The sequence below is a fragment of the Grampus griseus genome (genome assembly GCF_964374135.1).
Source record: "Grampus griseus genome assembly, chromosome: 2".
Lineage (NCBI taxonomy): Eukaryota > Metazoa > Chordata > Mammalia > Artiodactyla > Delphinidae > Grampus > Grampus griseus.
In genome coordinates, this window is record NC_139018.1 from 100,977,904 (window position 1) to 101,121,788 (window position 143,885).

At 45.8% G+C, this 143,885-nt stretch overlaps 1 protein-coding gene across 1 annotated transcript; it reads left to right on the forward strand.

The window, feature by feature from the left end:
* Window positions 1-9,594: 9,594 nt before the first annotated feature.
* CGNL1 (cingulin like 1) lies at window positions 9,595-110,834 on the forward strand (the record flags this gene model as incomplete). Its single annotated transcript, XM_082649009.1, has 18 exons — window positions 9,595-11,178; window positions 11,976-12,070; window positions 13,991-14,096; window positions 16,648-16,749; window positions 17,283-17,431; window positions 19,418-19,553; window positions 29,934-30,146; window positions 78,109-78,315; window positions 79,241-79,345; window positions 84,561-84,713; window positions 86,294-86,464; window positions 89,904-90,065; window positions 92,287-92,376; window positions 103,608-103,691; window positions 104,553-104,677; window positions 106,050-106,158; window positions 106,532-106,695; window positions 107,767-110,834. 18 exons carry the CDS (start codon window positions 9,595-9,597, stop codon window positions 107,909-107,911), a joined length of 3,900 nt encoding a protein of 1,299 aa, XP_082505135.1. The 3' UTR covers window positions 107,912-110,834.
* Window positions 110,835-143,885: the final 33,051 nt, after the last annotated feature.

The following is a 143,885-nucleotide window of genomic DNA, read 5'->3' on the forward strand; positions in this document are numbered from 1 at the left end:
CCCCGAGCCAGGTGTGAGACCGTGGGGGCAATCTTTCACATCTCTAACCGGGAGAAAGTAGGGTCCCTCACAGGTGGGGCTGCAAGGATCCAACCAGACAAGATGATACAAGGCGAGCACCCTGCACTTGCCTGGCACCGTGCGGGGGTGATGTGCATGCCTGACTCAGAACTGGCTGAAAAAACTTGAGACGTCGTTTTGGGGACAAAACCCCTCTACAAAAGAACTGGCACTGGCGAGCCTTGCTGAACTGCGCAGCGCTGACTGTGTGCCAGAGGCGTTAGAAACTTCTGGAGTGGGTGAGCCTGCAAGAAAGACAGGATCTTTAGCTGAAGGGAGATAGTTTTTTACTGATGGAAAGAAATTGAAAATGAAGGTGGTAAAAACAAAAAACAAACAAAAAGAACAGTGTGAGGACAGCAGCTTCTTTTGGCCAGGTGCCTGCAAAAATGTTCCCTTCTTCTTGGTGGCCTGAGAGCATTGTGTTCATGTGAGTAATGTGAACCTGAGCTTAAGGTATGTGTTTGAAGAGCTTGTCAGTGCTCAGAGTTGACTACAGTTTAATGAGTGACAGGACTGAGAAGTCAGAGAACTACCCCGGAGTTTTGGAGGCGATTTAGTTCTTAGACATTTTGGCTTCAGTGTAGGTGGGTTTAAGTGAGTATCAGAGCATATGTCAGGGATGGCAAATGGATTTATATTGTGTCTACACTGATCGATGGGCAGTGACTGCACAGGTGTGGTGTTGAGGAGGCTTCTGAAGTTAGATTTGGACATAAAAATGCAGTGAAGACCCTGCGTTGATACGTTTTAGGCTCAGGCTCCATATGGAAACTATAGCACAAACGTCATGGATCTGTTGTGTCTGGTTAAGAACTTTTCTGTGGACCTGGCAACATAAAGACATTCATTTATTCAGTCAACAACTATTTATCAGATTTCCACTCTGGACACAGCTCTGTATTTTAGATTCTCAGCCCTCTGGTTTCTTAATTAGTTAATAAATTATTTCAGGATGCTGGTGCTTAATGCTGTTTGGTTAACCAATGGGGTTTTTAGCCTCTGCCTCAGAAGTATTTAAAAACATTTTATGATCAAAGTCAGATTTCTTGTGGCCATAAATGCCACATGGAATTTTTTTTTCACACATTTAGCATACAAACTATAATTTTCCCAAGCACCTTATGAAGTCATCATTAATAATCTGACTTTAGAGATAGGAAAACTCTCAGAGAAGTTAAGCCAGAGCTGGAATTTGATCCGAGTGCAGCATTAGACACGTTTCCGGCCCGTGCACCTGGGTGTTCTCTCCATTACTGGTCTTCAGAATTGCAAACTTTTGTGTCTTAGCTCTGCATTGGTGGGAGAACTTTTAGAAATCATTTCAGGGTCAAGAGGTGAAGGCCGAATAACATTTCTGAAACATTTTTTGGACATGAATTCTAATTTTTTTTTTAGAGACCTTGTGGCATACGAAATATCAATCACTGAAATTTAAAGGTAAAGTGGGGAATATAAAAGAGGAGTGGGATCAAAACTGACAGAAGTGGAGCAGAGACTGACGTGGTAGGAGACCATCCATGGGGACAGGAGAGGGACACACTTCAAAGACGGGGTGAGGATCCCAGGGAGGCCAGCTTGGTGCCTGCACTCCAGTCTGAGCATAGTCAGGGTCCTTAGTCCCTGGCCCCGTGACCCCCTGATCCTCAAACTCCTGGTTGATTCTCCAAGGTCTCCAACCCTAGTATAAAAGGAACTTTCCTGCTGGCTTTTCTTTTCTCTTTGCCACCCTCCTTTTTGTGCAAGGTTTTGGACAAGTTTGGGGAGTTTTGGGAGAAGCTACACCACTCAATATTACAAATTTAACTTTTTTCCCCCCAAGTAGGCAAGTTTTGGTCATCATGCTCATTTAAAGAGATTCAAACCATACTGAACCGTGTAAAGTAGACAGCAGCTCTCCTGTCATTTTCAAGCCTCAAAGTTTATCTTTGAAATTGTTTTCCCAGGGAATTCTGAAGGCCTGACTCTATGTGAGACATTTCCTTTGAAATCTTAAAAGTTTGGTCAGTTTCCTTTTTTTTTTTTCCCCCTATAGAATGGATGGATGGATAGATAGGAGGAAAGAAATAGGAAGAAAATAAAGCTTAGTTTAGGTAACGCTGCCTCTTTCTGTCATGTTTGGGAATACATTGAAAAATCAGTACACATTTTGCTGGTGCTGGATAGTCCACACTCTGATTTTTCACTTTTATGTAGTTGAGGGTCTAAGGCGGATATTCCAGCACAAAATTCATGCCTTCCCACTAGTCCTACAAGCAAGTCCTTTAGGAGTGAACGTTTTGTCCACTCTTCAGAGGTGTCGTGTGTATCATCATTCCCTCTGAACGAGATAGTCACCACACCCCACCCAGGGGAAATTATTTTTTGGTTTGTGGCTCACTTCTTATTTCCTGGAATCAAGCTCAGGACTACACCAAGCCTCGTCGGCTCCCCATCCCTGCTTTAGATGCTCTCTTAAATGACTTGTGTGATCAAATAGAATTATTCATTCCAAGCAAACGTCCATACACAGAGTCCCTGCCCCATGCCAGGTGCTGTGCTGGGTGCTTGGGCCTGGCCGGTGGGGACTGCTGTCCCCAGTAAGAAGGACAAAGCATGGTGGGAAGGTTTCTCATTGTCTGGCTGCATGTCATGCATTCCCTGGTGGCGCAGTGGTTGAGAGTCCGCCTGCCGATGCAGGGGACACGGGTTCGTGCCCCAGTCCGCGAAGATCACACATGCCGCGGGAGCCATGAGGGCCTCTGGAATGGCTGGTGAATATGCTTTCAGGGCTGGAGGTGCCACTGGGAATTAGAGTGGTGAGGTGGGAGGTGTGGCCTGGCATTGTGACTAATCTCCAGACTCAGCTGATAACATGTGATGGCCCAGAGAGGAAATGTTTCTATCTGGCATATGTTCATAGTTCTTACAAGTGCTAAGCTCTTTGTCCTCATGCACAAACACACTCATTGATCTCGCTAACTAAAGCAATTATCATCATTTAGCAGTCTTTCCCAAAAGCATTATTTCCACTCCAAAACACCTCTTTTATTTGCCAAGTGCCACAATGTTACATCCTGGCAATTGGTCAGCATTTACTGCCAAATTATGTAAGACCTCGGTTGGGCTTAGTCCCCGATTGAACAAGTGTGCCCGTGGAGTGCATTAGGATGGTGCCGTGGCCTGGTGGCTGAAGACAGAGAACAGCTGTCCTTAAATCCATTCATTAGTTCAGTGTTTACACTGTGATTGGGAAGGAAACCCACATTTGCTTATGACACCAGTGCTCAGCTGAGAAATGTCATTCCGTGAAAATACTGGATTGAGGTTTGTTGTCAAGGAAATGTGAACTGTGGACATTTCATGAAATTCACATATGTGGATTAATTTGCAAACAGGGAGCTAAGAATGTAATAAACCAAGGTGGCCTTACTGAATGATTGAAATGTAATTAGTGTTGACTGTAGTAGCAGCAACTAATGAAAAGGACTATAAAACCCTAGAGAAGAATTTTATTAATATTAGGAGAAATATTTTCGTAGAAAAGTCAGCGTCAGTGTAAGAGATTATGGGTGAGTAAAATGACCTCATTTACTAAATATCATTTTTAAAAAAAAGCATCACAGTGAATAAATTTGTACAGACACTCTTCTGTTAAAAATGATATTTGTGGGCTTCCCTGGTGGCGCAGTGGTTGAGAGTCTGCCTGCTGATGCAGGGGAGACGGGTTCGTGCCCCAGTCCGGGAAGATCCCACATGCCACGGAGCGGCTGGGCCCGTGAGCCATGGCCATTGAGCCTGTGCGTCCGGAGCCTGTGCTCCGCAACGGGAGAGGCCACAACAGTGAGAGGCCCGCGTACCGCAAAAAAAAAGATATTTGTTATAAATTTTAATGCGTACGGACTCTGCTGGAGATGCAGAATAAAACATGCCAGTGCTGCTTGCCAACGAGGGATCAAGGCACACCCGGACGTTGTGGTCTTGAAGGCCTTTATATGTTGTTTCGTCTAAGGCACGTTTGCTGTTCTTGTTCTAGGATTGAAGTGTTTCATAAATATTATTAGTCTCGTCCAACTAGAGAAACTAGGTATCTCCTTTTCAAAAATCCCACTCAGAAGACAGTAAAGGAATAAAAATTAAATCTCCAAAGACAAAGAACGGCAGTGGAGACTTAGCGGAGGAGAGCGCTGAAGCAGATGTAGTGGTAATTAGCGGGGTGAGAGATGCTTCAACCTGAGGTGCTTGCAGTATACAAGTGAGGTGATTTTCCTGCAGAGCTGCTGAGCAGCTCGGAAGTGGGAAGGCATCAGTTACTGTGGAAGTCAGGGTGAGGGGCCAACTTCTAGGGAATTATTTAGGTGCCTTGAGAACTGGAGCAGTTAGACCTCCAGCGTCTCCTCTGTGCCCTGGATATCTGGACACCTACCTGCCCCTGCCCCCTCCCCACCCCAGCAGCAGACTGGAGTTCTCTTCTCTGGGGAAACGGAACTGGAATGATGTTGGAAGCAGGTGTGGGTGACTGAAAACATGGACTGAATTTGAGTTGCGACCTCCCTTCTCTTCCCCTGCCCCGTCCCGTAGACCAGCAGCCAGCCCCACAGCAGCCTCAGTAGTGGATTGGAGGATTCTTTTCTTGGGAAATCAAACAGCTCTAGAGAAGAATGCTCCCAGACACTGAAATGTGCGGGTCCCTCAGTGGAAAGCTTGGCACTCTTCGCCCCACATAACTTGAAGCTTACCAGCTAATAACTCCTTTCCATAGATACAGAGCCTCCAATCTGCTTTTACTACTTCCCTCTTAAATAGGATCAGGCAGCCAAAGATCCAAGTCATATTACGAAGGTTTTCAACATGAAAGACAGGGACCCAAACAAATCAGAAAAGAGAAACCTTGCGGAAGATGGAGATGTTGCGGACAGCAGAGAAATTGCATTTTTCTGAAAAAAAGTTATAGTGTAATATCCTCAGATAGAGAAGCTGTTTTCATGTCCAAAATAGAACTTAAAAAGAAAAACAATTAGAGAAGAATAAAGGAGAAGTAGAAATTAAAAATTAAATACATCCTCAAATTTTTAAAATTCAAGTATCTCTCAAAAATTAGAACAAAAACGATGGAGTTGAGGTAGTAGATGAGAAGAGAAATATGAAAAATTGAAATTCAGTCTAGAAGATTCAACATTACTAATATGTTAGATGCAAACACCAAGAACAAAATAAAATGGTTTTCTAAACATTATCACAGAAGTAATGCAAGGACATTTCATAGAACTAAAGGGAATTTCCAAATTGAAGGAATATATTAAGTGCTCATGTTTTATAAAAGTGGCCAATTTAATAAAATCCTCACTGGGAAATGTCATCGTGAAATTTCAGAACACCAAGGACAAGGAAAAGGTCCTAAAAACTTTCAGAGAAAAATAAACAGGGCGTACACAGAGGACAGGATATCATAATAGCACCAGAATTCTTAATAGCATCCCTGGAAGTTAGAAGATAACAGAGTAATACTTTAAATTCTGAGGGAAAGTTACTTCTAACCTGGATGCTAAATACAGCTAGACTATCATTCAAAAGTAAGCGTAGAATGAAGACATTTTTCAAAATACAAGGACTCAAAATTTTTCTCCCTCGGACCTTTTCTTTAAAAGTTATTGGACCCGTGTTCCCTCAGACCAATTGGGTATATTAAGAAAGAGGAAGACACCAAACTTGGGGAAACAATATAGCACAAAGGGAAGACAGCAACCAGACCCTAATATAGGGCTGGAGGGTGGAAGTTTGCAAGGGAGGTCACCACGGGAAAAGACCACCAGATTACCTGATATTTTGATCATCTGGAAATAAATACTGGTAAGCGTCTAACAGATGTCGTATAGCTGATGAAGAGATTTAAGGGTAGGTATATAGAAAGCAAGACAAGCTAAAAATAGCAGTTACTGCCTCTAGAAAAGTTAAAGTTATGGAAGAGAGGAAAGATGGCCAGAGTCTACAGTCTAGCACTTCAGTGAACAGTATTTATATATTCACAATAATGTAAACACAGCTGGCTCTTGATTTTATTCTTGGGAAGCTAGCAGAATAAGAAATTCATATGTATGTGTGTGTCATGTACCACAGGTAAAAATGATAAATTGCAGCTCGGCATATCACTCAGCAGCATGGAGGTAAGTACTAGAAGAAACAGCTGCAATTTGCAGTTGGTTTCCTCTGAGGCATGTGATCAGGATTGGGGATGGGAAGCTGGAGAGTACAGGTTTTCATCTTATCTTGTTTTATTCTGATTAAAAGTTAAATTATTTTAAAATGTTAGTATAATGCTGATGCAAGTGAAAGTAGACATGATGAAATCAGTCACTGGAATCCGTGAGATGATGAATATTGCAGATGACTATCTCTCCGAATTGTTCCTATCTGTAAAATGGGAGGTGATGATGTCTAACATGATTTACATTTAAAAGAATAGTCACGAAGCAAACTGATAGCACCAAGCTAGTAGTAGGAGATGAATGTATCCAGGAAGGCCCAAGACAAATTAGACAAAATAAGTGAGGATGTGCTATAACTGAACTAAATAATCGGTAAGGGCATATTAATGGATGTATTTTGAATGCCATCCCTTAAAGCAGAAACTACATCCAGCACCCATTAAACATGGAGAAAAATTATCTGTATATTTGCCCACAACAGAAACCTCAATACATTGAAAAAGAAAGAAATAACAGTGACTTCATTTCTTTCTTTCTCTCTCTTTTTTTTGGGCCGCACCACGCAGCTTGCGGGATCTTAGTTCCCTGACCAGGGATTGAACCCATGCCCTCAGCAGTGAAAGTGCAGAGTCCTAACCACTGGACCGCCAGGGAATTCCTGTGACTTCATTTTCTGAGCATAATACAATGCAAATAGAAATTAACAACATACAGAAATAAAGACCCTCCAAGCCAAAAGAGCATAGCAAACATACTGGATATGCAAAAACTTTCTCAAAAACAACTCTTGAGTCAAAGAAATCAAAACCACAAATTGAAACTATCTAGAAAATAATAATAGAAACATTTCTGTGGTGGAAACTACTGGCTGCCTTCCCAATGTCCATTCTCTTCTCTCTTTTTACCAACAGAACATTGATTTTGAGTGTCAATGACCAGCTCAAAAAAACCCATTATTTCCCAACCCTTTCTTGTAGGTGGGGGCGGCCATAAGATTAAGTTCTCACCAATAAGATGCAAGGGATTATTGGTGGGTGGGGCTTCCAAGAAAGCTCCTTAAAAAGAAGGTTGCCCCATCTGGTATATGTGATGCTGGATCAGCTATCTTGTAATCATAAGGTGTCTATTACATGCTAAAAGTAGATGAGTAGAAAGATAAAAGAGGTGTTCCTCAAAAATATCCTGGCTTCCATTCCAGCTCTGGACTTCTATCTCTGGGGGAAAAATACCCTAACTCTTAAATTGCTATTTTGGGTCTGTATGTTAGGAACTAACGCAATTCCTAACTGACAGTCACATATCACAATTTATGGACTGTAATAAAAGAATGAAAATAAACAAATGAAGCATGCAAGAAATTGGAAACATGACATGGATGGACCTACAGACTGTCATACCAAGTGAAGTAAGTCAGAAAGAGAAAAACAAATATAGTATATTAACGCATATATGTGGAATCTAGAAAAAGGTGTGGATGAACCGGTTTGCAAGGCAGAAATAGAGACACAGATGTAGAAAAAAACGTATGGACACCAAGGGGGAAAGTGTGTGTAGGGGGTGGTGGGATGAACTGGGAGATTGGGATTGACATATATACACTAATATGTATAAAATAGATAACTAATAAGAAACTGCTGTATAAAAAATTTTTTTTAAATTCAAAAAAAAAAGAAATTGGAAACAGAATAAAGGGAAGCAGAAGGAAATAATAATGATCAAACTAGACCTCAGTAAATTAGAAAATTTTAAAAGATAAATCTAAGAGCTAGTTCTTTAGGGGAACAACAATTTAAAAACATATGTGGACAGATTTTACCTGCATAACCAAGAAATAGGTGAAGAAAGCACAGATAAAACTAGATAATGAGAAATAGAAATAGAGGAGATGAAATGATGTGTACGTTGCAAAATTCTGTGCAAATAAATCTGAAAATGTGGATCAAATAGATGATTTTCTTGGAAAATATGCTACCAGATTGACTCCAGAATAGAAGGGAAACTCAAGAAGTCTGCTAAGAGTGAAAGAAATGAGATAGCTGTTTTCTGTGACCAGTTGTTTCTGTTCTTCCTGCACCTCTGTGGCTATTGGAGCTTTTCACAGTGACAGAAGTGAATTTCTGCTGAGAGAACCTCGGAGTGTGGGGTGGCCTGGACAGCCTGCTTGGTGATATGTATGCAATCTCTGACAGGGTGGCCACACACCAGAACGGGTGAAGGCAGTGATTCTTGGTATTAGGACCCATCACAAAATAAACAGCCCCGAGTCTTCAGGTTTTTCATAAAAATTTTCAGGTCCTTATGTTACTTGAACTGTTTTTTTTTTATGATTTTTTTTTCAATTTTTTAAAAAAATTATTTTTGTCTGTGTTGAGTCTTAGTTGCAGCGCGGCTTTCTCTAGTTGTGGTGAGCGTGGGCTACTGTTCATTGCGGTGCACGTGCTTCTCACTGCGGTGGCTTCTTTTGTTGCGGAGCACGGGCTCTAGGCGTGCGGGCTTCAGTAGTTGTGGCGGGTGGGCTCAGTAGTTGTGGCTCGCGGGCTCTAGAGCACAGGCTCAGTAGTTGTGGTGCCCGGGCTTAGTTACTCCACGGCATGTGGGATCTTCCCTGACCAGGGATCGAACCCGTGTCCCCTGCCTTGGCAGGTGGATTCTTAACCACTGCGCCACCAGGGAAGTCCCAGCTTGAACTTTTTGGTTAAAAAAAAAAATTGAAAACTATTTTTAATCACTTACTCTCATTGTCAGTCTCACAAACAACTGCTTCCTTAAAGTAAAAATGTTTTAAACACCGTAGCCAAATAAATAATGATAAAGATTTCAAAGCAGTGTTGTGCATAAAGAAGCTTGAAAGGGTTTTGACAAGAAAATTAACAGTTTAGAAAAAAAGAAAAATGGTGAGCATCAGAACGCCTTAGCTCTTAATTAGTTTCTTGGAAAAGTACCTTGTTCTCAAATGCTGGTATACTGGAACATCCTATTGGTTAAAAATAAATAGCATAAAGTGTGAGGAAATGAACTAAGGAGAAAACATGGCAACCAGCACGGCCCGTCAGCTAGAAACAGAATAATTAAGCTCTACCAAAGGCATCAGGTCATTTGGCCAGTCATCTACCCTAAGGCCAGGGTTCAAGCTCAGTGTTGACAAGCACCACGGTCACGTGGGCCCACAGGCATCCAGAAAGGCCTGTTTGGACGAGCATTTGGTTCTGAAGTGTCCTTGCTCTTTAAAGTGTTTGGTTTTCCCTGAACTTTGAAGTCTTCCCTCATAATCTTCATTGAAACAGATATAATTTTAACTTAATGTCCTCTTTTTACCCCAATTTTCCCTGGTAGTGAACAACGGGGAGCCATGGAGCTGTATTTCGGTGAATATCAACACGTGCAGCAGGAATACGGTGTACACCTGAGACTCGCAAGTGACGAAACCAAAAAATCAAGGAATTCCCAGCCCGCTAAGGCAGGCTCCTACGGTGTCAGTATTCGGGTCCAGGGGATCGATGGCCACCCCTACATAGTCCTCAATAACACAGAGCGGTGTCTGGCAGGCACGTCTTTTTCTGAAAATGGGCCATCATTTCCGTCTCCAGTGACAAGTAACCTGCCTCTCCATTCCAGCAATGGATCTGTGCTTGAGGAGAACAGTGCAGAAGAACTGCAGCTGCCCGAAAACCCATATGCCCCACCTGGCCCGGTAAGAAACCTGAAACAGCCCTCTCTCTTTGAGGGCAAGAATGGAGTTCTCGATCACACAGGGGAAGCGATGAAGCCGTCCCCCGTGCTGAACTTCCAGAGGCATCCAGAGCTTTTACAGCCCTACGATCCCGAAAAGAACGAGTTGAACTTACAAAATCACCAGCCTCCTGCGAGTAATTGGCTAAAAGCTTTCGCAGAAGAAGGGGCCAACAATAAGAAGGCTTGGACTTGCTCGTCCAAACCTAGCCATTCCCAGCCGCCCAGGCCCCCCTCGGAAGACCCGGCCAGATCCAGTGTGACGGCCATTCGACTGTGCAGCTCCGTGGTCATCGATGACCCCAAGAAGCAGACCTCGGTGTGCGTGAATGTTCAGAGCTGCAGCAAGGAGGGGCTGGCGGAGGAGGCCCTTGCCCCTAGCGGGAGGCCCCTACCCACCCACAGCGCGCACACGCACCCGGAAGCCAAGAAAACCAGGCCCGACGTGCTTCCGTTCCGGCGCCAGGACTCAGCCGGGCCCGTGCTGGACGGAGCCCGGTCCCGGAGGTCATCCTCATCGTCCACAACTCCCACTTCGGCCAACTCTTTGTACAGATTTTTACTCGATGACCAAGAATGTGCCATCCATGCCGACAATGTCAATCGTCATGAGAACAGAAGGTATATCCCCTTCTTGCCCGGAACTGGACGGGATATTGATACGGGGTCGATTCCTGGCGTGGATCAGTTAATTGAAAAATTTGACCAAAAACCTGGGCTGCAGAGAAGAGGCAGGTCTGGGAAGCGAAACAGGATCAACCCAGAAGACAGGAAAAGGTCCCGAAGCGTGGATAGTGCATTTCCTTTCGGTCTCCAAGGGAACTCGGAGTACCTGACCGAATTCAGCAGAAACCTGGGCAAGTCCAGCGAACACCTGCTGCGGCCGTCGCAGGTGTGCCCGCAGAGGGCACAGGCGCAGGAGCACGGGGGGAGGCAGGGCGGAGGGCGCGCCTTCGCCAGGCTGCAGGGAGCCCAGCCCAGGCCGCCCCCGCAGAACAAAGATGGGAAAGTTCCAGAAAACAAAGGGGGTCAGGAAAGTCCGACTGGGCGCACATCCTCCCTCCCGGCACAGACTAAGAAGGGGGAGGAAATCAAAACAGCCACCGCTACGCTGATGTTACAGAATCGGGCGCTAGCAACTTCCCCGGACTCAGGTACCAAGAGGATTTCTGTGAAGACATTTACTTCCACCTCAAATACTCAGGTAATACTGGTGGGAGTCTTTTTGTTCCTTGTCAGTGGTCTATCAATACATCCTGGCTGGAGGAATACATATCTTCCATCCTGAGTCAGTAACTGCACCATCTTGAATCAGTAATATTTTTTTAGAGTTTTCCCCCTAGCAGTAGGTTATGACCTGCTGCTAATCGCTTGGTTTTCTAAGTAAATTGAAGTACCACTAGATTCCTGTTGTGTTCTTGTTTGTAAAGTAACTTGTCAAACACTATAGAGAGGCTCGATTTTTCTTTTCGTGTATGTGTAAAATCCGAAAGTATGCAGAATTTGTTTCCAAAACAAGAGGCTCCGTACTTAGGTTTATTTAGATGTATTAATTTTCCTCATGACACTGAGTGACTGGATTAATTTCTGTCCTGAGAAATTAGGTTAATCCTAATTCAGGTTTATCCTGAAGTGATGGAATTTATTTATGTGGTCCAGTTAGTGTTTTGGTGGTAACAGTAACAGTAAAAAATAATGGTAATGATAAAAATGATACTAAGGTTGGTAAGTGCCAGGCACTCTTTGTTATGTATTGTAGGGTCGCACCCACCCTATGAAGGTAGGTACTATTAACTTCTATTTACAGGCGAGAAAATTGAGGTGAGAAAAAGTTAAGTAACTTGCCCAAGCTACTAAGTGGTGGAACCAGTTGTAATGAGCATCCTTACCCGAGGAGTCCTTTCTGGGAAGCAGGAATGTGTTTGGAAGCTTCTGCTGTGGGGTTTTGCCTTCTTCTTGGAAGCAGCATCCTGTGATCTAATAACAAACATTGTGTTCCAGGCCACACCGGATCTGTTAAAAGGCCAGCAAGAACTCACTCAGCAAACCAATGAGGAGACGGCCAAGCAGATACTTTACAATTACCTCAAAGAAGGGTTAGTGATTTTCCTTCAAGGAACAAAGTATTGTCCTTCCTGGTGGGCGTCTTAATTTTCTTTTCTGAGACCTTGTGTTTTACCCTCCCTTCCTGCCCTGTGTGAGCCATTTCGGGGTGCAGACTCCATGGCTGGAGTTGTCATAACAGCATTTAAGTCTTGGGTGGAGGAGGGTGAAGAGCAGGGGAAGGAAGTGTGGGGAAGAACATCCTACTTTAAAAGTTAAAAATGAATATGTTTTAAAAATGATTGTTTACTGTTTCAGAAACAAATTCAAAGATAGGAGGAGTGTCTACTATTCAGTTTTAAACTGAGTGTTGTCGCCTTGAGTTTGTATGCACACAGGGGTAATCAGTCGTCCCTTATTAGAAGTTACAAATAAAAACACCTTCTCCCCTCCCCAGAGTTGACGTTGGCCAGGAGCCCCTGCTTCCATTATTTTTAAAGCATGTATGAGTCATTTAAAAGCAGTGCTTTCCACTTACTTATCTGGGGGGATGAGTTTGAATAATCTGGTTCTCAGTCCTTACTTAGATACCAACTGAGCTGGAATTCTAGGCCAGGAATTTGAAGTTTCTGTTTCAGTTCTCTCATCAGATATGATTAAAAAGAAGAAAAGCTTTATAGTCTGACATGACTGAAAGTCACTTGGCAAATACTCATTGGTATCAGAACACTTCACAGTTTTATATTGTGCCTTACAATTTTCTGTCAGTAATATAGAGCTGACAGAATCATTCAAAATATAAGATAGGGGCTCTTCTGAAAAAAGAAAAAGTAAAGAGATTCTTCTAGCTAAGAACTTTTATTAGTGTCTTTCTGTGAAGGGTTTTACCATGAAAAGATTAAGGTAGGAGAACTTCTAACATTTAAAATTCTTTCTCTACATTCTTTTATTTTTTTGGCCCATGATTTATTGAGAGACTGGTGGGACAGACTTTAGCGGGAGGCATCTTTTTAAGGAAACTTAAAAATTTTTTTCCCTGCGCTTCCTGGTGGCGCCAGTGGTTAAGAATCCTCCTGCCAATGCAGGGGACACGGGTTCGAGTCCTGGTCCGGGAAGATCCCACATGCTGTGGAGCAACTAAGCCCGAGCGCCACAACTACTGAGCCTGCGCTCTAGAGCCCGTGAGCCACAACTATTGAGCCCATGTGCCACAACTACTGAAGCCCGTGCGCCTAAGAGCCCGTGCTTCGCAACAAGAGAAGCCACCGCAATGAGAAGCCGGCGCTCCAAAACGAAGAGGAGCCCCCGCTCACTGCAGCTAGAGAAAGCCCGTGCGCAGCAGCAAAGATCCAATGCAGCCAAAAATAAATAAATAAATAAAATAAATTTAAAAAAAAAGAAAGAAAATAAGGGGAGAGATCCCCCTCTGTTTAAAAAAATTTTTTTTTCCCTAAGTGCCAGGTATGTGTGATGGAAGGTAGTCCTTAATAGAACTTTATCTGGCCGTTACCTATGAAAGTCTAGACAAAGGGCAGCTGTGTTAACAACCTTGGCTTGGGGGATTATTTTTTTAAACAAAGGCTAAAACAAGTTAAGATCATGGTGGATCATTCCTAGCGTGACACACATACAGGAGAGATTCCTTGTTGGAGTGAATATATGTCATTTGAATCAGGCAAGCAACAAATGACTAAATTTTTATTGGATGTTATCTCCAAGCTTATGTAGAATGTGCTTGTGTCTCTTTCACATGTTTGGAAATGGGAACCCCTCTCCCAAATCGGGTGGTAACATTGAACAATTTGGAGAAAAATACACCATCTATGCTGCTCTCCTCACACTGGTTGTGTCTGCAGCCTTAATTAATTCACGCCTCTTGTGATTTATCTTCTTAAAGGGCTTGCTGCTTGTGTGTCGTGGCACATAAAATAGTCTGAGGCCAACGGTTGTGCCCTCCTTGTGTTTTTTTCCAGAAGCACCGATAATGATGATGCTACTAAGAGGAAGGTCAACCTGGTCTTTGAGAAAATCCAGACTTTGAAGTCTCGAGCAGCAGGGAGCACGCAAGGAAATAATCAAGTAAGGCGAAGCTTTGTATTTTGTAGTGGGCATTTCACATGGAACCTGGCAAACAAATGGCTTTCTTCAGTCTGTACCTTTGGTTACAGTAGTTAGTGGGAAGTCTCCTGAGTAGTAAGCAGTACCGAAGGTGGAACAGCATGTTTTAAATATTGCTAATTTGCACCCGGCCTTTTTTCTAGAAAGTTTTTTGCGGTACGCGGGCCTCTCACTACTGTGGCCTCTCCCGTTGCAGAGCACAGGCTCCGGACGCGCAGGCCCAGCGTCCATGGCCCACAGGCCCAGCCACCCTGCGGCACGTGGGATCCCCCCGGACCGGGGCACGAACCCGCGTCCCCTGCATCGGCAGGCGGACTCTCAACTACTGCGCCACCAGGGGAGCCCTTCTTTATTATTATTATTTTTTAGAAAGTTTTTAAGAAATTTTATTTTTAAAAAAATCTATAAAATATAACAGGATGAAACAATAGGTGGTAAAATTTAGAAAGGGAAAAGAAGAATAGGACGAATGAAATGGAGCATGGGATGGAGAACCCTGGTGCTATCGTAGGCAGGTTTGAAAAGTATGAACGGGCTTGGACCCAGGTTCTCAAACTTCAGAGAATAAGAAATAAGAGAATCAAACTAGAGAATACGGAAGAGAGACTGGTGGGCTGTGACCAGCATGGGCAGAAGGGAAAGGAAGGAGTAGAGTGGGGCTAAATTCTTTTAAAAAAAACTGCCTGTTTCATTTATTGTACTGAATTTTAGTTAGGACTTGGAGATTTTTTTTTAAAGGAGGACTCATCCCCTATTTGATGAACGTGTACTATATGGTAGACATACCTTGTGCCATGAAAGGAAGTAGCATTTAAGAGGGACGACTAAAATCTTGTCCCTCAATTCTATGCCACCTTGAATGCCGCATTTCTTGCTTGGGCATCTTTCCTTTTCCCTTCTGGGGGGAATTCTGCACTGGAAGGAAAGAAGATACCCAGAGGCAAGTAACAGGGAGTTGGTCTATTTCTTCTTTTTCAACTTTGGAAACGTATGAATAAAGGATATTTATAGGCATCAATGACCCTTTTTTCTCTACTGTTCCGTATTCCCCTTGCACTCAGTTAACCCATGACTCCTGCTCTGGCATCAAATAAAAACATTTTTCAATTTATCCGTAGAAATAATATTTAAAATATATAAACATATTTTATTAGATATCTTTATAGAGATGTATTTTATTATATATTGATATTATAAATATATAAAATATTTTTATGTATGCACACACACATAGTTCCCACTGGGGAACCTTTAAATTATACACCTTGCTTATAGGCAGGTTTCAGGAACTCTACACAGTTTTTTAAATTGGGTTAGGACTTTTTTGCTAAATGTCTTAAATATAAATCATCACCATTACTGTTGCTTTGCATTAATCTGCATATTCTCCTGGAGAATGCATCCTTTGGTCTTGATGTTAAGATTGTCATTGTGGTTCCATACTAGGGTGTCCAGCCTAAACTGGGGAAGTTGGGGTAGCCCTTCTGGAGTCGATAACACTAATGATGTCTCAAAAGATCATAGAATTCTCCCAGAGAGGGGAAGCAGGGCGTTCTAGGTAGAGGGAACAGAACAAAAAACATAAAATATGAAGAGATGTGTGCTTCCCGTGTTTAGGGGACTAGAGGTAATTTAGTGAAGCTGGAGAAGAGAGCTAGGATATGGGGACCACGCACCAGGTAGGCAGGACCTTGTAGATCATGTCAATTTTCATTTCAGGCCCAAGGTGATAGGCTTTCCCTGATAGACTTTAAACAGCAATGAGGAGTGTCATATTTATAAAAATTCATTTCTTTGTAGTTTTTGGAGGGAGGTAAGATTAGAGGACGGGAGACCAGTTAAGCAGCTGCTGCTTCTTAATCAAGCTAGAGATAATGAGACGATGAACTTTGGTTCTTAGACTTGTGGCTGTGATCACAGTGCCGTGACTGCTTAATTGCCCACATTTTTCCACTCCCCTTCTCTCTCACTTTATGAATCTGATTATTTGCTGGTAAAGGTTTTGGAGTTTTATATTTTGGTGTCAGTTGAATGATTTCGTGCAAGAGAACCCTCTCCCTTAATGGGCTAAGACCACATTGGAAAGCCACGAAGCAGGCAGTTTTTGTTTGGGAAAGAACAATCTACAATTTCCTTCCTTGGGTTAGATTTACATTTCTAAGATAGATTGTTCTCATTTTGCCTAAGAAAATTGGAAGTGCTGTGTTTCTGTTGACTGTTGGTTTCTGGTCTTCTTCATAGGAGTAGATGAGGAAGTACCTCCTTCTAAGTTCATGCATTCATGAACTTGGAACCTGGATTCAGGTGCATGAGAGCCAAGACACTGCCTTTTCTGGTTTTGATTTCTGCTTTTACCTTTTCCCCTCCCTTTTAGTTGGAGTTTTCTAGCCACTTTGCTGTAGGATTTTAGCCGAATCCTTTTGAGAGTGTCATCCTGTTGTTAATGTTCACGCAAGAAAAAAATAAAGCATCTTGAACACTTAACTTAGGATATTTTTGCAATTAATCGTAGGCTTCTAATTCTTCATCTGAAGTCAAAGATCTCTTGGAACAGAAAAAGAAGTTGACCACAGAAGTGGCTGAACTTCAGAGACAGCTTCAACTAGAAGTCAAGGTATCTGATTTTTCTTGATGCTATTTTATTCTGTTCCGTCTTGATTGATAAAGAATATTTTAAGTACCTTGGGTTGCCCAAGTGAAGTGAAAACAAATTTTTTCCCCAAAAGAAACATTCTTCCCATTGCTGAGCAAATTCCTGTATATTTAGTTCCTGCTGCCCAAAGAACTTTTTTTTTTAAGTAAACAAAGGACATAGAGAATGTTGGCTTTGACAGAGTAATAGAAATGCTGTTGGATTCAGACAGGCGTATTGGAAACTAAATGTATATAAAACATCTGGACTAAGTAATAGAAAGAGCAGAATGTGATTTAGCTGTGTTTGTGTTTCTCTTTTAGAAGTATTACAATTCATTAAGTGTTTAGTGTTCTTTCTAGTTGCGAACTCCCATGCCTTTATTACATAGTTCCATCAAGTTGTTTAATAATCTAAGTGCAGAGACATGCAGTCCATCAGAGATTAGAAGGAGGCTTCCGTGGGATGACATTAATGTACGGTGGAGGTACTTTAACATCACATATTCTTATTAGAATCAGCAGAACATCAAAGAAGAGAGAGACAGAGTGAAAGCAAACTTAGAAGCACTCCAAAGTCAACATGAAAGCAAGGTAGAAGAGAATGCCGAGCTGCAGCGGCGGCTGGAGGGAAGTGAAGGGGAGCTCCGGAGACACCTGGAGGAGTAAGTTCTGGCCCAGAGCCTGTGCCCTTCCTGGTTTCCTGCACCAATGGAGCCAGACACTTTTTTTTTAAATTAATCAATTAATTAATTTTTGGCTGGATTGGGTCTTCATTGCTGCGCGCGGGCTTTCTCTAGTTGCGGCGAGCGGGGGCTACTCTTTGTTGCGGTGCGCGGGCTTCTCATTGCGGTGGCTTCTCTTGTTGTGGAGCACAGGCTCTAGGTGCGCGGGCTTCAGTAGTTGTGGCTCGCAGGCTCTAGAGCTCAGGCTCAGTAGTTATGGTGCATGGGCTTATTTGCTCCGAGGTGTGTGTGATCTTGCTGGACCAGGGCTCGAACCCGTGTCCCCTGCATTGGCAGGTGGATTCTTAACCACTGCGCCACCACGGAAGCCCAAGCCAGATCCTTTCTGTCCGTTTAATTCTGCCCAACCTTCCAGATCTTTATAGGGCTGCTGACCCTTCCTTTTCTCCCTCTTATTCTTATAAAATTATAAAACTGGTGACGTGTAGACTGGTAAGCAGAATGAATTTAATAATTTAAAAATTCTTTGTGTACCTCAAAGGATATTTGTAAAGTTTCAGCCCTTAGAGTAGATCTCAGAGCAGTCAAGTGAGAAGCAAGGAATGCCGAGTGGTGATATCTAAGGACAGATCTCAAGGAGCCTGGGTCCAGCCTCTAAAAAGCCTGTGTCACATGACCTCCACAGTCTCCCACGTTCTGAATTTTGTCCTGGATGGTGCTGACCAATTTTTTTTTTTTTTTGGCGGTACGCGGGCCTCTCACTGCTACGGCCTCTCCCGCTGCGGAGCACAGGCTCCGGGCGCACCAGGCTCAGCAGCCATGGCTCACGGGCCCAGCCGCTCCGCGGCACGCGGGATCCTCCCAGACCGGGGCACGAACCCACGTCCCCTGCATCGGCAGGCGGACTCCCAACCACTGCGCCACCAGGGAAGCCCAGTGCTGACCAATTTTGTGACCAGTGCTTATATACTTCCTTTGGGTCTTCAGAGAAGGAAAGACAAGCCCAAGATGGCCCTGCCATCATGTTGTGTTAAAATCTGTGACAAGAGGATTTGAAACGAAGGTGTGAAAATGGATGGTGCCATGAAGCCCACTGGCCATGACAGAAGCCTTGAGAGGTTAAGCAGGAGTGAAATCTAGAGGGAAATTCAAGAAAAACAGGACATTATATCATAAAAGCATTTGATTACCTTTGCCATTTTGATGGTGTAGTGTTTGCTTTTGAAACATTCTTACAGGTTAATTTCAGAAAAGAGGTTGGTAAGGAAAAAATCAAAATTTAGAGTGCAGTAAAGACTTTACAAAATAAAAGGTAGAATAGTTGTGAGTTCCATTTAGAGCAGAGGTTGGCAAACTTTTTCTGTCAGATAGTAAATGCTTTAGGGTTTATGGGCCATATGGTCTTTGTTGGAACTGTTCAATTCTACCATTGTATTGTGCAAATGACCATAAACAATACATAAATGAATGAGCGTGGCTGTGTTCCAGTAAAACTTTATTTACAAAAGCAGGCAGTGGGCCAGATTGGCTCATGGGCCATAATTTGCTAACTCTCCTGGTCTAGAGTACTGGGGATGGGGTGGAGTAGGCTGGTGGGGAGTGGGGTGGCTTTAATGAAAACATTTATCATAAAAGTTGTGCTCTTTTTCCTGATTCCTTATCTTCTATGTCCAAATTCTAGTACCCCGTGATCTCCTTCTGGGGAGGAAATGTCACTGTATAACCTTTCCCATTACATTGGTTTGAGTTCTCACTTGTCTTCTTGTTGGGCAAATTAGACTGTAGACATGAGTTCTTACCGGTGCCTTTCTGGTTTGTGACTTTCTGTTCAGTGCAGAACAGAAAATGGGAGGCTCCTTGGGGATTCAGGTGACTCTGCTTGATGAACTGAAGCTCTGAAAGCAGACTGGATGAAAATAAGCAGAGGCCAGGAGAAACTCTCTCATGGGCTTCCTTTCCTGCCAGGCTGTTCCAGGTGAAGATGGAACGAGAACAGCACCAGACTGAGATCAGGGATCTCCAGGACCAGCTCTCAGAAATGCATGATGAATTGGACAGTGCCAAACAGTCCGAGGACAGGGAGAAGGGGGCTCTGATTGAGGTAAGCGGGGCTGGGGTCAGGTGACAAGAGAGGCCCCGTCTGCCTGGACAGTATGGGATGGGTGGGGGAACTGGGAGCCGTACTCTGTTGTGTGTTTGTTCTACCTGTCCCTATGTTCCCTTCTGTGAGAGCATCATATGCAGTAGTTTGTCTTAGGAAAATTTTCAGCTGTACAGAAAAATAGAATAATGCGTTAACTGCCGTAGAGTCCCAGTCCAAATCCAACAGTTATCAACATGTTGCCCTATTTACTCCACTTTTTTCTTCTCTCCATCCATTCATTTTTCTTTTTTTTCATTCATCTATCCATCTTTTTTTTAAGTTAATTTTCATTGGAGTATCGTTGCTTTATATCTATTCATCTTTGCTGAACCATTTCAGAGTAATTTATAGATAAAACCACGTCTCACCCCTAAATTTTTCAGCATGCATTTGAATAATTAGGGAATTTTCTTATAACCACAATACTATTATCACATCTGCAAAGTTAATTCCTGTGTTGTATTATATACAATATAGGGTCTTTATTCATCATTTGCCAGCTGTCCCTCAAGAGTATTTGCTAGTTGTTTTTCCCCCAAGCCAGAATCCAGTCAGGAATCCCACACTGCTTTCATTATTCTCTCTCTCAGAGTTCACTTTTCTTAGTATAGCCTCTGTTGTCCCTGCATCCCCTACTCCTTGCTCTTTTTCTCCCATCCCACTTCTGTTTTTTTGTTTGTTTGTTTGTTTGTTTTTGCGGTACGTGGGCCTCTCACTGCGGTGGCCTCTCCCGTTGCGGAGCACAGGCTCTGGACGCGCAGGCTCAGCGGCCATGGCTCATGGGCCCAGCCGCTCCGCGGTATGTGGGATCCTCCCGGACTGGGGCACGAACCTGTGTCCCCTGCATTGGCAGGCGGACTCTCAACCATTGCGCCACCAGGGAAGCCCTCCCATCCCACTTCTGAAGAGCCCAGACAAGTGCTGCACATTCTGGATTTTCTAATTGTTTCCTTATGGTGTCCATTAACTTGATCCACCCTCCCCTGTATTTCTAGTAAATTTGAGTTTAGATCTAAACACCAATTAAATTTTGAGCAAAGATACTTTGTAAGTAATGCTATTATGAAAAAACATTTAAAAGACATTAGTATTATGTTAATGCCCATACACCACTTATCACAGGTTAAGTTTTTATTTGTTTAAAGGCCCCATAAGACTGTAAGTTCCAAGAGGGCAGAGTTGGTGATGGTTGGCTTAGCACTATATCCTCAGCAGTTATTCCAGTGGCTAGGACATATAGCGCTCAGGAAATATTTGGTGGACAGCTGGATGGATGCATTTTGAATGAGTGAGTGAGTAAATGAATGAATCTACTTGCTCTATACACAGGCCGCCAATCTGGCTTCTGCCCATATCAGTCTATCCCCTATTGATATTGTCAATCTGTGAGTCAGTGAATAAGGTTGATTCCTTCTTCTGCTTCCATTTGTTAATTATTACGGTTTTTTTCAGAGACAATTATTATCTCTTCTCTGAATTAGATTACCATCCTGTTGAGGTGTTAGATACACATGTGTGAAATGATTAGAGAGTAAGAATAGGTTTTGAACGTCTACATTTTTTTCTGGGGAATGAATCTAATTGAGGATCAGAAGAAGAGCTGTGCTGTGTAGATATTTTGATACTTGCTATAGCTTTTTTTTCTTAACATCTTTATTGGAGTATAATTGCTTTACAATGTTGTGTTAGTTTCTGCTGTATAACAAAGTGAATCTTTGCTATAACTTTAGCATCACCTGTGTCTTTGGCTTAGTTTTGAAGTTTAGTTCAGTTTAGCTAGCTTATAAAAGCTTTGGTTTGTAGGAACAGCACAACAAGTAAATGATACACAATTTAGAACAAAGCCAGAACAAACAAACACAAAACCCATGAGAAAATAAAGGTAACTTGTTAGTATTTAACTTTCACTCTCTACTGCTTTTCCCCTAAGGGCTTGGATCTCATCTTGGTCCTTTTCTTGGGGTTAAAAGCTGCTGTCTCGTAATTCCTTGTAGCTTCCTCTGTCTCAGCTGTCCATTGTTTTTTTAATTTTATTTAATTTTATTTATTTTATTTTTACATCTTTCTTGGGGTATAATTGCTTTACATTGGTGTGTTAGTTTTCTGCTTTATAACAAAGTGAATCAGTTATACATATACATATGTTCCCATATCTCTTCTCTCTTGCGTCTTCCTCCCTTCCACCCTCCCTATCCCACCCCTCTAGGTGGTCACAGAGCACCGACCTGATCTCCCTGTGCTATGTGGCTGCTTCCCACTAGCTATCTACCTTACATTTGGTAGTGTATATATGTCCATGCCTCTCTCGCGCTTTGTCACAGCTTACCCTTCTGCCTCCCCATATCCTCAAGTCCATTCTCTAGTCGGTCTGTGTCCTTATTCCTGTCTTACCCCTAATCATTGTTTTTTCTCACCCTCTTCCATGTTTACTTTTGAAGTCCTTGCCCTGGAGGCATTGTTGTTCCTGATCTTTAGGATTTAGCATCTCTCTTCCCCTGGACTTGGCAGGAGTGGAGAGGAGAGTGGAGCGTTTGTGGCCGCAGGGCAGAGGCCTTCTCATGAATTCATTTTCACGTGGGCAGGAGGGGGTCATTTTCTCTCCCCTCCCATGTGACTATCTCTTTGTCTCTGTTGAGACCACTTTCTCCTGAGAAAGCCTCAGGCCTGCTCCTTACCACCTGGTATTTCTTTTCATCCAAAGATTCCTTAAAAACCACTGCAGTTGTGGTAATCTTCTGCTTCTCCTGGCTCTGTCTTCTTCTCAGGGCTCAGGGTTACCAAGACAAGGTACATTAGGATGGGGCTTTGAAGATAAGTGTATCTATCACTGAAGTGTTAAGAAAATCACATAAGATGAAATTTTAAAATGGGGGGTGAGCGGCTTCCCTGGTGGTCCAGTGGTTAAGACTTCACCTTCCAAAGCAGGGGGTGCAGGTTCGATCCCTGGTCGGGGAGCTAAGATCCCCCATGCCTTTTGGGCAAAAAACCAGAACATAAAACAGAAGCAATATTGTAACAAATTCAATAAAGATTTAAAAAAAAATTGGGGGGGGGCGGAAATGCACATATTTTCCTAATACCTTAACAAATGTTTTTTTCCTACATTTTTTTTTTTTTTTTTTTGCGGTACGCGGGCCGCTCACTGCCGTGGCCTCTCCTGTTGCGGAGCACAGGTCCTGGATGCGCAGGCTCAGTGGCCATGGCTCACGGGCCCAGCCTCTCCGCGGCATGTGGGATCTTCCCGGACCAGGGCACGAACCCGTGTCCCCTGCATCGGCAGGCGGACTCTCAACCACTGCGCCACCAGGGAAGCCCTTTTTTCCTACATTTTTATTTGTTTCCCTATTCATTGACAGATTTCATCTATAATGTAGGAACAAATATAGTGTGTCTACAGTTTTGATACCTGCTTTTAAAAGTTAATATGTCAGAAATATTTTTCTTTATGATACTTTATAGTCTTCATATTTCATTTTTAAGAAGATACCCCACAATATGCTTAACCATCCTCCAATATTTAAGTTGTTTCTTTTTTTTTAAAATTATGAGAAAATATGTTGAATTTTTTATATGTATCCTTTTACTTCTTTAGAAAAATTTCCTAAGGAGAGAAATGTCACTGAACAGGTTATGACTTTTGATAAAAATGTAGCTTCAGGGCTTCCCTGGTGGTGCAGTGGTTGAGAGTCTGCCTGCCGATGCGGGGGACACGGGCTCGTGTCCCGGTCCGGGAGGATCCCACATGCCGCGGAGCGGCTGGGCCCGTGAGCCATGGCCGCTGAGCCTGTGCGTCCGGAGCCTGTGCTCCTCAACGGGAGAGGCCACAACAGTGAGAGGCCCACGTACCGGAAAAAAAAAAAAAAAAAGTAACTTCAGAAACATTTAAATAGAAGGTAAGACTTTCCCATAGTCTATGATTCCTTGTGTGGACACCTCACTGATTCTAAAAGGGAAAGATATTATCTTAACTATCAGGAAGTCTCTTAAGTTCTGAATTTTCCTGGTAGCTAAAACCTAAAATTGTTAGTTGTCCTTTCCCCAGGTATTTTCTGTCCTTTTAGATTCTCTGTTTTAGTGCATTTGAGCTTGCTCTGATTTGCTATTTCTTTTACTAGCCAGCTCATTGAAGAGCATATCATCTTTGCTTCTTCCCACATTTCATGCCTAGCATAGTGCCAGGCAACAGAGCAAATGAATAAATAAATTTCAATATTTAAATTAATTTTAGGGACTTCCCTGGTAGTCCAGAGGTTAAGACTCTGTGCTTCCAATGCAAGGGGCACAGGTTTGATCCCTAGTCGGGGAACTAAGATCCCACATGCTGTGCAGTGTGGCCAAAGGAGAAAAGAAAAAAAAAAAAAGATAAATTATTTTTAAAATGCCACCACTAAAAAAAAAAAGGGAATAATTCTGAAATGAACTGTAGCTTCTTTGCCTCTTTGAACACAGTATAGTGAGCATATATTAACTGAACATAACTAGCTTTTTGACTTATAGTGGTAACTGGGATATGAGCTTCAGCTTTGGTGATGTGTTTTCAGGCAGAGGCTAATAATGAGAGACTCAGGAAAGGGAAACAGCGTACATCTTTTCTTAAAAATGTTCCTGGTGTTGCCGGTTTTCTGGTTATTTGCCTCTTTCCTGTAATGGAAGCTATATCATCTATTGCTGCCTTTTGGCAAGAAAAGTTAGGACACAATTAGCTTCTCTATGCCAAAGTGGGTTTCTCTCCCTCTGGAAAATTGTCCTCACTCTTTTTATCAGTTTGCTTTGACGTGTCAGCAACATTTAAAAAACGATCTGTGGTTTCTATATCACTAATAAAATAAACCCCATCTCCTCGTCACTTTCAGTTTATTCTTCATATCTTAATAAAAAGTGGCCTGGGGGAATCTGATAACAGATTATAGTTGTAGCCAAGTTTTCCATGGCACTTGGCTTAGAACAGACTCTTAAACACAATGAACATTAAACACTTCTGCTTTTTAATGTTTGCAAAAGCTTGAAGGCCCTAAATTTTGTGAGGCCTGCATAATGCATAAGATTTCTCATGAAATATCTTTTAATACTTCACATTCTGTTCAATAACATTGGGCCCCTATATGGAGTCAGTAAAGTAACATTAAGAGAGAATAAAATCATTAAAAAAAAAAAGAAAGAAGGAAGGAAAAAAGGAAGAAATAGTAGAAAATATCCTGTGTTTTTAGGAGAAGCCAAATAATTGACCAAGAATAGGATGACTGTTATTTCTTAGTTAAACAACTGATGGTTCCGAATTTCTTTTTTAACTCAATATACAAAAATAATTATAGGTCAAGTTTTCAGTCACTTCTTTGTCCATAAATACGTTTCCCTCTGTTCTTGGAGTGATGGGTAAACATGCGACATCTCTCTAAGCCTCATGATGGTGGGTTTTTCTAATTACCAAAGATTGTCTTTGATGGGAGCCTGTAGTGTTGACAGATGGGCCAACAGAATCTCGTGGTGTTTTATCCCTGACATTTACCAAGATACAAGTACTTAGATCAGTAAACTATTCTGGTTTTAAAATCCTATTGGTCTGGGGATAGGCTGTGCTCAGAAATGACATCTCTAGAATAATTATAAGCTTATTGTGTTGTGATGTTACTGAACATTATACACATTTTACTAAAGAAGCAACAGAAAAAATCATGTTTCTCATCAACTGTGTTACACTTTTTAGGCCATCCTTCTGGGGAAAAAAATAATTCTTTGGCAGCTATAGTTTTGATAAAAGACCTTTACTTTTCCTTTCAATGAGTGTGGGCCAGAGATAGGGACTCTATAGAACTTCTGGGAAGCTTTTATGCAAAAGAGAGTCTAGATCAGTTTTGTTTTCTCATTTTGACATGGAATACCTGTGAGTAGGTGGTGTGTGAAGTGAAACTTTCTGTGGGTAGATGAGCTGCTACTCGGGACATTCTGGTCTGTGTCTTTTGGTGCCCCTGCTGTCAGGACAGCCACTGGCTGCTGCTAGTAACAGCTGGGGCCCAGAGCATGCTTCCTTTTCTTCTCAACTTTCCTTCTTGTCTTTTCAGGTTCTGGGCAGGTTTCTTTGCTCCTGTTTAAAAAGGTGGACCTCCTTACAAGCACTTGAGCAGAACTCAATACACCGTTCATTTGCATCTGAGAGACTGAGTAACTGCCTGCTCCTCAGACTTTCTTGAGTGTGTAGTTTTGTCATCAGGCCTGCAGAGGCTGTGTAGTGAAGAGAATGGGCATTGGTATCCAATCTGGGTCCCAGTCTTCGCTCTACCACTTACAAACTGCGTGATCTTAGGCATCTTAGCGTCTCGGAGCTCCAGTTTTTTGTTTTTTAAATAATAATATTCATCTCCTATGATTTTTTTTTTTTCCCCCGGTACGCGGGCCTCTCACTGTTGTGGCCTCTCCCGTTGCGGAGCACAGGCTCCCGACGCGCAGGCTCAGCGGCCATGGCTCACAGGCCCAGCTGCTCTGCAGCATGTGGGATCTTCCCGGACCGGGGCACGAACCCGTGTCCCCTGCATCGGCAGGCGGACTCTAAACCACTGCGCCACCAGGGACGCCCTCTCCTATGATTTTTAGAAATGCTTAGCGTAATTCTTATTATGTAGTAAGTACCAAACACAGTCAATTTTTTTAGCCTACCCTGTACCCACCCCCAAATACACATCCATACTAGGTCTGTATCTCTTGTACTTTCATGTGTGCAGCTAGCCTGGATGTGTATAGGTTTTGAAAGTACTGATTCTGAGTGCCCAGAGTTTTCCTTTGTTTGCTTTGATTGGAGTCTACAGAGAGGCATGTGCATCTCTAATAGACGTTCACGTGTATTTTATATGTTTTCTCTCACTTCTTTGGCTTGATATAATTGGCAGTGAAGCCACCGAGGTGATGAAGTGAAGTTTTTGAAATCTCCCGTCCCTTTCGGTCTCTACCCTGGAAAGCTTCAAGTGCTACTCAGTGATACGGTGAGGTATAATCTGATTGGATTTGTGCAACAGAGTCCACTTAAGCAACAGCCCCAGACACAGATAACAGCATGTTGGTGTAGAATGGACCATAAAAACAGGTTCTTGACATGCATTGGTGGCAGTACACAAAAGGCAACACAAAACACAGATATATCCTGGAAAAGATAAGTGTGGGAAGAGGAACTGACTTATTGTTAAAACAATTGAGAAATGTGTGAAAATAAGAGCAGGAAACGGGGGTAGGCTTGCAAGGGCAATTGTGAAGAAGCTGGCAGGAGGCTCCGGGAAGGCCTAGAGAGATAGCCAATAGCAACAGTGATGGGGGGGGTGGTTTGCGGGTGTTTCTAATATCCCTAAGGAGGGACTGGACAGTGGGAAGCACAGGGCATCTCCTTTGACAAATATCAGGACGGGGGTATATTTTCATAAAATTTACTTATGTGTTCTGTGTTTGGTGCTTTGGAAGAGCCAGAGTTGCTCTAGTTGCCTAGACGAGTCTCTGGAAGTTTCTTCTAAGCTTCTTAGTGCTTGCTGGCTAGATTCTTGAAGGACTAATTCTTAGTCTGTGCAATGCAGCTCTGTCCTGGGATTGCAGAGGCTCCCCTGGTTTAATGGATGTGCATGCCTAGAGTAAAGGAAAGAGATTCCATTGTCAGTTATTCTTAACTTGTTACAGGTAGTTTCATCAGCTCATCAGTGACCCACTTCTTAAATGGAAAGTAGTGTATCATCTCTGAGGCCTCGGGTCCCAGGTGGCAACCATGCCTTCAGTTTGCCAGGAGCTCCAAGAGGACAGGATGCGTATTTACTTAGAAGCTGCCAGTGAAAGAATAGACGAGTTTAGAATTCTGACATCTCCAGACTCCTGCTGTACTGCCCATGTTAATTTATTTATGTCCAGAACAGGCCCACTCCCAATATCATTGATCCATGCATCAGAAACATAAATCAGATCTATGTCCTTTTTTCAAGGAGCTGATAATCTAGCAAGAGAGATAGGAAAATAAAATCTAGATACAAGGACTGCATGGTAAAAGTATTAAGTGCTATGAGAAGCACAGCCTAAGTGCGGTGGGTATTCACGAAGGGGATTCAAGGAAGACTTCTTGGAGGAGGTCATACAGTATCTGAGTCTTGAGAGGTTTTCTGAAAGGCAGAGAGACGTGGGACTGAGAGGGACGAAGGGCATCCCAGACAGGATGCTGTGTGGGTGATGGCATAGAGGCTACAGGTGAGAAACTGGAGCTTGGGAGCCGTTGGGCAGCTCTTGCAAACCACCTGGGCTGGAGTTGATGAGAGCCTCAACCAGAGAGGTGAGGGAAAGGGTCTAAGATGTTACAGAACTAACTTTTTGGTTGTGAGGGACAAGGACGAGAGAGATCAAAGTCGCTGCTAGGCTCCTGAGCAGGCACTGCCGTTCCAAAGAAGAGGAGAGGAAGGGACTTGAAAAATTCATTGAGAGGGCTTCCCTGGTGGCGCAGTGGTTGAGAGTCCGCCTGCCGATGCAGGGGACACGGGTTCGTGCCCCGGTCCGGGAAGATCCCACATGCTGCGGAGCGGCTAGGCCTGTGAGCCATGGCCGCTGAGCCTGCGCTCCGCAACGGGAGAGGCCACAACAGTGAGAGGCCCGCGTACTGCAAAAAAAAAAAAAACCAAAAAAAAAAAAAAGCACTGAGAAACATAAGCCTCCGGAATCATAGGTGCCCAAGGGACATCCAGATGGATGAGTCTCGCAGGTCTGGACTCAGATAAGGGTTGGAGGTAAAGGTTTGGGGGGTTATTTATATAGAATTTAAAATTGAGGGGAAAAAAAAACCTGGATGAGCTTGCCAAAAAAGAATGAAGAATGCAAAGGCACATTCTTGGGGATCATTTTAGCTTTTTAATAAGAGGGAGAGAAAAACCAGAAAAGATTGTCTCAGAAAAAGTGGCCTGAGGGAAGAAAACAGGAGCATGCAGTGTCTTTGAACTGCAAGGCAGAAGAGAATTCTAAGGGGACAGGTGAAGAGGATCAAAGAGGGATTGAGAAAAGTGAGGACTGAGAAAAGGCCATTGGATGTGGAGATTAAGAGGTCAGTACAACCTTGGAGGGGACAGGCTTAGCAGACTAGGAACAAAAGCCATTTGCAAGAGAGTAAGGAGTGACAGGGTGGTCAAGGAGTAGAGGCAGTGAACAGAAATTATACTTTCAAAAGTTTGGTGGAGGGCTTCCCTGGTGGCGCAGTGGTTGAGAGTCCACCTGCCGATGCAGGGGACACGGGTTCGTGCCCCGGTCCGGGAGGATCCCACATGCCGCAGAGCGGCTGGGCCCGTGAGCCATGGCCGCTGAGCCTGCACGTCTGGAGCCTGTGCTCCGCAACGGGAGAGGCCACAACAGTGAGAGGCCTGCGTACTACAAAAAAAAAAAAAAAAAAAAAAGTTTGGTGGAAAACGTTGTTTTTTCGTTTGTTTGTTTTTGCCCTTGACTCAGGATCCTTGTGCCCTGATGAAAAGGACATACATTCAAGGAAACAGAAAGGAGCAAAATGACAGAAAAAAAAGACAGCTGATGAGTAGAGACTTGGAGCAGGGTGGCAGGGGAGAAAGCTTGTTGTCTGTGAAGTGGCTTTGGGTGGGGAGGAACCCTGGCGTCCAGAGAGGAGCTGGGTGGTCAAGCCCAAGTCCTGGCTGAGTACAAAGTAGGGGTGTCCGCCGGGGAGGGTGAGCCTCAGCTTGAGGGGAGCTGAGCAGGTCTGACTAGAGATGGTGACCTGAAGGGAATGCCCAGCCTTGGCAGGACACCCTTGTGTTTAGGTGATGCGATTTATCGCGAAACTTGCTGCCCCAGTCTTGTGACTTTGCTCATGAACAGTGAGGTTAGGAGGCAGTGAAGGCAGAGAACGTGTGAATATCGTGCCTGCTCAGCATGGGGCAGGGGCATCCCGAGGACTCGGGTGTGGCTTAAGGGTTTGAGTACACGCAGGCTTCTGGGGGTGAAGGAAGCGAGGCCAGCAAGTCAGCATTCCCCCCACGAAGCAACGGCTCCTGAAGGCCGCCAGCAAGGGCTACAGACCATCGCACCGAAGTGACGTGAGATGGAAAAAGCAGACCTGGCCCCTCAGAGCATCGAAAATGAAATCAGTTTCCCTTTTCTCCCTCAAATTAAATCTCAGAAAAGCTAAGATAGTCGAATCGAGGGGGATGGTGGATGCTGAGGAAGGGAAGGGGAGAGGAGGAGAGGGGCTAAAGCAGCGTGTAGTGTACGGGAGGAGAGAGTGCGGAGGACAAGCAAGGAAGGGTAGGGCCGTGTGTGCCGGTGACCGAGGGGGAGGTGCAGGGTGGCTCGCATCCTCACCTCCCCGCCCGCGTTTCCTCCCTCCAGGAGCTTCTGCAGGCAAAGCAGGACCTTCAGCATCTACTCATCGCCAAAGAGGAGCAGGAAGACCTCTTGAGAAAGCGGGAGCGCGAACTCACCGCCCTGAAGGGAGCCCTGAAAGAAGAGGTTTCCAGTCACGACCAGGAGATGGACAGGCTGAAGGAGCAGTACGACGCCGAGCTGCGGGCCCTGCGGGAGAGCGTAGAGGAGGCCACCAAGGTGGGTCCCGGCCAGAGTGCGGAGGGGGTGTCCGTTGCTTGCCTGCCTTTTCGTGACAGGGTGAAACTCAGTTTCATCCGATGATTGATCCAGACCTTGTTCACAGACAATAAACTCAGCAGTTCTGTTGGTCACCGTTTTAAGTTTGTAAACTTAAAAATTGTTAAGGACCCTGCTTAGAAGCTCTTGCATGCAGTGAGGTTTAGAAAGCCCAGGAGTGAACCCCTCCAGGGTTCCTAAAGGTCGCTGGCCTAGGGCACTGCGTGACTTTGCTAATGGGGTAGGGTTGCAGACGGGACCCAGATTTCTGGAATCCTTCACCCCTGCCCCCGCCTGTTCCTTCCGACTTGTGAAGCCTTTTGTTAGACAATTCAGGTTCTTTTCTCAGCAGAGTTACAAGAGGGTTAATGGGCTGAATTGCCCAAACCCTTGCAAGATAATTTTTCTCTTAATTGAATTCTTGGCTCCTGCAGATAGATTCTAAATTATGTTGAGGTCTTTGGTGCGGGCCTCACGTGGGCTGTTAAAGAAAAGGGGAAAATGAAGGGGAAAATGTTGTGAAATACCATGCCATCTTTAGGGAAAGAGGGGAATTACAGAGTATAAATTGTTTAGAGTCTTTGCAATATATAGGTTAAAGATGATGAAGAAAGAACTCTTGATATTGTTTGTTTATTCTGTGATGATTACAGTGACAGCTCAGAGCTGGTAGGCCCTCTCTCCTGTGCTGCATAGTGACTCACTGATTTTCAGTTACAGCATGGTAATTGCAAATGACAAGAAGTGAAAGATGGGTTTGTTGTCTAACAATAAAACATTTGGGAAATAGTCTGCCTGGGGTTATTATAACAGACAGTTAAAAAAAAAGTTGATTTGCCTATCTTAGTTTTTTTAAGGTTTGGTTTAGTTTGGGGGAGAAAAGCGAAACTGATTTAATTTTCGTTGCTTTGCAGGGACATGTCTCTTTTTTCCGTCTGATTTCCTTTCTGTACAGGAGCCTGGTGTCCTTTCTCTTGGCCTTTATGTGCTGTTGCTTCATGGGGGACATGCCAACAGGCTGCTGAGTAAAATAATTTTCCTTTGGACCCATCATGTCTTTATCATCTTCAGACCTTATGTCAAAGATTGAGTTAACATGGTTTATTCATTGAAGGGTAGTTGAGGATGGTGTTTGGCAAGTTTATAGTAATTTGACGGTAAGGAAAATTAAACTTATGCCACACACGGGATGCAGGAGATTTTATTGGAAGTTTCTAGGTCCTCTGCTGTCACATGTTACAAGTGGGGAAGGGAATCATGGTAGGCGAAAGAGGATCTTTGTTGTATGGAAATGAGATAATCTGTAAAGACTTAGGCTACTGCATTTTTGTTGTTGTTTTTAAATTTTATTTATTTTTGGCTGCGTTGCATTTTCGTTGCTGCGCACAGGCTTTTCTCTAGTTGCGACGAGGGGGGCTACTCTTCGTTGTGAGGTGTGGGCTTCTCATTGTGGTGGCTTCTCGTTGCAGAGCACGGGCTCTAGGCGCGTGAGCTTCAGTAGTTGTGGCATGCAGGCTCAGTAGTTGTGGTGCACGGGCTTAGTTGCTCCATGGCATGTGGGATCTTCCCGGACCAGGGCTCGAACCCGTGTGCCCTGCATTGGCAGGTGGTTTCTTAACCACTGTGCCACCTGCGAAGCCTGGCTAATGCATTTTGAGATCTCCTGACATTTAAGCATTGCTTCAAATTAGACAAAAAAGAATCACATAGACCAGCGACAAGCCATTTGTAGTCGACAGTGTGTGCCCTTTGTTGCCTTGTGGCTGTCCCTAGCACAGTGTCTGACACAGTCACATCTGTGCCGCATCTGATGAGTGCAAGTAAGTGGAGGATCAGTTCCCCTCTTAACTGGATTTTCAGTGCCTGGTGTGTGGTTCCTGTTGAATTTTCTCCAGTGATGACATGGGAGATCTTTTAGGAAACTCTATTTCTCTGCCTTGCTTTTGTTTTTTTTGTTTGTTTGTTTGTTTTTTGAGGTACACGGGCCTCTCACTGTTGTGGCCTCTCCCGTTGCGGAGCCCAGGCTCCGGACGCGCAGGCCCAGCGGCCGTGGCTCACGGGCCCAGCCGCTCCGCGGCATGTGGGATCTTCCCGGACCAGGGCACGAACCCGTGTCCCCTGCATCGGCAGGCGGACTCAACCACTGCGCCACCAGGGAAGCCCCTCTACCTTGCTTTTGCATTTCCCTGCAGTTTCTTAAAGAGGATCCTGATTGTGTTTTTTTATACCTTGTTAGCTTTTGCTTCTGAAGGTGTTTTCCAAACAAATGTGGCAGAATCATATTTAATGGAAAAAAATTATGTCAATGTAATGGACAGATGCTGCCTTTTTTTTTTTTTTCCCGGTACGTGGGCCTCTCACTGTTGTGGCCTCTCCCGTTGCGGAGCACAGGCTCCGGACGCGCAGGCTCAGCAGCCATGGCTCACGGGCCCAGCCACTCCACGGCATGTGGGATCTTCCCAGACCGGGGCACGAACCCGTGTCCCCTGCATCGGCAGGCAGACTCTCAACCACTGCGCCACCAGGGAAGCCCTGATGCTGCCTTTTTGTTACATTATTTACATATCAGTACTATATAATAGAATTTTAATAGTATTATATTAACTACTTGGAGGAGAGTGAATTAGATACATATATATATATATATATATATATATATATATATATATATTTTTTTTTTTTTTGCGGTACGCGGGCCTCTCACTGCTGTGGTCTCTCCCGCTGCAGAGCACAGGCTCTGGACGCGCAGGCTCAGCGGCCATGGCTCACGGGCCCAGCCGCTCCGTGGCACGTGGGATCCTCCCGGACCAGGCACAAACCCGCGTCCCCTGCGTCGGCAGGCGGACCCCCAACCACTGCGCCACCAGGGAAGCCCTAAATATAATTTTTTAATTTAGTAAAGAGTTTCTTAAATTTTACACTGGCCTTTATTATTTTTTAATTTTAAAAATTTTTTCATAAGAGATATATTTTCCAAAGTTCTTTTTTTAAAAAATTAATTAATTAATTTTTGGCTGCACTGGGTCTTCATTGCTACATGCGGGCTTTCTCTAGTTGTGGTGAGTGGGGGCTACTCTTCGTTGCGGTGCACGGGCGTCTCATTGCGGTGGCTTCTCGTTGCGGAACACGGGCTCTAGGCACGTAGGCTTCAGTAGTTGTGGCACAGGGGCTCAGTAGTTGTGGCGCACGGGCTCAGTAGTTGTGGTGCACGGGCTCAGTAGTTGTGGCGCACGGGCTTAGTTGCTCTGTGGCATGTGAGATCTTCCCAGACCAGAGCTCGAACCCGTGTCCCCTGCCCTGGCAGGCGGATTCTTAACCACTGCGCCACTAGGGAAGTCCTGTACACTGGCCTTTAGCCTTTTCCTGCCTCAGGGGAGGGACTCACCCACCACTGTGACTAAAAGCTGACATTTGTTTAAGGAACTGCATTATATTAAAAAGTTTATTTAAAAAGTTTATTTCCTTGGTAAGTCTTTGGAGGCAGCCCAACCTCCTAGCATCAGTTTTTCTAATTTTTGCTACTGAATCAGGGCCAAAAATCCCTACAGTGCTATTTTATCATTGTCAAATAGCAAATATTTCATTCTGGCCTGAGCTTGAGCACTAAAAGTTTTAAAGTACTAGAACATTTGGTGAAAACTGTCACATTATATTAAGAATGTTTTATAGGTATTCCAAACAGATACTCTGTAAAAGTGGTTTTCGTAGACCCAGACAGCCACACCTTTTAAAGAACAGATTGATTGCTCAACAGAGGAGAATTCATGAGCGCCCTGATGGTGTGGGGTGTCCTCGTGCAGCAGAATGAACGTCACTTCCCCTCAGAGCGGTGGTAGTTCAGGGCATTAAGTGAGCTGCTTCAGTTCCCTCCCCACAGAAGGAGGGGTCTTTACGTTGTTAGAAAGAGGATTCTATCTATCACACAGTCTTTGAAAAGACTGTGTGATAGATAGAATGTTGTTCCATAACATACTTTTTTTCTATGTTATGTTCTTTTATACTCTTTCCAGTTTTGAAAAGGAAATGTCCTCTTTCTCCTTGGGTCTGTGGCAGTGGCTGGGATCCACGTGCAGAAATGGACAGTCAGTGGGGATGTGCATGACTGTCATCTGGGAGTGAAATGAAGACTGTCCATAGCTGTTAGCGTCTTCTTTTCATCCCTACTCCTCCCTGTCCCCAGTTCTTGAGCAAGAGAGAAGTGTAGATGGTGGTCAGCATTTTCAGATTTCTCAGAGAGTAGGCCCAGCTCATATTCCAGCTCCTCTAAGAGCTTGCTTCTTGGACTTGACAGTTTCCGGGGTCCTGGTATTGCTGATTACAGAGTAGGAAAGAGTAAATGCCCCAAGTGAAGCTATAGGAGATGGCTTGTGCTGGTGGAAACCAGGAAAGATTTCATGGAGGGAGCTGTGAGAGGTGAGTGGTATTTGGACATGTGAGCATGGAGGCTGAGGACAGTTGGGGTACTGAGTACAGCATAAGCAACACCTTGTTAGGTGGGAAGGTGAGATGTGTGTTTGTGCTGGAGCCTTACGGAGCAATAGAAGAGAGGAGAAGGCAGGCTTAGGATAGGGGGAAGAAGAGGAGGACACAGATGCAGAGACCTGAAGAGAAGCAGCCAGGATCAGTAACAGAAAAGCAAAGGGAAAAGCGTTGTATTTGGCCTAATTAATGAAACATTTGAGAAACTTGTAAAAGCAGCCCGTTTTTATATTACATACTTACATGTTGAGTCTGTGTGGTTTTATATGGTTCTGCTCTTTATAGTGTAAATTCTTTCTAACGTTACAGCCACATTTTATATTCTCTATAACCCTTAGAGAAATTTTATTCGAATTCAGTGATGTTGAAACTTTTCTTTTCCCCTCCAGAACTGTCCTTAGATTATGCCCTTATGTGTGTGTTTCACCTGATAATTTGGAAATGTCGCTCAGTCTTGTAAAAATGAATACGTGCTTTCGTGCTCCTTTCTCATAGCATCTGTAGATTGTTCCTTCCCTCTCGGCTACCAATCTGTGAACAATTTCTTTTCAAAGCATAAGGTCAGCCGAGGGTCAGATGGTAAACCCAGTGCTAATCTCAGGATCAATGGAATTGCCTTCCTTAAGAGAAGGCTAATTCAGTGTGAAATCTCATTTCTGTCTTCTCCGGTGGAGGCACATTAGCCAGGGAAACTGTAAAACATCCTTATTTCCTCAGCTCTTTAACTTCACGTAATCAAGTTACTCTGAATGACAGCTGTTGAGAGCGGGGGAAGCGGCAGGTTCGTAATCAGGAGCCCATAGGAAAATGTCCCTTTTCTGCAGATTCGAGTGTGCCTAGAGTGGCTCAGGTCCCTCCTTCGGCAAAAGTAACATGGGAAACATTCAAGGTTAAAAAAGTTCTACTTTTCATTTTTTTCTCCTCTCTAGTTTTTTCCCCCCAGAGCTGGCTCTTCATAATTACATCACTCTCCTGCATTCTGTACTAATTAAAATGTACCTGAATAAAGAGGCCTGGTGTGGCATCCTAGGGTGTTCGTTTTGAACCTTCCATCAAAGCCCCAGACATGCCCCATCCCTGCTGTGTCTCTGATCCCAGGTGCATGGGTCCTGATAAATCTCTTATGGGCCTTGGTGAACAGTAAACGGGACATCCCAACACTTCACTCCTGGTGTTTGATCGGAGCTGCCAAAGTCACTTGCTGTGGGTGTAGAAGACTGAGTAAGAGTCCCTGACATGCCCATTCATTTTCCATCAGATATTTGAGTGTGCTTTACCACTGCCAGTCACTGAGGATACAAGGCAGGCAAACCATGGTTTCCAGCTTGGAAGATCTTTTGTAGCCTTGTGGGGAGAAATGTGCAAATAAGATGAGAATGAAGTTATAGGTGCTGTGGTTGAGGCACATGCAGGGCAGGAGATCAGGAAGGGCTTCTGGCGTCCGAGGGCAGCGTTCAGGAGAGAACCAGCACATCTGTTCTGACGCCCTACATGTCTTTTGCGTACCAAATACTCGAGAATTAGACATGAAAACGATAATTCCTTTCCAAGACCTCTGTGAGAGTTCTGAACATTATCCCATCTTGAACCTGCTGGCTTTGTACCCAACTCCTCTTAATAAACTCAGGGTTAACATTTAGAATTGCTAGAAAGTTTAAATAGTCTAAATGCAAGACAAAGAAAGAACGTTGACCTGAGGGATGAGTTAAAATAGATTTCATTTATTTAAAAAATCAATTAGGTCCCAGTTATAGGGAAGGTTTCTGGAGGGGTAGGACCTCATGAAGTGAATATTTATGGGGAAGGCCTCTTTCCCGCTAGGATGACAGCCTCCAAGGAGCTCTCCTTCGGGTCTCTCGCCTAACTTCAAGGGAGCAGATTTAGCTGCTGCCGTTCTGTGGGGAGTGTCACAGTGCAGGAGAAAGGATCCTCACACAGAGAGGCCAGCCTTCGGCAGGTTTTTTTTTTTTTTAACATCTTTATTAGAGTATAATTGCTTTACAATGGTGTGTTAGTTTCTGCTTTATAACAAAGTGAATCAGTTATACATATACATATGGTCCCATATCTCTTCCCTCTTGCATCTCCCTCCCTCCCACCCTCCCTATCCCACCCCTCCAGGCGGTCACAAAGCACCGAGCTGATCTCCCTGTGCTATGCAGCTGCTTCCCACTAGCTATCTACCTTACGTTTGGTAGTGTATATATGTCCATGCCTCTCTCTCGCTTTGTTTTAATGACACTCCCTTGAGGCCTCATAAGTGTCGGTTGAGTAGGAGGGCGTTTTCCTGTAGCTCCTGGGAGAGAGGAGGTGGCAGCACGGCTTTCAGGTTGCCCAAAGCACTTGGATGACCCAGAAAATCACAGTGAATTCACATGCAGTGTGAAGAGAAAGTATGGAAACTTGGTGGAGAAGGAGTACAAAAGCCTTGTCCTGGCCTCAGGAGGAATGGCAGAACAGCCTGGTCTGCGAGTCACACTGTCTGTGCCGCATCTGACATAGGCTTTAAGCCCGCCTGTGGGAGGGGGGACAGCTCTTGCCCGTTTCCCACCTGTATGAGGAATGCCCAGAGGATGAGGCATAAATAACGCAGAAGATTGGGCGACCGCTAGTCAGCATCAACGCCTCACCGTTGGGAATGGATGGTTGATACAGTATTTGGACTCTCTGTCAATAAGTAGTTCATTCATAGTCATTCATTAATTGGGCAAGTATCCATTCCAGCATTTCATGTGGGCCAGGCACTGTGCTGGGTTGTGGGGATAAAATGGGTAAGAGGGGTGAGACGGACAGAGTTCAGCCAGTCATGTGTGTAAATGTGTAATTCAGTTGTGATAAGCGCTTTGAAATGGAGGGAGGGACGGGAAGCTTCCTCAAGCAAAATGAGGATAGAGATCTGAAGGATGAATGGGAATTAACTAGGGTTAAAAAAACCTCACAGAATGTTCCAGGCAGAGGAAACAGCATGTGCACAGGGCTTGGTGGAAGGAGGGGGTGCAGTCTGTTCAAGGTGTTGAATGAAGGCCAGTGAGGCTGGGCTGTGAAGGACAACGGGAAGTCTGGAGTGAGAGGAAGTGGAGAGCAGAGTAGGGACCAGCTCATGCAGCCTGTGTGCGTCTTAAGGATTTTGTTCTGTGTGTGTGTGTGTGTGTGTGTGTGTGTGTGTAACACAAGCAGAGCAGATTCCTTCTGTGGCAAAGAGTCTGCTCTGATCGTTACAAGTAAGGACGTTGCCCTGGGATGACGTATTCATGCTGCCACTTTAGATGGAGGCATGAGCTCTCTGGGGTCTCTTCAGCAATCTATTTCCATTTTTAATGAGGCCTCTCTCTCTGCTGAAGGGCAGAGGGGAAGGGAGTTGGGGTCATGGAGGGTCCCATTTTCTTGAAAAAATTAAAAACTTTTTTATTGAAGTATAGTTGATTTACAATGTTGTGCTGACTTCTGCTGCCCAGCAAAGTGACTCAGTTATACACATATATACATTCTTTTTTTATATTCTTTTCCATTATGGTTTATCCCAGGAGATTGGATATAGTTCCCTGTGCTATACAGTAGGACCTTATTGTTTATCCATTCTAAACGTAATAGTTTGCATCTACTAACCCCAAACTCCCAGTCCATCCCTTCCCTTCCCCCCTCCCCCTTGGCAGCCACAAGTCTGTTCTCTATGTCTGTGAGTCTGTTTCTGTTTCGTAGATAGGTTCATTTCTGCCATATTTTAGGTTCCACATATAGGTGATATCATATGGTATGTTGTCTTTCTCTTTCTGACTTACTTCACTTAGTATGATAATCTCTAGTTGCATCCATGTTGCTGCAAATGGCATTATTTTGTTCTTGTTTTATGGCTGAGGGGGGTCCCATTTTGTTTGTGACACTTTTCTCTTTGCTGATCATTGGTTCCCTGAATTAGTAAACTGTGTCTGTGAGTGAGTCGGTGAGGGGAGGGTGGGTAGGGATCATGGATGAAGGGGAAAGCATGGTCTGTTGGTGGTGAGGTTTGTAGGAGGAAAGTTTTGTTTTCTAACAAGGCTGTTACAGTGTCTTAGTGCTAGAAATACCTTTAGACACTTACAGAAGTAGAGAGAATAACCTAGTAAGGTGCTTGCCTGTCTCCCCAAATGGAACAAACGTTCTGAGATCTCCGAACCATCCATGGACACCACCCACTGAGTGGTGTATAACTGAGTCCAAAAGTGTGAGCAAGGCAGGAGTGGTGGTCACTCACTGAGGGCCAGGAACCAGGTGCATTTCCAGGTGTGGATATGCCCACAGAACTGGGCAGTGTAAGCAGAGGGGCTATTTTAAATAGCCAAGGATGATTGCAGTCACTGTAATATTGCAGATAGTTGAATCTTTAACATGTGAAAGGAAAACTGCATTAATTTTGTTATCAGAAATCCTACTCAGTCTGTGTTGTATTTTTTCTGATCTGCTGTATTCTTTCTGACCCTCTGAATTCTGCCTGATGAATATTTTTCTAAAGACTTGCCAAGATCACTAAGTAGATTTCTACTTGGTGGAAAAACTTGGCAGTATTATTTGATCACTCTAAGCAGAAATTGGAGGATGTCATAAGCTCTAAGTCCATTAGATAAGAAGTAGTGTGGAAACAGAAATATTTATAAGGTCAAAGTAAGTCAGGGCTTATAGGGCTTTTATGGTAGCCAGCCTCTGAGATGACCTGCTCCCCTGCCCAGTGATCTGTGCTTCCTGGGAATCTTTCTCCTTTGTAGGCCCTTCCCAGGTTGGATAGGGCTGCTCTCTGTGACCAGTAGAGAATGGTGGAGTGTGACTTCCAAGGCTAGATAAAAGACATCATTTTAGCTTCTTCCTTGCTTCCTCTTCAATTGCTTGCTCTGGGGAAAGCCAACTGCCATGTTATGAGGGCCCTCAAGTAGCCTGTGGAAAGTCCCATGTGATGAAGGACTGAGGCCTCCTGTCAGTAGCCATTTGAATGCAGAAGTGGATCTCAGAAGTGGATCCTCCAGCCTCACTCAAGCCTTCAGATGACTGCAGCCTTGGCCAACATCTTGGGCCAATCTCATCAGAGACCCTGAGCCAGAACTACCAAAGTCACTTATAGATTCCTTACCTTCAGAAACTCTGTGAGTTAATAAATATTTACTATTACTTTTGGCTGCTGAGTTTTGGGGTAATTTGTTATGCAGTAATAGCTGACTAATACAGCATTTTGACAAAGCCATCTCTCTTATGCCGCATTTCCTTATAGCCCCTGACTCCAGCAGAGCCGTAGCATCCTGCCATACCCTTGGTCTAGTCCTTGTTTTGCTGGACTGTACCTGTTAGGTGATATGTCATTCTCCCCATTTTGAAGGAGGGACCGTCTTATCCTTTGTATCACCAGCACCTTGCAGATCGCTCAGTAAGTGTTCTCTTTCTGCATGGATCAGAATGTGCAAAGGTTAAAAAGAACACAAACATAGTTTGAGAGGGAAGCGTTCTAAATTTGGCTTTGCTTTTATTGACTTCATAGAAGACTCCTAGTCCTTCCTGGTTTTTGTTTCCTTTGTTTTAAATGGGTACTATTTTTATTATCAAAAACAAACCAGAAATGAGGGCATATGCATATATGCTGTGCATGTATAGACTATCTCAGGAGGGACGCAGAGCGATAGTGATTGCCTTTGGGGACAAGTAGGGGGAAGGGGTGAGAGGAAAACTTTTTAAAAACAGCGTATAAAACCTTTTATACTACCTCAATCTATCCCATGTACAGTGAAATAGGGGTACTGATCTGTGCCTTCCCTAGGCAGGCTCAGAGGAAACCATGAGTTTAGTGGTGTATGTTTACTTTTTGTCCTTGGGGGCCCCTGTCTCAGCTTTGACCTTCACCTTCCATCTGCTGCCCAGGTCTGTGTGTCTGTGTCCATGGCATCACTTCCATCCTCAGATCTTTTTTCCCACGGCCGCCATCCTGGTTCAGCCCTCGTTATCTTCAGCTTGGATGGTTTCAGCAGCCGTCTCCCTGCTTCTTCTCCTGGTTTGGCCACTTCAGACCATACCCGCCCTGTTGTGGGTTGGTTACCCCTCTAGTCCGCCCCCCACTCCCAGCAAGTCCTGATGGCTTCCCTCCAGTTACAGTTACAGCCCTGCATGAGCTGCCTCCCACCTGCCTTTTCAGCTCTGGTCCTCACTGTTCATGATGAGCCCAGTGTCAGCCACACAGCGCAGTTCCCCATTCCTTGGTAGAGATGTGTGCCCTGTCGCCACCTCTGGGCCTTTGCTTTGTAGTCCCCTTCCATCGCGAGTCCAGTGTGGTACCGTAGACAGGGTAGAGGCTTGCCGTCAGATGATGTGGGCCTTGTCTCCACTGCTTACTGGCAGGGAGATCCTTTTGTGGGGTACTGTATTTCATTTTATGGAGTAATGCTGCACATAATTTTTTTTACAGTTGAATTTCTGGGGAGTTCCCTGGCTGTCCGGTGGTTAGGACTTCGCACTTCCACTGTAGGGGGCACGGGTTTGATCCCTGGTCAGGGAACTAGGATCCTGCATGCCGTGCAGTGCGGCAAAAAAAAAAAAAAAAAAAAAAATTGAATTTCTGTGCACCACTTGGCAAAATCCCAGTTCTTCCTCTTCCTCCCAATTCCTGCAGCCCCCTTGTATGTTCTTTGGGAGACAATCTGCACTGGTGGTTGTCAGCCAGGAGAGAGTCTGCCCACTGTCTCTGGGGGAACCGGTGGTGGTCAGCCAGGAGTGATTCTGCCCACTGTCTCTGGGGGAACTGGCGGTGTCTGCAGACATTTTTGGTTGTTGTAACTGGGGGGATGCTACTGGCACGTAGTGGGTGGAGGCCAAGGGTGCTGCCACATGTCCTACAATGCGCGGGACAGTTTCCCAGCCCCCGCCATGTATTTCTGTTGAGAAACAGGAATCTATGTATACAAGTGCGTGTATATGTTTATGTGTGTGTGTGTATTCTTTTCTTTTTATACGATGACTGCTGCGTGACCTTAAGCATAGTTGGCAAGCAGAATATTGTTGGCACACCTCATCTGTGATCCCCCATATCCTCTTCTCTCAGTTGGGAAAATAATACTAACAGCGCCTGTCTCCCAGGATTGTACATATTCTGGTCTCAGCCTGTGTCTTCTGACTTGCTGTCCTGTGTCCTCCTCCTAGACTTCTCCCTGTGTCCCCTGGGCAGTCCCTCTGCTTTCTTTCCTCTGTCTGTCTGCTCAGATTAGCTGTCTAATCTCTAAAGTCCTTCAGTACCCCCTGTGCCTTGGTCTCTGCGGTTAAAATCCTGCCTGTCCTTCAGGGCTGAGCTCACATGTCCCCTTCTTCGTGTGGTCCAGCAGCTGCTGTCCTTTCTCTTTGAGATCCCCAGAGCCTTTGCCCCTCCTGTATCGTTTTTTGTGGTTTGCTTTGCCTATAGTTGTTGATTCACTCAGCTCATGCACATGGTACAAAGCCTGGGGCTTCAGAGATGGACAGGATGGTCTCTGCTGCTGTCCCGAGACAAAGTTGATGCCGCCAGTTTGGCACGTGAAACGATGGCATCCAGGTTTGGAGAGGCTCTTATACAGCATGTAAAGCAGAAATACACAAAGGAATGATTTTGTTCCAATTAGTCAGGCCAGGAAAAGTTCCTAAGAGGGAATGAGGCTTGAACTGAGTCTTGGGAGCAGCGAGAGTAGTGAGGTGATTTCGGGCATTCAGCTGGAGGGAATGTCATAAGCTGGAGCATGGGACCTTGGGATTGTTCTCTCCTGAGACTTTAGGGGTAACCATTTTCCTAATTCATTTTTGTACCATCCATAGTTTTACCCTAGGCAGTTAATAGATTTGTTTGTGTGTTCATGTACGTATTCATTCAAATATTTTTGAGTGCTTTCCATATTTTAGGTACTGAATGGATACAAATGGGTTTAGCATGTTAGTGGCAGATGCTGCATTGCAGTGGAAACCGTTAGAGTAGTAGGTGGCCTCTGCAGATGTGGTTTAGTGAGTTTGGAGCTACAGATTAAGTCATGTGTTCGTGGTGAGCACATGTTAGGACTCTGGAAATGTGTGTAAGAATAGTCAGCGGCAGATGTAATGGAAAGCTCCTCCTGCCCCAGTGATCACTAGGGAATAGAACTTGTGTGAGCCAGCGTCATTAGGTTGGTTTCATGAAAGACAAAATAAAGGGCAAGGTGTTTGTTCTACAGGGTGATTGCAGCAGTTTTCACAGTAAAGGATAAAGCAGTGTTGTTTTGTCAGCAGTAAGTAGGAGTTGGGTGGGAGAGGGGACAAGGGAGAGGACTGTTCTTTTCCTAGGACATTCCAAAGTCATGGATGAATCTTGCCCTTGGGGACTTACAGACGAAGGGGAGAAGATGGCCAAGTGTGCATATTTCTCCTTTTAACACTTACCCTCTTTTTCTTTGTTAAATTTCTGCACATGTGTCTCAAGTGTGTGGTCCAGAGAGAAGAAATACTGGCTGTGTCTGGTTTTAGGGAAACTCTAAGTCCACTTACAGTTAGAAAAATGGGATGGGCTGGATGTGCTTCAGAGACTTGCTGGAACAAGGCTGGGGATAAATAAATATAAATAAATATATAAATATATAAATAAATATAAATAAATGACAGAGCCCAGAAGAGGTGGCAGTAGAGAGGACATGAAAGTATCTGGGCAGATACGGCATGGGAGGATGTGAAAGCCTTGTCTTTTCCATCCCTGAATTGTCCAAGAATCTAAAGATGTCTGTTCTGCACCAGGGAAAATATTGGCTAGATGACAACGTAGGGAAGACTTAGAAGCCTGCAAATTTAGTTGGAAAACACTGAGTTCTTCATGGCTTTGGAGCAAGAGCTCTGCAAGAGCAATAAGCTCTGGAACGTGGGCAGTGGGGTGGTTCTGTAGAGTCCATATGGAGAGTCTTTTGAGCCAGTTGGGTTTATAAATATGACCCTGAACTTGAGTCCAGCGTGTGCCAAGCCCCGAGGAGGGGTATGGTGTTTGAATCCCTTGTGCTTTCTGATCTACAGGGTCCTCTCTGCCTGGTGAGGCATTTTTCTGTCATGGCTCTAAGCCTGTGACCTTGTCTGAGAAGATTCCCACTGCTTCTTCCATACTTGGTTTCTGAGACCTCAGGAAGCCAAGCACCTACCCTGCCTGCTGGGCTTCCTTTTACCATTCCTGTTGTGGACAGTTCCTTGGAGTGCCAACTCACTGCCATTTCCCATACCTGTCTTAGAGACCCTCAAGGCAGAAGCAGACGCCTGTGCTGTGTACCGTGAACTTCCTGCTGCTGAACTGGGGAGAAAACGTGGCTGGGAGGCGGTGAACTCTGCAGCTGACTCAGGCCCAGTGGAGAACCAGGGTTAATAATTTACTGTACCTCTCTGCAGCCACCGATGTTGACCTTGACGAAACTCTGGTAGAAATTAGTCAGAGCCTGGCGTGGCATTTAACTAACAGGATAATATGACAGGGAAATAACTTCTTGTTGAGAGGTTAGTGCTGTCTCTGAGTTTACAGTTGGCATTCGCGTGCATCCGGTCCTGTTTGCATCCAGAGTGGAGAACTGTTTGCTCACCGTATTCACAGTGTTCATGAGACAGATATGTCACCCAAGGTCAGGGGGCCTGGCCTTATGTGGAGCTGCTCAATGTGGCAGGAGGACAAAAGCCACATTGAGGGAGAAGGCCTGTAGGAGAGGCAGTAGAACAAATCTGGGCTTAGTGGGTGTGGCAGGTGAAGAGGGCTCCCTACCTCACCCCCAGGCCTTCTATCTTAAATTCATAGCCCCTTTTCTTGAGCAGTTCGGAATCTTTTACCTCTGGTGCTGGGAGAAGGTTAGACTGATTAAACTTCCTAGTGTAAAGTCAACAGCATTGCTGCTTCTAGAAGGTTCTTCAGTTTGGGGAAGTGGGGGCCTCTCCCTGTAGAATCTGTTCTCTCCCTTCCCTGAAATGAAACCAGCCTCAGGGAAATGGAGATAGCTAGATTAAAAGCCCTAGTTAACTATTGGATAAGCCTAGGCTGCTAAGAAATACGTGGTAACCCAAAGGTGGACTCTCCTTACGGGCGAGTTACCTAAATGCTGTGTTAGATGTGCAGTGGGCTTGGGCTGTCGCTCTCGGAAGTGGGAATGCAGTCATTTCCCTGTCAAGAGCCGCAGAGTGCTGTGGACGTCTAGCTGCCGTCCTCCTCCCTCGGCCCTGTAGGAAAGTGCAGTGATTTCGTTAGAGATGGTTCCAGCAAAGGGTTTCTAGGTTTCTACTTTTCTAGTACACCGGCATTTTTATCCAGCCATCAAATACATGCTCTCTAAGTAGATGTGTACTTTTGGGGAAAACAGCTGGCCCAAGATGGGAGTGTGTGGGGAATGAGACCCAAAAGCAGAGCAAGCCAGCAAAAGGAGAGGTGGAAGAGGAAGGGCAGGAGCTAGAAGAGAGGGCTGGGGCTGGAGACCAGTGCCCAGCTGCAGAGGAAATCGGCATGAGAAGCAGGCAAGGAGGACAGTCGTAGTTGGAAGTGTGGCGGGCGTGGTGAGGTGCAGTGAAGGCGGGACAGAGAAAAGATGCACAGGTGGGGGGCGGTAGGATAGGAAGTGGGGAAGCTGGAAGCATCCAGAGATGAAAGACAGAGGAGTCTGGAGTTTGAGCCACAGATCCAGAGGGTAAGGGGAGGAAGGATGGTTCCGAGAGGCACAAGAGTGGGCCAGCAGAGGATGGAGGAGAAGCTGTGAGCTATGTGTTATGCCAGGTGGGAGTTCTGCTCCAGGGGTGTTGGCTCTCAGTTTTCCCAGATAAAGAGAAGCCAGTGTTGGTTTTATGGCAATATTAGAAATGCATGGTTACTAAATAAATGACTTTTTAAATAAAATGTGAAGTGTGAGAAGCTAGAAGAGGATAGACAAACTTTTGTCACCTGAGATATGGCATCTTTATGCCTCCTGTTTCTAGGGACTCTCTGTCAATAGCATTGAGCATAGGTATGAAAATATGCATTGGATTTAATGTTTAAAAGAGCTGCAAATGTCATTTGTTAGTCTGTGGAAAGTAGGACCATAGTCCCATAAATTGTAGCTGTCTCTTCTGGTCTTTGGGCAGGAGTTTGAAGAGACTCTTGGAAAGATATCAAAAGAAGAATTTAAATGACTTAGGTCCCATCCATGAGAATGAAACCAGTACTCATTTAAAAACATTGTCTACTCTAGCTGAGAATTTATACAACCTTTTAAAGAGGAGACAGACACAGTCTAGGTTCCCAGTGACCCATCTGTGAGCTTGTGGCATGGCTTCTTGGGTCTAGGACCTTGTTGCTCCTACCAGCTGGCTTGGGGCCATCTTCCTCTTGAAACCAACTTTCTTTGATACGTCATTGGAGATTTCCTACTGTTCCCTCCAAATCGCTCCTTGATGAACAGTACTTTAAAAGCCTTCTGTTTATATCGGGACATTGTCATATTGATCAATAGTATGTTATTAGTTCTAAAATAGTTTTTTGGTAGAGTCCTTGGGGTTTTCTACATAGACAGCCGTGTCATCTGCAAATAGGGATACTTTTATTTTTTTCCTTTTGGATCTATATGCATTTTACTTCTTTTTCCTGCCTGACTATGCTGGGTAGAACTGCCAGCACTATGTTGAATAGGAGTGGTGAGGGTGGGCATCTTTACCTTGTTCCCAATTTTAGGAGGCAAGCATTCACTCTTTTACCATTAATTATAATGTTAGTTATATAGTTGTAGATGATCTTTATCAAGTTGAGGATGTTTCCCTGTAGTCATAGTTTTCTGGGATTTTTGTTGTTGTTGTTTGTTTGATTTTGAATCATGAACAGGTGTTGAATTTTAGTAAATGCCTTTTTTCTGCCTCTGTTGATATGATCATGTGATTTTTCTTCTGATTTTCAAATATTGAACCAGCCTTGTATCCCTGAAATTAACTCCACTTGGTCCTAGAGTATAATTCTTTTTATATGTTGTTGAATTCGATTTGTTAATACTTCGTTAAGCATTTTTGTGTCTGTATTCAAGAGAGAGATTTGTTCTTTCTTTCTTTTTTGGTACTGTCTTTTCTGGTTTTGGTATCAGGGTGATATTCACTTCATCAAATGAACTGAGAGGTATTTCTTACTCTTCGGTTTTCTGGAAGAGATTGTGTAGAATTCATGTTTATTCTTCTGTAAACATTTGGTAGAATTCTCCAGTGAGACTCTCTAGGCCTGGAAATTTCATTTTTGAGTTTTAAAATTTTGAATTCAGTTTCCTTAATAGTTATGAGACTATTCAAATTATCTATTTCATATTAGGTATGTTGTGGTAGTTTGCACTTTTTGAAGAATTGGTCCATTTCATCTAAGCATCAAATTTATGTGTGTAGAGTTGTTTGTAGTATTCCTTCATCATCTTATAGATGCTTGCAGGGGCTGTAGTGATAATCCTCTATTTCATTCTTGATATTGGTAATTTGTATTTTATCTTTTTTTCTTTGTCAGTTTTGCCAGAGGTTTGTCAATCTTATTGATCTTTTAAAAGAATCAGCTTTTTGTTTCATTTATTTTTTTCCCTATTGTTGTTATGTTTTCAATTTCATTGATTTGTTTTTACCTTTATTATTTTCTTCCTTTTGCTTGCTTTGAGTTTATAATACTCTTCCTTTTCCAGGTTTGATTGTTTTCTTTGTTTCTTTGGTTTTTTGGGGAACACTCCAGATTTATTTAGCGTGTCCTCATTTCCTGCATTGTACACGGGTTGGTTTTTTCCAGGTTCTTAAGGTGGCAGCTTATATTATTGAATTCAGACTTTTCCTCTTGTCTAATGTGACTGTTTACTGCTATGAAATTCTTTTGCAGCACTGATTTAGCTGTGTCCCAAGAATTTTGATATGTTGTATTTTAATTCTCATTCAGGTCAATGTATTCTTTTTTGTTTTCCTTGAGGCTTTTTTTGTTTTTTTGTTTTGACCCATAGATTATGTAGCAGTATGTTGTTTAATTTCTAAGTGTTTGGATATTTTCCTGTTATCTTTCTTTTATTGATTTCTAATTGGATTCCACTGTGGTCAGAGAACACACTCTATAATTTCACTTCTTTTAAATATGTTGAGGTTTGTTTTATGGCTCAGAATAGAGTTTGTCTTGGTAAATATTCCCTGAGTTCTTGAAAAGAATGTATATTTTATTAGAAAAGGATTTTAAAATGGTAAATACAGATCAATCTCATGGATAAAAATAAATGATTTTTTCTTGGGCAGTAGAAAGATTGTTCCTAGTTAGACAAGATATTTAACCATCCCCAACCTTAGTTATATCATCTACAAAATGAGAATGCATCCTTTTTAGTGGTTTACAAATCCAATTATATTTGCATGTTAAAAGTAAGTGGTTGAGGATAAGGGAAGTATCAGATTATTTGCCACTGAGGGTTTTGTCCCATTCAAATAGTAATTTTGTGGATTTTTTTTCCTGTTTTATGGTTGTTTTAGTAAAAAGGAGTGATAGAAAAGGCTTGCTTTAAAATAATTTGGACAACGCATAAGAGCGTAAGGTAGGAGAAGATACAAATATATGTTTTGGAGCATAGTTTTGACAGCACATGTTTTTCCTCTCTCACGGTATATCTGGAGCATCTTTTTAGGTGGATGTGTATAGGACATCCCCATATTCTTTAATGGCAGCAGCACAGCCCCCTGGACAATGGTTTAATAGAAGTTTAGCCACCTGCTGTCTCTTCTGGTGCCTCAGCCTCACTGAGCTCTCCTAATAGTCTAGCATTCTCCTTCTAGAGAAATCAAAGGGCCTGCCAAGGTAACTTGGCAAACCAGGCCAGAGTCAGGAGAGCCAGGAATTCAAATTCATGAGCAGCTGAGTCAGGGGACTGGAATCAGAAGTGAGGGTGAGTCAGGACCAGGGCCCAGGCTACTTAGGCCGAAGTGGTGACCTTGTTGAATCAGCTGCTTTCCTGATTCTCTGGGGTTGGGTTCGGCTCAACTGTGCTGAAGTCTGAAACTTTGTCTCCTACAGGACTTGGCCTCCAGACATGGCCAAGGAAGTTGGCCCGGGTCAAGTTTCTCCACCTCTCCTGTACTAAGTTACCTGTCAGATATATGTAAAGCAAACTGTAAACTCCCATGACTCTGTTTCTCTCTGTGGAAATGGGAATGATACATTGCAAAGGGTCAGGGAGAAGGTAGTGAAGGGAGAGGAGAGGAAGGGGAATAACGAATAGTGATGACGAGGGAGGCACAGTCTTGAAAAGCAAGACAGACGTTGGGCTCTTCTGGAAGAAGTAAACTGTTCTTGTCACCACGTCTAGTGGATCCTACCTCTCTAGTAAATCTGCCCACTCCTCTGTCCCACTGCTGCCATCTAAGTCCTTAAACTGGAGTCCCTGCTCACAGCCATGGTTTGATTGAATGGGTGAGAACAGGTTGTTAAGAGTGACCTTCAGATATTTACACCAAATGATGGGATGAATATTGGGGGCATTGAGAGATCCAGAGGAGGACCAGGTCTTGGCAGAGTGGTGAGTGGATGAGGACAATTTTATTTACATAAAATCTGACTGTCTTGGGCTTCCCTGGTGGCGCAGTGGTTGAGAGTCCACCTGCCGATGCAGGGGACACGGGTTCGTGCCCCAGTCCAGGAGGATCCCGCATGCCGCGGAGCGGCTGGGCCCGTGAGCCATGGCCGCTGAGCCTGCGCGTCCGGAGCCTGTGCTCCGCAATGGGAGAGGCCACAACAGTGAGAGGCCCACGTACCGCAAATGAAAAAAAAAAAAAAAAATCTGACTGTGTTGCATTTGAGGGGTGTTGGTTATATCCAAGGAGAGGTCTCTGGCGCAAGAGAGAGGCTGGGCTGGAGCTACCAATTTTGGTTGACCCCAGTGGGCATTTGCAATAGTTAAATGATCCTAAGGAGGAGGCTATTTGAATTCTGCCCTAATTTTTTTTTAATTCTTAAAAAAATTATTTTTATTTTTAAAAAATTAAAATTTTTTTATTATTTAAATATTTTTATTATTTTAAAATTTTTTATTATTATTATTTTATTTATTTTTTTTACAGTAGATCCTTGTTGGTTATCTATTTTAAGTATAGTACTGTGTACATGTCAGTCCCAAACTCCTAATCTGTCCCTTTCCCCTGGTAACCATAAATTCATTCTCTAAGTTCATTCTGTGGATCTGTTTCTGTTTTGTAAATAAGTTCATTTGTGTCATTTTTTATTTAAGATTCCACATATAAGTGATATCATATAATATTTTTCTTTCTGTGTCTGACTTATTTCACTTAATCTGATAATCTCCAGGTCCATCCATGTTGCTACAAATGGCATTATTTCATTCTTTTTTATGGCTGAGTAATATTCCATTGTATATATGTACCACATCTTCTTTATCCATTCAGCTGTCGATGGACATTTAGGTTGCTTCCATGTCTTGACTATTGTAAATAGTGCTGCAATGAACATTGGGGTACATGTATCCTTTTTTATGTTCCCATTGAAAGGATGTGTTCTAGAACTTCTGACTGACATTACAGCAGTTGTAGGCCTGGCCGTGCCAGCCATGCTTGAGGTACTGTGGAGATAACTCGCTTCTTTGGCGTTATTTTTCCCAACCCAGTTCAACTTGCATTCCTGATCAATGCAGACTTTTAGTGGAAGGAAGCTTTTTAGTGGGCACACAGGCTTAAAAGTCTTTCTATCAGCACATTCACACTAAATTCTAATTGCACAGCAGGTAGAAAAGACTAAGATCAGATACTCTACTGTGTGTGTGTATTTTGGGGAAAAGGGGCTGACTTTGCAAATTCATATTTATTATAAAGATCAAGACCACTTCTCCTTGGGGAATGAGATTTTCCAAGATGGTAAATGGGTTCCAAAATGTCAACTTTTTTCCTTTCTCTTCTTGAGTTTATAACCTTCTCTGCTTGTTTTACCTCGAGCCAGCATTGCTTATTTTCAGGTATGCAGAGCCAAGAAAAAGTTATTAAAGAGGAGAGTTGGTTTATTTTTGTTTTTCTGGGCAAAAGTGATAATGGGAACATTTGGAATACTGGGTTAGAATATATATTTTTTCCCACAGTATTTTTAGGAAATCTGAGGGTTTGGTGTTCTCTGATATTGGTAATAATGTGTCACTGGCTGTTACCAGATAAATCTATATACTTGGATTTTCTTTTCATTCACGTTGTTTTATTTATTTATTTATTTATTTATTTATTTTTTTTGCGGTACGTGGCCCTCTCACTGCTGTGGCCTCTGCCGTTGCGGAGTACAGGCTCCGGACGCGCAGGCTCAGCGGCCATGGCCCACGGGCCCAGCCGCTCCGCGGCAAGTGGGATCCTCCTGGACCAGGGCACGAACCTGTGTCCCCTGCATTGGCAGGCGGACTCTCAACCACTGTGCCAACCAGGGAAGCCCACGTTGTTTTCTTTTTTAAAAAAGGCCTGAGGTTGAGGCCAATATCTATATGGGACTGGATGATTGGAGCTGTCTTCAGTTGCTAGCTTTGTAGATAGTGCCGTTATTGAGAATCTTGCCTTTCCTGCCTCTTTACTTCTCATATAACGTGCAGGTCTAGAATTAGAGGTCATGTCTTCTGCCCAGATGAAATAGAGTTGGGTACAAGTTCAGACACTACCAGGTATGCTAGGTGGGAGAAAAAAAAAAGCTTTAAGATAGCCTTTCTCAAAAAATGTCTCCAGTATTCTGTAATCTTTGGATGTAGCTTCAGAGCATAGGAAATGAATAAGTTTGCTCTGGGCAGATGTTTTCATTTATTTAGGGTAGAATCTCTGCGTCTTACAGTAACTCTATGTTTAATTGTCTGAAGAATTGACAAACTCATTTTTAAGATGGTTGCACCACTTTACATTCCCACCAGCAATGTACATCCTCCTCATCACTTGTTGCAGTTTATCTTCTTGAGTATAGCCATCCTAGTGGTGTGAAATGGTATTTCTTGTGGTTTTGATTTGCATTTCCCTGATGGCTAATGATATTAAGCATCTTTTCATGTGCTTATTGGCCCTTTGTATATTTTCTTTGGAGAACTATCTATTCAGCTCCTTTGCTCATTTTTTAAATTGGGTTGTCTTTTGATTGTGTTGTAACAGTTTTTCATATAGTCTAGATACCAGTCTCTTATCACATATATATTTTGCAAAATGTTTCTCCCATTCTGTGGCTTGCCCTTTTGCTTTCTTGATGCCGTCCTTGGAAGCACGTGATGTCCAGGAGTTTATGTATTTTTTTCGTTATGTGTGTCATATCTAAGAAACCATTGCCCAAACCAGCATTATGATGACTTATTTTTCTAAGAATTCAATAGTTTTAGTTTCATAGCTTTTATAGTTTTATCTGTTAAATTTAAGTCTGTGATCCATTGTGAGTTAATTCTTGACTGTGGTGTGAGGTAGAGGTCCAATGTCATTCTTTTGCATTTAGATAACAGTTGTCCCAGGACCATTTCTTTTTTTTTAAATTAATTTTATTGATGTATTGTTGATTTACAATGTTGTGTTAATTTCTGCTGTACCGCAAAGGGAATCAGTATACACACATTGTTTTTCATATTCTTTTCCATTATGGTTTATCACAGAATATTGAATATAGTTCCCTGTGCTATACCGTAGGACCTTGTTGTTTATCCATTCTATATATAATAGTTTGCATCTGCTAATGCCAAACTCCCAATCACCAGCACCATTTCTTGAAGAGACTTTTCTTGCCCCATTGAATGGTCTTAGCACTGTTCTGTCTCTGTTCAGGTGTGCTTTCCAAGCTCCTTACCATCCAAGTTCCCCAGACTTCAACTTTGGTAGTGAGGCCTGGACATTAGGGAATTAGAATGCTTACCCTCAAGAGACGATTCAAACCAGAAGGGACTGAGATACTGCTACCTGCGAAGTTCAAGTTAGGGTTACTGCTATCCCAAGTGGGTGAGAGATTGAGAAGAAAATGAGATTGGTTGCAGAAAATAAAAATGGTGTCATCTTCCCTGAATGTGTGGAGGTTGCATAAACACATTTTGACCCTGCTCTGCATACAACCTTACTGAGCTCACTTGACCACCTGAAGAGATTTAGAGACTGGGCTTTCACACACGGGCAACAACAGATACTTGGAATAGTGAGAAAAAGGAAATGAGTTTAAGCAATAGAAATCAGGGGTTCCTCATAATGGCTCTGTTACTAAAAAGCTATGTGACCTCAGGCACCATGCTTCAACCACACCCTCAGTTCTCTCCTCCATCAAAGCAGGGCTGGATTAACAACCTCTCGGGTCCTCTCTTACGTTCTGTGATGCTTGTGTATTGAAGATGTTGTCAGCATGGTCAGGCTTTGCTATTTAGAAACCATGTTATAAAAATCAACTTGAGGGCTTCCCTGGTGGCACAGTGGTTGAGAGTCCGCCTGCCGATGCAGGGGACACGGGTTCGTGCCCCGGTCCGGGAAGATCCCACATGCTGCAGAGCAACTAAGCCCGTGCGCCTCAACTACTGAGCCTGCGCTCTAGAGCCCGTGCTCTGTAACAAGAGAAGCCACTGCAGTGAGACACACGCACACCGCAACGAAGAGTAGCCCGTGCTCACCACAACGAGAGAAAGCCTGCGCGCAGCAACAAAGACCCAACGCAGCTCAAAATAAATAAATAATAAATAAATTTTAAAAAATAAACTAAGGAAAACTAAATGACATGAACTTTTGTTAATAATGAGGTATCAGTATTGGCTTTTTAATTATGACAAATCTATGATACTAATGTAGGATGCAATGAGAGGAAACTGAACGTGAAGTATATGGGAACTTTGTATTAGCTTAGCAAGTTTTCTATAATCTAAAATTGTTCTAAAATTTTATTTAAAAAAAAACCTATCTGGTGAAATCTTCTGACACCCAATTCGGTACGTCTTCTGTGAAGTAAGTCATCTCCGTTCAACCTCCTTCCAATGCCACCACTTTCTCCACTGCACACCACATGCACCTCTGTTACATCAGTTGCATATCTCACTGCAAGTAATTTATTCTCTTGTCTGTCATACTAGATTGTGAGCTCCTCATTCATATTTATGCACAGCCTCTGGCTTGCAGGAGACACTGGCATGTTTGTTGACTGATAAAATGAAGGAATGAGCGTAGGAACAAGTATTTCATGAGTCTCCTGCATGCATGACCTTTTGTTATTATGGTCACTGTACTCAAAGATGCCCACATTGTGACTCAGAGGCCGGATAGGAACTGGATGATGATGCCATGATGCCGGAAGAGAAAGAAATGCCTTTCCTCTCTACTTTGGAGAACAGTATAAGGTTCACAGTGAAATTCTGTCAGTAAAAGTGCTCTAAAAATGTGTTTATCCCGGGTGGGATTCACATGGTACGGATGGGACCAACTTCCCCACTCCCTACCCCTCCAGCTTCACTCCCAGGTATTTCTAGTAAGAGACCTTATTTCTTCACTGAAGCTTTTACTCTTTGAAATCCTCAGTTATAATGACTATTCTGGAGGAGCCCACTTTATCAGCTGAAGTCTTAGCTTTCTCAGACTGATGAATGTAGAACCTGGGAAAGTGGGCAGTAAGACAGGTACCTCTTTTCTAAATCTTTTAATACAATTTTTAAAGGTTTCTTTCCATGTATAGTTATTACAAAGTATTGGCTCTATTCCCCATATTGTACAATACATCCTTGAGCCCATCTTACACCCAATAGTCTGTACCTCCCACTCGCCCACCCCTATATTCCCCTTCCCACCCTCCCCATTGGTAGCAATTAGTTTGTTGTCTATATCTGTGAGTCTGCTTCTTTTTTGCTGTATTCACTAGTTTGTTGTATTTTTTAGCTTCCATATAGAAGTGATGTCATACAGTGTTTGTCTTAAAAGACAAGAGTCTGACAGAGTCTACTTATTTCACTCGGCAGTATGCCCTCCAGGTTCATCCATGTTGCTGCAAATGGCAAAATTTCATTCTTTTTTCATGGCTGAGTAGTAGTCCATTGTACCTCTTATCGTGGAAGTTAGAGGACCTGACCCTCTCAGTGGCCCCAGAAAGTGAGACTCAAAAGATGAGATGGGCCTAACTTGATTTACTCCCTTGGAGGCATCATATGCATTTCAGGATTATACTCCACTCCCACATGATAGCACAGGGCAAAGGTGAAGGGCTGCTAGGTTCTCATTTGGAGGGGAAATTTCCAGGTGCAGTAGGTGTGCAACTTTGTTTATACCTTGACATTTTTCACAGGATGAATCTGAGGTTGCTTACAAAAGCACATACAATAAAAAAATATATATATAAGTATTTAAAAATCATGGGAAATATAAATTCAAGTAGAGTTAATATTGGGAGTAGCAGGGACAATAGACAGTGCAATCACATAGTCCAAAGATCATGAAAGCGAATTAAAAAGGTGGCCCTGAGATTTTTGGCTGTCAAAGTGAAAAAAGAAATGTGATTGGTGTCACAATATTTGTTGTCCATAAGGGGAAAAAAAACATTTCCTCAGAGGAAGTAAAGCTTCTTTTGACATATAATTTTGAAAATTACACCCAAGTTTCCTTCCTAGCTTCGGGATTATAGGGACTCAACTAGCAGAGAGAGGAGGTAGATGCTAAGATTCAGACATGCCCACATGTGTGCTTCCCTCAGGCTCACAAATGACTGAGAGAGCAACAGGTCATTGCCCTGGAGTCATTCATTCATTCATTTATTGCTGCATTGGGTCTTCGTTGTTGCGCGCGGGCTTTCTCTAGTTGCGGCGCGGGGGGCTACTCTTCGTTGTGGTGCGTGGGCTTCTCATTGCAGTGGCTTCTCTTGTTGCAGAGCATGGGCTCTAGGCGCACGGGCTTCAGTAGTTGTGGCTGGTGGGCTCTAGAGCACAGGCTCAGTAGTTGTGGCACACGGGCTTAGTTGCTCCGTGGTATGTGGGATCTTCCTGGACCAGGGCTCGAACCTGTGTCCCCTGCATTGGCAGGCAGATTCTTAACTGCTGCGCCACCAGAGAAGTCCCTGCCCTGGAGTCTTGAATAGCCCCTTGGGTATGGGCATTTCATTTCCAAATTTTACGTCCTTATTGAGAATTATGGGAGCACATCTGTCCTCCTGCATTGGTGGGAAAAGGGGACTAGTCAAGCAGCCCTATATAGATAATGAGTATTTATGATTCTGAGGTCTGGTTTGACCTCAGGAATAAACAAGGTGAGGACAGTAAGTATATTGGTCTGGAACTAATGCTTTTAATGATGAGTTCATGGTTTTAAATTTGCAATGAATAAAATTTGCATGTGATAAAGTTCAGTCACATTGATTCTCTTGACCTTCTGTAGAAATATTAAAAGTTCAAATAAGAGCTGAAGAAAGAGATGGTCTCTGGAAGTCAGAAAAATCTCAGGATTTTTCAAATCACGCTTTCTTCCTTTTGACAGGGTTGCTAGGCTGGGAGACGGAGGTTACAGACAGATTTGGAAGGAGTTTTCCAGTGATGGATGGCAGGACTCTTGGCCCAGTCCTGTTAACTTGTTTTCCATGAAAAAGACACAGAAAACATACTTATCAAGTCTGTAGGTGACCCGCAGCAGGCAGGGAGAGCCCAAGTGCTAGATGATAGACCCCAAGATTCAACATGGTCCCAACAGGCAGGAACACTGGTTTAAAAATCAACTTGAGGGCTTCCCTGGTGGCGCAGTGGTTGAGAGTCCGCCTGCCGATGCAGGGGACACGGGTTCGTGCCCCGGTCTGGGAAGATCCCACATGCCGCGGAGCGGCTGGGCGCGTGAGCCATGGCTGCTGAGCCTGCGCGTCTAGAGCCTGTGCTCCGCAATGGGAGAGGCCACAACAGTGAGAGGCCCACGTACCGCAAAAAAAAAAAAAAAGAAAGAAATCAACTTGATTCAACTGAAGAGAGATAAATGACATCGTTTTTCTTTTTCTTTCATATGTATGGAATGAAGAATCCAAGGCTTGGTGGGACTTTTTGATGACCCTAAAGTTCACAGATATACTCATGTACATAAGTCAAGATGCTGTCAAACTTTATTAAAAAAAAATTTCTTTTACGTTGAAGTATAGTTGATTTACAATGTTGTGTTTCTGGTGTACAGCAGAGTGATTCAGTTATGCACATATATTGTTTTTCATATTCTTTTCCCGTATGGTTTGTTAGAAGGTATTGAATATAGTTCTCTGTGCTATACAGTAGGATCTTGTTGTTTATCTATTTTATATCTGCTAATCCCCAACTCCTAATTTATCCCTCCCCCACCCCTTTCCCCTTTGGTAACCATAAGTTTGTTTTCTATGACTGTGAGTCTGTTTCTGTTTTGTAAATCAGTCTCTTTGTGCCATATTTTAGATTCCACATATAAATGATATCATATGGTATTTGTCTTTCTCTTTCTGCTTACTTCACTTAGTATGATAATCTCCAGGTCCATCCATGTTGCCGCAAATGGTATTATTTCATTCTTTTGGCTGAGTAATATTCCATTGTATATAAGTACTACGTCTTCTTTATCCATTCATTTGTCAGTGGACATGCATGTTGCTTCCATGTCTTGGCTGTTATCAGTAGTGCTGCTTTGAACATTGGAGTAGCATGCTGTCAAACTTTAGAATCCTCTGAAGTACCATTTAATGGAGTCAGGGAGATTGCAAATTCTTAAATTCTATTCTTTTCATCTTCTGTGGTTATAATAGCCACTTTAACTTTCCCTACTCAGGGTTTTTCAACAAATAGCAAGTATTTATTGAGCTCCAACTGTATATATGACACTGGTCAAGGTACTATAGCTAAGAAGGTAAATGAGACATGATCTTGATTCCAACAAACCCAGGCTTCTCTCCTAGTCACGTGAGGGTGCTGGACGAGGTCATACGCCACTGTTGTACTCCACAGTACTCAGAAAGACAAACAATAATCACCCAGAGAGATATGCCTGAACACTGATTGGGGATATCAACCTGGAAACACATAGAAAATCGGTCTTGCAAGGCAAGAAAATGTAGGGGCCAAAGACCACCATTTGTATATGCCTGTGCTCTTGCCATTTCAAAATGTTACATTTGTAGGCTCATCTAGTGACTCGTTTTACAGGCGTAGCCGTTCTGTGTTTTTTTGTAACTGGATAGTGTGCGAGTGAGTAGAAGGGGTTGGGAAGGACCTGTGTTCCAAATTGGAGGCCAGAAAGCTTTATCGATGATGGAAATACAGAGATTTCTCTTGCTTCTCCTCATCTCTAGCTCTCTGCTGTAGCTCTGTTGAAATTCAGGGCGTGAAAGAGCCCACCTCTGCCACTGGCCTGTCTCTTGGTTCTTTTTTCCCCTCTGCACCTGGATTCGGCACTTAACACCCTTCCCTTGTGAACAGCTTATAATAAACTGCTCATATACGATTAGGCCATTAAAAATAGAAAATGAAAAAGCATTAGGAAGGATGGATTTTATTTTGGGAAAGGACCCAATCCCATGAACTTTCTGTTCTTTCTGTTTGGGGGGGAATGGGCCTGATTCTTCATCTTAGACTAATTGCAAACTGGTGCATGTTACATTTTCCATCCCAGAACAACTGGATTGTGTCTTTCTCTGTTCATTCGTGAGCCTCCTCCACTTGTGAGAGTGCACAGTATTCAGCTGGTATCCCACCCAGCAGATTTCAGCCAAGGGTGTTCCCTGGAAACTTGAGTGTCTGGGCATGAGCTCAGGCACTGGCAAGTTTGCCATCCCTCTAAATATCTCCATGTGCTCCTTGTATAATACTGACTGTAGAGCCAGAAGGTAGCTCCTCTTCTCTGGACGCAGTAGCTTTCTCTTTGCTCTTTTCTTAGGGGTTTATTGCCCATTCCTTGTCTGACAGGAGTTGTGAAGAGGGTTATCATCACTGCGAAACTCCTCGAAGGCAAGGTCTTATTCTATTTTTCTTTATATTTTTCCAGGGGCTTTGTAGTCTAGAGGATCTGTTCATATGGCTTGGTGATACCCTGGGGGCCAATTAAACTCTGGACTTTTCCTATAGTTTCTACAGGAAGTTTTTCCTTAGAGGTCACCGAAATAGCTTGCCTGTGTGACCCTGAAACAAGCTGTCAGCAACTGGTTGACACTATGTCATCAATATTCTTCTTGCTTTCTCCGTCAGCTCATTAACCACCAAGCCTTCTTTGTGTTGGCCTCATTGCCAGCTTCCTCGTGGACTGTAAGATGCAGTGACTCTGAGACTTCTACCAGTTCTCAGACCTTGAGGATGCTTTGACCTGTCTTGATAGAAGGCCTCCCTTCTATGTCAAGAATTCCTCATGCCTATTACCTGGTGGTTTCTTGAAAATCAAACATCATAAAACATGAATTTCTGGTTTTATTACCTGTGGTGACTCTGAAAGACAGCCTTACTTTGCCCTTTTGACCTAGGAACACCACCAGGGAGAGAAGGAAAGGATGATGGTAAGCGTCAGCCCTAGAGACTGTCAGCTTGTCTAAGAAAATACAGAGGTGTAGCCACCCTCCTGTTTTGGGGTTCTGTATATTAAATTATTGATAAACAATTTTTTTTTTTTTTTGCGGTACGCGGGCCTCTCACTGTTGTGTCCTCTCCCGTTGCGGAGCAGAGGCTCTAGACGCGCAGGCTCAGTGGCCATGGCTCACAGGCCCAACCTCTCCGCGGCACGTGGGATCTTCCCGGACCGGGGCACGAACCCGTGTCCCCTGCATCGGCAGGCGGACTCCCAACCACTGCGCCACCAGGGAAGCCCATTGATAAACAATTTTGAGGAACTGCTTATAAACACCAAATAAGAGAGTTAAGTGAATCCACATTCGCTTAACTCTTGGGAAGTGTTTAACGTGATTTGGCTCATGACTAGCGTTATTTTCCCTGGTGTAGATTGACTTTAATAAAGCATTAGTGTCCCAGTTCATTTTAACTTTGGTTGATGCCATGGGAAGGGTGAGGATATGAAGGCAGCTGTGTTCATATGGAGGCATAACTTTGGAAGCACATAAAGTGACTAGTTGACAAGAAAAATGAAAGCATATTTCTAGAAAGCCAAGAACGTCTTAGCAATCCAGATAAATGTTGCTTGTAAAAACAAAACTGATAACCAGGACTGACTGTGGAATGAAGCCTCATGAACTCTGGGGAGTGGAGATAAGATAAATGAGTCAAAGACAAGAGGAGGAAAGTGTGTGTTTTCATGGAAAATATTCACAGGGTTGTTCTGAAGTACAGCTGGAAGTGCTCACAAAGGCAACAAATACATTAAATAAAAACAAACCCAGAGCACCGTGTTTCCTTCTTTGTGGGCTCTTAAAACCAAAATGTGACTGTTTCTAGCAGAACTGTTCTAGTTATCAAGAGACTTGTCTACTGGCCAGATTGAGAGTTGTGCTCAACCTGATACTTGGGTTGTGTACAGCCTTCCACTCCCTAGCAGGTCTCTTTTGTGAAGGAATTATCAAGACCCGCAAGAAAGAGGTTGGCGGCCCGTGCTCCGGAGCTGGATAGACCCTCTTTGAAGCCGGGCCTGCGATTGGGGGCGTGGCACTTAAGGAGTCTGAGCCCCGGTTTCCCTGTCAGTAAAATGGGGACGATGACAGAGCTTTGGAGCCTCGGTGGGGGTGAGACGGGATGGCTGGCAGCACAGTCTCGGCACAGGGAGGAGAGAAGAGTGAGGAATCAGGCCGGAGGACCGCTCTGGGGGAACGGGATGCACCTTCTCTCCGCGAGCAGCATGGCAGCAGTCGGAACGGGGCTCAGATTAGCGCTCGCAGCCCGTCCTGTCGGGTTGAGTGTTGACGAGGGAGGCAGTGGAAACAGAAGGTCAGGGAGTGAGATTCCCGGCGGCCGCAGGTCCCCGTGGGTGCCTGGCACATCTGGTGACTTAAAACAAAGGGCGCCGATGACTGGTCAGGCCGACAGGAAAGAAAGTCTTGGGCAAGAGGCCTCTTTGTTTGCTCCTGTGTGCGCGAGCCTGGTCTGCCCCCGGCAGGTGGGCGGAGCTAGCTGTTCGTTTTGTGGAACAAAGAACAGGCCTGGTTAGATTGGGGGGTGGAAAGTGGAGGGACGTGGTGGCTCTGGACAGGATTCCTCTTGGTTAAAACAGACTCTCTGAGAAGTGTCTGGCGTGTGTCTCCCTGTTGCAGTTGCCGAGTGGAATAAAGACACGCACACGCACACGCACGCTTCAGCTTTGGTCCAGCAAAGTCAAAGCCCCAGAAAAGGGTCCTGAGCGACCTGACCGTCTTCGTCGGGGCTCCTTATTTGGCATCCCTAGGAGTGTTGTTGAGGACAGTGGCTAACCACAGATTGGGGTCAATGAGAGGCCTGCGGTTTCCAGAAATGGGGCAGTTCTGCAGGAACGGAGGGTTAGGGTGTAGGCTAGGCACAGGGGCAGGCCCCACAGGATCTGGAAGTAGTGGCTTTAATCTCAAGGCCACGGTGAGCTGAGCCCTGAGGATCCCCTCCCGGAAGGCAGCAGAGCTGATATACAGGGAGGTGCTCACTTCTCCCACCAGCGGACACTTCTGTGCCCCCGGTGCACTACCTCTCGTGCTAGATATTCTCCCTTCCCTTGAGAATCGCAGATTGGCGTGGTCTAGAGGTAAAGCAGACCTCTAGATATACCTCTATAAAGGTATATCTCCATTGTGGAATTGTATTATACTTTCTTTTTTCACATAGGTTGCTCATACTTTAGGTTGATTGTTTCAACAGTGTGTGTATGTGTGTGTGTGTGTGTGTGTGTGTGTGTGTGTGTGTGTGTGTGTGTGTGTGTATTTGAGTATTCACTTTAGGCCAGACACTGTCTTAAACCTAGTGAGCAAAAATGGACACATGCTCCTTGCCATCTGAAAGCTTACAGTCTAGTGGAAGAGAATATAAGGGAAAAAGTCATATAAGTAAATAGAAAGTGTACCAAGGCTCATGGAAGAGAGGCGCTGGGATTTAACCTAGTCTGCAAGGTCAGGGACCATTTCCTTGAGGAGGTGGTAATTGGGATGAGCAAGAGCTAATGATGTGGAGAGGCAGAGTCTTTCAGGCAGATGTGCAAAGGTCCTGGGGTAGAGGGAACATGATATAGGAGGAAACGTGGAAAGAAAAGGCCAGTGGAAGGATGGGTTGAGTGAGGCGAAGTGTGGTATGTGATGGGGTTGGGAAGGTAGGTAGACCAGGTAAGCCCTGTGAACCGAGGTCAGAAGGTTTGTTGTTCGTTTTTGCCTTTATCCTCAAGAGCACAGGAAAGCCATAGAAATATTTAAGCAAGGGATGACATGACCCGATTTGGGATTCACAATACTCTCTCCTGCCCCATTGTGTGGGGAATGGTTTGGAGAGGGCAGAAGAGGGGATGTGGCGAGACCAGCGAGGAGGCTTTTGCTATTGTCCAGGAAGAAATGATGGCAGCTTGGACTGGCATGGTGACAGTGGACATGGAGAATGGAGGGTAGATCTGAGATAAATTGGGAACTCTTGGGTTAAAGTTAAATGGCTTTTCCTATTATAGGACTTCTCAGAGCCTTTAATATGTGGGCCAAATGTGGATTATGGTTCTCTAAGAAAAGACTCAACCGTAAGAATTGCTTAGAATTATATGAACACAACGTTATTTTTTTAAAAGATCTTTCACAGTACTTTTGTTTTCTAGAATACTTTCTGGGAAATGCTATATTATATAATTCTTTTTTGGAGGGTACTTTCCACAGAGGGTTCTGGATACTATACAAAGGCCTGTAATTGGAAATGAACATGACAGACAGTATAAAAAGAAAGCTGGGGCTTCCCTGGTGGCGCAGTGGTTGAGAGTCCACCTGCCGATGCAGGGGACGCGGGTTCGTGCCCCGGTCTGGGAGGATCCCACATGCCGCGGAGCGGCTGGGCCCGTGAGCCATGGCCACTGAGCCTGCACGTCCGGAGCCTGTGCTCCACAATGGGAGAGGCCACAGCAGTGAGAGGCCCGTGTACCGCAAAAAAAAAAAAAAAAAAAAAAAAAAAAGAAAGCTGTTGGCCGCAAACTTTGAAGACTTGGGCAAAATCAGATTGAATACTAGAGTGAAGTCAATTTAGAAAGGGTTTGGAGGCCGGGCTAGGAGTTTGAATTCAGTTTGCTATGTGTTGGGCATCATTCTGGACTCTGAGCTGAGATGGGTCATGATGGAAGTGTCATCTTGGCAAGATCGTTCTGGAGGACATGTGGCGAATGAGTCTAGTGGTGAGGTGTGCATCAGAACTGGGTGTCCTCGTTTTCTAGAACTGAGCAGTAGTTGAGCCTCTGGACTTGGGTGGCGGAGTAGGAATGAGGAAATGCATCTTTCAGGTTGAGATGGAAATGTAAGATTTTTTTTTTTCACATCCTGTCCCCTTGGCAGGTGGCCACTGTCAGCAGTAGAAGGCTAAAAGAGAGTCTCTTCTGTGTTTTTCTGAGGCCTGATAAGCACAAGGTCTCCCTTGGAGCCTTTGGGTTCCCAGGCGGAGCTGGAAGAGAATGTGTGTGTTCAGAATTGCATTGTCGTTTTCAGGGAGCAGGAGAGGTATTACTTAGGTTAATAGATAATGTCTAATGAGGTGGTTAACTTTAAGTCCGTCAAGTTCTTGCCACAGCTCAGATTCCACTGTGTGACTCTGAACAAGTCCTTTAACCTCTCCAGGCCCTGGTTTGCTCATCTGGAAAATGCGTGGCTAGAACCTGTGTCAGGCTTCTCGTAAGCTAATAATTCCAGCTGTCTCAGGGAACTGAAAATTCATTAATTAGGACAACCATTTATCAGGTTAAGTAAGACCTTTTGCCTTCAGAGAACTAGAATTTTGTGAAAAATTTGGATTGAAAATGGGGGGCCTTCGTAAAAAAAAAAAAATGTGAGGAGTGTCCAATTCACACATTCCTTCGAGATTCAGGCATCTTTTCTGAGGCAGAGATGCAGCAAAGTGAGGCAGACTTCAGGCAGGACAGACCTCTTAATAACACAAAGGTAAACAGCACCCTAATGAGGGAATCTGCTAGCTGCGGACTCAATTTAGGAAAGGAGTGTGCTAAAAATGTATTTTTAGGTAGGGTGTTTGGAAGTTGAAAGAGCTTTCTCATGGAGACATTGTTATAAACTGAGGTTCGGTTCTCAGGCCAGATAACAAAAGTTGATCTAGCTCATGACAAAGTGGAAATCGTGTGTGCTGATGATAAAAAAATATCAAGTAAATGTGCCATGGAAAGTGTGTGCATTTGGTGACTATCATTGGATATGTTCAAATATACTTAGACACTTCAAAACGTATTGAGCCAATGAATTCACTAAACTTGAATTGTGAGTGTACTGTGTGCCGGGCACTGGCTGGGCTGGGGCCCAGAGTGAGGTGCAGGCCCTGCCTGTGAAGAGCCGACTGGCTGGTGGTCAGTCTGCTGGGCTCTCAAGTCAGGATGCCTGGGATTGTACCTGGCTCTGCCGCTTACTAGCCCTGAGACCGAAGCAAGTTACTTAACTGCTTCGTGTCTCCTTTTCTTCACTTATAAACAAAGGCTTGAACAGAATCTCTCTTGGGAGGGATGGGAAGGGGGTAACTTAAGAACTAAGTGAGATGCCCATAGGGTGGGCACGGTGCCAGGCCTAGAGCGAGCCACTCAGTAGATATTATTATGCCTGCCTGGCCCAGAGCCTTGTCCTGTGGGATGCAACCGCAGCTCACCTGGTGCCAGTGGGGAATTGGGTCTAGTTCCCCAGGCATAGCCCTGGAATGGGATGGGCTATCATGGGAGAGAAGTGTGGGAGGAAAAAGGCGTGATCTTTTTTTCCCCAGAAGAGTTAAGGTACAGCTCACCAGCAGAGAGAATGGGGTTGAGGCAACAGGGTGAGCTCCAAATGCATGAGAGCCAGAGGGGTGTTGGGGGTGCCCTGGTGGGCAGAAGTGGAAAGGGGCTGGCATCTGAAGAAAGGATGGGAACAGGAGGACCCCAGCAGTGACACCCTTCCTGTCATCATTGGTCCCTACAGTATCCCTCACAGGGCGGGTTCTGAGAAGGGTCTGTTGGATGTTGATCTCGAGGTGGCCAAAGTTTTCTTTAGCTTGTAGACTTGAGTTCAGGAACCAGGTTTCCTCTTGGGTCTCAATTCATCTGCGAGGGATCTATTTTATTTGCTGGGAGACTTTGTCTTGGGAGCCTGGGGTCCTTGGTAATCAAGATGACAGCTGGCGAGGCTCTTCAGGGAGTATCGTTTCGGTTTGGGGCCCCACACTTTGAAAGAGTACTTGATACTGCACCCCAGTGGGTGAAGAAGGACCTTGGAAAGTTTAGCCTAAAGAACAAAAAACAAGGTAAGATGGTGTGAAGGAGGTATGCGGGCGTCAAGCGCTTGAGAGGCTGTCATTTGCAGCAAGGACTATGCCCTTCTTGGTTGGTCCCAGTGACATTGTAGGAATGCAGTTATCAGCTCAGCGTGAAGGAGACGTTTCCATGGCTGAGAACTGAGAGAAAATGGAAAGGCTTGTTTTGAGAGGTAGTGGGTTTCCAGCCCCAGGAAGCGGAGGCTGGATGTCTGCTTATCTATCAAAGATATGGTGAGGGTGGAGAGAGATGGAGGGCGGGGATATTGGAAATTCAGATTGGGGTTTGAACCAGAGAAACCTGGTGTACCAAGCAGCGCTGACATTCTACCACTTTATAAGATATGAATGAGTGAATGAATATCCAGGTCTGTTTGAACTTATCTGGCGAAATAGAAACGTTGGTAGGCCAGAGAGAGAAAATAGCCTTTATCTGCTGTGCGGGCGCCATATTCTTCATTACAGAGATGGACCATGGGGCTCGTGACCCTTTCTTTAGGCCGTGATTACTACTCATGTTTCAGTTGTGAACAGGTTTAACACTCTGGTGGGGATTCAAACTCCTCACGAATGGCTCTGTGCCTCGTTCAACTTGTGTATTTATTGAGTGTAGACAATTGATGCTGAGTGCTTAAATACAATTAATAAGTTAAGTTTGTTTCCTTCTCCCCTGACATTGGATGGCTCAGAGAGGTTGTGACTTGCCTCAGGCCGAACAGTTAGTGAGGGGCTGCCCTGGAACTGGGTCACTTGCCCGTCCTACCTCCGTCGTTCCTTCAGTGGGGACCACTGTCAGTGGGGATGTCCCAGTGCCAGTGATAGTATTTCATTAAGCTACCACCTAAGGACACACAGTTCAGGATGCTTTCAGTGTTTGGCCAGGACCTGGGGCAAATGGCAGATTTCCCTAGATGTGAGGTGGATTACTCCTCAGAGCCTCGCTGGAATGCGCTGTCAAAGCTGGGCTTGGGAGGAGCCTCCCGGCTCTCTGGATCCTCGATAATAGGTCAGTAGGAGCCCTGGCGAGGACCTCCCCTCACTCCTGCAGAGCTGGCCCCAGGGATGGGCCAGATCTCTGCAAATAATATCCAGGGGGGCCTCGCAAACTGATGGATCACCCAGGCTGGTGTGCGTACCTCGGGGGTCAAGTTGGTGTGCTGAGTCGTCAGAGTCCCTGTGCAGAGCAGTGCTTGTGGTCCAGTAAATGGCAGCTGTGACTTGGCTGGGGATGGGAGAGTAGGCTTCTGGTCAGATAGGGCGTGGAGGGCAACCTGGAACCCGGGGTGGAGGGGCAGTCCCTCAGGACTGGGCCCTCCGTGTGCGTGGGCTTAGAGTAGGGGGGATGGTGGGTATCTCACTTCCTGAGCAGCATCGTGCTGGCGGCTCCCACAGACGCTCTCACAAGAGCCCTTGCAGCCACCCTGAGAGTGGGCACAGCATTACCTCCCCATTTGCAGAGTGGGAAGCAGAGGCTCTAGTTCCACAGCTGGTAAGCGACCAAAGCAGGGTGAAGATAATGGCGAAGGTCACTACAGTCACCGCTGTTTCTTTAGCGCACACCATCTGCCTGGCCACGCACTGCACACTTTACATCCACTACCTTTAACTCCCCCGGCCCGACCCCCCACACATGTCTCTGCGTGGTGAGATAATTGCTATTTCAAAGTTGAGGGGATTGAAGCTCAGTAAAGGGTAATTGACCGCCTTGGAGTCATGCGGCTAGTAGGTGGCTGAGTCTAGATTTGAACCCAAGACTGCCTGACTCTGGAGGCCATGCTCTTTCCTTGTTATAGCCCCACTGGCTCTTTGGGATGAAGCAGTGGGAGGAGCGGATGGTGACACTAAGTGGCTCTCAGAGCTTGTACCTGGATATGACACATGTTACTTGCACTCACATTTCATTGGCCAAAGCTAGTCATATGGCCACACCTGACTTCAGGGAGACAGGCAAGCATAATCGTACATGTGCCTGGAGGAGAGAAGTACCAGTGACCACCATGGTGATTTATGGGGCCTCAATGACAGGTGCCCAAAATGGCCTTTTAAAAAAAAAAAAACAATGGGACTTGGCCCTCGAGCAGTCCTGGGGTAGGTCTTTGATCAGACTTGGTGATTCCATCCTTCCCCTCTGTCTCTCCCAGCTCTTCTGAAAGGATAGGTGACATTCGTTTCTCCCTTTATTCAGAAACGGAGGGACTGAGTGAGAGTCCTGCCAGCAGCCGTGGTTGGGAAACCGTCCAAGGGGACGGAGGCCAAAGAGTCACCATGCCTCCTTCAGGGCCTCTGTCTAGAAGGAAATCTGCAATGTATGTTCTATAACTTCTGGGTGGTACCTACTAATTCCTTCTTGGACACCGTTTGCTGTTTATAGAGTGACTAGTGTTTAGACACTTGGCAGTATCATCCTTCATTTTTCTTGACCCATGCAGTGAATGGACGTAACACCACCCCTTTTTTTTTTTTTTTTTTTTTTTTTTTGCAGTACACGGGCCTCTCACTGTTGTGGCCTCTCCCGTTGCGGAGCACAGGCTCCGGACGCGCAGGCTTAGCTGCCATGGCTCACGGGCCCAGCCGCACCGCGGCACGTGGGATCTTCCCGGACCGGGGCACGAACCCGCGTCCCCTGCATCGGCAGGCGGACCCTCAACCACTGCACCACCAGGGAAGCCCTACCACCCCTGTTTTTAAAAAACCAAACAGTGATTCTGAGAAATTGTGACTTGGACATGACCTCAGAGTGTGCGGGTGACCATCCCTGGATTAGGACATTACTATTTCTGGCTCTGTTCCCTTTGCCTGGCAGTTAGAGCTAGCTGCTGACCCCAGCAGACTGGCCTGCAAGGAGGGGGCTGGAGACCGTTCATGGGCTTTTGCAAGAGACCAGTCTGCTCAACTCTGTCCCAGGGAACAGCCTACATCTTTGAAGGAGGAAATAAATAAAGGTCACCCTTGTCGTATGTCTTAACCCTGGAGATGGTGGGAACCAGCCTTAAAAGCTTGGTGAGGGTATTGGTCCAGCCTCTTCCATCCCAAACATGAGGTCAGTCCAGATTTTCTTTCTCCAGCCCCTGTTATCATTGTTCCTGCAGCCATGGAGGCAGGGGGATGAAGGGAAAAGTTGACAGTTTTCTGTATGGAAATTGGTCTCATTTGGGGGTGCAAAGGGGCGCTAGTGGAAATGGTCATGAGATTAAGAGTTCTTGGTCTGAGAATTCCTCTTTAAATTTTTTAAATGGAATGATTTCTGCCACTTAGTGTTGATCGTTTCAGCATTTATAGAAATATGGTAGCAATAAAATGGGAAAGTTGAAGGATCAGCCTTTGCAAATAAGATTTCTGAGAAGGAAACAGCGGAGACGTGTGGACTCACTTAAGGCATGTTGGCTTCCAGGTTGAGCCTTGGTTTATCTTGGAGGCATCCCCACAGCTCCCCAGTAGGCAGTGCTGTGGAGAACCTGCTTGTTTATCTTCTGTCTTCAGAAATCCTGCTCAACCTGTTGGACGTGTGTGTGCCGACAGCAAGCTGATTTTAACGGTTTGTGAAGTTGTTTGTTCTGTGTCCGACCCCTGCTTTTTTCCTGCCCCCTCCCCCCAGTATTTTTCTGGTGACGCAGAGCTCTGGACTCATGACATTGTCCGGGTGGTGTCCTTTCTGCCAGCCGGCGGCTCCTTGAAGGGCTGACTGCACCGTGGGGGGGATTTCGGGTTCTATAAACAAAACTTTTACATGCTGGTCACAAGATTAGCATAGACTATGGGCCCTCATGGTGAGGGAAATGGCATCTCACAGCTGTGATGTGAGGCTTTTTTAATCTCCTGGACACTGAGATGAGACCCAGGGACACTGGGGAAATTTTTGTAAGGATTTTTAAGGAATGGAGTAAAAAATAAGTAAAGGCAGAAGCATAAGTAAAAGTCTGTAACCCAGGCCTCTGTTTCAGAGCAGCTCTTGAAATGCTGTTTTCATGGTACAAGAGTGTGTATCCCCCCCCCCACCCCGTTTAAATCTGGGTGAGTGTATGGACATAGCTGAAGCCTCTAGCTGGCAAGTGTGCAGCTTCCTTTTCCCTTCTCTGGCTGACTGTGGGAAGTCTCCCCTGAAGTTGCTGCCTCACTCAGAAGAAGCTGGTAGCAAGTAGCAGAGATCAGAGACAGGAGTTGGAGAGCTGGGTGCAAGTCCTGGTTTGTGACTTTGGGCTACACGACCTTATATGTAGCTGTCATCCATTGTCGTCATCTTATGGTGTGCCTGAAACATTGCTACGTGCTCAGCATAACGTCTCCATTCATTATTAGAACAATGGGGAAAACCAAGCCGTAGAGGCAAACAAGCAAGGCCAGTTCAGGTCGGCCAACTCCAAGGCCTGAACGCTTGTTTTGTTTTGTTTTTAGAGATAATAGTCGCAGAATGTAAAATTCACTGTTTCCACCATTTTATAAAGTGTACAATTCACTGGTGTTTATATATTCTCAAGGTTGGGCAACCACCACCACTATCCAAGTCCAAAACATGTCCACCACCCCCAAACAAAGCCCCTTACAGCCAAACTCCCCCTTTTCCCATTCCCCTGGCAACCACGAGTCTACTTCCTTTCTCTGTGGCTCTGCCTATCGTAGGTGTTTCGTCACTGGAATCACCGTATGTTAAGGCCTGAACTATTACTGAGCGTGTTGCCTCTTGGGGAAATGGCTTGACCCATTTGTGTGGAGGGTATTTTTATTCCCATGTTGGGTATCTCTATAGGTTTGTTGTGTGGCTTAAATGATAACCTTTGTCAAATGGATTCTGTGAGCAAGCGTGAGGCATTTTATTAGCACAGTTTTTATCTTGAACCTATGTGTGAATTACAGGCCACTCTGAGAGTAAATCTTTGCTGGTTTCTTAACCATTTAAAGGGAAATGTTTTGACTTACTTCACAAGGACATTGTGAAGAAACCAATGATATTTTTAGCCTATATATAATCACCAAGTTACTATAGGAAAAACTGGATAATTGAATATGATTAAAAGGGAGTATCTTTTAGGTGGTTTTGTAAGCCGGAAAATCACCACCAGGGCAATGAAAAAAACAGGATGTAAACAAAATCTTTATAAAGCATGATAACTTTCCAACTCGGTGAGTTCTGGCAAGTTGGTGACTGTGGAGAGAGAAAGAACTAGTAAAGCCCTGCTCCGTGGCAGGAAGTTGGTCTTTAGATGTGGTCCTCCGCTCTAGATACCATGGCAGGGACACTGGTAAAAAACCATCTGAGTTTAGCTGACCGCATTTGAAAATGAAATTTAAGTATGATGTTATAGAGGTATAAAACCTCTGGAATTCTTAGTTTAATGGTTGCCTAATACTGCCCAGTTTCTTCAAGTTCATTCTCAATCCCAGACATCCCAGACTTCGGAGCTGGCAGGGACATTGAAATTAGCTAGACTGACCATTCCATGTTACAGAGGAGGAGACTGAGGACAGTTGGAAGTTAAGTGACTTGCTTGAAGTCGTCACATAGTAACTTATTAGCAGAGTAGTCTAGTCCAGAATCCACATCTTCTAACAAAAGGAAATTGAATACATCCACTATTCTGGCTTTGGAATCAACTCTTCCTCGAAAATATTTAGGGTTTTGGTAATGAGTGGACTCTCCTTCTTTACTATTCCCTTTGCCACATCTATTCCCATCTTCCTCACACACTACTCCATTGCCACAGACAAACAGCTTATCAGTGAGACAACTGCATGACCAGTTCAGTTCTGAACTACAGATATGTTGGGAAAAAATGGTGTTGGCATTTGGGAAATACAGTGAGAGAATTTTTGGAAACTCTGATGTAGCTCTTAGAGTAGAGATTTTAAAATGATGTTTTTCAATGGCTCAACCCCACTTTCACCAAAAAATGGTAAGTAGGCAGTCAAAAAACATTACTTTACATTATTGCAGGCATCTCAGCTTTTTGAAACTCTCATATCTCTCTTGGGGTGGTGGTGGTTTCTGACCCATTTAGAGCAAGTAATACCTATTATGCTTTCTTTAAGGATGTGAATTGAGTTCAGAGGGGTCACGGGTTTGCATAGGTCATAGTGTGAGCTGACTGCACAGCCTGCAGCGGCACCCAAGCTGCCTGACACCCCATCCCAGGCACTGGAGTCATGTCAAGAAGCATAAGGGACTTGGAGAGTGGGGACCTGAGCTGTGAATGAATGTCTGCGGGAGGGCCCTGAGGTCGGAGCAGCTTCTCCTCAGTCTGGACCTCAGTCCTCACAGTGGGACCCACAGACCGGCGTCACTGGCACCAGCTGGGAGCTTGTTAGAAATACAGAGCCCCGGCCTTTGTTCTTCCTGAGTCAGAATGAGCATTTAAGAGATCCCCAGGTGAATCCTGTGCTCATTAAAATGTAAGAAGTCCTGGCTCAGAGGCCTCATGCCAGTGAAATTCCTAGTTAACTAGGGAAAGAGCAGTTTATGACTAAAATAGATGCTATTTCTTTTCCTCCATAGGTTACTGTTGCTCAAGTAAGGGGTAAGCTGAAACCGTAATACAGGGGACCTGGTTCTCCACACATTCAGAGTGAGAAAGGGACTCATCATCTGTGACCCCGGTCCTCACTGTGGGCAAGAAAGTGATGTCCGCAGCCATGCTGTGGAAAGGTGGTGACCTCCCAGCAGATGACCTGGCGTCGGGGACCCTTCGGGCACCCATCAGCTGAGCTCCTGCAGCCTCACTCGCTGGAGGGTGGGAGTAGCTGGTGACATGGAACCAACGAGCCAGCATTCCTTTCTCTGGCCTCCTGGCCTCCACGCCTCAGCTGTTTTCCCTCACTCAGCAAAAAAGCGAGACAGAAAAGAAACAAAAACTGGCTGTGGAAAGAGGCCCTGTTAATTAGTAAAGCCTGATGTCTTATGTGTTGGGTCTGCATTAGGACAAGCCAGGAGGGCCTCGTCCTGTGCGGTTACTTTTCATCCGTCAGGAGTGAGCCTGTCCGAGGTGTGTGCTCTGTGCTCAGGGGAAGTGCATCAGTACCTTTGGGTGAGGAAAAACAACCTAGACGTGGCCATTTGTGGCGCTGTTGGGGAGTTTTGTGCTTATCATGGATAAAAGTTTCCCCTGGCCCCAGGCGACAGTGTGAACATTTCTAAGTGTGGACGTTAACGAATGAAAACGTGCCAGCTTGTAAGCAAGTCATTATTTGCAGTGAATGGTGGTACCAGGCAAAGACTGGGGTTTTGCTTTTTCTTTTGTGATAACAATTATGTATTCCTCCTCCAACCCCCCTTTTATATCAGTAATTGGAGCACATGGTTAAAAGTCAACTATTTCAGAAGTAGTGGAAATTTAGCAATTCAGCACGTTGAAACATGCTGTTTGTCTGTTTTGGAAGAATTTTCTTAGTTGCCATCAGTTTGCCAGACCATCCTTGATTGGGAAATGAGGCTGAATTTTTAATGAATTAGCCAACCAAGAAACGTGACTTGCCCTTAAAATAAGGGGTCATGTAATTTGGACAGAACAGTTGCCCTGGAAAGACTGTTAAAGATCTTGTTTCTCTCCTTTGAGAAATCTAGGCTTGATATTGAGCTGGTAAAAATGAGCAACTTATAGTCTAAAGCCAGGTTTGAGGATTTAGAACCGTAGTAGGTAAATCGGGCAAAGTCCTGACCTTGTGAGAACTACGCCTGGGTTTCCTTGGCTTGGTCATTAATAGCAATATCAGCCACGAGAGTCATGGCCTCGTTTAACTAGATATTTACAATGGGGTGGGTAGGTAACTTCTCCCCTCTTTTACAAATGAGCAAACCAAGGCTCTATGAGGCCAGGCCCAGTGAAAGGGCCCGGAAAGAGGCACAGCCTGGATCTGAGTCTAATCTGGTGGATTAACTGCAGCATCCTCTGCTCCTTCCTCTACACTCCTAGATGCACATTTTTAGAATTAAAACTGAGAATTCCATTCTTGAGGTGATTTATGTCTTTTGTCCAGGCTGAGATAATGTGTACATGTGCTGGGTGTGTGGGGAGGAGAGTGCTTGCCAAAGCTACGGGGTAGAAATGGCCCATCTTCCTGGAACACCAAGGACAGTATCTGGATATAAAAAGAGACATGGGGTGGAATGAAAGTTATAAGTGTCAACTGCAAAGCGTACATGCATTTTTGATGGAGAAACCCAAGCCTTGGAAGCAGTTCTTTGAGGTCACTTGCGTGTCTCTAACCACCCCGCATTGGACTTCTCTGCCTTTAAGGTTGCTTGGGTGGAAAATTTGGAGAAGCACTCATGTAAGTGCAAGTCCCAGGCCATCTGGGCCTTTTCCACCCTCCCAGCTATATGTGGTGAAAAGGAATGTCTTAACTATGTAAACCAGCGTGGGAGAGTTGGTGCTCTGCTCTGTTTGTACAGCTGCTCCCCGGCTCCCGCTCTGCTATCTTTCATGGCCCAGAGGTATCCGTGAATATGCTGGGGAAGGGTTTCTGGAGCCCGGAGGAGGTGAGAACTGGGTAGGGGAGATGGTTGTCTTCCAAGTGCCTGTGGCCCTTGGTAGTCAGTCTTTTCAACAAAAATGTATATTTATTTAAACATTTTTAATACTTCTTGAATTTCATAGTTCACCATTTAAATCCTCACAAGAGGGTTTGCAATGGAATACCTCTCTCTGCTTCTTTCCATAGCCCCAATTCCCTTCTTCACAGCCAGCCAGTGTTACCGGTTTCCTGTGTAACCAAGTAAATACAGGTGAAGAAATGATCTCAGGGCAATTTTAAGGGATGGTCCAATCTTGAAAAACAAGAGAATGTAGCACATCTGCTACTTTTGCCTTTGTGGTGATGACCTAGGGTAGTGTTTCCGACCTTTTGGAGTGGAATTTGGAATTGATCTTTGTTAACTATTTCTGACTGATTGTATGAATGAATAATAGGTAAGATATTAAAAGACACATCCATGTGATCTTTTTTACAAATAGATATTACATAGGGGGTATGATCTGGCTAAATGAATCGTTAGAAACTGTGTGCCCTTTGGTTTTTATTTATGATGGAACATCCTCCCTAGTCTTGCTGTGACGTACAGCACTTAAGATCAAAACATCACAGAAATGAAGTACCAGCAATTAATTAAGTGAGGGCAGCGGTGTTTGTCCCCAGTGACCTGTCAGAGTAGATCTTTACCAGCTCTGGTCCTCCTAGAGTTCTCCTGCTTTTGCCACAGTCATGAGATACAAACTTAAGCATTTGGAAAAGGTGGTGCATAGTTCAAAGTTCAGAGCTGGAAGAGTTTTGGAGTCCCGCTAGACCAGTTTTCTTTGCTGGCAAGTCACGGAGAAGAACTTGCCTTGAACAAAGGGATGTGATTTTTATTCTTTTAGGTTCCAGCACTGCTGCAAGTGAATTAGGTACGGTTTCAGGAAGAGCAAGGTTATCCTATGGGCTTTACCTGACATAGTAGACTGGGGACGTGGGATGTGGTGGTGACGGGAACAGGGGAGCCGCTCTGGAAAGGTTTGTCGATGGAGGCTTAAGTTAAATTTATTTGTAAACATAATGTGGTTTACCACACTATGAAGACATAGAGCAAAACGTATTATCGTTTTACAAATAGTCAAAACAGGACTAAGTGTCTCAACACATACGAGCTCCCATAGAGGCACACTCAGCCTGTGAAATTGCGAGCTGGGATTGGAGCAGACCCTGCCACTGGCAGCTGAGTGATAACCTGCGTGATCCATCCTCCTAAGACAGATGGACTCAGAATGTGCCCTGCAACTTGCAAACAGAGAAAATACCAAGTTCTAAACATCAAAACACAGCACAGCGTCCTTTATCTAGCATGTCAGGGTGCCAGGTAGGCCCACATCCAGCTTAAACCAGATCTGGTTTTCAGTATCCTTGCTCTTCCTGAGATGTCTGGGTGAATGAAAGATCACTGACTGCACGTGGAAGTGTTCTTCGCTTTACCAGAAGATTTAGGCAAATGTCTTTAGTCTCTTGTTCTCACCAGTACCTCGGTGGACCTCAGCTCCTCCATCCCCTGCGTCCGACTCAGCCTCTGGGTTTCCTTTGTTCCTCTTTTAAAAATCAGCTGTATTGAGATACTTAACATACAATTCAACTATTTAAAGTGCAAAACCAATGGTTTTTAGTATGTTCACAGAGTTCTTCAACCATCGCTACAGTTAATTTTAGAACATTTTCATCACCTCAAAAAGAAACCCTGTAGTTTTTTTTTTTTTACAAATTATGTATATAATTATATATATATATCAATGTTTATTTATAAAACAGGATCATACTCTTCATACTATTTAACTTTTTATGTATCACATCATGACTTTTAAAAAATTTTTGTTGAAATAGTTGATTTACAATGTTGTGTTAGTTTCAGGTATACAGCAAAGTGATTCTGTTATATTCTTTTCCAGATTCTTTTCCATTATAGGTTGTTAAGAGAGATTGGGTATAGTTCCCTGTGCTATACAGTAGGTCCTCGTTGGTTATCTGTTTTGTATATAGTAGTGTGTATATTTTAATGCCAAACCCTGAACCCTTTAGCTGTCATCTCCCAACTTCTCATTCCCCTCAGCCCTACGCAACCACGAATCTATTTTCCATCTCTATATATTTGCCTATTGTAGACATTTTATATAAATGTCAATATGTGGCCTTTAATGAATGCCTTCTATCACTTAGCATAATGTTTTCAAGCTTCATCCATGTTGTAGCATGTATCAGTACTTCATTCCTTTTTAGGGCCAAATAATAGTCCATTGTATGGACAGACCACGTTTTGTTTACCCGTTCACCAGTTGATGAGCATTTGGGTTGTTTCCACTTTTTGGCTACCTTGAATAATACTGCTGTGGAGTTTTTGCACAAGTTTTTGTGTGGCCATATGTTTTCATTTCTCTTAGGTACATACTTAGGAGTGGAATTCCTGGGTCTTATGATAACTCTGTTTAAACTTTTGAGGAACGTTCAAAATGTTTTCCAAAGTGGCTGCACCATTTTGCATTCTCACCAGCGGTGTGTGAGGGTTCTGATTTCTCTACATCCTCCCCAACACTATTATCTGTCTTTTTGATTATAGCCGTCCTGGTGGGTGTGAAGTGGCTTGTTATGGTTTTGATTTGCATTTCCCTAATAACTAATGATGTTGAGCATCTTCTCATGTGCTTGTTGGACTTTCGTGTATCTTCCTTGAAAGATGTCTATTCAGATCCTTTGCCCATTAAAAAAAACTGGGTTATCTTTTTATTATTGAGTTGAAGAATTCTTTATATATTCTAGATATGGGTCCTTTATGAGATATATGATTTGTAAATATTTTCTCTCATTCTTTGGGTTGTCTTTTCACCTTGTTGGTATCAGGAGCACAGAAGTTCTTGATTTTGATGAAGTCTAATTTATCTATTTTTTCTTTTGTCACTTATGCTTTTGGTATTGTATCTAAGAAGGCTTGTGTAACTCAAGCTCACGATATTTGCTCCAGTGTTTTCTTTTAGAAGAGATTTATAGTTGTAGATCTTACATTTAGGTCTATGATCCATTTTGAGTTAATTTTTGTGTGTGGTACAAAGAAAGGCTCTAATTTCATTCTTTTTCATTTGGATATCCAGTAGTCCCAGCACCATTGTTGAAGACTGTTCCTTTCCCCCTTGAATTATCTTGGCTCCCTTGTTGAGAATTAATTGACTGTAAATATTGGGTTTATTTTTAGACACCCAGTTCTATGCCATTTAACTACGTGTGTATCCTTATTTGAGTATCACTTGATAACCGTAGCTTTGTAGTCTCTTATCTCTTAATGGGAAAGTTAGGGCAGGAACGGACAATCTGGACTTTTCTCTTGCTTTCCCTCGTCTGACCAGTTACTGGATTCTTGAGATCCCTCCTCAGGTTTTCAACCACACTTTATATCTCCTCAGTCATCTTGCTGGTTTCGGTAGAAGATGATATGTCCAAACAATATTAGAGAAATCCCAGCTGTTGGGCACCATAGTGTTCTCCTAGCAATGCCCGCCAGCCTTGTTCTGACTCAGTAGCTTGACTCTGATGAGCTTTCCCAGATGGATAGAATTAAATGGAACATTTGGGTTGTGAAAAGATGCTCTGGTTTCTGAAACTCTCAGATTGGTTAAGTTCAGGATAACACAGTTTCCTGTACTATTACAAGATTTAAAGATCTTTCTGAAAGGCCATGCAAGCAAGTGATTTCGGCAGATAGCTCTCCCAAGTGGGCTGTGTCGTAGCCTTCGAAGCCAGATCTTGCCTCCCCTGGGCCTTCCTTTGCTTGAAGGCATCTGCAGCACTGTTTTGTGAGTGCTGGGTTTACTGGTTTTGACATCTTTGTCATAGTGGAGAAATAGAAGATGAGAGGTCTGCTGGGAGAGGTGGAATTCTGGACAAGGCCACTTACCATCACTTCTAATATGCCGAGTCAAAAATAAAACGCCTACGTGACATCTGGAGTTAACAATAATCATCCTGTAATTGTTCCCATTCCTTTCTCTTACGGATTGTGTGCCGCACATGCTCATTTTCAGGTGGTAGTACCTAGAGCTCGCACCGTGAACTGTACCATAATTTAAGCAAATTTTAATTTCCATTTTGTGTTAGACATTAAAAAAAAAACCCTGTAAGCAGAAATTGCCCTTCATCAAGAGCTTCTACTAAGAGACCCTGCACGTGGTGAGGGGTCAGGAAAGCGAACTCATCAGTGGTTATAAGAACAGGTTCTGGATTCGATCTGCCCGAATGCATTTTCTCCTACCTGAACTTGGACGAGTTCTTCAGTCTACCCAAGCGCCAGTTTCTTTGTCTTTAAAATGGTGATAAGGATAGTATCCACCTCCTAGAGTTGTTAAAAGGTTGAAATTTCATGTCAAGGACTTGACACAGGCAAGGGTCGGCACAACTTTTCTGTAAAGAGCCAGATAGCAAATGTTTTAGGCTTTGGCCACAAGTCCTGACACAGCTTTTGTAGCACAAAAGTGGCTGTGGACGGGGTGCCCCCTAATGGGCGTGGCGGTGTTCCAGTAACACTTTATTTTTAGTAACAGGCTGTCGTGCGCTGATCCCTGCCTTAGCACGATGCCCGGCACGTAGTGGGTTTTAATAAATGCCAGCCATCCACGAAGTTGGGAGCTGCGCCTTGGCCCTGGTTCCCATGCTCACCTGTTCTGTGTCTTTAACAGAACATCGAGGTCCTGGCCAGTCGGAGCAGCACCGCAGAGCAAACCCAGGTCGGGCCTGAGATGCGCGCCAAGGCTCTGCAGGAAGAGAACGAGAAGCTGCGGGAAAGCATCCATGAGCTGGAGCGCACTGTCGCTCGGCTTCAGAGGCAGGTTGCTGACCTGCAAGGTGACGAGGCCAAAGCGAAGGAAATGCTCAAGAAGTACCAGGTGAGGCTCGCTGGACCCCGAGCCCAGGCTTGGCAGTGCCGGATCCTTCTTTCCTATGTGACGAAAAACACAGCGACTGGAGAAGCAGAAAGGGATTTATTATCATAATGGAGTAGGAAAGGTCAGGGCAAGCGTGATCATCTCCTCTCTGTAACCCATCGCTTCTGTTCCTCTCTGCATGGCACTAATGGGAGATGGGCTTCTAGAACGGGGCTGACGGAGTCACGGTGGGAGGCACAGGTACAGGCACGGGAGTCCCCGTTTGCCCAGACATCAGACGTGCTCAACCTCTTGACACTGAGCAGAGGCCTCCGGACACCCAAAAAGGCCATCTGGACACTACCGTTGGACCCATTCTCACTCGTGACTGTTTATTCTTTTTTTAACAGTTGGTTGACGGTTTCTGAAGTCACGCAAGTCTTAACAAACCAATTACCTGGTTTACCAGATCTCTAGAAGTGGGAGGCTGTTAGCAAGAGACACGTACTGACGGCTGTGAGAGATGGCAGCTGACGATAAAAAGGGACAGGAGAAATGTAAAGGGGAGGTGTATTCTCACAGAGCTTCCCCAGATGGTCATCCATCAGTATCACCTGAAAAGCTTTTCTAAAACTGTGTGCTTGAGTCCATTCAACACCTGTTGTTTCTGAAGCTCCAGTGCTAAGGGTGGATATTTGTATTTTCCCAAAAATCATCTCAGATGATTGATGGGGATGTTCACCTCTGGTTAAGTATGGAGCTGCAGACAGGCACACACATCTGTACGGCTGTTGTGTCCTGTCGTGGGCCCTTGACAGGTGCACTGTGACTGCAGCCTCTGCTGGCTGTGTCTGTGGATGCCCCCTGCATGCCTTTCATGCCACCAAGTCAGCTTCCTAGGCATAGCACACATCTGAGTGTACACTGACCCCGTGTTTCCTTGTAGGGAGAAACTCGGCAATTAGAGGAGGCCCTCGTGCATGCAAGAAAAGAAGAAAAAGAAGCAGCGTCAGCCAGAAGGGCCCTGGAGAGTGAGCTGGAAGATGCTCAGGTAAACTCTGAGGGCTGTTGTCTTTAATCCCCCACAGAGGAAGTTCGAGAAGCAAACTCGGAGGGACATGTACAGATCGCCACTGGTCCTGTCCTTCCAGGCAGCTCCTTTCATAATAATAACCGTCCTGGACTTCAGACTATCTATCTAGACCAGTGGTTCTTAACTGGGGGACATTTGGCCATGTCTAGAGGTGGTTGGTTGTCACAACTGGGGAGCTCCCACTGGCGTCTAGCGGGTGGAGGCCAGGGATGCTGCTAAACCTGCTACAGTGCACAGGAGAGTCCCCACAGCAGTGAGTTACCCAAATGTCAGTAGTGCCAAGGTTGAGAGATCCTGCTCTAGACATTAAAGAGCCTGACAGCTTTCCAAAGATAAAACATGAATTGTGTGAGGAAGGCCGCCAGAATTGGTCCCCAAGGCAGTGTAGCGTCAGCTCTGCGGCAGAAGCCAATTTCCTTTCTCCTCTGGGCCAATAGACTCCTCAGAGTGCAGTCCTCCAAGATGGCTATTAAAAAGAGCAGGAGAAAGTCATTTCCTTGAAACTAGATAGCTATCTCTATTCAAAATAGGCAGGTTCCTGGAAAATTAGGTTTTCCCATTTGAAGGTTAGAAAGCCTGAAGTACATTCTTTAAAAAAAAAAAAGTCTGCACGGAGGTTCTAAATAGACTTTGCACAGTGACCTCAGCGTGATCCAGGTGTGTCCCTCCTTCTACCTGCTCTGGGGTTTTAAAGAACCAGCAGCATCAAGCATCCCTCAGGCGAGCTTACGAGGAGGTAAAAGTAAAAGCCGGTGCTTCTGAGCAGGTAGCGGAGGCTGTTCAAGTTTTCCCTTAGGACTTGCTTGTCTGTAAGGATAGGTCGGGGAGGGGCACGTGCAAAGTGTCAGGAGATAGCTCAGGATTCATAGTTAAAAATGCCTAATTGCAGCTTTCCTTTCATATACAGCTTCAACTCCTTGGGGCTAGAGGAGGGGAACCTGCTTGCACTAGGGTTCACTCAGGTCAGCCGCGACTCAGGAGCTCTCACCCCCGAATCTGCACCTTCTCTCTTGCTTTGGACAGAGACCTTGTTTTTGCATGCAGTAAAGCCCTGTCTTTTCCTCATTTTGGTGTCTGACTGTCCTTGCTTTGCATTTCTTTTTCTTTTTCTTTAAATCTAGGTCTTTGTTATTAACTCTTGTTTGGTTGATTTTGTGTGGATGGCAGTTTCACTGTGCTGCTGTTTAAGGCTTGTGATGGCTACAGCGCAGCAGCCAAAGTGCAGGGTTTAAATCTCTGAGCTAGTTGGGCACAGAAAGAGAGGAAAAACATTTGTACTCTTCAGGGGCAAAAGCGTGCACCTTTGTGTCACGTCCACACCAGGCACTGGGTGCAGCTATTACAGGCTCTGTCTTTATCATCTTTTGGTCAAACCAGAAAGTTTCACACAGAAGGAAGTGGTTCAGCAGCTGTGAATCTGCAACTCAAAGCTAATTCAGCGGAGACAACAGATGATGGCCTCAAGGTCTAAAGATCTTAATGTAATCGCCACCCACCCCCCATCTCTGGCTCACCATCCTTGCCTTGGAAATTATCCCTGACCTGTTACTTTTTGTTCAGGCCTGTTTTCCCAGCGGTGCTGAGATGGGGAGGGTGCTTCGTGCAGTGCGTGGCTGTGCTAGCCACTGGCAACATAATCCAGCAAGAATTTTAAGAGGCTCCAACAGTCTAACCATCATTATCTCAATTATCTGGTCTCAAAAGCAGTGCTATGAGGGACTTCCCTGGCGGTCCAGTGGTTAAGACTTCGCCTTCCAATGCAGGGAGTGTGGGTTTGATCCCCATTCGGGGAGCTAAGATCCCACATGCCTTGCAGTCAAAAAACCAAAACATAGAACAGAAGCAGTGTTGCAACACATTCAATAAAGACTTTAAAAATGGTTCACATCAAAAAAAAATCTTCAAACAAAAAACAAAAAAAGTCGTGCTGTGAAAAGTGCACCATCACTCAAAAATACTTTGCTTTTTCTCAGTTTGGGAACCAGACGGTCATTCCTTTAGTTCGATAACTTTTTCTGCATGCTTCTCCCAAAGCTGGCAACCGAAGGGAGCTTAACCCTTAGAGTAAGAGGAGAGAGTAGCCGGGTTTTTTCCCCCCTCACATAAGCATTTTACATTTCAAAATCTTTGTGCCTTTAGCAATCTGTTGCATCTTCGTGGATGATAAATGTATTTCTTTACATAGTGGCTGAAGACCATGTGAACTTAGGTCTGATTTATTATGACTCAGACAGAGACAGAGGTTCTTAAAGGGGATGCCGTTCTTGGTTTGCTTCAGCCCTACCACTTGGTTGAGGATTGTGCGCCGCTGTGTAGATCTACTTGAACTGCATTCATGGCAAAGACATCTCTGATTCCCTTGAGAACTGGCTTCTGCAGATGGGGAAGCCATAGTTCTTTCCTTCAGGGAGGGATAATGATATATTCCTCTGTATGCCTGCACCTCCCACCCTGTGTATTGAGGCGAGAGAAGAAGAAAGCCCCCATGCTTGTGTGGCACGGGCTCTGAGGAGACTGACTTCCTTCTGATCAAACCTCTCATTCCTTTCAGCACTTTGGCTCACCTGCCACTTGGTTATCGTTAATACCGGGACCTTGCTCAACCATATAGTGAAAGGCTTTGCATCCACTGAGATAATGGTCCCCAAGCTCAAGGGCACTCACTATACGTCCACCAACCTTGTGTTTTGGACTTTCCGACCTGATACATTTTCCTCAGATTTTTGTCCCAGTGTTAGTCAATGGCCTTGTCTGGCTGGTCTTGGAAATACGGTCACTGTAGCTATAGAGCATTTCACACCTAACTCCTAAATGCAAAGTTGCCAAGTTGGCTGCTTTTCCTGTGAATCTGGGACATACTTTCTCAGCGTGGACATATTGGAACATATTTCTTGAATCACTGAAGAGGCAGAGCATTATTTAAACAGCATTTCTAAACTTTAGAGTATGTTAGAATTATCTGAGGAACTTTCAGATGCAAATGTGTGGGCTCCACTCTAAGAAAAATTGTGATTCCATTAGAACAGGCTAGATTTTGCATTTTATGTAAGCAGTCCACCACCCTTGCCCGGTGATTCTGGTATAAGAAATCTTTAGATCACTTTTGGGGATTGGTGTTAATTCTCAACCACTGAGTTTTTATCATATGCCTAAGAGTGAATCTGGACTGTGAGGCATACTGAGATAGAAAATCTATTTCTTGCCTTTACAGATCTTACTACCCTGCAGTAGAGGCAAGCATGCAAGAAATGTTTTAAAAATAATTTAGCGAAATTACTATTCTAGGCAAATGTGTATGTTGGGACAGGGGTGTTGGCCAGGCCCCAGGCTCAGAGTGGAGGAGTCTGGGGTGTCTCCAGTGACACAGGAGAGCAGAGCCAGTGTGGAGGGGTGGTAGGGGAGCCCTCCCCGAGCCAAGGGTGAAACAGAAGTGCACTCACCACGTGGAAGTTGAATGGAGCCGAGGCTGGCTTGTCTGCTGGGCTGGGGCCCCTGGGATTGGGATCCAGAAGGAAGAAAAAGAGAGGCTGGGGGATCTGCAGGGGCAGGGGTTGAGCTGGATCCTGGCGGTTCTATGGGAAGGTGTTGATGTCCTTCTGTATTTGTTTTTGTTCAAGAATTGACATTTTGAGATACATGTTCCTGAGAGCTTTCTCCCACATGAAGGAACCAACCATACCTTGCTTACCTTACCCTGTGTGCTGCTTTTTGCCCCCAACACCACTAAATCAACCACAGACACAAGTCCCAGGGGTTGACCCTCCCTCTGGTGTGTGTCCGGCTGGACCATGGTGAGACTCACTCCTGCTAATTGCCCCCCACTGAACTCCCGATTACCTTTCTTTAACCACCCTCTTTCCCCAGCTGCTTTTGTTGACATTGGTTCCCTGCAGCAATCAACTTCAGCAGCCCGGCTCTGCTGGCTGTTTCTTTGAGCGCAGCCCTCCACAGGTGGCTTTTTGGCCCCAGGCCATGTGGCTGGCCAGCAGAGCTGTTCCAAAGCTTTGCAAATCAGGAGTGCCTGAAGTGCTTTGTGAGTGTTTTCAAAACGCCTGAGTTGCTGCACGTGACAGCAGCTTGTAAACTGTTAAGCACTGTACAAATACAACCATTGTCCTTATACAGCCTCTGCAGGGACACAAGACTGAGTAGGTCCTAAGCAGTACTTGTACTAACCCACATTCAGCCCTCAGTGCCTGATAACATTTTTCTTATGATCTAGCTCCTGTTTGGGTCATGCTCCCCCATTCTGAGCTGTGCCCCTTCATGATATCCTTATGCCAAAGGCCTTAACACTCAGCTGTTTAAAGAAGCCACTATAATCTTCCAAAGATATTTTAGGATTTTCTTTTTTTTCTTTTTAGAGTTGCATGATTTTTACGTAAAGGACATCAGTCTGTATAATGTTGTGAGATGAGAGCCTCAGAGGAACCCAGGGGAAACATCGCACCCAAGATGGTACATTTTTTAAGAAGTATTAGTATTTGGTGCTGATTCACTAAATAACCACTCGTTTGTGCTTTTCCTGACTAGTGTCTCTCCCGTTTAATACCTTCTGTCCATCAGGTTCATCAGCTTGTGGATTGCCAAATTCCTTTCCTTCTATGTGTGAGTCCAACCCATGGATTCTGTTGATTATAACTCCCCCTACCCAAGTGGACTCTTGGCCCATGGGATAATGTTCTTTTTTCTTACAGATTCATTTTTAGCTATTTTAATTGTGAGAATCATCTGCACAGCAGAGAAAATGCTCGAACATTAGGTGCAGTGCTATTTATCACAGGATGTCAATTGCCACATGGGTTTAAGTTTGTCTAATGTATAACTTTACCTCAGTTTTCAAGCATGAGTTCTGTCAGGTTTTTGGACACTATCCTGAATCACCACCTGCAGCAGCCTTGGCCGTTTTCTGTATTTCTGTAATGCGTCCTTCGTCTGCCCTTCATTCCTGCGTATGTCTCTGGTTAAATCAACTTTGCGTCTTGGTCCCTGGATTGCAGAGCCGACAATGTCCTTGGGTCTCTGTGATGGCTTTATTTTGATCCTTTTTGTTATCACTGATGTAGCAGGTCTGATTGCTTTGTGGTGTGGCTGTGAAACTCCCTCTGCCACCTGTTTCTGTGGCTGACCTGGTAGGTAGGTGATAGCACTGTCCTTTCCCTGCCATCTGCAGAGAAATCTGAGTCAGGCCACCCAGGAGCAGAGGCAGTTGTCTGAGAAGCTAAAAGACGAGACGAAGCAGAAGGAGCAGTTAAGGAGACTGAAGGGTGAAATGGAGAACGAGCGATGGCACCTTGACAAGACCATCGAGAAACTGCAGAAGGAGGTGAGGGGTAGGAAGAGGGGAGGGAGAGGAGGAGGGAGAGGGCGTGTGACCCAGCCCCCCCCGTAAGGGCCTGATAGAGCTGAGGAGACCTGCAGTGTGTCTCAGCACACATGTGTCAGGGATTTGCAGCTCCCGGGAAGCAGCTCTTCGGACTTGTTGATAATCCCAGTCACAGGGGAACTGGTTTAGGAAATGCCCTCTGGATCCTGGGCCCAGCTCCTCTCAACAGCTGCCCGAAGAAGCCTGGCACGTCACTGCAGACTTCACAGATGTTACCTGAATCAAAACCTCTGTCTTTGTGCGTCATCTGTGTACTTGCACGTCTCTTTCTCGTGCAGGAGTATGAAAGGCAGTTTTGAAGCCCAGTAGTTGCTGCTCCTCTGCCCTAAAACACCCAGAAGGGAAAAGGCACAGAGCTGATGGAGCCACCCTGAGTAGCTGCCATTGTTTTGACACCTACTGTGTGCCAGTCATTTACCAGCTATTTTTCTTTTTTCTTTTTTACATCTTTATTGGAGTATAACTGCTCTACAATGGCGTGTTAGTTTCTGCTTTATAACAAAGTGAATCAGTTATACATACACATATGTTCCCATATCTCTTCCGTCTTGCATCTCCCTCCCTCCCACCCTCCCTATCCCACCCCTCTAGGTGGTCACAAACCACCGAGCTGATCTCCCTGTGCTATGCGGCTGCTTCCCACTAGCTATCTACCTTACGTTTGGTAGTGTATATATGTCCATGCCTTTCTGTCACTTTGTCACAGCTTACCCTTCCCCCTCCCCATATCCTCAAGTCCATTCTCTAGTAGGTCTGTGTCTTTATTCCTGTCTTACCCCTAGGTTCTTCATGACATTTTTTTCCCTTAAATTCCATATATATGCGTTAGCATACGGTATTTGTCTTTCTCTTTCTGACTTACTTCACTCTGTATGACAGACTCTAGGTCCATCCGCCTCACTACAAATAACTCAATTTCATTTCTTTTTATGGCTGAGTAATATTCCATTGTATATATGTGCCACATCTTCTTTATCCATTCATCTGATGATGGACACTTAGGTTGCTTCCATCTGCTGGCTATTGTAAATAGAACTGCAGTGAACATCGTGGTACATAACTCTTTTTGAATTATGGTTTTCTCAGGGTATATGCCCAGCAGTGTGATTGCTACCAGCTATTTTGTATCTAACTAGAATTCCGTCTCTATGTATCGTTTTAATCTTGACAACAGCCCTGCAAGGTAAAGATTATGGTTTCAGTATTTTTAAGGAGTACACTGCAGAGGCCCAGAGAGAGTAGGTAATGCCCCAGCCATGTAGCTGGTAAGTGGCAGAGCGAGGATGTGACCCAAGACCGTGGATCTAGCTCCAGAGGATGTGCTTGTTCACACCTTCATGCTGCTTCCAAGTTAGAGGAGACTAATCCTGGGCAGATCACGACCAGGTGCTTTGCAGTCTTTGGGGTAGGGTGCTCCAGAAGAAAGCAGAGGAGACGTGTTGAGCTGGGACGCACACCTAGCTCCCTGGCCCCAGATGGAGCATTACAGGGTGGGCTCTCACCCATGTCACTTCTTCCAGATGGCTGACATTGTTGAGGTGTCCCGCGCATCAACGCTGGAGCTCCAGAACCAGCTGGATGAATACAAGGAGAAAAATCGCAGGGAACTTGCAGAAATGCAAAGGCAGTTGAAGGAGAAAACTCTAGAGGCAGAGAAGTCCCGTCTGACTGCCGTGAAAATGCAGGATGAGGTAATGCCTGGCCAGAGCAGTTCCTGGTTTACCCGTGTTCAGAATATCCTTCGAGACTGCTTTGAAACTCTTCTAGGAGAGGCTTGGGGTAGATCCTTAAGACAGCGTGTGTGCTTGCTTCTCGGGATGGTTACTTTGGGGCAGATGGCATTCCAAGACACAGAGGACCCAGGGCCTCTGAGGTTACGTGGACACAGCTTTAGTTGGACCATTTTCGTGATTAATCCAAGATCTGCCTAAAAAGCTTAGCTGCCGTTGGTGGAGCACCAGTAGTGTGTCCAGCTGTGTCTAAGTGATTTATATGTATCATTGTTTTCATTTAATCTTAGAACAGGGATTATAATAACTAATTTTTCTTTTTTTTGCCATTCGTTTAAAATTATACATATAGAGACTTTCATTGCCGTGGGAGTGGTGGGTAAGAGTTTCAGAACAACAATAATGGGGACAAACAGAAATCTTCAGGAATTTATGAGTAGTGAAATTATTAAAACATATTCTTGGTTTTATATTTAAGAATAATAGGGCAGAGTAACCCAAATGTTAGCTTCCTTCAGTCTGGACTTCTGAAGAACTGGGTGTAATAAAGGGAATGTTTTTGATTATTTTAATGGAAAGCTGAAGGCTGTAAAATGCAAGTACAGTGTAAGCTGATTTCTGCTCTGTCTCTTGCCAGCTGCATGACATTGAGCAAGTTACCCCAATTTTCTGAGCATCTGTTTCTCCCTCTTTAAAAGTATACAAAATAATAATGATTTAGTCATTAAATGAGGTAACATGTGAGACTATATGGCAGAGGGTCTATATATCCTGGACACTGATATTAGTTTTTTGTTTTTTTTAATTCTAAAGCTTGCTTTTTTTTTTCATAAGCAGTGCCAAGAGCACTAAGATTCCACAGGAAAACAAATTTTTCTTCAGAAAACAAACTTTTATTATCTTTGATGATCAAAGGAAGGTCGCCCATGAGTCAGCGCTGAAACTGTGTGAAAGAACAATGGATATTTATTACAGGCTTCTAGAATACTTCTGAAAGGACCCTGGTAACAGGTCCCCTCTGGTTTAGGGTCTTAGGATACAGGACTCCTAGTAAGAACTGAAACTAGCCTATCGACAGCACAGTTCTCTGGCCCTGAAGAAGAATCATTTCTACAGCAATTGGGTGGGAGGATCCTGATACTTGCCAGAATGCAAACGAACACCTGGTATCCTGTTTTGATTTCAGAAAATCAGTGTCACGGTGACCCCTGTAAAGTGCTTTCCCTTGGTTTTTGTGTAATTATTACTCTGCTAGAATCTTCGGGTAGGAAGGAACCTTAGAGACCCTCTAGTTAGATAAGGAAACTGAGATCCAGAGAGATTAGTTAAGGCCAGATAGAGACCAGTGTTGTTTGTAAAAGGGCAGTAATTCCAAAAAGGATTCCTTATGATGAAAACAGAGACGGCACTTCCTAGATTTTTCTCAGCGGTCTAGCCCTGTGAGGCACTATTTCCATTTGCATGGCAGAAACAGACACCTCATCAGTCTAGAAGGAAACTGCAGTCAGACACCACCCTAAGTCAGGATGGTGAAGTCATGGAGTCGTTTAAAACAAAAATGAATTAGTAAGCCAAGGTCACTTGGGATCCTTGAGAAACTCAAGCTCAACTCTGTTCACCACCCTCCACCACATTTTGGTTGAGCTGAGTTAAAGCTCTCAGAAATAAAAATGCTGCAAGGGTCCATCCACCCTAAGTGCTGTAGTGCTGCCTCCTTTGCTTTGAGAGAAATAGGCATTTTACCTATTCTGCCTTTGGCATAGAGCTAGAAAAGTTCTGATGAAGGTCATCGTTAGAGAATTAAGACTTAGAGTTCACTGTTCAGTTTATTTTCTAAATCCCACTTAGCAAAGAGCAGCTTCAACTACTTAAAGGTAGCACTAGTAGGTTCAGAAGTTATTTACTAACTCATGATTCCAGATGCTGTACTATTCTCTTGTGCATATCCTTAATGAATACTCTTGGTATGATAGAGCCCTCAATAGATGTTAGGAGGGATCTGCTGGGCGTCGGAAGGTAGGAATGTGCTGGGCATTGGGGAAGGAAGGGTGAGCTGTACCATTACCTGTCAGTCTTTCTGACTCTATAACCCATGTTCTTTTGGGGGTATTATCTCATTTGAGTCTCACGACAGCTTTGTAAGGTAGGTTTTATATTTATCCCAATATTGCAAATCAGGAAACTGAAGCACAGAGAATTTTTTTTTAAAGACTTTTTTTTGGAGAGATTTTTTTTCACGCTCTGGAGTACCTCTGTATCCAAAGAATGTCTCGTCATCCTTTTTCCATGGGATGATTTTCACTTTGTGCTTTCACTCAGTCACCACCAAAACCAGACTAGGTCTTTATCTGGACAAGTCTTCTTTAAGACTGCTGTTTTCATAGAAATTTCAGGTGTTCCTATCAGCCTCCAGGAGAGGAACACAGTTCCTAGTCTTCCCTCTGGGCTTCCTAAAGTAGCCTAACCTATTGGGTCCCCAAAAAGAGTATCTTTGAGACTTCCCCAACTTTTCCGTGAAGATCACCCCCAAAGGCTGGTACTCTTTCATGAAGTTTGCCACTTGCTATCATATACTCCCTGAAGGAAATTAACCCTTGGTGTATTCAATTCCTATGACTGTGCTTTCACCTGCTACCCTATACCACCTCCAGGAGGGAAGGAAGTTGAGAACCAAGCAGACAGCCTCAGGCTTCACCGAATCAGTCCACAGAGATGTTTAAGGAGTACCTTCTGTGTGCTGAGTTGCCTAGTTCCCTTGGGGAGATTCCAGAGGAGTGGAAAACACAGACAACCCCTTGCGAATCAAAGCTGTTGGTTGCACTTTCTTCAAACTATTAGTTCAGTGCCACCTTGTGGAGGAACAAAACACTGTAAAATTTGACAACATAACATATTCTTCTGGAGAGTAGTGGTTTTCACTTAATTTACATGTTTATATTAATAGATTTTGTGCCTGCAGGTTGCTTTGGGGTCATGATTTTAGCTTTTATCTTCCCCCAGCTTTAAACCTCTGTTGAGAGGAGCCTGATACGGGTGGGTGATAGATTACACTCTGGGAGGCTCTTACTTAGTTCAAGGGCTTTCGGGTATCTTCAGCCATGACCTACAACAATATTTGCTTGTACTACTCTGATACTTTTTTCTGTTATATTTAACGATGGCCAGTATCTACTGAATTGAATTTATAACCCAATGGGTTGCTCTCTGTAGCTGGAAAAGCGACTTCTTTTTACGGAAGAGGAAACTGAGGCCCAGACGAAGGTGGCGCTTGCTCACGGGCTTCTGAACCCCAGTGGAGTGTGGGGGCCGCCCAATCCTCTTCAGGGTCAGCCTGCACGTTGATGAGATCTCTGTGCTCCTGACTTGCCGGGATAAGCACCCCAGCCCCTCTTCATTCCAGACGCGTCTGTTGGAGGAAGAGTTACGGGACTACCAGAGAGCTCAGGAGGAAGCGCTCACGAAAAGGCAGCTTCTGGAGCAGACGCTTAAGGACCTGGAGTACGAGCTGGAAGCCAAGAGTCACCTCAAGGATGACCGAAGCCGACTCCTCAAGCAGTTGGAGGTTTGTGGGCGGCGCGTGTGCGACGCGGGCGTGGGACTCGAGGGAAGCAGACTTTCCGCTCACGCCTCAGCCTTTGGGCAGTCTTTGGCTTTTTTTCTCTTGAACAGCAAGACAGTAAAGTCATTTCTTGATTTGAGGAAGAAGCTAGTAGTTTGTAGACTCATAAGACGTCAGAGCTGGAAGGAATGATGGAAATAGTCAGACAGTGCTCAAGGCCAGGGAGAGAGAGCTGGAATTTAAAATCAGTGGAATTCCTGATTCAACTTCACAAATCAATAGAAATAACTTTTAAAACCTCCAGGGGACTTAGTAGCAGTTGATATCCAGGGAGTGATGTTTCAACCATTAAAGATTTTATTAGATGGGCCCTTTTAGAGGCTTAGAATTACCTGGTTAGGGTGTCATGGCCCCCCCCCACCGCTAGATTGCCGTGTGTTTTGCTGATGTCCTGGTTCTAATCTCATTAGGGGAGATCATTTTAAGTCAAGCTAAGGTCAACCCAGGTAACTAGGAAGTGATTATTCTAGGACCCAAACAATCTGGTTAAACACAAGCTAAAGCCTCGTCAGGCAGTGACGTGAAAACCTTTGGCGTAATGACCCTTGGCCTGACCCCCTGAAGTCTCCTGCTGGGTTCTGTACAGTACAGATTATAGGCAAGAAGAGAGCCCTGCGAAGAGGTGCTTTTAGGCACACGTTAGGTTGCCAGAACATCTCCTTCTAGAATATTCTGACTAAAAAGAACATTTCCTTTTACTAACTCAAGGTGTAGAAGCCATGGCATAGCTAAGCTTCATTTGCCCCTGTGCTGTATTAGAGCTATTTCTCCATTAATTATAAAATGAACCGCTCTCAAGACCCCGCCCCTGTGCGGCACACCCGAGGGTGCTTCCTCCCTAAGAGGCGGCTGGCAGGACTGTCTTGTTGGGACTCATATCTTGCTTGTTCCTTTACTAACACTTAACAGATGAATTCTCAGACTCAGGAGCTCTCTCAATAAAGGCGATTGTCTGTAAACTCAGAAACCCAGGTGACTGTCGTATGTAAATGCGGTACTTGTGGCTCTTTGGTGATTCTGAGTGACACTGGCCTGGGAGGGGTCAGGAACCACTGAACAAACAAGGAGGTTTGGTGCAGGACCCAGCCGTTCTGAGTTGGTTTTGGGGACTTTGGACTCCTGGGAGAGAACTTTCTGGGTTCTCTGTAGATTTCGCTCACAGCAGGGAAGGCATTCACAGACATTTAGTCATTCACGAGTTCTGTTTTATTTTTGGTGCATACGGAGGCGTGTCAGCCAACTTTGACAATCGCAGAGACAATATTTATGTACAGATGCTGCAGGCTCACATAGAAACTCGTACTGCTGATTGCTTTTAGTGTGTCTGGCTCATGGCTCTGACTTAATCCAGACATATGACACGTTGGCTGGTGGCAGGAGAAACACATGTACAAACCCCACAGGCCCCCAGTTCGAGGTGGGGTGGTTTGTGTTCAGAGCCTCTTTTTTTTTTCCCCCCCTTTGGTACACAAAGCTACTTTGAAGTACTTTTCTCTTAATACTCAGTGATGTTAAATTAGGAAGGCTGAGGAAGATAGAAATTTCTCTTCTGTGAATATTCGGTTTAGCAGAATGGGCTGGCTGTCTTTATGTTACTCTGATGGGGATTTGGGAGTGCATGGCGCTACGTATATGAGGTTCCCTAGCAGAAAAAGGCAGATGCAAAAGGTTGTTCTAGACTCTGTTCCTGGGAGGGTCTTGGAAGCCCTGAGCAGGAGAGAGGAAGAACATTGTCCTGAGTTTAGAGTATTTAGAGGAGTGTGCCTTGGACGATATCTTGGTTTCCATTGTTTTTTAACAGATACCTGTTAAGCTTAGGTAGATATTTGTAAAATTACTGATTCATAAGGAAAAAAAAAAGGCTTGAAGGAAACATGCTAAAATATCCTCAGTGCTTGTTAGGGTTTGGGGTAAATATTGTTTTCTCCTTTTATGTACTTTCTAGATGCACAATTATATTTTACATTATAAAAGCAATAAAACCCAGTTTTAAAAAGATGTACTTTGCACAGTATGAGAAAAAGACACATCTTTCCTCCAAACTCTAATTCATGGTGTTCAGCTCTGATTTGCCCTTGGGGTTGTCCTTCCACAGCGCAGTCCTTGCTCCTAAAAACTTGGTCAGTGCAAGTTAAATAGGCTGTGTTTGTGACTTCTTTCTTAGGACAAGGTGTCTCAACTGGAGATGGAGCTGGAAGAAGAAAGAAACAACTCGGATTCGCTGTCTGAGAGGATCGCTCGGGGCAGGGAACAGGTACTGTTCTGTAGTTGAGTGGTGAGTGGATCACCCTGCATGAAAAAGGAAATGTGAGAGGTTAAACCTGAGGATTCAGCTGGAGGAGGGAGAGAAAGTCCCTGGCTGATGGAAAGGATGGAAGGTGGGGTCAGTCACTAAGAGGGAGGTGTAATATATAACATGGAGCATATAGAGTGGAAGTTTCCAGAGTGGTCATGTATAACAATGTATTAGTCACAATAGGCAAAGTGCTTTTAGAGCTGAGGCTCTAAGAATCATTAGTTTAACAAGCAATCATGAAATTTGGTAGCTACCACTGTATTAGTGCCATGGGAAGTAAATGATATGATGCAGTCTTCTCCGTTAAGAACTTTGCCCGCAGGGCTTCCCTGGTGGCGCAGTGGTTGAGAGTCCGCCTGCCGATGCAGGGGACATGGGTTCGTGCCCCGGTCCGGGAGGATCCCACATGCCGCGGAGCGGCTGGGCCCGTGAGCCATGGCCGCTGAGCCTGCGCGTCCGGAGCCTGTGCTCCACAATGGGAGAGACCACAACAGTGAGAGGCCCGCGTACCGCAAAAAAAAAAAAAAAAGAACTTTGCCAGCAAATTAGCAATACATACACCTCTGAGGCATCCACAGTACAGTGACAGTACCTTGCAAGTGAGTGCTTTTTGCAGTTTTCAAATGACAGGAGTTTCACTTATATCTGATCCTTACAGGAACACTGGGAGGCAGCCAGGGATCGTTCACTGTCCTCACATTGTACGTAATGGAACTAATTTCCCAAACTACACTTGGGATAATCCCAAGGTTTTGAGGGTTTGTTTCCATGTTTGCATTAAAAAAAAAAAAGTTCAGAGTGCCTGAGTCATATCCTGGAGATGGGGTGTCACATCACTAGAAAGTGGTAGCACCATTAGCTGGTTACCGTGTCCCCATTGCATGCCCAAACCATTTGACAGATAAAACTGTGGAAATATTATGGGACAAGGATTCAGAACATTCAGTGGTGGTTTTACAGAGAGTTTGTATTCACTAATCTCAGCCTTTTATTTACATGATACCTTCGGATACCTATAGAAACCTCTGATGGGATGTACTTTCAATGGCAACTTATTTTTACGCCCAGCTCCTGAAAATGGTGCCAGTAAAACTGTACGTTTAATAGACATTTAGAAAGCTCTTCACCTTTTGATTTGCTTTGGGCACTTTCTTAATTAAACAATGCAAACAAAACCTAAGAGCCTTGGATGGTACTGAGTATAATTTAGGAAATTATCTGTGTGAAGGATTTAAAGAAAAAGTCTGAAGTACAAATTAATACAAAATTAATATGGAATCTTCCCACTTTCCTCTGCTCACCCTTCTCCTTACTCCTATGTGCCACCTTTCCCACACTTTGGGATGACCAAGAACTGGAGCTTCCAGCGCTTAGGGACAATGCCGTTCTAGGCTGGTAGCCCCTGTTCAAAGCTGAAGGTGAATCACTGGCTTCTTTTCCATCTGCCTTCGCTTCCCTATTGACAGCTTCTTTGCAAACAGGTCGGATTCTGGTGCTCCTTTGCTCCCGAGAGTGAAGGAAATTCCAAGCAGAGGCTCCATCCACCCTCCCACTGCACTTGGGTTCTGCCCACATATTTCAGTCCTGTTTATGGTGCTAGTATCATTCCTCTGGAGGGGTGGCAGCCCACCTGACCTGAGCTGCAAAAGTTTAGAGAAAGACCTTCATGGAAACCTGAAGTTCGGGTGGAGAGCCCAACCTTGACGTTTGAGACCTAATAGTTCTTAGTAAAGTCTGCATTTTCTAAGTTCTCCTGCTGGTATAGAAGCTGCTTTGTTAGGAATTCCTGCCGGCCTGGCTAAGGCGCCCCCTTACCACAGGGCTTTTCAGGATCTGCTAAGCGTTGGTGATGATGCGAGAAGTGGCCCTGAATTTGTTTTGCTAATGCTTCTTGCAACTTAGGCAAGGAGGAGTGGTGGGGAAGTATGTCATCCTATCAATAACCAGGCAGTTAAAACAGCCTTCCAGACCCGAAGCAAAACACAGACAAACTGAACCAGAGATCGTTGCCTCCCTTGAGTCTGCTGATGGCCCAACACTAAGGAGGCCCGTCACTTAGGTCTGTTTGCTTTGGGCCTCTTCTCTCTTCTCTCAACAGGATTTGTGGGTAATAGAACTGCTCTCTGTGATCTGCTCAAGGTTGAAAATATTTTCACTGAGCTGAGAACCTAAAGTAAGCCCGGGGAGGAAGTAGTAGAGGGGACGTACTTGTTCTCGGGAGAAGAATCCCTTGTCCAGCCTCCTGCACCGACCCCACGTAGCTCCAGGAAAGTCTCCACCCCTCTGAGCGCAGCCTCTAAGATCTATGCAAAGGATGCTGTTTGTCCAGGAGATTTCTGAAGTCTTTTCTGAATTCTCACACTGAAATGCTGTGAGAAGGTCTTATAAAATTAAGTGTCTGAGTCGCCCTTTAACTCTGTCATTCCCTCCCTGTGTCTGAGTTTATGTGCCTGAAAAGATGGGTTTCACCAATGTCTCTAGCCTTTTTGCTCTATTTGTTCTATTTTCCTCGTCACTTTTCTTTGTTCTCACTGCACTCTCTGGGGTAGGGAGGGTAAAGCCTGGTGTCTGTTAAAAGTGGAGAAATTGAGCATCGTGTTCAAACTGAGGTAGGAATTACGAAAACAATAAAACAAAACAAACCGCTGAGATGAAGTGGGGTCTCCTGATGGAGTGCTCTCTTCTGGCATGAGGTGCCTTTGGATTTTTGAGCAAGGGTAGAGAAATGGGTTTGTCAAATATACCCACCTTACAGGAAAGCATTTACTTCTCACTCAAAGTCAAGGTCAATCGGAGACTCGCTTCTTGCCTCTTAAAGTAAAGGTTCAAGAAAGGGCTCTGAGTGTAGACAGGTGGGCCTTGATTCTGAAGTTGTTTCAGTTCATTTAGGTTAACTTCTAGGGATGTACCGGCTGCCTTCCTGCCCGAATCAGAGAAATGGGAAGCTTCTAAACCTAAGACCCCTTCTCCGCCCCCTCACATGCTGCCCTGTGACACCTCCTCACGGGAAATGTCTCTTAAGGAGCAGGAAATGGTGCCTGTCTGTCCTCTCCAACCTGATTTGTAGCATCCGGTCTGGATGTGCTGCAAACTGCTCTGAAGAGGGAAGGCATGGGGAACTTTATGTTTTGGATCTTGGTCTCTTTAAATTAAAAAGTCAAAGGTTGCAGCTCTTCTCTCTACTTAATCTCTGCATGCTCACAAGCTCCCTGTCTAAATCTTTTTTTTTTTTTGGCACCCTCTGAACATCTCCCATTCATTCTCCTAGTCTGAGTGACAGGGCTTAGGTGGGAAAACAGAGAAAGAGGTTTTCCGGTATTTTAGTGAATGGCCTACACCATTTACAGAATCTTAGATGTGGCGAGGACCTCCAGGTTCATTTCCCCAGACCTTCTGTGCAGTGGATGAGAGAGCCGAGGCCCAGAATCACCTGTGATCCAGCCAGGGTGCACGGCTGACCAAGGCAGGCACTGTGGTTGGCTTGAGGAGCAGAGGCTTCCCTAAACAATGGATAACTATCAAGAAAAAGCAGTGGGTACTAAATGCCAAGTGAAAGAGTCAGGCAGCTAAGGAGGGAAAGACCATGATAGCGAGGGTGACAGTGGGAGTTCTTAGGGGAAGGCTGGCCCGGAGCTGGCTTTGCAGAAAGGGTAAGATTTAGACAAAGTAAGGAATGGGAAGGGAATCCTAGATATGGTGGAGGGTGTGAACAGGGATTGGGAAGTAGGGTCTATTTAGCATTTTCCGGAGCAACGAATGGACTGCTGTGCTTGGTTAGGTTTCTGGTGTCCGTGAGGGAATAACGGGAGAGGCAGGTTAAGGGATTTTGAAAGGACTGTACCTTGAAGGCAGTGGGGAGCCTTGGAAGGTCGTCGAGCAGAACAGTGAAGCGTACACAGTGTTCTCGAAGGGGATGGGAGTAAGGGCAGGAGAAAGGGGGCCTGAGTGAAGCCTCAGCTGGGCTGTTTCCAGGGACAGAGGACAGGAGAGGCGGTTGTGAGATCAAACATTCTATCCTTTTCATGTGTTCGTTTCCACTTTCTCGTGCTTAACATCTGATGCTCAGTAAATGCTGGCAACGTTCTTTGTAAGTTCCCAGCCCTTCTAAGGCCTTCCTTTTAGATACACGTTCAGGATATTCTTTTTTTTTTTTTAATTGATTTTTATTGGAGAAGAGTTGCTTTACAGTGTTGTGTTAGTTTCTGCTGTACAGCAAAGTGAACCAGCTCTATGTATACATATATCCCCTCTTTCTTGGACTTCCTTCCCATTTAGGTCACCACAGAGCCCTGAGTAGAGTTCCCTGTGCTGTACAGTAGGTTCTCATTCGTTATCTGTTTTGTACATAGTAGTGTGTATATGTCAATCCCAGTCACCCAATTCATCCCATCCCCCAGGATATTTTAAAGTTGAAGGAAATTTGAATGAAATAGTGGGTGCTATACTGGCTTTGGGTCTGTTTAAATCCGGAGAAATCCTTTTTCCTCTCCTTCCTCTAAAGCCCTGTTTCCCTTTACGATATTTGCCGTCCTTCCTGAGGGTTCTCCGGGTGCTGGGCGCTGTGCCCGTGCCTTGCATGCTTCCTCTTGTTGTTTTCAGGGCTCACGAGGCTAACTGGCTCCTTAGGGTCTCGAGGCTTGTAAGAAGTGTGGAGCCAAAGCCCATCACCTCCCACCTGTTCCCATCATCCCAGCGTCGGATATTGAGGGTGGTAAAAACACCCCAAATGTTTGGGTCTCTGTGCCCAAGTTTAAAAATAATGCCACAGTGTCTCTTAATATGAGTGAGGGTTTATTTTCACCTGATCCTCTCCTGACCCTCGTCCTGAGTCCAGGATTCAGATGGCCCAGCTTGGTGTTGCAAATGTGTCCCACAGGCTGATGTTCTAGCTCCTTGGGCACTGCTGCGTGACTGCTGGTGGCTGAGTGCCTACAGTTAACAGTGGATCTGGGCCGAGATGGAGAGGTGTTCTCTTGGCCACGGAGGCCAGGATAACCCAGCCCAGTGGAAGGACCATTTGTTCAACCCAGGCAGCCAGCAGGCAAGAGGAGAGCTGCCCTGTTGCCTTGGCAACTGCAGGGTAAATCCCAGTGGATAAAGTTGCAGGCTTCTGCAGTCATTTTCAGGAGCTGCTCCCGAGTGGCTGGCTCACACCTGCTCCTCAGTCTGCACCAGGGGGATGCAACCACCAGAATACCGGCCTGGGAAATAAGGCTGCTTTGCAGCCAGCACGTGAAAGATCAGAAGGGGATTTCTTTCTTTCTTTTTGTTTTTTCTTCTTTAATTAAAATGATCCTGGTCTCAGAACTGCCTCCTATTGTAAAGACTACTCAAAAACCCAATGTGTACAGTGGGTTAATAATAATTTTCCTTTCTTGTGACTGAGTATCGCTTTTAGTACTAGCCAAGAGTGTGTGCTCACCAACCCCTTTACAGCCCCACGGTAAACACAGGTGATGGGGTTAAATATTATTATTAGTGATCATAAATATCTCTGGCTTTTCATTAACCCAGAAGGCAGCTGCTTCTAATCCCTAGAGCTGGCTCAGGTCACGGGTGCCTCTGACATAAACCCACTGGAATCTGATACTGTTATTTCCGATCAACGTGCTCAGGGTTTAGCATTCTTTCAATCCAGCTGTGATAACTGTTGCCTTCGGCTCCCCTTCTGTTTTTAATTCGACTGGAAAGTTTTTGTTTGGTCTACTTGGTATAGTTGAAGGGTAAACAGCAACGTAAAGCGCTAAGCTTACATAAAGAAATGTTTTCTCAGCCTCAGATTTACTTCCCTGGTCCAAAGGAGGAAGCTGGCTAAGCCAGAGGCCATTTCTCTCTCTCTCTCTTTTTTTTTTTTTTTTGTCCCCAATGTGGGCTCAGGGTGAGAAGAGTCTGATGTGGAATATTCACGAGTCACGGGGCCATTCCTGGAGATCACAGTATTGAGGAACTCGACGGAAACACGTGTGGTTTATGGTGAAACCCACCCTTGGGCGTATTGTCCGTAACACCACGTGGTATTCCTTGTGTACGGCTCCGCGTGGTGTTTTTTAAAAATTTGTTCATTTCACACTTAATTTATTTTTTAAGTTTTTATGTTATATTGGAGTATAGTTGATTAACAGTGTTGTGTTAGTTTCAGGTGTACAGCTGGTGTATTTATTTTAGAATTCAGGGTCTGGCTCTCCTTTTTTGAAGACCTGAAGGAAGCCTATCATGTTTGCCAAAAAGACTGGAGGAAAATTGACTGTCCGGTGACAGTAACTGTTAAGTTTTATGGTCTCACATTTGTTCCTTCCTGTTCTTCACTCTGATTTATTTTACACTTGCATTTTAATAGCCATCTTTGGAGGGGATGTGGTGGGGTATAAATAATTACTGTTTTGCTTTGTTTTTCCTTTGGAGACTCGCATTTGCCTGGGGCGCTCCTGGGAGGTCTTGAACCTGCAGGGACCTCCGGGATGCTGTTTCCTGAGTGCCCCTCTGTACGGGGAGGCTCATTTCCTGGCAGGATCCACAATTTCCAGCCAGTAGCCCCGAGGGAGCAACACCTTGGCCGATGGCCGCTTCTTTAAGTTTGTCCTGAACCCCAGCCTGGGCCCAGCGCCGTGGACCCCTTGGCGATCTTTAAATCCCTCCACAGCGCTTCTCTGCCTCATGCCACTGGAGGTGCTTCTTCCTTTTAGGCTCCGAAGGCCCCCCCAGAACTCCTACTTCTCGGTTTTGCCCTTCACTGAGGGACCTGGGAGGTTGGCAGAGAAGGGAACGGCCGCCAGTCCTGAACCTCCCACCTGGGAGGTGGGGGTGGTAACGTCTGCCTCAGAGAGTCCTGGGAGAATTAACAGGCTCAGACGTGGACACTCGTAGTCACTCCGCACCTGTCGCCAGGGGCTCTTGGTTCTCTCTGTTTCCCTCCTCCTTCCTCAGGCCTGGAGCACAGCTGTGGAAGTCACTGCCTGCCTCCTCACGCAGTTGCTGAACAGCTGCCAGAGCCCCTGGACTCTGCCCCCACGGCCTTTTATTGCCTTCTGGTGGATTTTGGCCTCACCGCCGCCCCCCCCCCCCCCCACCGCCACCAGCAACTAAACTTCTCTCTTTCTCTCTTCCTCTCTCTCGACAAGCCTCCAGGTCTTCCTTATCCCTTAACTTTTGGGGAAATAATCTCCCTTCCCTTCTCTTTCCCTTCCTGCTGCCTCTGGGTCTCCGAGCTACTGGAGCCTTCCCTGCCCCCCCCCGCCGAGCCCTGGCTTACCGTCCCTCTCCTGGGCTCTCTCCCACTCCCGTGCTGCCCCCAGCGTGGGCCTGCATCCCTCCCTGAACAGTCTCCTGTCACACTCCCGTCCCGCTACAGTCCATCACCTGTAACTGTTTCCTCCTCAGTGATTCTCCTCCTCGGTCTGCTAACAGCTGTGGGCATCTGTCTTGCAAACCCCTTACTTGAGCTCTCCTCAGCCCTCGGCTCAGAGCTGTCATCTGTCACGCTACGGTTCTAGAGAAGAGGGGCTTCCCTGTCTCTCCCTTCTCTGCTGAGCCTCCCAGAGCCATCTTCCTGGCCAACCTAGACGCATCTTCCTCTGTCCTCGCCCTTCTGGGCCTTTGCAGCAGGTCAGTGTCCTGCTTTTCTCCATACCTCCCCTAACGAAGTGGAGCGGGGCGGCCTTCCCAGGGCACGGTTCTCCTCATTCTTCATGCACTTCTCCTCGGTGAGCTCATTTGTCCTGTGGCTTCAGCTGGCATCACCCAGTCTCCACACCTGTATCTGCAAACTCCCCTGGACTCTAGGGGTACCTAGGGATGTTAATAGTACCCACCTCATCAGGTGGTGGTGAGGATGAAATGAGATAACGCTATAAAAATGCTGCAGACTTACTTTTGTTAAGTGCAATGCAGACGTTCGCTGTGGTTACAATATTGTAACGGGCCCTGTGTGACTGCTCCCTATCTGCCTCGCCACCTGAGCTCTTAACCCGTCCCCTTGCCTCCCTGCGTGTCCACCTCAGTGCTCTTGATTCTTCCAGCGCTCCCTTCCTCTTTCGTAGCTCCTGCCTTTTCTCATTAGTGGTCCCTGGCTAGGAGAGCTGCACTTCCTCTCCCACCCCGTCCCCACCCTGCCTGACTCTGACCTCCCTCTCAGCTCTCAGATCTCAGCTCAGCGTCTCTTGCTCTGGAGAATTTCCTCGACCCTCCCAGTCTGGGCTGTGACCACTGCCGTGCACCCTGTGCCAGCATGCTGTCCTTCCCCATTGCAGTGACACTGACCACAGGGACAGGGCTTGTTCATTTGTCCCCCACGAGCCTATAATGAGGTCAGGTACTGTCACGCTGTCCAGCCTAGGGCTGTGATAATACAGTCTGAACGAATGCATGGGCCCACCCCATCATTCCAAGACCACCCCTCCCCCGGCACTCAAACATACGTGTTCACAAACACACACTCGCTGTCACCCTGACCGAGTGGGTCTTTTCTGGGGACGCCCCTAAAGGTCTGGAGTCATGGAATGGCTACTGTAGCTGAAAGATGGAGACCGGGGCCTTAGAAGGAGGGCTGCACAGCGCCGCACTGCAGGCGGGAGGCACCGAATGTGCTTTCACTGCGTTGTAGGCCAGCTCCAAGGCCCTACAGGCCGCCTTGTTCAGCTTCCTTGTTTAGAAACGGGGAGTCCACATCCCAGAGGTGAGGCGACCAAGGTCACATGCAGGTGGATGCAGAGCCAGGAAGAGCAGCTGGGCCATCGCTCCCTGTGTAATTGCTTCCCGTCGCGGTGAAAGTCTAGCCGTGTCCTCAGTGAGGTTCTGGCCTCTGCCCAGCGGGCGTGAACAGAACAGTTTCCCCCAAGAGGCACATCGTGGTCCCGTGGCCCAGCCGTGCTGACGACCTCTGTAGGGGTGTTGGCTGATTCACAGCCGTGCTCGGAGTGGGGCTGTGAAGCTGCATTCATTACCCGTGGACCTGGTGCTCCTAGAGCAGTTAGAGGAATTGTCCAGGGCCCTCTTTGCAGCATGTGATTCTCGAGGGCCCGGGGCCAGGCGGGGGCTTGGAGCCGAGGGAGGAGTTCTATGTGCTCTGCCTGCTGACCTGTGCACGGCTGGCATGTTTTCCCCTGCCGCGTACAAGGATGCCCTAAGGAGACCAGCTGCCTCCCGGATCTTGGTTTTTACGTGACAGCTGTATGTAGACCCTAAGTCTGTTCGAAGCCTTTTCACTGAGTTAGTCTAGAGAGCCAGAGCAGGTGAGGTAGTGGGCCATGAGTAGGCATGGCCTCTGTTCTGATCCTTCTTCCTCCCAAGAAGTGGATAACTGCCCCGGACCTCAGTGTACTCTGCTGTAAACTTCGGAACCTCTGTGACTTAGAAGCCTGCCAGTCAGAAGTGCAAAAATGTGAACTTTTTTGGGGGCCACACAGGTTCACCCTCCTCTGTGGGCAGGGTCTCGGCTTCCTCCTGTGGTACTGAGCTCTCCATGTCCCAGTCCTGCCCATCGCCAGCCTCGTTCCTTACCACTCCCTGTCACCCACTCTGGGCCAGCCGCACCACTCTGCTTGTCATTCCGTGCATACGCTGTGGTCGGGACAGTGGGAGACGCAAGCCTAGCCTGTCGTGGTGGTGGCGTCTCCTCTCATTATTCCTCAGGTCTTGCACTCCAGGTGGATGGCAGGGAAGGTGGGGTGAGCTTGTTTTACTCACGAGGGTGCTTGTACAGGATTTGGATTTGTGAAAATCAAAATCAAGGCTGGTCAGGGTGAGACTGTTACACGTGCTCCCCAGGCATCCAGGGACTCCAGTGTGCACACCTCTTACCTCTGTCGGACCCGGCCTTAAGCAGGAACAGGCAGTTTTATTTTCCTGGCTCACCTTCTTAGTTCTCTGGGCTTCCTCAGGTTGCCCTCTGCTGGACGGTCCTGGGAACAGGGTCTGGGGCCTCTGCCTCTGAAGCGCATTTCACTGTTGCTACGGCCCCCTGGGGATGGGGAATGGAGACACCGATAGGCAGACGACAGGGTTTCTTTCCAGATGCCGCTCAGCTAGGCTCATTTCCTATGAATATAGAAGAAATCCTCGGTGAGGCTTAGCCTTTGGCAGGACACCTGGAGTGTTCTTGCTGACTTCTGTTTTTGGCATAAGAAGGGAGAAATCTAGCAGCACCTGAGATATGCTGACTGCAGAAGCCTTTGCTGAAGCTCGAACTTGTAATGCAGCAGCCAGCAGCTCCGGGGAATACTAGCTTCCCCTGTTACTTCTTGTGTAGATCCCTGGCAAGCTGGGCGACTGACTCATCCCCGTTTGCCTGGGACTCCCTCAGTTTTAGCGTTCAGAGTCACATGGCCTGAGCACATCCTCAGTCCCGGACAGGCTGGGATGGTTGGTCATGGTCCAAGTTGATTAACTTCTCCAAGCCCTGCTGTCCTCAGCAGAGATGATATTACCTGTGTCATAGGCTTGTTGTGGGGATGTCGTAGGATAGCACAGGCGGAGTGCTGAGCAGGTGTAGTGGTTCCCTAGGGCTGCTGTAACAAAGTATCGGTACCAGAAACTAGGTGGCCGAGAACAACAAAAATGTTTTGTCTCAAGCTCTGGAGGCCAAAAGCCTGAAGGCAAAGTGTCAGCAGGGTCGTGCTCCCTCCAGACCTGTAGGAGAATCCCTCCTTGCTTCTTCCTAGCTTCTGGTAGTTTGCCGGCAACCTTTGGTGCTCCTTCACTTGTAGATGCCTCACTCCAGTCCTCCGTCTTCACGTGGCATTCTCCCTGTGTCTCTGTCTTGCCTCTGTGCATGTCTGTCTCTGCATTCAAACTTCCCCTTTTTATAAGGACACCCGTCATACTGGATTCGAGCCCGCCCTAATGACCTCAGTTTAACTTGATTACCTCTGTGAAGATCCTTTTTCCAGATAAGGTCACATCTGAGGTTCTAGGGGTTAGGACTTTAATATATCTTTTTGGAGGGGACAGGATTCAACCCATAACGGCAGGGTTAACTTTGACTATTATTGGTATTTGTATCATTATTGTTGCAATCACTGAGAACTCAAGAATATCTAAGGGACAGCTCCAGTATTCAAGAGGAGAAGGCAGGAGGCCCCCGTCATAAAGAGGAGCTGACTTGGTTGTTGGAATTCATAGCTGCGAACCATTTCAGCACAAAGGCTATAGGAACACCCCCTCTAACCTCTGGGCTTTTGCACTGTGTGGTGTAGATGGAGCAGATGCGGAACGAGCTACTTCAGGAGCGAGCCGTGAAGCAAGACTTAGAGTGTGACAAGATTTCCCTGGAGAGACAGGTGAGGGCAGCTGGCCCCATGAACCGCCCCCCCCCCCCCGCCCCACCGTGGCTTTGGACTAGAGCCCCTTGGTTGAGCCTTTTTTGCACAGCACCCCCAAGAACTCTGCAGAGTAACTCACCTGAGAGGTACAGGTGTTTCTAAGGCCTTTTCCAGAGAGGTTATTCCCACAATATTAAGTGTGCTTGTGAGTTTAGCAGCTGGGGAGAGGTAGAATTGCAAGTGTTGTTTCTAGATCCTAAAGAGGGCTAAATTCGAATGAAAGGAGAATAATAAAGAACCAGTGTCCTCAGATGCAGGAGTTGCTAACAAACCTTACTTGAATCGCTATTTCTTTTACGTGCCATTCATGTTAGTTCTTCACTGAATATGATGTATGATATTGCTGAAGGAGCCTATTTCTCCTGTCCCGCCCCAGTAGGTTTATTTATTTATTTATTTTGGCCGTGCCGCACAGCACGTGGGATCTTAGTTCCCCGACCAGGGCTCAAACCCACACCCCCTGCAATGGAAGCGTAGAGTCTTAACCACTGGGCCTCCAGGGAAGTCCCCCACCCCAATAGGTTTATAAAAGGCCAAGGTCAACCTCATTTGTCTGACATCCGGTAGTCTTAGGACATGCAAAGATTTCACTTAGGCTAATAAGCAATATGATAGAATCTCTTCTTTTGGCTTGCCAGGACATGAGTGCAAAGCTTTTCCCTGGATACATCCCCAGGTCTCCCGGGGCCACACATCCTAAGGTGGAAAGCAGGCTTACCCCAGTCGCCGACCAAACACTGCCCTGCCCTGTGTTCTGCTCTGCTCTGCACAGAGGGTGCGGCAGACACAGCCCCTCACGGCCTCCCTGTCTGATTCCAGAACAAGGACTTAAAGAGCCGGATTATCCACCTGGAAGGTTCCTACAGGTCCAGCAAAGAGGGGCTGGTGGTGCAGCTGGAGGCCAGGATCGCAGAGCTGGAGGACCGTCTGGAGAGCGAGGAGAGGTGAGCTGGGCCCAGCCGTGGTGCAGAGGCCCTGGTGGGCAGTGGGCATCACATTACAAAGTGCTTTCACGCTTGTATCTCTTCCTATCCTCGAAAGCCTGTGAGGAAGGCAGAGCAAGTACAACCTTGCTGGAAAATTGTTCCCATTGTATAGATGAGAAAACTGAGACCCACCAAAGTAAATGACTTGAGGAAGGTAGCCTGGCAGAATATTGATGTAGCAGGACTAAAACTTGGGACTCCCCACTGCTCAGTTCTTAGCTGCTCCTTTCCCCATGCCTTAAATAGGACAGGCTGCCTTGTAAGCTACTGAGTTTGAGGTGGAATAGAGGTAAGGTGGCTGTCTCTGCTCTGGGGGGCCAGGTATATTCAAGCAGAGACTGAGTGGCCATCTGTCAGAGATGGGCATGTGGGTGGAAGGGACACAGGATCAGATGACTACATGTGATTCTCTACAGCTTGTTCTCAGACCATAGCCTGAGGGCCAGTACCGGGTTAAGCTTGACCAGCCTCAGTTCTTTTCTTTTCTTTTTTTTAATTTTTATTTTTGGCTGCATTGGGTCTCTGCTGCTGCGTGTGGGCTTTCTCTAATTGCGGTGAGCGGGGGCCACTCGTCACGGTGGCCTCTCTTATTGCGGAGCAGGGGCTCTAGGCACACGGGCTTCAGCAGTTGTGGCACGCAGGTTCAGTAGTCGTGGCTTGCGGGCTCTAGAGTGAGGGCTCAGTAGTTGTGGCTCATGGGCTCTAGAGCATGGGCTCAGTAGTTGTGGCTCACGGCTCCAGAGCACGGGCTCAGTAGTTGTGGCTCGTGGGCTCAGTAGTTGTGGCGCACGGGCTTAGCTGCTCCGTGGCATGTGGGATCCTCCCGGACCAGGGCTCGAACCCGCGTCGCCTGCCTTGGCAGGCGGATTCTTAACCACTGCGCCACCAGGGAGGTCCCCAGCTTCAGTTCTTACTCATGGCCCCTCACCTTCCTGGAAGCAGTGTGGGTGTGTGTGCATAGAGCACTTTACGTTATCCATTTTCAGTAAGACTTTTGGGACTGGACCTTTTTGCTCCAGGGCAGCCTGGAGTAAACTCCAAATATTCACAGCCTGGCAGTCTATGACCCACTGCCTTACCAAGTAAAGCCCAGGACTGGGAGTACTCAGGGCAGGTCTGGCTCCGGCTCAGCCTCTCGCTGGCTCCGCAGCCTTGGACAAAGTCCCTCCCCCTCTCAGAGCCCCTGTTTCCTCATCTGTCCAACGAGCAGTGCTGTGCTGCTGTACACTTGTGAGTCTCTCTGACCCTGCGTCCACCAGATAGCCCTGGGCTGGCCTCCCAGGCGGCTGGGATGAGACGGTCCTCTGTTCTGCTTCCCCCACTCTTCCAGGGACCGGGCCAGCCTCCAGGTCAGCAACCGCCGGCTGGAGCGGAAGGTGAAAGAGCTAGTGATGCAGGTAGACGATGAGCACCTGTCGCTGACTGATCAGAAGGACCAGGTGCGAGACGCTCTGCGAGCACTTTTGAGATTTAATGTCTCGGGCTGGGGAAGCGAGAGGGAGGGGAGGCCTCGGCGGGCAGGCAAGGGGTGAAGTTGAGTGGACTGAGTCCGCCCTTTCCACTCCACCCCTTACGTCATGGAATGGGGCCTTTAGAGCCCACTTTAGTAGGGGATTTCAGCAAACTTCAGACCCTGAACTTGGCTTTTAAAAAGTAGAATTTTCGGTCTTAGAGCCTCATCTCCACTTTCCCGTGGGGCTGGTTGCCCCCTTTGCCGCACCTTGGCTGCTGGGAGAGAAGGGGGCTGGACCACTGGCCTCTCTGTGCTGGGCTGGGCGACCCGCCGGCTCACGGCCTGCCTTCCCCCTGCAGCTGAGCTTGCGCTTGAAAGCAATGAAGCGACAGGTGGAGGAGGCTGAGGAGGAAATAGACAGACTGGAAAGTTCTAAGAAGAAGCTGCAGAGGGAGCTGGAGGAACAGATGGACGTGAATGAGCATCTGCAGGGGCAGCTAAATTCCATGAAGAAGGACTTAAGGTGGGCAAGTGCGGCGACCCCCCCGGGGCCGTGATGGCCCTGACGTTGGAGGGGAGCCTGATGCTTTCAGAGCGCTCCCACTCCTTTGTCTCAAGCTGATCCCTTGTTGTCACCTTTGGGGTCATCCCACCCTAGGGGTGAGAGCGGCTGTATCCACTCCGGTCGCCCCACGTGATCAGTAGGGTGTCACATGTGTCATCCTCATACCATTGCCCTGGTGTCGGCCGGGCAGGTATCGTCCCTGTCGTCCTGAGGCTCAGAGCAGGTCAGACTAGCTCACGCCACCGTGTAGGGAGCAGCTCCTGGACCAGCCCTTAGGGACTCCTGGGTTAGGGAGAAATGAGGTAAAGTTGTGGCTTGTGTTCTCAGGAGGACGAGGATGTCCCAAACCTGGTCTCCGGAGAGAGCTGCTGTCTGGAGCTCCCCTGCCACGGCCCCAAGGATGGGGGATTAGGTGCGGGGTTGCTTTCCCTGCCTCAGGGTCACTGCCTGGGGTATTGGAGTGAGGGGGTGAGTTTAAGTTCACACCCATTGTGGAGCTGGGCCTTTCTTGGAGGCCGACTGTGACCTGGGGCTTTTTGCTGGCTGCCCAGGTAGTTCTCTTATAAATGCCCAGAAGCCTGGAGCCTGTTGAGAATCCTGTAAACAGGGCATGTCTGTCGAGAGCCCGGCCCCAGGCTGGCATTAGGGGGCACCAAAAATCTCAAGAATCAAGATGCAATATTAAAATAAAAATTAATGCAAACAGCCCATGGGGAACAAGATGATAAAATTTTAAGTTAAGATGGGATTTATGGCAGCACCCTGCTGAGCCATGTTGGAGCTTGAGGCAGAAGGAAAGATCAGTGCTGTTGACCTTGCCCCAGCCCTGCCCAGCCCACCCTGTCAGCAGCAGCCTCCCGTGCTCTCAGGTGGGCAGTTTGCTCCCTGTTGCTGTACAGACGAGTTAAGTTCCTGTGCTTATATGCCACTCGCTGGGGTGGAGAGACAGGCGTCTAGAGCCCCTTGGCCTCCAGATCGGAGGTGAGCCCCGGTCCAGGGCCAGGAAACACGCCACCTGTTGTTCTGCAGACTTAAGAAGCTGCCAAGCAAAGTGCTGGATGACGTGGACGGCGACGACGACGATGACGACCTCAGCACGGATGGGGGGAGCCTCTATGAGGCGCCGCTGAGCTACACCTTCGCCAAGGACGGCACCGCCGCCAGCCAGATCTGAGCCCATTTCCAGGGGCCTGCAGCCACCCGCGGCGGGAGGAGAGGAAGGGAGCGCCATCACCTCCTCTTCGCGGACCAGATAATTCCTCCCTGGGACGTCATGTCCTCCTAGGATCTCTGTGGCAGCACAGCTCTGGTAGCTTAGACAGCAGCTACTGCAGGGTATGCGTTGAGACGCCTGCAGCCGCTTGGCAGGATGGAGCCCCCGTTCTGCACAGCTGTCTGCAGCACCATCTGCATGGCTGCCCTCCACCCCCCCCCATCAAGAAAAAGGGTCCAAATGCTAGTTCCTAGTTAGTAGCCATTGTGAAGGGGAGGGGAGGATGTGGAGGCTGTACATATTTTAAATCAGACCTTCTCACAGACTGCTGCTGTCCCATTTTGGAATGTTGCAGAGGCTTCGTGGGGTGGCTTGTTTTGTAAAGTTCACACATCTCTATTGAGTATTATTTTTAAAAATACAAAGCGACTAGATTTTTAAGTATAACTGAGCCAGAGGCAAGAGGGAGAAAGTAAAGACCACTCTGGGCATCAGAGTTGGAAAAAGGAATTGTTGTGGTGAGAAGGGAGAGTTAAGCCTAAGAAGAGACGTGCAGGTGGTCTTGGTAAAGAACTTGTTGACGGAGGGAGGGAAAGTCAGAGGTCACTTGTATCTGTGGTCCTTGGTTGCTTATTTTATCTAGAATTTTGTTAAAATTTTTGAACCATGCTGAGACCAATACCAGTCACCAGCTGCCATTTCTTTTGCACAGGTGGAGTGGGCAGACATGTACGTACGGTTTTTGACAAATGATGTCGGTTTCGGGGGCCGGGGGTGGAGCCCTCCTGTCGTGTCTTTTCGGTCCTTTCCTCCCGCCTCCAAACTACACTCTCTCCGTCCCTGGACGGGGTGGTTGCCAGGTGGGGACCGCGAGGGTTTGGGAGCAAGGTTCGTGGACTTAGGCTTGAGGAAGAGGCAGGTGATGTGTGCAGTAAGGTCACGGGGACGGGAAGAAGGGAGAGGAGATAAGCAGGCATGTGTGAGCGTGGGTGGGAAGGAGGAAGTGGAAGAGGAAGAAGTTCTTGAAAGCTGGGGGGATGTGTAGGCAAGAGGCAGATTGAACAGGATCTCAGGTTTATGTCAGGAAAGGGAGGAAGGAAGCAGCAGTCAGACAGAGGCATTTCTGTGCAAACTGGAAGAATCCTGACTTCTGGGACAGAGGGACAGCGGCTGGCACCAGGCAGGAGGTAACTGGGGCTGGGTGAGGTCTGGGCAAGGCCACGTTGCTGGGATGGAATTTCAGGGAGGCACTGGGAGGATGCTGGGTATCCCGGCACTTCCTCTTCGCCTTCCTGGTGTCCCCTCCACTGTGATGGTCCCTAGGCACGCACAGAGGCCAGGTCCAATCACAGCTGGTCAGGGCCGTGGCCAGGGAGGGAACCCTTCGAGTTGTGTGCATGTGAGTGAGTGTTCAGCTGCCTCGCAGTGTCCCCACACATCCTGGTAGGTAAGAGGCCTGTGACCCCAGCGCTCCATGACAGTTGCCGCAGGGAGCAGGGAATCTCAGTGCCCTACCTGCCCCAGGTCACAGAGCGCACCCAGCAGGATTCAGAGCGATCAGCCCCATCTGTGGGTAGGTGTCGTCGCCCCCTGCCACCGTGGGTGAAGCCCCCAGAGCAGAAGAGCCGACCCCTCTTCTACCTCTGCTGGGTGGAGTGCTTCTTGCCTCTGCTTACCTATCTGGAGTATGGAGAGATTCCTCCCTTTAGCCGTTCGTTCATTTAGCATATATTTATTGGACATACATGATATCCCAGTCTTTGGCACTGGGGACACAGCAGTAAATAAAGTAGATCAAAATCCCTCCCTTCCTGGAGCACTGTCGGGGAGAGGGGGGGTGATAGACAACACACACCAATGAACACGGAGGCTGAGCCCCTTCAGACCCAGCCCCGGAGCCCCTCTGTCCTCTTGGGGAGGCAGCAAGCCTGTGATTGGTCGGCTGGCTCACTGGAACCCACAGGGGTTCTTCGACTCTCATACGCTGTTGAGTTCCCCGCTGCTTCCACCGCCATTAGGTATTTGCCAAGAAGCCTGCCCAGCAACGCGTCCGCCCGCTCATCACTACAGATCAGAGATGGGAAAAGTTGGGGGCCCAAGAACTTTGGGAGCGAGCCAGCACCTGTCTTGGTTTGTGAGAAAGTTTCTGCCTCTCGTTCTGGCCAGTTCCTTCTGGTAGCCATGAGGCAGGCTGCGAGAAACAAACTGCCTGTGAAAAGAGAACAGAGCTCACCATTCAGAAGATCTGCATCTTAACCCTAAAATTGGGACGTTAAAAATGTCAACAAATGCACCCTCCTGCGCCGTAATGGGGCTGGCAGTGAACTGGATGCATGCGGTGCCCCAGGATGGGAGGAACACGAGCCTGGGAGCTGAGAGGAGAGATGTTTTCAAGTCCCAGCTCATCTTACCGTGGTGATCTTGACAGGGGTGACCTTGAGAGGCCTGCATTCAGAGGGGCAGATGACGCGGAATGATTGAGGACCAGGGCTCAAGGTCCTTGCCAGCTCTGACACGCTGTCATTCTTTGATTTTATTATGTACACGTATATATTTTTTTCTGTTTGTCGCTTTAAGAACTAACCCTACTCGAGAGTATTTTCTTTAGCTAGTTTAAAAAGAAAAAAAAGTATTTAATAAACAAGTATGTGGCCACATGCAGTGCTGAAGAGACAATCATCCTATAGCTTTATCATTTTTTTTCCTGCCTCTGAGTGTCATCCGACAATGCCGATTAGTCTTATTTTGTTGGGTTTCTGCTTTCGGGTATGGTTTGATTGCCTAGGTTCGTCGCCGGGAAGAGACATTCTTAGGCAGCTACCTCCATGTAAGTGAACTCCTGGAGAAAGCAAGTTTGCCTTTCAATAAACGGTATCACCCAGCAGGAATCTTGACTCCCGTTATTTCGACTCCCTTGTTTTCTCCAGAGCTTGGCTCCGTGTCTGCCAAGAAACAGCCCAGGTGAATGGCTGGAAGCTACCCAAGGTAGGGGAACTTGGGGCGTTCCAGGCTGGGATCCGTGTCTGAAATAGAAGGGTGGGGAGGGGGTGAGTGGGGCGCACTGAGAGGATTAATGCCCCTGCATGGTTGTGATGTTCTGAGAAATCCAGACTGCCCATTTCCAGAAAATGGCCAAAGGGGAAGTGTGTTGATAACTGAGAATAAACAGGCACCCCCTGTGTTCTCCTTGTTCCAAAACTGAAATGGGTTCTCTGGCAATCACAGTTAGCACATAATCTCACTTGATCTGCAGCAGGCTGACAGCAGGTACCCTGGTCCATTTTATGTGAAACAGGAGTCACTTCCATGTGGAAGGGACCTACGCTGTTCATGGTCTTCAGTGCCATTCTCTGCCCTGTCTTCTGGAGGCCGATCCCTAAAGGCCCTGGGTTCCCCCCATGACCGATGACGACTCTGGTCGGGGTCAGCTTGTGGGAGCAGGTGGAGGTCAGCATTTTTCTGTTGTCACCCCTCTTTTGTGCAGCGTTTCCAGCGGTGATGCAGCCGGACAGGACTGCACAGGATGCGCAGGACTTGGGCGACCATACCTCCTCCTTGTGTCTCTGGTTCTAAAGGTGGTCAGGGCGGCCTGCTGCTGTTCCTCTGCGCCCCTCGGCAACCCTGGTGGGTTCCCCCGACACTGCCGCCCTCCAGGGCATTTATTTCTTCATTAAGCCCTTTTGGCTGCCGCAGGTGGCTGCTGCTTCCTGCCCGTAGCTCTGACCACTGCCCCCTCAACGCCCCCAGTGATGTAAACATCTGGCCCATCCAGCTATCCTGCAGCCCTTGACTCCCTTTATTCTGACTAAACAGAGCATCTCAAATGTAGATGAGATTTTCTAATTTTAATAAGTCCTCAAAGTCTTTGCATAAATTGTTTGCTTTTTTTTTTTAAAAGAAAGGTCCAGATTTTTGGGGTGTAATTTTATCATTTGTAAGTAAAAGACACCCTTTTGGTCCTAGTTGCTTTTGAAACTGTATTTAAGCCTCTTTGGCCCCTGGGCCAGGGTCTTTGTGGTGAGCATAAGAGATCCTGAGAGGTTACCTGTCCCCTGCACCTGTGGGAGGGAAAGTGACTCAGGAGCTCAGAGCCAAAGGGAAAAAGTCCTTCCAGGCCCGCAGCTAGCTCCTTCCCCCACATTCTCGACACTCTTCCTTCTTTGAACTTGTGGATGGTTTCAGCGATCCTGTCTTTGTAGGAAGATAGTATCAGTCAGAAAGTTTTCTGTTCTAAACTTTCAAATGACAGGAGAAAATGACTCGACAGCAAGTTCCTATCGGCAGCTGAACAGCCTCAAATCCAGCAATTCCGGGCTTTGTGGAGGGATCAGCAGGACTTGGTCCTGCTCTCAGACCTGCACTGAAAGTCATCGTGGATGTTCACGTGTATGACCTGAGACCCAGCCTGTCTCCATCTGCAGAGCAAGATATGAGTGTGTGCCCCGTGCCGGGTTTGGTGAAGCTGGAAAGGGTGCGGTGCCCTTCCAAGAGACATTCAACAGTGACACCTATTCTGTGGCGGGAGCTCTGCAAGTTTCCTACTGTGAGGAATCTCACTTGGTCTCACAACAGTTGTCAACAACACCCCGGGGATGGGGCACGTGATTCCAGAGATCTTCTGGGTAAACAAAATTAAACAGTTTTACAAGAAAGGCAGAAATGTTGGCAGGTAAGGAATCTGAGGCTTGGGGAGGCTGGGCATTTTCCCATAGGTCACATGTGGAGTAAGTAGCCAGCCCAAGAGCCTAACCTGCCAGCACGGGCCAGGTGCTGTTGCAGATACAAGGTTTAAGGCCCTGTCTAGGACCTTTACAAGCTTACAGTGTGATTACAAAAGTGATTATCAAGCTAAATTAGATACAAATATTAAGTCCTTCGTATATTTGTGGCACATCAAATTTCTCTGCCCTTGGGCTTTGCTAGCCCTCTGTCTATAGCCAGTGCCACTGGTTTCCCCTGGTTTTCCACGTACAATTCAATAGCTAAGTGTGTTGAGCACTTACTGCTGTATATTGGGCATTGTTGTAAACCCTCACTTGTATCTACTCACTTGATTCCTCTGACCACCCCCTGAGCAGGTGCTCGTGACAGAGGCAGAGGGAGTTACTAACCTTCCCCAGGGCACATGGCAGCCCATGGAAGAGCCAGGACTGGAGTCTGGGTCTGCGTCTGGAGTTCACACTCGGAGCTGAGGAGCTCTGCTGCCTCCCGCCACACGCACTGCCCCGGAGGACGACGGTCTTCCATTCGATCCTGTGTCAGGGCCTCCCAAGTCCTCCTGGTTCTTCGTCCTTCAGCTCTCCCCTTCGTTTGTGAGTGTCTGTGCAACCCAACAGCCTGCTGCTTGCCTCCACTCTGAGAGCTTAATCAAAGGCACAGAGAAATCAAAGTTAACTTCTGAAGCCACAGACTTGAACTGCAAGGAGGTGCTGAGAGTTGCCAAGGTTTAGAAGGTATTGGGCATGGTCATACTGTGCTAGCTGAGACTATGAGGGAATGGAAGCTGAATAACCAGAGGAAGCAGGGCAATAAAGAGAAGGGAAACTGAAAAGAGAAGCAGAGACACTGATAGAAAGAGTGGTTGAGTTTTAGAGCTTTCTTGTCTTCTGACAACTCTCAGTTGATCCATGGGTATCCTTTGAAATGTTTTCTTGAGTTAACTTGAGTAGATCTCTAGTCTTTTCCGGCATATAGGTATTTTGGGGGCCATATTATGAATTACTTTCGATGCTAGGGCAACACGTTTTTAATTCTCTAGGCCAGGGGTACCTAGTAACTATTTCTGAGATGGAGAATGGTGTCATTAGAAGTGTGTTAAATGAAGATTAATCTAGAAGGAGTACGTAGGAGAGATGGAGAACTGTCTGCTACTGTGATCTTTGGATCTCTCGTTTTGCCATTGATGCCGCCTTGGTGCTGTGCTAACCTGACTTATCTGGGCCTGATCTCGTGGGGTGATCTTCAGGCCACCCCACCATCTCCCTGTGTGGAAGGTGGACTTGGGCAACATCAGCAAGTCCCTGGGTTTGGGTGAGTCTCAGGGAACATTTACCTTACCAACCCCCAGGAGACTTTGGGATGAGAACCTTCTAGAATGGTACGTAACCATAATAATCTTCTTGTGTAATGCACCTTTCATATTAGTCTTACACTCAAAACTGCACTTGCACCCTGAAATCAGTAAGTTGTCCTCACTGGGACACCATTGACTGTGGTCACTAATAAAAGCCCTCACCCCAGAGTAGCTCGTTCAAGAGTAGGGGGTGGTCGGGCTGCAGTCTGGAGACCCTGGACAGCGGTGGGCTGCCTTGTGGAGGTGGCACGTGTTTCTGCTAAGCTGGGTGGGCCTGGGCTCTAGAGCCCTGCCAGTGGGCAGGGTCCAACCTTTGTGCAGGGAGGGAGAAGTTCTGCGGGGCAGAGCCAGCTTCAGGCCTGAGAGCTGTGTGCAGGTCATCTTGAAGGAAGGGGACCCCTCTGCCCAGCCAAGGCCCAGGAGTGGAAGGACTCAGCTGTGAAAGCTGGCTCCCCGCCTCCTTAACTTGGGGTGTCAGTTAGGGTGGGGTTATGTATGCCGGATGGGAGAGGTGATAGGTACCTGCCTCGCCATCCACGTACCAGACGGAGGGCATTCCTTCTGAGCCCCACCCAGGGACTGCACAAAGACCAATAGGTTTTGCCCTGTGGATGGACCTTATCTGGGGGCAGTGGGAAAGATCCCTCAGCAGGGGAGCAGCTGCACTTGGGCAGACTCCTGTGCGCTAGGGATCTTTATCTGATTTCATCTGCATCCTGCGAGGTAGGTAGTGTTACCCCCTTTCACACGTTAAGGAACAGGTACAGAACGAGCCGTCATCTGTCTTAAGTCACCAGCTAGTGAACAGTGGGGCTGGGATGAAGTCCCCTGTCTGCTGCTCTTACAGTCAGTTTCCCCATACCTTGGCCCTTCTCCCTTGCTGCCCCTCTAGAACAGCTCCCACTGACCCCCTCAGCTGAGGACAGTTAGGCTCAAGGGCTGGGAGGGTCGTCGGCGGTCACGGGGCCTGGCCTCTGGGTCACAAGTTTGCACTTGGACTCTGAGCCCTGCCAGGAGGGACGGCAGCCAGCCCGCCTGCTCCTCTCTGCAAGCCCCCTCCCGCTGGCTGCAGGCCGCCAGCCTAGCTAACCTTGTTCCAACTGCCTCTGGCCTCTGGCCCTTCCAGGACAGGCTTGTTTCCTGGAAGGGACTCGGAGAGTAAGATAAACCAGGTGTCTCTAGTTAAATGCCCTCCTGCCTTTGAAAGGGCCAGGCTGGTAAGCCTTCCAGTCCAGCTCCTTGATTTGCCTGGTCCATCTCTGGGATTGGCCGCCTTGCCTTTCGTCAGGTGCCAGTCGTTCCCGGCCTGTCACTGGGAGTGAGTATGGCGTTCTTTGGAGACGGGCACAGTGCTCCCTACAGAGCTAGACAAGGAAACAGTATCTGAAAAAGATGGGTGATGGGGTCCCTCCGGGGCTCCTGGCACCTCCAGAAGGAGACAGTCCGTGTCCCTGTCCACTCTCTCTGGGCAGATGTATCCTGGCGTTTAGATAACGAAGAACTAGAACTAGATAACAAACTAGAACTAGAACTAGATAACGAAGAACTAGAACAGAACAGGCCTCCCCTCGACTTGCCTGCCGGCTTCTCCTGTGACCCAGGTATTGTTCCTGATTCACACATGGCTTCCTAAACCAGCTTCATTTTCTGAAACAATTCACTCTACTACCACCTCCCCTTCATGGAAATTAAAAACAAAATTTTTTTTTGGTCTGTGTCATTGCTGCTGGATTCTAAAATCCTTCCAGTCTAGGCCCCATGGAAAGGTTAGGTGTGCCCAGTATAACCAGGTTAGTCCACCCCTGTGATGGGCAGAGGCGTGCAGGCAGGAAGCATCGAGCTCTCCCTCCTGGTCATCACATGGTCAGCACGTCAGAGGACTGCCACTGTATGTCCAGAGCTGCTTCCCAGATGTTAAGAGGCCAGGTGTGGAGTTAGTCCCTGTGACTTTGCTACCAACCTCAGCAACAAAGATATTTAGGGAGCATCAAATATGGGGAGGCCGGAAATTGGCAAGGTAATGTAGCGTGGCACTGGGTCTTAGAATTTCCATTTGAAGACTTCTGGTTCATTTTGTTGAGAAATTTGTGTTCCCACCACCAAGAATTAATAGTGGTTCATATTTGGTCATATCTGCTTCACATTTTTAAATAAGAGAAAGAAAAGTTTCCCCCTTTGTCTCTCCTTCCCTGCCTCATTCCCTTTTCTCCTTCCCAAAGGCAACCACTGTTCAGAGGATCCGCCGGTTTGTTGCATTAGCATCTGGGATAAATGAATGACTGGAGGTGAGACTATAAGAGAATTGTTTTAAATGCTCTACGGGAAGTCAGGACCTTAATTGCTGCACTGGGGAGGGATGAGACCCCACAAGGGGGACATGATTGCCTAATGGTTTGAAGACTAAGCTGTTTCTAAAGGTGAACCCAGACAGAGGCAGAGCCGTGGCTTGGCTGGGTTGGGATGTCCAGGCTTGGGTGCCCTGAGCTTACCTTCCCTCCACGGTGGAGAAGAGACCTTATGCTGCCACAGAGATATTCTTTCCCCTTCCTTACCCAGCATACTGCTGCCTTTTGTCCCTCAAATATGCTGAACAAATATTGAATAGTATTGATCTGAGGGAACACCTAGTTCTTTGCCTGTTTGGGAAGGGGCATTTTGAGTTGCCTGTGGTGCTCGCATATCTAACTCCAGGCTCACAAAGACCAGAGTCTCACTGGCTTCCTCCCTTGGAGAACAAAGAGCACAGCATCCTCCATCGTCTCTGGGAACGCCCAGCTCTGGCCTGGAATTGCCGTTGTTCCATGGCTGCTGCCTTTATGGGCCCTTGTGCTTGCAACCTGGATGGTCACATGGGTGAGGAGGGATGCTATGCACCTCATTCAGGGCCAGCTGGGTGCTAGTGGCCATGTTTGTTTAGCCATGTTCTATTTGGACCCTTGATGATCAAAATGTGAACATCATTTGGTAAACTTTCCTTTTTTTTTTTTTTTCTTCTTTTTGGATTTTATTTTAAAAGAGTTCAGTGACATGGATCTTATTTCATGAGATGCAGTAAGGTACAAGTCATGGAAGTTTTGAAGTTTGGGTAAACTTTCCTTTTACCTTCAACATTCCAGGAGCTGGAATCCTTACACACCAGGAGTAGCTCTTTGAACGTTTGTCAATAGAGGCGTGCCTTATGGTGTTTGTTCTTCCTTACGTATACATTTCCTAGCCAGAAGTGTCTAAAAATAGGATCATACCTCAGTTTGCCAAGAGGCCTCACCCGTGCTCCTGCTTGGCAGGTAGAGGGATTGAAAGATGTCCCTTCTTTCTTTACATATTTATTTTTCCATATAAAATAGAGTAACCGTATTAACAAAAAATTGGAAAATAACCCCGCCAGCCTAATGCAGCCATCCTGAGCATTTTAGCACATTTCCTTCCAGTCTTTTTCCAATGCATTTTTTTTATACTTTAAAAAAAATTTTATTCTATTTATTTTTGGCTGCATTGGGTCTTCATTGCTACGTGCGGGCTTTCTCTAGTTGCGGTGAGCAGGGGCTACTCTTCATTGCGATGCGTGGGCTTCTTATTGCGGTGGCTTCTCTTGTTTTGGAGCACGGGCTCTAGGCACGCAGGCTTCAGTAGTTGTGGCACGTGGGCTCAGTAGTTGTGGTTCAAGGGCTCTAGAGCACAGGCTCAGTAGTTGTGGCGCACGGGCTTAGTTGCTCCGTGGCATGTGAGATCTTCCCAGACCAGGGCCCGAACCTGTGTCCCCTGCATTAGCAGGAGGATTCTTAACCACTGCGCCAACAGGGAAGCCCCCTATGCATTTTTTGTTTTGAACATTAGGGTACGTGTATCTTCTTTTTTTAAAAATATATGTATATTTATTTGGTTGCACCAGCTCTTAGTTGCAGCAGGCAGCCTCCTTAGTTGCGGCACGTGTGCTCCTTAGTTGCAGCCAGTGGGCTCCTTAGTTGCGGCAGGTGGGCTCCTTAGTTGTGGCATGTGCACTCTTAGTTGCGGCATGTGGGATCTACTTCCCTGACCAGGGATCGAACCCGGGCTCCCTGCATTGGGAGCACGAAGTTTTACCCACTAGACCACCAGGGAAGTCCCTCCTATGCTTTTGTTTAAGCATAACTATACCCACAGTATTGATGTGAGTTTATATATGCTTTGCTGTCACTTAACATTAGAATAAGCATTTTTTCTGATAATAGATAACCTTTATCTCTTTAAAAGTGCTGCATAACGACGAATTGCATGAATCGCATCAGTTAATTACCATCCCTATATTATTGAATGTCTAGGTTTCTAAATTTTGCCTTCCTACAGTGAATATTTTCTGTCTGTAGTTTTTTCCGTATTCAAATTATTTGCTTTGGCTAGATAACCAGAACTGGAATTACTGGGGTATCAAGTGAAAAAGAAATCTTTATGTCTCTATAAATGTTGCCAAAGTGCTTTTCAGAAGGGTTTACCAATTTGCATAGACCAACAATATACAGATGTGGCCGTCCCTCCGGGTCCCCCACCCCTCACTTTTGCTAATTAACATCTCTAAGTAATAGAATAACTTCTTTCATCAGGTTAGTCTCCTTTTCTTTTGTCAATGGGTTTATTTTATAAGATGTCCTTCTGTGACTTGTCTATTCTTATCCTTTTAGTTGTTATCTATTAATTGTTTTTTAAGTGGCAGATGATAAAAATGAAAACAGTATAATAGAGTAAAACCGTGAAAAATAAGTAAAAAATAAGTAAAACAGTAAAAAATAAGTTCTCCATCCTTAACCCCAATCTCTCCACTCTCTACCCAGAGGCAAACACTCCTCCTTGTTTATTTTATTTCTTTCAAGTCAGCTTTTCAGTGTTTCATCCAGAATTTATGTGTGTCCCACTGGACAGTCACAGAAAATTAAATGAAAGCAACTTGAGGGTGTTTATAAAAGGCGATGAGGAGAGTGTGAGCCCCGGGAACACCCCTGCCCCAGGCTGACTCTTTCCCCCCAGTAAAGGAGACCTGCCTCTGGACTGCTCACCCAAGGGTTACATCCAGGATGTGGGACTCATGGGTCAGTGAGGTGATCCTGAAAGAAGGCTGCCCACCAAGTTGGGGGTTTTTTCAGTGACTCTAGTGTCAGATACATGAGGGAGCTTCAACGTAAGAGGCCAAGGTCTGTCTGAAGAGGCCTAGGCATTCCAGAGGGAGCCAGGCACCTGAATCCCTATGCCTGCACACTCCTAGGACTTTACACGCTCAAGCCCCAGGCCACGGCTGTGTCAGCCCCAGACTACTGCGTGGACTGTCCTTTCCCATTTGCCCACTGAGGCCTCACTATCTCTTCTTCTCTATTTTGGCGATCATCCTCTGCCTCTTACACATTTTCCTCTGAGGATCCTGATTCCTTACTCTCTGACTGCCCCCCGGCTTTCAGGTCCTCTTCCAAGGGCACTCTCTGCCCCAGCTCGTGTCAGGCCCACTGGGTGTCTCTCCTCTAGCAGGTCCACATGGTCAAAACCGTAAATATAGGAACTTATTGGGGAGGGCAGCGAGGATGGGGACCATTGGGCAAGTGGCCCAGGAGGAGAGAAATTACAGGGTCAACACCATCTTCCTAAGATGGCAACAGGAGATTTGAACCAAAGGCTCAGGGTCTGCTGGAGGCTGCGTTCCCAATCAGGTATTAGTGGTGGCTGCTGCAGTGTAGTTTTCTCAGGGCTCCTGGGTTCTCAGGTGGGCTTCTTAAGGGGCTAAGAGGCTGATGGGATGGAAGGCTTCACGGGGCTACCTGCTGTGAGTCCCAGCATGACCACCGTGGTGGCCAGCAGGGGGCCTTGGTGGCAACTTCTGGCTATGATGTGGTAGATTAGTGGGTGCTGGGTATCCAGGGCCCCGCCCACCAGTGGTGGAGTCCCAAAGAGGACTTTGGACAACAGCAATGTTTGTCTTCCCAGCCTCGCCCAGGTCACCTGGTCAACTGGGGCTCCACAGTTACCTTTATGTCGCAATGTTTGCATCGTACTGATTTGAATTCCAGCATTTCTTGTGAGCTACTGTTTTGTGAGGGGCCAAAGTTTTTCACTTGCACCTTTCAAAGAGCGTTTGCCGGGCTTCCCTGGTGGCGCAGTGCTTGAGAGTCCGCCTGCCGATGCAGGGGACACGGGTTCGTGCCCCGGTACTGGAAGATCCCACATGCCGCGGAGTGGCTAGGCCTGTGAGCCATGGCCACTGAGCCTGCGCGTCCGGAGCCTGTGCTCCGCAACGGGAGAGGCCACAACAGTGAGAGGCCCGTGTACAGCAAAAAAAAAAAAAAAAAGCGTTTGCCGTATACCTACTGTGCACTGGTCAACGTTAAGATAAGTAGGGCTCAGTCCCTGGACTTAAAGGAATAAAAAATGTCCACTAAGCACTAAAAAGCAGTAGGGTCTAAAGCACTAAAAAAGAGGTATAGATGAAGTGCGTTGGTGGTTCATGATGGGACAGGTCCTTACTGGCTGGGCTAATTAAGGAAGGCTTCATGGAGGAGATGGCATCTGAGAGGGCGTTAAAAATGGGTGCAATATTTTAGGGCATTTTTTAATAAGATTTTAATCTTACAGATGGACGTGTCTTTAGTGGAAAGAACAAAGTGAACACTTGGATGCAGGCAAGATTCAGAGAATCAGTCAGTTCATTAGAATCTAGGATAAATGAAGTGGAGGAGTGATTGGAGGTGAGGCTGGAAAAGAGGTCTGGGACCATATTTTTGGAGGACTTCAAATGCCACTCCCAGAAATAGGAAAGCAGTGGATGTTTATAATCAGATTTTGGACAGAGAACAGAGGAGTTGGGTTTTATGCCTCCTTGTCATTTCTGAGGAGGAGATGAATAATTTTTTTAAAGTGGCTGGTGAACCTTGTTCTTATAGAAGTTATGACACTTGATCATTAATAAGGAAAATTAGCTACTCCCATTGGAAAAAAATCTCTTTATTATCCGTTTCATGCGTCTCAGGGTGCAAATCACTACTTAGTCTAAGCCAGTGCTTCTCAAACATAAGTGTGCATCAGAATCAACTGGAGGGGGGGCTTGTGAAAACACAGACTGCTGCCCTCACTCCCAGAATTTCCGGGACAGCCAAGAACTTGTTGCTGATGCTGCTGGTCCGGGGACCACACTGAGACCCTCCCGATTAAACTTCCTACCTGACCTTTCTCAATAGATCCACTGGGTGGCAGCAGAGCGCACCACAGTCCGCCCACTGGCCAAAGCTGGAGTCCTCAGGCCGGGGCTGCTCGGGGCTGCTTCCCTGAGCCATCGATGCAGGCCTTAGCTACTGAATAGCCACACAAAACAGCCAGACACCCAGCTGTCCAACACGCAAGGACGCCTTGTAGAAGGGAGTGCTTGGTGACTTGGATCTCGTTCCTTCTCCAGGGTGTCCCCACCCCAAACACTCTCCTCCAGGCCCTCAGATCTCTCTTCAGCTAGTCCCTCCCTGAGGAGTGGAGTGTGTGTGATAACGTTCAAGGTTGCTTCCACAAAGCTTCTGAGGATGAGGTGACCTAGAGCTTGGAAAGGGAACCGTGGGGTCCAGAATGGAGGGGTTAGGCTGTGGCCGCGGGGTCCACCTGATGTCCTCAAATCAGGGACGCGCGGCCCGCTGTGTTGGCAGAGAACAGCCCTGACCCAGACACAAGGCTGGAGGTAGCCAGGTGCCGTCCTGGGTGAGACGCGTTCCGCAGCGCCTCCGGGTGTCTAATAAGTCTGCAGGTTTTTCGGTTAATCTGTGAATCACTGAGAAAGAATCCACCCTGTTCTGGTCAGAGGTGACAAATGAAGTGAACTGTAATCAACAAAGGGCAAAGAGTCAATTATGCCTTCTGCTAATGGCTCCTTAGTTTCCCTCTGAAGGTTTTCCTCTGGTTCTTTATAGTCTAGTCTGCTTACGATATTTATTCTCCTTTGTTTTATACTTGCTAGCTAGCTATTTTTATCCTGGTTAATATACTTATTATCAATAGCATTCCATAATGTGTTAAAGCATTATTCTAGTGTTTTTGAACATTTTTGAACATCTAATGTTTTGAACATCATGAATATCTTTTAAAATCACTATATATTTTTCTATCATGTATAGAAAATACATTTTACTTAATTCTTGTAGGCATTATTTTCTTTGGTATTTGGCATTATTTTCTTGGAGTGATATCCCCAAACAGGAATTATTGTGTCAAATGCCTTTTTCGCATGCAAGTTGAATTTTTATTAACTTTTTCATTTACGCAAATAATTTATGCTCTTTATATTAAAATACAGATAGGTAAGTGATAATAATATGAATATGAATGAGAAGGATGGGGGGAGAAGGAAAGTCACCCTTGGTTTCACTATCTAGAAATAACTTAATATTTTTGTGTATATTTGCCTAGGCCTTTTCTCTATATACAGGTTTATTTTTATAAAGTGTGGAATCATACTTTTTGTACTGTTATATAACCTGCTAGAGATATCATAAATGTATACAAATCAGTAGTCTGTTGTAGGACATTTAAGTTGCTTCTTTTTTGTTTGTCATAGGTGATACTGCTATTAATTCATTAAACAAATATTCACTGAGCTCCCACATATGCCAGGTGTTTTGCTAGAAGCTGTGTCTACAGGGGTAAAATTGTCAGCAGAAGACAGGATTGGTGGGGAAGAGACCCAGCTGAAAGGCTCCTGTCATCAGGCTGGGTTTTCTCCATTCTGTTTCCTCTCATGACTGAGAGGGACTCAGCGCTGTGACAGCAGCCACTGGCTGGGTGCGGTTTTGTCTCTTCCATCAGCACCAGTGTTTCCTGGTTTCTCTTCCTGCCCACACACCTGCCAGGGTGGGGCCTCATGGAGTTGGCCTCCTTCCTTCCTGAAACAGCCAACCAAAGCCAGAGGGGTAGCCTGGGAGCTGGTCCCACACCTCTGATTCTGTTGTTCCTTCTATGCAGTATGTTCAATGATCATGAAAGTGACTAGACATATTCATTGTCAGTTATTAAAGAAAAATGACACTGGCTGCTTCACTGTGGAAAAGTCTCCCATGGAGGCTGCTCCATCCTGCTAGATCCCTACCCTTTCTTGCACGCTATTTGCTGATACATATTTGGTGTATTGGGAGGGAGGCTAAGACCTTTTTTTTTTTTTTTTTTTTTTTTGAGGTACGCAGGCCTCTCACTGCTGTGGCCTCTCCCATTGCGGAGCACAGGCTCCGGACGCGCAGGCTCAGCGGCCATGGCTCACGGGCCCAGCCGCTCCGCGGCATGTGGGATCCTCCCAGATCAGGGCACGAACCCGTGTCCCCTGCATCGGCAGGTGGACTCTCAACCACTGCGCCACCAGGGAAGCCCAAAAGACCTTTTTAAGTTTACATTTTCATCACCCCTAAAAGAAGCCCCATACCTACTAGTAGTCACTCCTCCTCGGCCCTGGCAACCACTAATGAGCTTCCTGTTTCTGTGGATCTGCCTATTTGGGACATGTGATATAAATGGAAGCATATAGTGTGTAGTGTTTTGTGTCTGATTCAGTTTAACATGATGGATTCAGGGTTCGTCCATGTGGTAGCATGTATCAGGACTCCATTCTTTTTTATGGCTGATACTATTCCATTGTGTAAATATACTGCATTTTGTTTGTACACTGGTCAGTTGACTGGCATTTGAGTTGTCTCTGTTTGGGTATTATGAGTAATGCTGCTTTGGACATTAGTGTATAGGTTTTGTTTGAACATATGTTTTCAATTCTCTTGGGTGGAATTCTCTCTAGGAGTGGAATTCCTGGGTCATAACGTATCTCTGTGTTTAACCTTTTGAGGAACTGTCAAGCTGTTTGCCAAAGAGGCTGCATAATTTTACAATCACACCAGCCTTGGAGGAGGGTTTCATGCATTTTTCATTGCAGTGACCATGACAATCTCTAAAATCCAGGCAAGTGACAAGCCACCTGGCCCAGTGGCCCCCCAGCTCACAATGCCACGTGCAGGAAGTTTGCAACTTGGCTGTGATCCTCTTATCTTTCTGCAAGACAGGTTGACGTGCGTCCTAGGTCTTCATGTGTCACGATTGCATATGTTCTTTAGACAGTTGTCTCTCGTGACTCATATTTTCCCTTCTGGTACCTGACTTTTGTTGGTGTTGGTAACCTATGAGGCCAGTGACTTCAGTGCAGAGGCTCTATCACACTTTAACCTAGAATTCCATTGCTTTGGACCAATAATAACACTTTCTTCATACAGTCCTTTGTAATTAACAGAGCCCTTTCCTTCAGGGCCTTGGGCTCTACTTTCAAAGGTGTTGGCCTTATTAAAGCACAGTAATCCCTGCTAAGGTGTGTTAATGGCCAGCAAGATGTTGACCTTTCATCAGGGACTCACTGTGTCCTCCTGTTTGTCCAGTACAGATGAGTCCATAATGGTGAGAATAGAGTAGCTGTGGAGGTCCTTTCAAACCCGGCCCTGGAGGACTCCCCCTCTACACGTGGGTTATAACCTTCACATTGCTGTAGGAAGGTAGTGCCACGTTCAAGCCAAATTTTTCTAGATTTTTCCTCATACACGAAGATCCTTGATGAAAAAGCTAAGATTGGTGGCAGGATTTCAAGGAATTTTTCTTTCTGCTTCTGTTATTTGAATTTTCCAAAACATTGAACATGTAATAACTGAAAATTTTAAAGAAAGCAAAAGAGAGGTGTGAGGCCCAGGGTCTGGATGCCTCTGGAGTTGACAGTTCTTCCACAAGGACAGTTCCTATTTATGAGCACTCCTTCCTTCCTGTCCATAAGCTGGACCTCCATGGCTGAGAACATTCTCACAGCCATGGTTTCTTTAAAAGGAGAGCTTTTGCAGAAGACTTGTCAAATATTTTTTCGTTAACTATAAATTACATACAACTCTTTTCCCCCTAACAGCAGCACCAATGTACATGTTAATTCCCTCTGAAAATGGTCAGGCATGATTACTCCTCAGAAAGGCCATGTTTCTGTCTCTCTCACTCCCCAAAGTTTCTATATTCCCAAGTATTCTCAGTAGGAACTTCTCATTTTTTCAACTCACCCTGGATAAAAAAGATCGCAGATTCTATGGGTGAACCCCCTTCAAACAACTCCTATGACAGCTGTGTGTTTCCAAAGGCTGAGCAGTCTAGAATCCTAGTTCCTGAAGGCCCTGTGGGTAATCTAAAGGCTGGGTGTTCCTTGTTTCAATTCAAATTTATTTTCTAGCTTGAATGCAAATACACATTTGCAGTACTACCCTAACACCACTTACTAGTGCAGTCCATCTGTATGTTTCCTATCCTAGCATTATATCACTCAGAGAGTTCTAATATTCCAACAAGCTACCAGCCTGGAAATAAAGCAATTCAAATTCCCAGGAACGGTGGGCTGCCATATTACCATTGTTCTATTTCCCTGTGGTACTTATTCATCAGAGATTATTTTATAAGATGATCTCTTATAATTTCGGAGGTCATTTCATCCAGTTCTGTTTCCAAAAAGAACTGTATCTAAAATGACCCAGGATGTGGCTGTCTACCATATTCTTATATTATGAGTGTGGAAAGATGACATGTTTGACAAATAATTACTTCCAGGATCTAATTTTTATGAATTTAGGAAGTTGTACTTGATCTAACCTGAATATTTTTTTTGCTGTGTTGCATGCCATTTTCTCAGGGTGGATCTGGTAACTGAAAAGAGTAAACTCTATGCACTGAGTACATATTATGTACCAGAAACCATACATCATGCTTTACAAACATTACCTTATTTTATTTTTAAAACAGCTCCGTGAGGTATGTATTACTGGCAGCCTTTTCCAGATGAGGAAGAAGAGGCCTAGAAGCATGAAGTAGCTCGCCCAGGTGACACAGTGAGGCTTCTGGTTAAATGTGGCAGGTTGAATGCACTATTTTACCACTACTCCTTCCTGAAATTCTGCTAAAACATCACATTCAAGAGATTTTTTTAATGGCTGTAAAACAACCGCAATAGAAGAGGACAGTAAACAATAGCAATAAAATCTGCAGAGCTGAAACGAGATGGACATGTGTCAGTTTAACAGACCAGAGAATGGTACGTTGTAGCAGACAGCGAAAGAAGCTTGAAGTATGAAGAATCCTCTGAAAATAGTACAGGTGGGGCTAACTATAGGATTTGTCGAAAATTTGCACAGATCCTCTTCCATCCTAGCAGAAGACTAGACGTTGGTTCCCTGGAGCTGCTGGCTTTGGGCAGTTGCACAGCTGAGGAGAGGGCACTACGCTACACTGGGGATTGAGCTATAATCTATATGCTGAATGATGAGACCACCGGCCCCTCCACCACCCTGCTCCAAGAGCACTGGCAGCCAGGTTGATACCTTCCAGGCAGGAGGCTGTAGGATTCCTTTCTGGGGAAGATGACCGGCTCAGGACATAGAACTTAAAGATGCTGAGGGTTAAGAGTCCCCACTGGAAGTGCCCCATCAAAACAACAGGAGCTTGGGAAGAGACAGGCAGTCTAGCTAGCAGAAGGAAACAACCCTTGGGCAACAACATCAAGGTCCTGTGATCAGTTGATCACCAGAGAATACATACTCAAGCACAGGAGTTTGTAATAAGGGAATATTCAGAAAACAGAAATAATCCTTGGACTTCAAAGTTTAAGAGCAGAAAGAAAAGATGAAGTTAAGGAAATCACCCAGAAAGTAGAACAATAACAACATACAAGAGATGGAAAATAGACATAATAAAATGATAGGATCCTTCCAGACAGTCTAACATCTGAATAATAGGAATTCCATAGAGATGGAGCAGAGATTATAGAGGGGAGAAAAGTGTCAAAGACATAATTTGAGAAGTTTCCCCATATCTGAAAGACACGAATGTACAGACAGAAAAGATCCACAGAGCACCAAGCACAATGCATGAATATAGATCCACACGAGGCATGTGATGGTGAAATTTCAGACCACTAGGGGCAAAGAGGAGACCCTATAATCTTCCGGGGGGGAAGGGGATATTAGGAATGAGAATAGTGTCGGACTTCTTAAGAAAAACAAAATATAAACTAGAAAATCTGGACTAATGCCTTCAAAATTCAGAGAGAGAATTACTTCTCCATACCTAGAATTCTGTACATATCCAAAACACCAAGACAACTTCAGAAATGCCAGATCCTCAGAGGGCAGACAACAGAAGCAAGAAGAACTACAATCCTGCAGCCTGTGGAACAAAAACCACATTCACAGAAAGGTAGACAAGATGAAAAGGCAGAGGGCTATGTACCAGATGAAGGAACAAGATAAAACCCTAGAGAAACAACTAAATGAAGTGGAGATAGGCAACCGTCCAGACTAAGAATTCAGAATAATGATAGTGAACATGATCCAGCACCTCGGAAAAAGAATGGAGGCAAAGATCAAGAAGATGCAAGAAATGTTTAACAAAGACCTAGAAGAATTAAAGAACAAACAAACAGAGGTGAACAGTACAATAACTGAAATGAAAACTACACTAGAAGGAATCAATAGCAGAATAACTGAGGCAGAAGAACGGATAAGTGACCTGGAAGACAGAATGGTGGAACTCACTGTCATGGAACAGAATAAAGACAAAAGAATGAAAAGAAATGAAGACAGCCTAAGAGACCTCTGGGACAACATTGAACGCAACAACATTCATGTTATAGGGGTCCCAGAAGGAGAAGAGAGAGAGAGAGGACCCAAGAAAGTATTTGTAGAGATTATAGTCGAAAACTTCTCTAACATGGGAAAGGAAATAGCCACCCAAGTCCAGGAAGTGCAGAGAGTCCCAGGCAGGATAAACCCAAGGAGGAACACGCTGAGACACATAGTAATCAAATTGACAAAAATTAAAGACGAAGAAAAATTATTGAAAGCAACAAGGGAAAAACGACAAATAACATACAAGGGAACTCCCATAAGGTTAACAGCTGATTTCTCAGCAGAAACTCTACAAGCCAGAAGGGAGTGGCCTGTTGTATTTAAAGTGATGAAAGGGAAGAACATACAACCAAGATTACTCTACCCAGCAAGGATCTCATTCAGACTCGATGAAGAAATCAAAAGCTTTAGAACTTCTCTAAGTGGGGAACACAAGAGAAGAAAAAGACCTACAAAAACAAACCCATAACAATTAACAAAATGGTAATAGGAGCATACATATCGATAATTTCCTTAAACGTGAATGGATTCAATGCTCCAACCAAAAGACACAGGCTCGCTGAATGGATACAAAAACAAGACCCATCTCTATGCTGTCTACAAGAGACCTACTTCAGACCTAGGGACACAAACGACTGAAAGTGAGGGGATGGAAAAAGATATTCCATGCAAATGGAAATCAAAAGAAAGCTGGAGTAGCAATACTCGTATCAGATAAAATAGCCTTTAAAATAAAGAATGTTACAAGAGACAAGGAAGTACGCTACATAATGATCAAGGGATCAATCCAAGAAGATATAACAGTTATATATGCACCCACCATAGGAGCACCTTAATACGTAAGGCAAATGCTAACAGCCATAAAAGAGGAGATCGACAGTAACACAATAATGGGGACTTTAACACCTCACTTATGCCTATGGACAGATCATCCAAACAGAAAATTAACAAGGAAACACAAGCTTTAAATAACACAAAAGACCAGATAGATTTAATTGATGTTCATAGGACATTCCATCCAAAAACAGCAGATTACAGTTTCTTCTCAAGTGTGCATGGAACATTCTCCAGGATAGATCACATCTCGGGTCACAAATCAAGCATTAGTAAATTTAAGAAAATTGAAATCATATCAAGCATCTTTTTTGGCCACAACACTATGAGATGAGAAATCAATTACAGGGAAAAAAACGTAAAAAACACAAACACATGGAGGCTAAACAATATGTTACTAAATAACCAAGAGATCACTGAAGAAATCAAAGAGGAAATCAAAAAATACCTAGAGACAAATTACAACGAAAACATGATCCAAAACCTATGGGATACAGCAAAAGCAGTTCTAAGAGGGAAGTTTATAGCAATACAAGCCTACCTCAAAAAACAAGAAAAATCTCAAACAATCTAAAAAAAAAAAAAAGCCAAATCTTGAAAAATTTAATTCCTTTTTACCCTTGGTGTTTCCAAAATTGGAAGATTATCCTAGGAAGAGGAAGACTTAAAGTAAGCTGGTGATCCATCCCAGGAAACATACCTGGAGAATCGCCCAGGACAAAGGTAAGAGGAGACCCAGAGTGGCGCTGTGGGACTGGCCTGGAAAACCACTAGTCCAGGCAAGTGCAGGAGTATGGAGGGCTCTTCCAGGAAGTCTGGTGGGAGCTGTCTCCAGAAAAAGATGCCATTGGTACAGGACCAAATGAATTTTATCGTACTGAGAGACTGCTACTTTTGCAGGAAAGTTAGTGATGAGTTAGTAATAAGTACATAAAAAGTTAAATGAAGAAAAGTGACAATTGTTAACTCCAGGAAAAACACAAAGTTGTCTAAGAAAGAAGGTATTACTATATATAGTGCACTTTATGGTCTAATAATCACATGGCCATAGGGTGTAAGCACTGAATATTGATTTAACCAAAATTATAATACGGCTCTATTTGGAGAATGGAGGAGGGCAAGTGGGCAGGGAGATTGAAGAGACCAAAACCTCTTTCCATTTGGAAAACCAATAGATAAGATCTAAAATTTAAACAGAATCTAGATATAGCCATGTAAGTGTCGTGTTTGAATATACAGAGATAAATATCAGAGTAAGTAGCTAAAAGCAGCTGTGTCTAGAGAGTGGGAATCAGGGTGTAGAAGATGGAGCAGGAGAATGCTCATTTTTGTTAAAAAGCTTGTAGAACCACTGGACTTTCAAAACCATGGATATGTATAACTTTAAATTCTTTTTAATGAAGTCAACAGCAAGTAGTTACAGAATCACTATCTGAACCCGATTCTGTCTGAAGCCAATCCCAATTTTTCCTCTCAAGATAAATTCTTTGTACTTATTTGCCTCTGGACTTTGATTTTCTTTAGAGTTTGTTTGTACAATTGATCCAATAATCTACAAAATCCAGGAGCATATGGGCTGGGGTAATCCCACGGGGATTACCGTAAGTGACAAGGAGAACTTGTTTTGGGGTAGGAGGGATGTCTCACAGAGCCAGAGGGCAGGGAACTTGAAGCAGGGACTGGGGCACCACAGGGAACCCTGAAAGTTCTTTCTCTCCTTTGCTTCTATATGCTCCCCTGCCTGTGTCTGCTTTGTTTATCTGATTCCCAGTTCACAGGCGAGGAAATAGCCCCTCATAGCCCCTCAGTCTGCACCTGAGGGGAGCGCTTGGGAGGGGATGAGATAAACCCAATTTGAATGCCAAGTTCTGGAAAATCAGAAGGGAGGCCCCAGTGGGAAATACATGCTCTTTTAGGAGCTTGAAAGGGGTCATCTAATGAATGGCGTTTAGGGCCCTGGACCCTGTCTGCCCCAAGCGGCCTGCTGGTCCTGGGATGTCCCTGCAGATCCCAGGCATCAGCAGGAAGCCATGCCCTGCATGGGTGGCTGGACTGGGGGAGCTGTAGGGATGTCTGCAGAGAAGTCATTTACTTGTGTTGGAACAAACACAGGGCTTAAGCAGCAGAAATGGCACTGACTTGGGGTTTGAGGAAGGCATCCCAATTCAAGCTCCTTCTTTGATTAGCTGTATAGCCACTAGCCCCAATGGGCTATTGAGAGCTTGAAGTGTAGCTAGTCTGAGAGCCTGAAATATGCTCTGAGTGTAAAATGCACACTGGAATTTGAAGACTTAGTATCCCCATAATACAAAATATCTCATTACTATTTTATTCTTATTAATGGTAATGTTAATATTAATGTTGAAATGGATAATATTTGGGGTATATTGGCTTCAATAAAATATATTATTAAAATGAATTTCACCTTCCTTTTACGTTTTAAAAATGTGACTCTTAGAAAAATTAAAAATTACTAAGATGGCTCACGTTATATTTCTATTGGACATCACCAGTCTAGACTCTAGACCTAACACATTGCCTTTATTGAAAAGAACAAAATCACTCAGGCTTGGCATCACTCTGGAAAGCTGGGGAGAGGTGTTTGTGCAATCCTGATGCCTTAGCTTCCATTTAGTGTTAAACAGCACCTTGTTTTTCAGGGTCCCAAACCCTGGTAAAATCCACAGCTGTCCCCTCTCTACTCTGCCTGTGACAAACCAGCCCTAACCACAGGAGACAAGGTGAGGACAGTGTTCCTGACATAAGACTCATGTACCCTTAGGGGCCTGCAGAAGTTCTCAGGGGACCTGAAGGCCATTCCACTACTCTGGAAAGCCTGATGGAAAGAAATTCTACAGCTTCCCAAGTACTGATGCCTTGGCCAATGAGATCAGTGTTTCTTGGCTCGAGGCTTCTAGCAACCCAGCGAGGCAAGGTTGATGGTCTCAACTATCAGAAGCTCCACCTGGCAATTAATTGTAAGTCTCTCTGACTTATGAAAATGCTGAAAAGTTAATTATTCATTAAGATGTAATGGGATAGACGAAGTTTTTCCAAATGTGCTATTCTTAGAGAATGATACCCCTGGTGCCCCTGGTGATGGAAAGTTTAGGAAGCTCTGACAGAAGTCATTGTGTCCTTCAGGGTCCTGGTTCTTGCATGTTTTGTTTCCACATTTGGTTGGTAAGTGATGGAATTTCCCTTAACTTTCCTGCAGGGATATGTCCTTGGCACGTACATCCCTCTGAAATTCATAGAATTTTGAGATTTGGGCGACTTCAGTTATTTCTCCATCTGGGATGATGAGCAACCTATCATCACTGTCAAAGCCCCACGACCAACCCCCATGATCAGCCCTCCTTACACCTCACCTTGGAATGTACCAAGCTTTAAATTATCTCATCACCAAGAACTAAGAGTGGTGACCACAAATTCCACAAATTCCTGCAGCTCTGCACACCACTGGCATACCCACAGAACTAGTTCTCCATGCTCCTTGGGACCACGGGCACCTGGGCCCTCCCAGTGCGCTACCATCCCACTCTCCTCGACCTCCACCCTTGGGGAAGGCGGCATTGATCAGGAATTAAGTGCGTGTGCTCAGGGGCAGGCTGCCCGGGCTGTGTCTCCACACCTTCCTTACAGCTTGTGAAACTGGGGGTAAGTTATTTCATCTTTCCAGAACTCATTTCCTTATCTGTAAGCTAGGGTTTATGAGAGCACCTACCTCACTGGGAAGGATGTGATATTTAATTATGTATGTGCATCTAAGTACATGTACATGTGATGAGATAATGTGGGTAAAGCTCTCTGTAGTGCTTGGTTCATGGTTGCTCTCAGCAACTGTTAGCTCTGCTTAGTTGTTATCGGCTCTGTCTTTTCACCTGCTTTCTCCCCCGGCCACCTGGGCTGCTCAGAGAAAGCTTGAGAATCAGACTGCTTGTCTCTGCTACAGAGTCACCATACTCCCCCACTGGGCCTCCCCATGGCCTGGCCATCAGTGTGTGTGTGTGTAAAAGTTTTATCCACAAATATGTGTGTCAGTGTGTCCCTTTTGGTAACAGCTTTATTGAGATATGACTCGCATACCATATAATTTACCTGATTTTTAGTATTGCTGCACACAAGCTTTCTCTAGTTGCGGTGAGTGGGGGCTACTCTTCATTGCGGTGCACGGGCTTCTCACTGCAGTGGCGTCTCTTGCTGCGGAGCACGGGCTCTAGGTGCGTGGGCTTCAGTAGTTGTGGCTCGCGGGCTTAGCTGCTCCACGGCATGTGGGATCTTCCCGGACCAGGGCTTGAACCCGTGTCCCCTGCATTGGCAGGTGGATTCTTAACCACTGTGCCACAAGGGAAGTCCCCACCTGACTTTTATAACTGGAAGGTTTGTACCTTTTGACCCTCTTCACCCATTTTGCCCATCCCCCCCAACCTTTTCCTCTGGCAACCACCCATCTGTTCTCTGTATCTATGAGCTTGGTTTTTGTTTTATTAGATTTCACATATGAGCAAGATAATTTGTCCTTCTCTAACTTATTTCACTTAACATAATGCCCTCAAGGTCCATGCATGTTTTGCAAATGGCAAGATTTTATTCTTGTGGTTGAATAATATTCCGTTTTTTTTTTTGTGTGTGTGCATATGTATATGTGTGTGTATATATATATATATATATACACACACACATATATATATTTATGTCACATCTTCTTTATTCATCGGATGATAGACACTTAGGTTGTTTCCATGTCTTGGCTATTGTAAATAATACTGCTATGAACATGGGGGTACATTTATCTTTTCTTTCTTTTTTCTAAAAATTAATTTATTAATTTATCTTTTCAAGTTAGTGTTTTCATTTTCTTTGGATAAATAACCAGAAGTGGTATTGCTGGATCATATGGTAGTTCTTTTTAATTTCTTTTGAGGAACCTCCATACTGTTTTCCATAGTGGACACACCTTTTTTTCTCTTTAGATCTGCCTATCCTGAACATTTCATGTAAACGGGACCATACAATATGTGGTCCTTTGAGAAGAGGTTTTTTAAATCAGCATAATATTTCCAAGATTCATCCATGTTGTAGCATCTATTAGCGCTTCATTTCTTTTTATGGCCAAATAGTATTCCATTGCATGACTATACCACATTTGGTTTATTCATTTATCAGTTGGTGGCCGTTTGAGTTGTTTCACTTTTTGGCTACTGTGAATAATGATGCTATGAGTGTTTGTGCATACATCTGTGAATGGCTACAGTTTTCATTTCCCTTGTGTATATACCTAGGAGTGGAATTGCTTGGTTTTATGTTAAGTCTCTGTTTAACTTTCTGAGGAGCTGCCAAACTGTTTTCTGAAGTGGTTGCACCATTTTACATTCCTATCAGCAGTGTAGGAGTGTCCCAATTTCTCCATATCCTTGCCAACACTTGTTATTATCTGTCTGTTTGATTATAGCCATCCTAGTATATGTGAAGTGGTATCTTATTATGGTTTTTATTTGCATTTCCGTGATGGCTAATGATGTTAAGTAGCCTGGCAATCATTTTAACCAATGTTTGCTTATTATCTCTTAGATTGTCATTGTGGGTGTTCCAATCACTTTCCAAACTTCACAAGGTCCTAATTCCTCTCATCTCTAGAGATTCCATCTCTTCTGCTATTCTCGAACATCTTCATGCACTGATTCATTCTCCAACAAGTAGTTACAGTAAGTCCCCTACCTACGAATGAGTTCCATTTCGAGAGTGCGTTCGTAAGTCCACTCTGTTCTTAAGTCCAACAAAGTTAGCCTAGGTACCCAACTAACACAATCAGCTATATAGCACTGTACTGTAATAGGTTTATAATACTTTTCACACACGTAATACATAAAAAACAAAAATAAAGAAAACATTTTTAGTCTTATAGTACAATATCACTCACTCCTGACATTGATGGTACAGGTTCTAGTTCCTTGCTGGATTCAATTCTGTCTACCCTCTTGCTTCTGGACATCCTGGGCTTGAGATACAGATACTGTATTACTGTACTCTATACAGTACTGTAAAGTACACAAAAGCACAACCTCTTGTAGAGGATGCATGCACGTGACAATGTACTCCAGGCCCGTGAACTAACTTACGTGATTGGACATGTGAACGCATGTTCACGTCTTTGAAAGTTCGCAACTTGAAGGTTCATATGTAGGGGACTTACTGTATTGAGCTTCTTTTATGTGGCACGTACTGATGGCTGGGGATATACAACTGAGGGGCCACTTACAGTCTGATGGCAACATGTCATCATGGAACTCCTCTGCTTAAAATGCTTCAGTGACATTTAAAAATTGGGGGTAAAATTTAATAGCAAAATTCATGGCAACCAGGGTTCTGTGTATATATGAGTGTTAGGCTAGCCCAGCTACCCTCCCCGCCATTCTCCCTGCCTCACATCTTCTGCTACTGTCTTAGGCTCCAAATGAATAATACTTTCATGCAGCCTGGTCCCTGTTCTCCACTGCCCCTTCTAGACTGTAAGCTTCTGCAGGAGGGGATGATTCTAACGCATCCTTGCATTTCCCACAGCACTAGGACAATACTTGGCACCTTGAAAGTACTCAATACAATACCACACGATGTACTTGATACATTTATCATTGAATTATTAAATGAATAGACGGCTAAATAAGTGAATGAATGAAAATATGTGGTTCTGCTAGGTAGTACAATTTACTTTAGTTTTTAGTTGGCTGAAGTTGGGCTCTATTCTTCTTTTTTTCTTTTCTTTTTTTTTTTTTTTTTCTTTTTTCAGTACGCGGGCCTCTCACTGTTGTGGCCTCTCCCGTTGCGGAGCACAGGCTCCAGACGCGCAGGCTCAGCGGCCATGGCTCACGGGCCCAGCCGCTCCACAGCATGTGGGATCTTCCCAGACCGGGGCACGAACCCGTGTCCCCTGCATCGGCAGGCAGACCCTCAACCACTGCACCACCAGGGAAGCCCTGCACTCTATTCTAATCCTCATTTTAAACTAGCCTGAATGATATGCCAGGCCTGCTGAACTGAGGGCCGCTTTATTTTAGTCAAATATTTATAACAAATAGTGATGCTCTAAGGGGTTTTAAGTCATGGCGTGTTCAGATTTGTTTGTACCCTGTAGGGTTTTAAGAAAAATGAAATAAAATGACATAACACAAAATAAAATACCCACATTGCGAACATAAACAAGTTGAACAGAGTCACGTTTGGGGGCCTGTGTGGAAATTTGCAAGGAAAGCTGGAGAGTTAAAAGTGTCCAGGCACGGTGCACCTTCCCTTTCACCCTCATACAGGCAGGACAAAGGTCTCTCTTCTCTTAGGACAGGGACATGTTTCTTTCTTGGATGGTTTTGTTGAGGGAGAGGATGGAGGGGGAGGAAGTGGGCTTCTCCTGGGGTATCCAGCTGGGTCTAGCCCTGTGGGAGACAGGATGCGGGCCAGTCAGGCCCTCCAGCCTCCTCTGTCAGGCTGTTTCCTATTTTCAGAGGTCTATAGGGTGGCCCTTGTGAGGCAACAGTAATGAACACATTGTCCTGAAATGTAAACTGGGGAGGGAGGAAGTGCCTGGCATTGGTGATATGTCTGCTTATTTGCCGAGAATGTTGTTTGGGGGAGATAACGTATACTGTGGAGACAGTATTTTCAGAGATGTTTGTGAAGATGACGTCCTGATGAAGGACTAAGACAATGATGACATCTGAAGCAGGACGCAGGTCTCGCAGCCCTCCTGAGCTTGCCCTGGGTCCTCCCTGCAGCTCCTTCCTCCATTTTCAGGGTCCTCCTAGTGGCCCGTGCTCTGACCACCACACCCCCCAGCTTCTGGCCTCGTTTCCCCCGCACACCTCCCCCAGGAGGCCCTCTCATGCTCACAGCTGCCTGCAGCTCCTCCTCTCCATTCCCTTCCTAAAACTGAATAATGAGACCTTTGCTAATAGGCAGTAGAAAAGGCTCCCGGAGACAGCCGTCTCTGCTCCTCTCCTTTATTAAGTACTTTCCATGTGCCAGTTGTTTTACTTATATCATTCATTTAATCCTAACCACCTAAAAGGCAGCGATAATGGCCATTTCTCCCAGTTTACGGGTTGGGAAACTGAGGCTCAGGGAAGGAAATTGATTACCCTCACAATGGGTAGCCCTGGGATTTGAACTCATAGTCTGATGCAGAGACCTCACTCTTAGTCAATATATTCTGTTTCCTTCCAGCTGCCTGCCAGGCATCACGTGACTGTCTGGTGCAACAGAGCTGCATAAGGCAGCCGTAGCCTTGAGGAATAGGGCTGCAAAGAATGCTGAATCACTGGGAGAAGCACTGCAGCAGCAGTGATGGAGGGGCGAAGCTGGGGAGGTAAGGAAGGGGCGAGAGGAGCATGAGCAAAGGCACTGTGGTGGATGCAGCAGGCTGCTGAGCACCACTCTGTCACTCCCCCAGCTGCCGGGAGCAATGGATGCTGATGGCTCAACGGACTTGCCCTTGGCTGGAGCGAGCTGCCTTGCCCAATGTTAGGCTCCCTCCCCAGGGGAAGCCTGAATCCAGGGATTGGTCATTAGGTGAGTACAAAGGGCTGGCCCCCTTGCCTCAGTTGAGCACAACACTGAAGGGCCAACCCAGCTGCAGAGGATCAGCCCCACAGGCTGAGCTGAGGCCTCTCAGGTCAGCCCCTTCCTCTACCATTCCTGGTCCCATCGCTCCAGGAGAGGTATGTACCCCCAAAACCCTTCTGCACAGAAGCCTTCCTCAGAGCGTGTGTCCCAGGGAGCCCAAGACATGTGGAGGCATGGAAGTGTAAAGGTACCTACCATGTTCCAGAAAGCATGGAAAGCCGTGTTCCAAGGCTGCTGGGCTCTAGGATGTGGAGGGTGTAGGACTCCTGTGCAGGCGTCTCCTCCTGCGTTGTGATCTGAGCATCCAGTGATGGCCATGTATCTACCTTTTTTCAGGAATCTAGCCTGCAGCTCTGCCCAGTGCCACAGAGGCCTGACCCATTATAAGATTAAACTGCTTACAACTCTGGGGAAACGGCAGTTTAGAACCCCAATACGTAACAACAAAGAAGTGTTTGGGTTCGTTTTATTGATGTTTTTGGAACGTCAAAGCTAAAAAGCAGCCTTAGAGCACATCCAGTCCAAAAACCCTCCGTTATCACAGGGAAATGAAGCCCCAGAGAGGTAACATGACTTCAGGTGAACGCAGATAGGGTCAGGGCCACCGCCGGAACCCAGGTCTCCTGGCCTCCAGTCCATTGGTCTTTCCACCTCTCCTCGGGTAGGTCTATACCTCATACCTAATAAGAACTTAAACATGAGCCCTTGAAGACTCACTCAAGGGCTCTACTAACAGTGACTTGTCCATGGGAGGGCAAACTGCGCTTGAAGAAGACGACCACCCAGATTCCCCCTAGGGCCCCAGTAGTCCTCCACAAGGCTCCCCACAGTGAGGCTGCGTTGCCGGTGCCAGGCCTGTCAAGGCTCGGTGTTGTTCCAGACCCTTCTGTACTTCCCTACTCCCTATCAGGTCAGATCCAGCTGCTTTTCTCCAACCATAGTCAAGGTAAACGTGGAAGCCGTAGAGCACCATCGGGGGCGCTCTACCTGTCATGCACCTGCTCGGTGTTTAGTGCCGGCTTCTCTTCACCTCTTCACTCCTGGCGTTAGATGGGTCCCTCCCTTCTCTGGGGAAAGGGTTATTGGATAAGCTCACTTCCAGCTGGGGCACTTGTTACAGCGTTAACAGTCCTAAGCCTCAGGACATTAACCTCTGATAAATGGATGACTCCAGACCCAGCACCGTATTGGAGACAGCAGGGCTCAGCTTTCACTGTCCTGTCTTGAACGGTGACTTTGCCCTCCGACCTGCCTCTCGGGGCTGGACAATTATTTACTCATGTAATCGGGCTCTGTGTGAACTTCTCTTGCCAGATAAGGCAGCTTTCTGAAGAAGTTGCCTTAGATAGAGCAGGGTCTCTCCAGCTGAGTGTTGTGTTTTGCTAGTGTCCTGTGGGCTGCTTGTATTAGTTATGCTATGGGCAGGGAGCGTCCTGTGGTCAGTTAAGCTGGAGAAGCACTGCACAGTTAGTTATCTTTGGAAGATGCTCCAGCTACTTGAGGGCAATAAGTCCTATCTTAAATCTGCCTACTTTCATTTAACCTGTATCTGCCTGGTTTCACTTGTCTGCAGAAACTTTTAAAAATGGAATACCTTTTAACCTCCTTGAGGGGACTCAATCTCACCTCTTTCTGAGCTCAGTTTCTCTCATCCGTCCTGTGTTTTACAAGTGGGCTTTCCTGTCTGGGTCACTCTTCTGGTGTCACTGTTGTGTATCTCTGCAGTGTCCCTTCTGCACACTGGGGTGTGGCAGTGCTCCCTGTTTCTGGTCCTGGTTTGCCTGGGACTAATGGGGTTTCCTGAGACATGGGACTTCCAGTACCAAAGCCAAGAAAATCCCAGGCAAACTGGGACATGTTGGTCATCTGTACTGAGCCCTGCTTCTTGTCTGTAGCCCCTCAGCTCTCTGGCAGCCACCCTGGTGCTTCCCAGGCCTCTTCTGGGATTCCCTGTTGCTGGGCTCAGTCTACCTGGGGCTGCAACCACAAGTTGCTTACGTGCCTAGCCTCTCCTCTTTCAGCTAAACCCAGTGTCCTCATCAACGCCTACAGCCGGGGTAAGTTCCCTTGCTGCCCCTGTAGCAAACCCTGTCTGACCCCGTCTTATCCACCCTGAATGGACTTGAAAACCCACAGCACCATGATACTCACTCCCCAGGCTCCTGGCTCTGACCAGCACAGGGGTAGCTGAGTGGCTCTCAGGAAGGGTCATGGTGATGTGACCCAGGTGAGAGAGCTGATGAGGTAGGGGCTGCCCTGACATTCTGTGTGGAAGGCAGAGAACCAGTGTGTCCGGGGGAGAGATGCTGCTGCCTCCTCTGCCAGTTGCAGGGTTTCAGGGGGGCGGGGGTGTTGGCATTGTGTTCATCTCTGGGCCACAGATGCCTGCTCTGATGAGTGAGTAGTCTCTGCCATGAGGGGCTCACTCACACTGGAGGAGAGTGACATGGGGACTAGTGAGTGCAAGCCAGTGTTAAGGTGTGTCACAGCATAACTGATGGAGTGATTAACTTCTCCCTTGTTTTTACTCCTGTAACTGTTTTTCCACGTCCCCCGGTCTTTCCCCAAGCCTTTCTATTGCCCTGCTGCAAGGCCTTTTGTGTAGGTCCAAATCAGGATTGCTTTTGTTCCTTAAAGCCCTGACGTACTGGAAGATTGGTGACATTTGCTCTTGAAGGGGAGGGGGAGGAGATGACTTGCAGGGGGCAGGCTGAAGTGTAACCACATCAGGGAAGGTTTGGACCCAGAAGTAGATGTTCTTCCAGGTCTGTGAGCAATGGATCTCAACAGCACCCCTCTCCAGAGGGGCTGGGATCTGGAATGGACTGATCTGAACATGCTGCAGCCCTGGGGACCATGGCAAAAAACCACTCGCTCACCGTGGAATGATCTACTGAATGTGTGCTCTGTGCCAGGCACTGTTGTAGACACTGGGATGAGAGGAATGAACAGAACAGATGAAAACCCCTGCCCTCTTAGACCTTGGATCTTAGTTAGGGGAGATAGACACAAAGCGAGTGCTCAAGACTTGGGCTTTTATCTGAAGAGCTGTGAAGCCATTGGAAGGGTTTACACAGAGGAGTGTGGGTTTAAAAGGATCACAGTGGCCTCCGTGTTGTGGATGGACTGACTAGAGGGGGCGGAGGCGAAAGACCAGTTAGGAAGCTCTTTCAAGGATCCAGAGGAGAGGCAATGGTCGCTTAAATGTTGCTGATGAAAAGGGTTTAGGGTTTGGAGATGCTTTGAAGGGAAAGCCAGATAGATAAAATGTAAGCTATGAGATTAAAAGGAGAAATCATAGATGACTCCAGGGATTTGGCCTGAACACGTAGAAGAGCAGAGTCCTCATTAACTGAACTGGGGAGAGCTGTGGCCGGAATGGGGTTTTTGGGGGGAGGGATGTTGCACAGAAATAACCTGTGCCCCCCGATTCCAGGCAGGGCCACACCAGCCCATATGGCTGTGTGTAGATTAGAAATGGCATCCCTTCCTCTGGCAGACACAGCTCAGTGCTGGGGGCACAACTTGTCAAGGGGACAGTCCCTCTTACAGCCTGAAGTCCTGTTGCTATGAACAATCTTCACAGTCACATACAGATGCCCTGCCTGGAGTGACTAGTGGTGTATCAGAAAGACCCCACCGGCAGGATGGGGACAGAGGGATACCTGGGGCAGTGTAAACTGAACTTAGAGAAGTAACTGTTCATATCCCTATGTCATGTTTTATAGTAAATTGTATACTTGCCTCAGCAGCTGCAGTGAGAGAAGGCCTGTTTGCATGAGTTCATTAGAGGTCTAAAGGCAGAAAATAATGTTAAGGAGTATTGTTGGTCTTCTTAGGATTAAAAAATAATGAATACTGTTTTGTTGTGAAGTTATATGGTCCTCTTTTGTTACATGCTAAGAGCAGATAAGTTCTCTATATTAATCTCTCTTAATAGAGCAAACCAAATATAGGGAAAGAATGGCTTTTATTGTTTTCCAAATGTCTTACATTAGCAGTGGTATGGAACACTCAACATACTAGCTTTGAAGAAGTTGTTCCAAATCTAAAGGAGGGTTCCGTCCTCTATACACTCAGCATTACCCCACACATGACCAGGCAATCCATAGTTTTCTTTAGAAGGGACTTCACGATATACTGTAGTCATACCGTTTATATGTTATACTCTCATTCAAGCCTCATAGTGACTCTAAGAGGTGGTACTATTATCTCCCGTTTCACAGGAGAGGAGGTTAAGCCTTGGAGTGTGGAGACGACGCACCCAGGACCCGTCAGCTAATATGTGGCAGAGCCTGAACAGGCACTCTTGTTAGTTTGGCTCCAGAGTCCCCCTGTGTTAAACACTGTTCCTCAGACTGACTTCCCTGATGCAACACCTAGAATTCCACAATCCCAGGGCCACACGTTTCTAGAATTTGAAGGGACTAACTGCATCTACTCTATGCCCCCTTCCTTACCTGATGCCTGAGTTCTCTCTAGTCATCCTTGATGAGATGTCTTCACCCTGGTCCTTGCACAAATGCCGGCTGATGGCATAAGAAGAAGTTTGGGAAGCTTATTAGAATGTGAATTTCTGGGCATCGTCCCAGATCCACTAAATCAGAGTGTCAGGGCCCAGAAGTATATTGTTACCATGACCCCAGGTGGCTCTAGCGTGCAGCCGGGCTTGGGGCGCCCGCTAGAGCCACACTCTAGTGATGGGGAATGCCCTGTCTGCCTCACAAGTTGGTCCTGCCCATCATTTCCACCCTTAGCAATTTCTTTCCTTGATCCCCTCTCCTTGGCTAGCTCTGGCTATTAAAGTATTTCTTAGATTGCATTGAACTCCATCTCCCTGTAGCTCTCACTGGGCCCCATTCTACATTCTGGGTTACACAGAACAAGTTTAACCACTCTGCCACAGTGCCAGCCTTTCAAGAATTGAAGTCACCAAACAACCCTCCCCCCTAACCCCGACCGTAGTCTTTTCTTCTCTAGGGACAATATTCCCAGTTCTGCCACCTGAATCTCATTATTTAGTGTCAAGTTCTTATATCATCTGTGTCGTGTTCTTCTGAAATCATCTGGATGGTCCTTGTTCCTTTAAACCGTGGCACCAGAGCTGAAGGCCACTTCCCAGGCATGGTCCAGCACCTCCCAGCGAGGACTTTTGCCTTTCTGGTTCCAGACCCTGCCTTCCTCCGAAGTCATCTTGAAATTAGAGGACACGTGCTGGGTCATAGAGAGGTGGGCTTCTGTGGAGCTACTGGCCCAGCTGAGTTCCACGGATAGCCTTAGTACTATCTGTGGATACTAAGCCTGGTCCCCTGTGTCCTCTGTTGGTGTTGCTGTTGATTTTGGCTGCAAGGTAACGACCGTAGATGTATTCTTGCTGCATTCCATCTTGTCAGATTCTGCTCCTTGCTCCAGCCTCTTGAATTTGGGGATCCTGCCTCTTGCATCCGTAGTTGGAGTGTTCCTTCCTCTTACCCTTTCAGACTCTCTGTACTCACAGTGTTTTGTACCAGACTCTCTGGGCCATACAGTGGTTTAAGGTTATTGCTGTTCCAGAGATCTTTGCTCTGGGCAGTGATGTTATCGTCTACCCCTCGGTATCTGTATATGTATCCATATCTTATGTAGATATAGTGGACACAGCTGGTGCCCACCCAAATATTCTCAGCCGTCTTTTACCGGCTGTGTGTGTCTGTTTCCCAGCTTGCGTGTAGCTTTGATGCTAATAGTCTGTGTTTATTAGGGTTCTTTGCCCCTATGGAGTGCCACAGTGCCTGTGAGCTATATACTTCCTCTACCCCGTTCGAGAAAATGACAGACTAGTGAAGGAGTACGAAAGCCCAGCTCTTTTGTCTGGAGGCAGGACTCACTCTGAGGCGCAACTGACATTCCAGAGCTGCCGGTGGGATCAGGCTGGATCTGGAACTTTACCTGAGATGGTGCCCTTGCTGACTTCTTCCCCTTTCTGAGTTCCCACTCCCTTCCTGGTTTCTCCTGGGGCACTTCCTCAATCATCCCCTGCACATGGATCCTTGGTTCAAAGTCTGCTTTTGGGAAAACTCATTCCCCACCCAAGATGGTGGTCATAGCATAAATAGATGTATCAGCCATTCTACATGAGTATACATAGAAACATTTCAGGGCTTTTTTTTTTTTTTTTTTTTTTTTTTTTTTGCGGTACGCGGGCCTCTCACTGCTGTGGCCTCTCCCGTTGCGGAGCACAGGCTCCGGATGCGCAGGCCCAGTGGCCAAGGCTTACGGGCCCAGCCGCTCCGCGGCATGTGGGATCTTCCCGGACCGGGGCACGAACCCGTGTCCCCTGCATCGGCAGGCGGACTCTCAACCACTGCGCCACCAGGGAAGCCCAGGGCTTTTTCATTTAAAAAAAAAAAAAAAGGAAAAAATTCCTTTTTGTAGATTAGTGATTTTATTTTTGGTACAGATTCAAATACAGGTATTACTTATGTGTTAACAAAACGTAAGGGGTAGCAAAAGGAGACGCTCTTTGAACCGTATGCTCAGGAAGGCCCCTAATTCCTTTAACATTTCTCACCTGACGTACTCTGTCCCTTCTGTGATTTTTTCTTTTTTTTGACATTGGGTGGAGCCTGCTTCCTCTTAAAGACAGTCACCAGGATGTCTTCCTGAAAAAATAAATACACAAGATTTCCACCTCTGCATCTGCAAGTTTTCTACTACAAGCCCATTTGGCTACTTGGAAAAGCCAGGAGGGTGCCTTCCTCTGGGTGTC